The 144,179-nt window shown below is 41.3% G+C and overlaps 2 protein-coding genes across 16 annotated transcripts; one reads left to right on the top strand and one right to left on the bottom strand.

The window, feature by feature from the left end:
* Positions 1–37,852: 37,852 nt before the first annotated feature.
* LOC127461553 (coiled-coil domain-containing protein 81-like) lies at positions 37,853–60,893 on the bottom strand. 12 transcript variants are annotated; one of them, XM_051769462.1, is made up of 11 exons: positions 60,437–60,893; positions 59,196–59,257; positions 41,377–41,530; positions 40,737–40,993; positions 40,340–40,425; positions 39,903–39,997; positions 39,364–39,469; positions 39,019–39,127; positions 38,729–38,866; positions 38,215–38,372; positions 37,853–38,051 (listed from the first exon to the last, which is right to left on the bottom strand). In XM_051769462.1, exons 1-11 carry the CDS (start codon positions 60,507–60,509, stop codon positions 37,976–37,978), a joined length of 1,314 nt encoding a protein of 437 aa, XP_051625422.1. In that variant the 5' UTR covers positions 60,510–60,893; the 3' UTR covers positions 37,853–37,975. The 12 variants fall into 12 exon arrangements, with proteins under 12 accessions (XP_051625422.1, XP_051625414.1, XP_051625416.1 ...); XM_051769454.1 differs by lacking the exons at positions 39,019–39,127; positions 39,364–39,469; positions 39,903–39,997; ... (1 more) ...; positions 40,737–40,993; positions 41,377–41,530 and adding exons at positions 47,930–48,038; positions 48,292–48,397; positions 48,831–48,946; ... (1 more) ...; positions 49,665–49,921; positions 50,305–50,458 and having other exon boundaries at positions 60,437–60,892; XM_051769456.1 differs by lacking the exons at positions 39,364–39,469; positions 39,903–39,997; positions 40,340–40,425; positions 40,737–40,993; positions 41,377–41,530 and adding exons at positions 48,292–48,397; positions 48,831–48,946; positions 49,268–49,353; positions 49,665–49,921; positions 50,305–50,458 and having other exon boundaries at positions 60,437–60,892.
* Positions 60,894–77,581: 16,688 nt separating this feature from the next.
* PCDH10 (protocadherin 10) lies at positions 77,582–114,017 on the top strand. Of its 4 annotated transcripts, XM_051769447.1 has the most exons (7): positions 77,582–80,540; positions 82,064–82,122; positions 82,698–82,804; positions 91,697–92,002; positions 104,802–104,897; positions 106,824–106,898; positions 109,205–114,017. In XM_051769447.1, exons 1-6 carry the CDS (start codon positions 77,943–77,945, stop codon positions 106,856–106,858), a joined length of 3,201 nt encoding a protein of 1,066 aa, XP_051625407.1. In that variant the 5' UTR covers positions 77,582–77,942; the 3' UTR covers positions 106,859–106,898; positions 109,205–114,017. The 4 variants fall into 4 exon arrangements, with proteins under 4 accessions (XP_051625407.1, XP_051625409.1, XP_051625408.1 ...); XM_051769449.1 differs by lacking the exon at positions 104,802–104,897; XM_051769448.1 differs by lacking the exon at positions 106,824–106,898.
* The last annotated feature ends 30,162 nt before the right edge of the window (positions 114,018–144,179 follow it).

The following is a 144,179-nucleotide window of genomic DNA, read 5'->3' as shown; positions in this document are numbered from 1 at the left end:
ACTGGATATTTGAAGTCTAGATTGAAAAGAAAGGTAAAATGGGCTGTTCCACCTGAAAAGCCTCAGTTCAGTGTCAATTCAGATATGTTTTTTCTCTCTTTTAATACATTAGGTAAGAGAAGAAATTATTTCCCTGTTCTGCCAACTCAATCACTCCATTTTCACTTCATGCACAATTCTTATGGACTGGTATCTCTAGCTCCTCCAATTTTCTTCTTCCATTCAACTGCTGTCATTCCTTGAAGCATAATGTAATGGTAACTTACACACCGGTACCAGAGAATGTGTTATTTCTTTGCTCTTGTTCTGTTATATATATGTTGAGCCTATTCCGTAAAAGAATTGCAACTTTTCAAGTCTCCATTTGAGCTGTGACATTTTCTTCAGAAGTCCCCAAAAGCTTGTATGTGTAATTGTACCTTCCACTATTTTAACATTTTCCAAGAATCAAAAGAACATGCTTTCAGTTTTAATGGAAAACTTACATTTTTTTCCTTTATAAATATAAGAGTATGGTTTCTGGTCCCTATATTTCAGTAATTTACAGTCATGAAGTTCTATCTACAGGAGAAGTTGTCAGTGGTCAAGGCTGAAATTTACTCATTTACACCTCAAACAGCAGCTGATACGTAGAAAGATCTCTCTGTTCTCTTCAAAATGCTTTGAGCATTCTTAAAGGACTAGTGTAAAGCAGAAAAAAGATGAAATAGTTCCAGTAAAACAAATGAAAAAAAAAACCTTTAAGAAATTTCTCCAAATTAGTCTACTAGATACGGTCTAGTGGAAGGCATCTTGGCCCATGGAAGGAGGGTTGGAACTAGATGATCCCTTTCAACCCAAACCATTCTATGATTCTATGATTCTATGATATGTTCAAACTTATCATAACATGGTTTAACTGCAGATTTGCATCTTTTTCTATAAGATCACAAAGAAAGGCAAAAGAATGCAAGTACAGTTAAGAAAAGTAAAAAGTCAAAAAGCAAAAGCAAACGACTCTGTTTCCAGCACCATACAAGAAAGTCTGTGATTCAGAGTAGCAGTATTTCACAAAAAGTCATTTGCAGATTAATTTCTTTGCCAAACCTCTGTTTGGCACAGGACCTCAGGGAAGCATTTCAGCTTCAGCCTCGTTTTCTCAGAGATGGAATTTGTATATTCAATTTGAGGGCCAAGAATTTGGTATTCATCATCTCTCCAAAGAAACTAAGAATATAACTAAAACATCTAAAGCAAGTCTTACCTCTCTACTCCCCAATGCAGCATCACTTTGTATCAAAACAGGTAGCATTAATGAGACAGTAACAGATGATAATCTGTGCTGTGATGTTAGAATAATAAGAACCAATTAGACAGCCATACAATTAAGGCTGCTGATGACACAACTGATATCCCAGACCACTTGCAGAGCAGTTATCACAGTAATATGGCTTAAAAGAAATGATCAAATTACAGTATTCAGATTTGTTTCTGTTACAAAAGATAGATGAAGCTTGACACAGTCACAAATAACAGATCTTCTTAAGTATGATTAAATGTTTTAAAACTATTTGACGAAATGGCACATTTTGATGCAATTACCATTAAATTGTCTTCTTGGCATGTAAAGCTTACTAGTTGCTTTACTTGAGGAAAGAAACAGAGAGATATAGGGATCAACAGTGGAGCTGGATGGTAAACCTTGAACTTATTCCTCAGGAAGATATCTATTCATCAAAAAACCTCCTAAAATGAGAAAATAATAAACTGAATTCAGTGCTATTGTTAGGGTAACTGGGGCAGGGAGGAGAAAGGAAGCTTAAAAGTTAAAAGAACATTTGAGCATTTTCAAAATAAACCCCAAAATCCTGTATTTCAAACAAACAACAAAAAAAGACTTCTTAGCTAATATTAAGACTGTCAAAATTAAAGACTGTAAGGAAGAAAAAGTATTGTGCTCCTACATGGGAATATGTTTGATTGTGGGTCTCAGATTAGGGTGGCTTTTTCTTACTGTTCCTTCCTAAAGTCAGGAAAAGTACCATGCTAGGAAAGTAACCATTATCCTTCATGGTTCCATTGGAGTGAACAGTATTGTATTCATATAATAAACAGCGTAGACGAAATGAGAGCCAAGTCTTTTACTGGCTCAGCAGTTTAGCTGGGAGATGGATTTCCCAGCAGAACTTGTTTACATTGCCTATCCCCACATGATTAAACAGGCGGCTGCCAGTGGTAAATTTAAATATTCAAATGTGCATTTAAAGGAAAGAGAGAGGCAGCATGCACCAGAACATGGTGGGTGGTGAAGAAGTAAATGATGCTGTGATTCTGATATCTGGACATCCCAGAGAAGCTGGTTAGTCACCACACACGCCATTAAGCACAGACCACAACTCAAGTCTTACTCCTTCCTTGTAAGCTCTTCTTATCCAGCTCCCTGCCCTTCTCACACACCCCAGTTCAGTAAACAGTATTGAATGACATGCTTTAGATATCCCTTTCTATTGCCTTGGAAAAGCAGTGCTTTTGGACTCTGCTCAGTTTGAGCCAGCAAGGAACTTCCCCACACCTATATATGTGTGTATATACCATGTGCTATGTGTGTATAAGTACCATGTGCTTCAATGTACCATGAAGTACCATGGTACTTCAATACAAAAGTAAGAGTCAAGTTTTAAACCTACTATGTTTAGGCTTCTACATGAGACACATTAAAACAGAAACATCTTTTTAAGATATATTACTGAAGTGAATAATGCTCTCATTTTCAAATCTAACTCATACTCACTCCTTCCTGAATTTTGAATGCCTTTTGAATGACTCCTGACCTCAAGTTACAGTGTGTGTTCCTCTTGAATCACAAGTTTAAAGTCCCCAAACCTTGCCCTTTCTGTTCTGAGAAATATTTTATCATTGAGTTGCTTTAAAGTCAAATTTGTAACATTTATGAAACAGGAAGGACACTGAAAAAATATTGAAACAGAAAAATATTTTTTAATTAAATAATACAATTATTTTTTAAAATTTCAACTAACAGTTGTATGATTACTTTATATGTTGCTTAAAAGTAATTTTATTTGAGACAGAGAAGCATTCAAATCATCAAAACCTAGAATGCAAGATTAACTCACAGTCCTAAAGTAGTCAATATCACAGAGTTATGAACTTTTATGCACATCTTATATCTGTGACGAAACTAGGTCCAAATCACTGTCCTAAGCCAACAGGTTATCCAGAGAGAATAGATGACAGGCTTGGTTCTGTCAAAAACATGCCACACCTTCCTTATAGTGGTACACTTTTTTATGAGCAGGATTTTAAAGGCAGAATCCTAAATCTGCTCTAAAATAATTTTAGCAATATTAGTGCTAACTGGCAATCAAAGCCTATTCCACAATGCTGACCAAGCATTTTTTCATTCTAATGGACAGCTAGAGGATTTTTCTTTAATATACTCAAAACTTTAGACAACAGCAAAAGAAGTTTTCACCTCAAGAATATTAGTTAATAATTTGCCTTTATAGGGCATGAAAGATAAAAGTAACTGTTACCAGAGAACAACTTCTGTTAGTTATTGGTATAAAAAATGCTGGCTGGACATCTTTGAAAACTGAAACTATCAGCTTATCTGTAAAAAACTCACAACAGGGGCAGGAGCAATATAAAAATTCAGATCTCTTCACAATCATTATGACTAATTCTGATGAAGGATTATCTTGTGTTTACATTTGTAGAAGTCTGTGATGTGCAGATTTTCACCCTCAAAAAAGTAAAATGTAAATATTTCACTTACAGCTGCTCATGTTAAATATGTCTAACTGTAAATTTATTAAGGAATGGTAGCATAATATAGATACACCCACTTCCATGCATATAAGCAATGATACATAATGACTAACACCAGCTCCATTTGTTCTTTGAAGAACTCATTGAATCTTTACATATCAGTTTCTTCATTTGCAAATGCATGTTTTTCCAGTTATTGGCATTCAGTAAACTCTGTTACTCTTTCAAGTGCAGGAGTTCTTAAAGAATCTGAGTGCATATGATACAGTCATTTGGGAAAGGAGGGGTGGAAGAGAAGGAAAAGGAGGGTTATGATGGTGCTTCTCCCTAAGTACTTCTGCAGTTTAAATATTTTATTATGCTTTTTTTCTATGTTAATTTAACTTTTTAGCAATTTTATTTTAATTTAAATCAAATTAAATTCAATAAGATTTCACTAATGTTATCATTTTAATTTTAAATCACATTTATTTTTGATAAGGAGGGCAAGACAGTAAAGAGGGGCACTTAGAAACATCAATATGCAGCTTCCTCTCTCTGTAGACTCAAGATCGTAACCAGCTACATTTTCATGAAATGAGGCATATGTTCACAGTTACCCAGGAAGATTCTGGAAATAAACATTTGTTCAAGTGCCTTCTGTCAATGTGCAAGTCAAATCACTGCCAAGTCCTCCCTCCTTCCCTCCATGAACTAATGTCCTCTGCGTAGCTGCCCGGGGTAGAACAAAGGAGATGTCCATGCCACCATTTGAAGTGTTCAGTAGTAATTCCACATCACTGCACTGGAATCTACTGATGACTACAGAGGAAACCAGTGTCTGCTGGCTCTGATGCTGAAGCAGATCCAGCACTTTAGCCAAAAAAGCCAATATTGTCAAGATCTGAGATGAGTATATTAAGTAGATGCAGTAGCTTAACTTCTGGAGCTGCTCTTTCTCCACCTGCAAAAAAATGGCTCGGGAACAGCAGATTAGCTCTGAAAAGTCTCTTGCTGTATGAACTGTGAGTACACTGAGCTATTAAAAAATCCCCTTTTAAAGGCTGCAGTGACCCTTTGATTCTAAAGTTTCATTGCATACGATTGAAAACTTTTCCCACCTTACTCCACCAGCTGTCTTGCCCCATCCCTTCCTCTAATGAAGTTTCCTCGTTTTTATCTCTTCTCAGTTCAGTGGCAGTTGACATCTTAAAACATAGATGTAGAAACCTGCAGAACACCACACTAACCTTCCATCTTGATAGAGGAGACGTTTTAAAAGTTTGACTGCAGCCTGTAGACTCAACCAACAGTGATTTGTGCTGTCATCTTCACAGACGCATAATGAATTTCAAGTATCCAAACATCTGTACTGGACACATTTTGTTTTGTTGTCAAAAGGACATCAGGGACCTCCTCTGACTCCCATTATACAGATCCTCCATCTGAAGAATTCACAAGGATCTGCAGAAACCATATTAAATTACAGGGACCAAAACTATTTTTTCTTTTTAAATTACTGCAGCAATGTCAAAGGCAAACTGGAAGTTCTTTAAAACGTGAGGCTCCCTTTCTGACACACCAAGTAGCTTTCACAAAAATCTTGTCTCTGACCTCATTTCATGCATTTTACATTACTTTCACCACCTTAGTGTCAGGCACTAAGGTCATTGAAGTACTTCTGATTTCTTTCCTGTTCTACTTGATTTTGTAGCACCTCCTCAGCCATGCAGACTTTTGTGGCACATAACTGAAACACCCCTCTTAAGTTGGTGAGGAGACTCTTACGATAAAATCAGCAGAGGAGGGAACAGGGCTCATTATTTTTACGTTACTGCTATGCAAACACATTTCTGCGTCACGGGCTATTGGACTGAATTTCAGTGTTGATCCAAGCAACATCACTCCAAAGTTAACATAATAGCTTAGGAAAGTAGAAACTTATTCAGAGTTTGAGAGGTCTACAGGTCTCATAATGAAACTGGTGAGAAAGTCGTGCAGCATCACAACTTGCAAAGCAGCTGCTGTGTTTAAATTTCACTTTTGCATTGAAAAAGGAGCTAATGCCAGTTGTGAAGTTCAAAGGATTGGCACTGTAGACAGGAACAGTTGAAGAGTTTTCAAATATTTTGCATGCACAGGAGAAGAGAGAGGATTTCTTTGTAAAAAAATTAGTATACTATAACACATATGCTGGAGGAGGGAATATTTAGAGATTAGATCAAAGACATTGATTTACATCTTGTTTATGACAGCAATAAAAAAAATCTATACATGCTCCCATCAGTACATACTACCAAGTTTCCTATAACAATCAGGGTGATATTCATCTGATATTGAGCATTTCAGTGCCAATACTAGAACTCTACATTTCCAGTGATTCAGTTATATAAAAGACACAAGTATATCAAATATCTTCCAAGGGGAAAAAGAGTTCTACAACGTAACAGCCTGGGAAGGTTTTATAATAATGTCTTTTCTTGTTGTCTCTTCATTTGGTACAAGAATTTAATAGTTTCTCACCATCTTTCCCCAATAACAAAAATCTTTTTCCTATAATTACAGGTTTATTGTGTCCTTAAACCATGAAACAATCAAAGTTGAATTTGGCATTGCATAATGGTTTTTCGCCTTATAATTTCAAACTAAACCCAAGCAGACAGCAAATTTAACATTTATGAAATCTGGGATGTGTCAGAGAAACATGCCATTAAAAGAGACTGTTTGGTATCACTATCTTGGTATTGCTTAGAAATACTACATGTGAAGCACAAAGTTGAGCTCCATCCCTCTGCTGCAAATTCCCTCTGATTGAGATGGGGAAAAAAATGGAAGTATCAGCATGTACAAGAATGTGCCTCTGCCACTTTTATCTCTGAATCACAGTTGCCTTCCTTCAGTTCAACTATCCAAGTTATAGCAGAATAATTTTGTACGCTTTGTGCAATACTGAAAAGCTTTTCTGTCCCTCATTTGCATGTCTTTTGGCCACTTTTTTAAGCTTATAAAGTTAGAACATTATCATCATTTTAAGCTCCTCAGCAGTAAGAAGAAAAAAACTCCTAATATGGTCTCTGCTGGGAGAGCAAGGATATAGAAGGAATAGATGCAGCAGCAAAATGTACAATAATTGCTTTAGGGTTTTATCTTTCTGGCTTTACTATGGAAAGACCTCATACAAATACAGTGATTAGCTCATGTTATAGATCATTCATAAAAAAACCCAGAACTTCTCCAGCAACAGCTCACTTGAAGAAGGGCTGCTTTTGGGGACACTCACTCTTCATGCATCAAAGTCCTGCACAAGTACAAAAAAAACCAAAAAAAAGAAAGTACATGCAAACAATTCTTGTCCTTTCTCAGAAAAACTGAACCAACAGGTTGCACTGAGGTCTACATAAACCAGGGACAGGACACCCACAGCTGCAGCAACAACAGAAAGATGTGATGCAAGTGGGTAACAACTCTGGGAAAATCCATCTAGCAGAGGCTGAAATTTCATTCTTGCACAGCAAAGGAAGGCAAAAAACCTCCAGTCAATTGTCACTTCTAAGTGAATATAGAAGCAACTGTACTTACAAAATGCATATTCAGAACAGATGTTAAAGCCAAAGCTCATATATCAGCATGGGTAACGGGTCAATTTTGTCTTCAATTTTAAAGCATCTAGAGTTTGATTTAACGTAATAGTGATGAGAGATGCAGTACCAGTAGCTGTAGAGCAGAAAAGGCTGAAATATTTCTTGTAAAAATGTCAAACAAATAGAAACTGTTCAAATCACATTTGGTCTGCATTTTACTAGCACGATGAAACTACACGTTACTTCCAGCAATAATCACTATGAGACAAAAAATGTTCTTTTATGGCTGGTTGGTATATTTCTCTATCTCATTTTTACATACCTATGTAGTCACCGCCTGAAATTCAAATTTATATGTTCCTTAAATCAAGTTTTCACTGCTCAGATTTTTTCAAAGCAGGAATATATTGCTTTTTAATACAGGACAGGGCAATGTGTTCTGCCAAGTCTTTTCTAAGATTATCATCAGTGCATTTTCTGGAGAGACTGATCTACTAAGAGTGTTCTCTGCTGTTGGATCAGCATAGTCTTCTGAGCTAAAAAGTATGACATTCAAGGCAAGTGAACACATTACATCCACAACTCCTATATTCCACTGTGTGTGAAGCAAACAAAACCTGAAGAAATAGTTATGACAGCAATTGGTTATGCTGCAAAATTTAATTTCATCTCATTTAAATATGACTAAAGAAATTAAATACTCCCAAAGCTGGTTCATCACAAGTTTCTTCTCTATTTGGTGGCTCAGGAACTCTGAGGCATAAAAGCACCCTCTGTGAATCCATGAGAAACAACTTTCCACTGCCACCTCCTCACAACAAAACAGCAGAAGCCAGAAAGACACAATAACACCCCTGAGGAAATTTTTACTTGGAACCACTTCCTTTTCAAATAGTATTTGTTGTGGGCTGTTGGTCATTTTCTAGACCTATGTAACAGAGCACGAGGTGTTCGTTATATAAATCCTGCATACTTTGAAGTACACTCCCTTTATTGTGACTAGTACATTGTAATTAAATATTTTAAAGAATATGTTGCAAAAATTTAAAATGTATTTTAATACAGTGTATTTATAAGCCTTAGCAATTACAAAAGAATTGTAAACTATTCTGCATATGTTACAGTCAGGGAGAAGTTATTTTGCTCACTGAGAGAGGAATGAAAAAAAATACTTTTGCCTCTCTCCTTTTAAACTTTTTCTCTGCTAGAACAACTAATATCATAACAGAAGCATTTAATGGCACTATTAACTCAACCACCTAAACCCAGTATCTATATTAATTACTTTCATTATGCTTAATTGGACATAATCATCTAACCTAACAATTCCTTGTACACTAATTAATAAAACAGCATGTCTTCTGGATCAGAAATGCGTTAATTCATTTCTTTTGAAGGTAAGATATTTAGGAGACAGACAAAATTCATAACTTCCATTATTGCTATATTTGGACAGACTGTTAACTTTTGTAATCACAGTGACTGTTCAGGGCAACGGATCTCTTCGGTGAAATTGAGATTTCATGCAAATTTTGCATATCTAATGTATTAGGCGTTTTTTGCCTCCTTGGTGACATTTGATGAGAAAGATATGCATCAGCAAGGTCATACAAAAAACTCTAAATCTTCCATCTACATTATAAATAATCTTCTATAATGCTACATTGTGATCTAATGGTGTTCAAGTACATAATGTCATCTCCTTAAGGAGGTAAAGAGTTAAGCACTTATTTGATAGGTCAGAAGCCTGGACGGATCAGATGGACCATCCCAAAAAATGCATGAACTGCTTTCTCTTCCAGCAGCAAGTTCATGATTTGATCTGACCTCACAGGCAAGAGCCAGTCCTCATTTCTCCACCTTGCTCTTGAGAAACATGATTCAATAGATATTTTGCCCATGATTACTTTTCATGAAGGACAATCTGAACAAAAGCAAGGAACACTTTCATCTTGATATTGTAGAGTCAGGATTATTCTCTGCGAGAGGAGACCAAAATAAAGATGACCCTCAGCCTGGGCAGTCATCCTAAAAACTGAACAATGGACATCTCTAAGGCAGAATTATTCTCTAACCCTCTTATTAAAGGTATTATAATGTTTAATAATATTAAAGAAGGAATAGGCCAGAGGGGGGAAGCTCTCACCACTTTGTCATTTGGTAGCTATGTAGGTCTGCATCGTAAAGCATGCATTCCATTTCATATTGAATAAATAATTTCAATAATATTAATAAGTAATATTTTAAGAATGAAATGGAGGAACCAGACCTGTACTTAATAATCAGGACACTTCCCTGGGAAGGGAGAATAATGTGCGTTTGAACCAATTAATCTTTGATGTTGTTCTGCTGTTCATAACAAAATTAAATTCAAGAGCTAGAAAATACCACAGACTAGCTCAGCAAAATAGTTTAGAATGCAAAAAAACCAAACCAAACCAACAAACAATAGCAAACTCCCATCATGAAGAAATTAGCATCTTGATTTCACATTCTACATAAGTGTGCTAACCAGTGAGCTACATTTGATGAACTAAGCAAGGGAAGGGGTGGAAAAGGCAAAGGGGAGCATAAGCTTGCATTCCTAAATCTCTCAATCCATTAAAGAAACAAAACAAAGTGGGGAAAAAACCGATTAGGCACCAATATCCAGAAAATAACTCTGTTTTGTTAGTCACAAGGCGAAAGCACATCACCCAGAAGAACTAAGAAAGGGGTCTAAATTTTAGCTTTACAGGAGTTTAAAGATCCATTCCCACTCTTAGCGCTTCCCTCTGGTAAATTCAGCAATACCTTATCTACATGACATGCACTGACCCAGTACTGCAACCAGAGATGTCTATCTATACCATACCAATCCTCCATCGATACCATACTGGAAGTTTACATGCTTAAGACAGTTCCAGGTCTCCTGCTGGAAGCTGACTGCCTAACCTGGGAGCTATTCAACGTGTATCAGAGATAACCTTTCTACAACTACTGCCGTCTCTTGAAATCATTCAGCAAACCTTCTGAACCTGATTTGGTGTTAATTGGCTTGTTTGAGGGATCCTATTTCTGCACACAATGATCAAATGCACTTTTCTTTGTTTCAGTACATTCACTGTATGACACAACTTCTTTTATCAGAAAGTTAGACAAGCTACACGTTTGAAAGGATAAATAAGCCTACATGGTTTCACAAAAACATATTAGTAAAAAATAGTAAGGCCAGCCATGGCAGAGGCAGGAATTCAGTGGTTGTGTTTCCCAGCTCTGAATTAATTTAACCAAATTACACATTCTTTGAGGACATTTTTTTAACTTCCTTCCTTAATAAGAGTGACTGAGCAAAAGCTGTATTTTATTCACATCCAGATAATTAGAAGTTTTGGTATTAGCATCATTTAAAAAAACATTCATCTGTTCCAACTTCCTCTAAGTTCCAACAACACATTTTAAGTGAACACACTTCTGCACGTTAATATGCCACATCCTACTGGAAAAAAAAAAAAAACCCACAAAAAGTTCTTCTCATGAATCTCCCTCCATTCTTTTTCTCATTTTTTTCACTCAACCTGTACCAAATCTTTTTGGGCCCCTCTCTTCACAGCCTTTGCCTCTTTGAAAAAGTAAATGGTGGGGATCATCTTACCAAACTTCACCTTGGCTGTCCATGAGAATCTTTGAACTGTCTGTGTACTAAATACCTGCTCTTAAATACAATACAAATGGATAAAATGCAATCCAACTTTGATTCCCTCACATAAATTACAGAGAGCACATGTACACACTCGTGTGTGAACAGCCAAACTCACCTCTTGTGAATTTATCTACAAAAACTTGATTTCAGACCTGCCGCATACAACTTTCTTTCCCTTTCTCCTGCTCCTCAACACACAGTATTTGTGAATGTCTGACCAAGATACTATTTGAATCTTCCACTGTTTGAGCTGAAAATCTTGCAGGGAGAGCATATCAATTTTCAGGATACACCAGATCCAAGTTACAGCTTATTCTAAACTCTGATCCCTATTCTGGATCCTAATGCAATTTTCTTAGTCTGTAATTAGCAATATTATTTTAGTGCCTAATTAATAACTAGTGCCACAACCTAAATTATCATCATTTCAATAAAATAATCTTTCAAATCCAGTAAAACAAACAGTGTAAAACACATTTCCTAGCTGCAGACAGGTATGTCATAGCATGCAATTTTTAATTTCATAGGCATAAACAGATCAAGTTTCACTACATAGTCATTAAGTAAGTGATTATAGTTATTAATGAATTAAGCAACTTTTTTAAAAAAATAATAATTCATAAGTAGTATAAATGAATCACTGGTTCCGGAGCTCCCAGCCTTTCCCAGGAAGCATGCTGCAAGTCACACCCAGCCCCAGGTCTGTTCTGTCTTGCCTCTGCAGCTCAAGCCTTCAGGGGAAGACTCTTATCTTTTGACAGATAACTGCAGAAAACTGTCATAACTGCAAAACATTGCACGATCTGCAGTCTTACACACCATGAATATTACAATTTTTCTTTCTGCAAGCAATTTCAATGTAATTTTGGTTTTATTAAAAGCATTAAGTCTTGTTAACAAACCTCACCTGATGCACTAAGTCTCGGTAGTGCAACAGGATTTCTTTGTACAGATTTTTAAGAGGAACCCAAGGCTGAAGATACAGTCTTGTCCCAAAAAGCTCGAACATCTTTTTAATTCCAACAGTTCCATGTCAATGCGAATTACTTATTTTCAAGCAAAGCAACCCCTTCAAAAATAGTTAGAACAGAGAAAAAAATAGACTTTGAAGTTTTAATTTGTTTACAAATGTCTGTGGAAATCAGAGTTACCAGGTAGATTTCAGGACGGCGTGGGTTGTATTTGCTGTGGAGATGAACAAAACTAGCTTGTTGAAACTAGCTTAGCTGGTTGCAAATGTAAACATATGACATGGTTACTGTACAGACTCTGAAACTAAAGAAAAAGTTTCACTTAGCGCTGAGAAGCTGAGAGTGGTAAAACTACTTTCTTAGCACTGTTCCTCAGAAGTCGAGAGGAAAATTTTAAAATACAACACAAATCAGAGTTGATTCCTCCTGCCCTAGCCCCCCTCCTCCCTCAAACAACCAACCAAAACACTCTCAAGGCTGACTCGTCTTATTTAATAGCCCTCTCTGGAAGACAACTGCTATTAGAGTTCGGCATCATTAATTGTTCCAGAGCGCAGTGTCAGCGTGCGAGCCAGGACAAACGCAGAACTCCTGCATGTGTGTTACACGGTACAGAGTTTGCCTTTAGCAGTTCTCCACTTCTGACAAGCAGGAAAATAATTATCAAACTACTTGATGCAGCAGCCTGAGGCTATAGTAACTAGTTATAACCCAATTTAAATTTTGGTGGTTTTGCCAGTATGTAATTGGTATGTAATTTAATTATTAAACTGCCCGGGTTTTTTTTAAACTATCAGCCGGCAAGTGTTCTATCAGAATTCCCTTTATGTAACAAAATATCATCAAAGAAAGGAAAAATAATCATTGAGAGTTCCAGATTTTCTTCTCTTTAAAAAAAAATAGTCACAGAATCAGAGAACAGTTTGCGTTGGAAGGACCATACAGATCATCTGGTTCCAGCCCCCCTGCCACGGGCAGGGACACCTTCCGCTAGACCAGGTTGCTCCAAGGCCTGTCCAACCTGGCCTTGAGCATTTCCAGGGATGGGACATCCACAGTTTTTCTGGGCGACCTGTGCCAGTGCCTCACCACCCTCACAGTAAGGAACTTCTCCATTCCATGTGAAAAAAAAAAATTCTTAAATGGAGTTCAATTAAAGAAAAAAGCATTCAAAAATATACTCTGAATCCATGTAGCCAGAGGAGAAGCGTCAGGGCCTACCAAAATCTGCAGTCAGACTGCAGCAGTAACAGGAGTTCCTGCCCCATGGTGGCTTCCTGACCACCCCAGGTTTCCCCAGAGGAGGAGAAAGCAGAGATGATCTCCGAGGCCAGGCACAGAGCACCAGCTCTGCTCCAGCACAGGAGGTTGCTGCTCTGCTGCTCTCACCCTGGACTCCACAGTTGGACACTGGCCCCAAAAGCTGTAGAAAGGGAGGAATAACATGGGGGTCTTCTCCTACTGCTTGGCATTTCCCACTTGAGGGGACAGGCACAGCCTTCCCTCTCCCTGCTCACTGCCCTTCAAGGTTAAGCAGGTTAAGCAGGTGCTTTTTTTCTCTCTAATTCAACTCCTTTCATTTCTCCCTGTTAAAATCCCTTTATTTTGCTCATTTATTACACCCCCACCCCCATCTATCATCTCTCTCCAACTGTGAAATTCTACTTTTCCACATTTGGTTGTTCCTTAAACAGAAACTACACCGCAGCTTTACAGTTTTCTGCTGTCTCTCTCTGAACCTATTCCAGATGTATCATATCCTTTTTGAATCAGCAGGAACCAGCGCTACACACAGTATCCAACAAGATGCAGGTAAACTAGGGATTAATACACGATGTACTCTTCTTGTCTTTTCTTTTCCCAACAACCCCTAACACTCTGTTTTCTTTTTTGATTACTACTGGGCTGAGGTTTCCACAGAACTATTTATCATAAACTCTGAAACTCACTCCTTAGGGATAATGAGGCTTCAACCTCAGCATCAGAATAAACATGCAGAGCAAGGACAGCAGCAGGGCAGTGAAGAGAAACCTTTAAAGACATACTTTAAGAGCTATATCCCAGGGCTGGCTTCTCAGTTTAGGAAAGTTTACATTAAGAATTCAGAATTTATTTTTGCTCTCCATGAATGAAAGCAACTTAAACAGTTGTCAGTGAAAAAATAAAAAAGCAATGAAGCAAGTTAACAAAGATAAATAAGAATACAACATCAAGAGTGACTAGTGCAAGGCAGAACGGTTCAGAAACCACTGAAAGTTTAAGTTTCCTATGTTTCCCACATCCCAAGTGAGTTTTGCTCCTCATGCCTGCAAATGGCACCTGATTCTGAGGAGCTACTGCTGAACCAGAGCTGCTGCCAAACAGTCCCTACAACAGCTCTCTTAGGCAAGCAAAGCTGACACCCTGCCTCTAATCCACTCCCTGTATCCATGCACCAGGCTTGAATGCAAGCCAGCAGGACTCCCAAAGTGTGGATAGTGATAGCTAGTGAATTGCTTCACTTGAGCTTTAAAGGCCTCCTCTCAGCAGGATATATGATCTCAGCACACCACCATGCTAACTGCAATGACAGAGCTGCCTATTCACAGTTCCCCAGAGGGCAAGAAATGTGCTGAAGTCTGGTAGCACAAGACCGTAAAGAGAGACCATCAGGACATGTACACCTTTTTTAAATGAGGACTGCTTGTTAGTGGACTGAGCAACTCTGGATGCTAGTCCCTGCTTGCCTTTTGCCCTTAAGAAAATCAGCCAGCAACTTTCCTGGATTAAATTAACTACAAATACAGGGATGAGATACAGAATGACTAGTCTCTCTCCTTCAATGGTGCCTTAGCTACCAAAAAATTGCCTAACATGAGAGGAGCAGTACATATACGAGACCAAGCTACTTGTAAGATACTGTTAACACTCCAGAAAATCTTACATGGTGATAAAGCACTTGAAGAGTGCAGGGAAATTGCCAATCTAACTTTTACTGTTTGAAAAAGGTACTTACATTCAGAGAAGCATGCATCTTGCAGTCAGCGTTGAACAGTCAAATAAAATCCCCAAGAGAACAGCATACATTTGACACTTGTGATGCTTTTATCTGTGAAAAGCAGCTAATCTTCCTCCAGTCCTTTCCAGGGGCACCGAGTAACTGGAGTACTTTCAAAGAAGTTACATAGCTGAAAGTGTTGAGACTACACTCCTTGCTCTTTTGATGGCACATAATGCGAGACACTTCTCAGACCAGAGCGGAAGAGGAGTCCATTCTGGTGCAACAGCATGCATCTCTACAGTAGATACTGTTGACTCAGAAGGATGATGCATGAAGAGAGACTTCATAAATTCACTGAGCAACAAAGGCAACCAATACAGCTTTTGGGAGAATGCTGTGATAGAAGACTATTAGATTTTTTTCCTATAAACAAAAGACAAGCTGTGCTTACCATCAGATCAACTACTTTCCTCTAGGTCTGATGGATCAAAGTTGACAACAGTGAATAAATACACTGTTCAAGTGTTATCTGTGCAAGCACTGGCTTGCTTTGCCACTTTCTAAAGTTTGGAACCTATTGAAGTTTTTGATAAACGGTTGCTCATCAATAAAGATCAAGGTTTGCCTCAGCAAATGTCAACTTTTTCTAAATCACTGAAGCAGTTTATCAAAATGTAAAGAGTGCTAATTAATTCAGGACTTCCCAAATTACCAGCTTATCTTAATTCACTATATAAGATACTTGTCAGGTGTTTGGGAAGAAAAATTGACACAAACAAATTCTGAAGGGATGGAGGGGTGGGCGTGAGAGGAGTTCAAGAAGACTTGAAGACTATCTCACCAATGAATCCTCAGATGACTATTTCCAGAAAATGGCATGGGTGTATCCAGAACCTGACACAAAAACAATCATGTAAGACATGAGCATTATGTGATGCATTCATTTTTATTGGACTTTTAGAGAAGATGACATACAAGATTATATTCCCTTCAGGTAGTTGACACATTTTAGGATGAACAGTACAGGAAGCTATAAACCCTTATCTGAAAAGAAACCGGTATTATTAAACAGGAGAATCTAAAGCACCATGAAGGTCTTTATGCTGTATTTCATGACCATTTAGCCAGGTAGAAATCTACACTCAATTAATGAAACTACAAAGATTCTGTACTTGCTAGGGAAGCACAAAACATGAGGCAGTTTCATGTTTTCTGGAGCATGGGGTAATTCAGTTCACACACTTTGCTATTGCTTTGACACCGAACCAGTATACCAAAACTGGTTATTTCCACTGTGACAAACAATCAAGCATAGATACTAATTCAGTTCCACATCACACTTGATAAGGTTGACAGCTTCAGAAGGGGAAAAATCTGTAACTGCTTATTTGGTCAGATTGTCATGAAATGATGTGGGCATTTGCTGCACAGCAGGGGATGTCTTAACTGGACAGGAGCTCAGCAGACAGGAAAGCTGTGTTTTGAAACTGCAGACCTTGAGTTTCAATCCTGTTTTCTAGTGCAGGTCATTTTGAGACAGACCTCTCTTTGTAACTTGTTCCACACTGTTGGAACTGCTACTGCAAGTCTATTTGCTCACATACATTATTAATATCAGCCTCATGTGTCATCCCCCTTCTAACCTTCAGTCCAGCTATTTGAATTTCATTAGGCTATAACTAGAGTCAGTTGAAACTTGGGGCTGAAAACAGACAAATTGCAACAATTCTCTTACCTCATTATTAAAGATTTATATTACAGCATAAAAGATTAGGTTTACAAACTTTATGGTTTTAAATGGGGGGAAAAAACCAAAATGTTCTCTTGTGAGGACAAAATGCAGCACTGCACAAATACTATTTTCTTCTTAATTGTATTTTAAAAGACCTTGCAAAAACTGTTGCAAAGAAATGTAATTTTCCCAATGCAAAAGCATTCCTTTGGCTGTCTTTCCAACAGCAAGAATCCACAGTAATGTAAAGGTTTTCAAGAAAAACACGGGATGAAGAGTATATGGGATATCCAGCCTAGGTGACTACTCCTTGTTCTTTTCTTCTCTGAAGAAGCCTGAGATTAGAGACACTATACCATGTGCAGTAAGAGAATATGCAGCGTTTCCTCCAAAGGAAAAATGCTATTCCAATTTTTTTTTTTTTTTAAGTTCTAAAACAATGTTTCAGCCATTGCTCAGAAGGAAAAAAAAATCTCCATAAACTAGATTTACCTTAAAAGGTTAGCATTTGAGTATTTTTTTCATGTTAAATAAATTTTGTGCACAGATTGGGTGGTTTCATACCCATAGCCACACAAGTAACTAAAGGTTCACAAAAGAATTTTTCTCTTTCCCTACTTTCACCCCCTAAAAGGTCCTTTTTTCACAATAGAGAATTACATCATTAAAATTTTGGACAAACATTCCTGAATATTCATTAGTCTTAGTTATTTAGTCTTTCTAACTAATCATAAGTCCTCTTTATATATGGTCTTAATGATTACTACAGTGATTCTCCTGTAGTTTTCTTAGTGGTTGTTTGCTTTCCCTTTTATCATTCCCATTCATGCACTGTCTGGTGCACTAGCTGTCCTTGACATTCCCTTATTAGGTTTACAAATAATCATTAATTTGTTTTGTGTTCTGCCTCCTGTTTCAGTGATATATAGGCATGTCATTACCTTTCTAAAGTGTATTCATTATTTTTCTCTTCCCAAAAAGCTCACTACTTTTCACAGAGGGTTCAAGGCAATTTGCATTGTACACACGTAATGGTGTATACTGTTCATTGCAGCTTCACTAAAGTGTATGTTATCTATTCTTTAGCTATCATAATTAATGAACTTGTGATCTGAAGTCTCTTTCACTGTTTGATTGTTCTTTCTCTTGGTCTGTTTGAAAGGCATTGCACTCCAGTGAACAGAATACTAAACTCAGACTTGGGTTTGATTGCCACTCCTCCTTTTGTCCCAGGCCTTTATTATGGCACCATCTCCATCTTCCTCCCACCACCAAGGAAAAAAGGAATTCATAAAATGTGGGTTTGTGCAAGGTGGGATTTTTTGGTTGAGGGGATGGTAATCAGTTTAAAGTTCTCATCAGACTTGGGTCTCTTCTATGCCAAGAAGCTCGCTTGGGATGGCTTGCTTAGAGTCTCAGCAATCTGCTGTGGCTGACTTTATCAAGCAGGACATTTAATGGCAAGTCATCTGAAGCCCAAAAAGAAAAAAATAATCTTTTTGTTACACTTTTTTTTCCCTCCAGCAGTTTTGGTAACCCAGTTTTATGTTGTTCTTACTGCTCAAAAAATAACTCAGACATTCTGGTTAATAAACTTGTTGAAAATACACTTTTAATTAAAATGTTAAAACACATCAACTCAGTTCAAAGTTTCACTCACATTTCTGATACTTAGATGCTATATTTCCAAAATTAACAAAATTTTAATAGTAAAGAGACAGCTATGACATGATTGTCGTCTTAAGTTGCCAAGAAGCTCTTAAAGTAGTAACAGAAAAAGAATGAACTAAAGAGCCTGTAGCCATTCTCAGCACAGTTTGGAGATTTAAAAAACTCAGGAATGAAAGACACATTAGTTACTGGTATCAGTTGTATTTGTAATTATAAAAAGAACTACAAAGGCACAAATGTGATTTGTGGGATTGGTGGAGCCCATCCCCTTCTGAAAGACTGACAGAATGTTATCATGGAATTACTATTTAAGTTTAAGAGGATGCATGGAAAAAACATGAGAAAGTGCTGTAGAGGACAGCTTGTCCAAAACTGGGTTCCACCAAAGCCTGCAAATGTCAGGCTCATGAAATAATCTCATTGAAGTTTATGCAGTATTAAAGACCACATTCCAGAGTTATCCAGAGATACTAGAAAAGCCATCCTAAAGAACAAAGGACATTAACCAGAACTAATAATTTCGGCTGCACTCTCAGAAACGGCAGTCAGGCATGTTCTTTAATGCATGGTACAGCACGGGTGATGTTGGCTTATCAGCTTGATAGTGCAGTTGAACACATAATTATCCAGTTCATCTTTCATGACAGGTATGTTCACAACACTTGTTGTCACTACCCTGGAGACAAAAATAAGACCAGCACTAAGACTTTTTTTTTTACATTTCTATCATGAAGAGAAACTGAGAGACCAAGATAGAAGGCAGATTACCTTCTTAGTGATTTTAAAACAGCAGAAGTCAGATGACTTCAAGAATGGCATGTTAAAGAGAAAACAATTAGAGCAAGATTAATCTGATTTATACTGGAGAATCAGTATGAATCCAGATCTCTTATGTTCTGCCTTGAAGAAAACAGTAAGAAAAATCAGTCGTGTGGATTACATTTTTTAACTCATGCACACTAAGCTAATACTGAAAGAGTGATGTGCTTTGTTATAAAGAAATCATTAAACTTCATATTCATCGGAGGTTATCTGTCCTACACTCCTAGCTCTGTGCATTTACCTGATTCATGCTGAGCATCTTACTCCTCCTTATACTACTTTTCAAGGAGCCACCCTTTATTTTGCTCTGAACCTTGTGTCAACACATGCACATGTGCAAACCAAGTGTAAAACACAATCATGTCAGGAGTGATAGTATTTCCCACCCACTCTGTGAAAAGAATTATGCTGTGTTTAAGGCTGTTGGGCAATCTGGTCCAGTGACAGCCTTTCCCAACACAATCCAATTAAACTGAGCCCTGTGTTGTCCTCTGTGTGATGTTCTGAAACTGTAACGTCAAAATTAGGCACCTCATAGTTGAATGAGATTTATTTTTAATGCCTGTTTCAATTGTTAACACAGTGGAGCTGAATTAACTGTAACTTTCATTTCTTCCCAGAAACAAGTGTTGAAAAGGGTTAGTTATTGCAGCTTCTTGGAAGTAATATCTTACAGTGAGAGGTTTCTTTCCCCACTTGTATACTCTATTTGTACAAATGACAACAAGAACACACAGCAGCATATAGGATATTCTCAGCATTTTACTTAGGAATTATATCTCCAATATGTTTGTCAGCATTTTCCTAATAGATCTCTGTATTTAGAAGTTTATAACTCTACTGAAATTTCAATCTCAACTGGAACTTGGCAAACTGATTCTCCACTCAACAAATCTTTCTCCAGTGAGCCTCAAAAATAAAAAAGCCATTAGATGGGAACACATATATAGAGCTTGTTACAGAAATGATATTACAACTGAAAAGCAACTACACTTATTGTATCAGTTCATACACCAATGGGAACTCCATAAGCTATAGAATTGGAAAGCTTTTCTTAAGAAGAAATAAAAGCTATACAGAAAAAATACTTCATCCTTCCTGAAAAAGGAAACTATTAGTGTAAGTTTTAAGAGAAGAATGGAAGACTTTTTTGAAAAGTAAATTATCACATATTTGTTCCTTTCCTTCAGTTAGCCAGGTCATAGCTATCTTTAGTTATGCTAATACTGGAAATATCTGAAATAAGTTGCATGCAAGTAAGATGTAATCAAGAATTATGTAGGTATATTCAAAGAAAATTTGAAGTGAGATCTAAAAGTTAGAATCAATCCATAAAAGATGCATGAGCAAAAAAAAAAAAAAAACCCTCACACATTAAATAGGTTTTTCTATAGATTCCAAGAAAGTGATTTACAAATCCAAAATACAGTAGTGCCATGCATTAATGGAATTAAAACCTGTTGTTCAGTAGGAGTAACACAAAAAAGGAAATTGAAGTCAACACATAACAAGTTTCAGCTGCTTTAATGCAGTGAAACTTGAGTATCACACCACAGTCAGTGTCAAAAAACAAATGACTGAGCTTACTCACAGCGTTTCAATGGAATCAAAATCTATTAACTGCCTGCACATCGATATTCCTTTGCAAGGACCGCTTTAAGTCTCAAGGCTAAAGACACACTGTCAAATGAAGTACATCATCAAGTACCAAATAATTTAAAAGGTCATGAAGAAAGTTATGCTTGAGTAGTGTTGTAACAAATAAGCAAACCAAACAAGCAACAGCTCCCCCCCCTCCCCTTTCTGCCTCACTTGGCACCATCCCTCCCTTCCACACACTGGGGTTTGAAACCTCAGATAATAAAAGCTGTTATGTGTTTATTAAGGTCATGAACATACAACACCTGAATGATCTTAATATCCTTGCTACAACTCCTGAACCATATAAACCAGCCACACTTGTCATTTTAAGAGCATCAATAGTACATATTTTATAACACATGTATAACTTTGACAGTGGCAATATTTGCACCCTTCCTAAACGTTTTAGAGTGGGGAAAAAAACTGGAATTCAAAGCTCTTCCATATTCATGCATCACATCTTACTGAAGATGACCTCAAATATTATAAACATATCAGAATTCTCTAAGCATAACCTATAGCAGCTTTGAGAATATAATTCAGACAAGCTTTCATACATGACTAACATTAATCAACTTACAAATCTTGATGTAGAAGTTTAGTTTTAGAAAAACACAGTAATTTAATCAGTGTTGTACACTGCAGTTCTGTTTTGTTCATCACTACCCATAACACTGTATCATTAAGCATGTTTAATTCCACATAAAGCAGTCAGTGAATGCTAAAGCCCTCCTCAGACATCATTTAACCCAGCAAGCCTCAGGCACCACTGGAAAAAGCCTGCAATTTGAGAACAGGGATAAATCCAAAGATAGCATGACTTTGGAAATATTTTATGTCTCAATGACCCAACACAACAAGATTGTATTAATAACAAAATCCTGACATTGATAATACTAATTATTCATAGCAAGACAATCTCCATAAAAGGACAGTGATCTTCTGACGTATATATTACCATGTCAAATTAATTAATCCAATATAAATACAGGCTAATTTACTTCTCCATTACCTCCCTTTACGTTCCAGTGGAATTGCTATAGTGAAATGTGGATGTAAGACAGTGAATGACTCCAACCCAACCTGGGAAAGTCTCTCTCAATCACTTTCCTATTCTGAAGGGATCAAAGAGGCATCTTTCAGCCTCAGCAGAAGGTGTAAATGATGTTTACTGCTCTGTCCCTCCCAAGTAAATCTTATCTGTCCTCAATCAAAACCAGTGCAATAGGAAGGTCAAAAAATCTACACATCTCCCACATAATCTTACTCTGCAAGTTGTTATTTAAGATTTCCACAAACCCTGAAGGTTTACCTTTTGAAATGTGAAATTAGACCTATGCAGCATCCACTCTATGTAGCAAGAGAATTACGGAGTAAATCCTCATTTTCTTATTATGCCAAGAGTTACAGACCATCATTCTCATATAGCAACAAAATCCCATTAAAACCAAACCCTCCATCGTTTGGCAACTACACAGGAAAGTGTAATTCTTCTCTGAAGCAGCCTATCAATTGTCACTGAGCAGTGAGAGCGGAGAAAATGCTTTCCTATGGAGTCCTGAGTCATCAGCCTGAACTTCTGCCACATTCTTGCATTAGGCACTTGCCTGCTGAGCAGTTATTTGTGAACACAGTGAGACATAAACATGTTAGCCACGGGAAGAACAGAAGGAGGGGGGAAAACCAATAAACAAACACAAAAATGTGGGGAAATAGTATAAAACTTGTAAATATTAGAAACAAGAAGTAGAAATAATCCTCACCTCAGCACTCAAAAAACAAGAGAGGTTCTGTAACATGCTCCTTGTAGGGACTCCTCTGGGGGTTCAGAGGTACTTGCTCACATCTAGTACTTCAGAGTTTATACCTCTATTTCCACATGTTTCTTGACCTGGAAATTTCTGTTTGTTTGTTGCTTTCTTACAAGATCAAGTATCAGGTGATAAAACCCTGAATGAGCTGTTCAGATCACCAACTAAACCGAACCATTTCATATCAACTGAACTCAATTATTCTATTTTAATTAACCACAGAAAGATCTAACCCCTTAGAAATAAAGACTTCTCTTTCATCTTCCAAGCAAGTAACAGAGTATAAGCATTAATAAATTCTGAAATGCCAGTTAAAACTGAAACTTCCCATGTTTTATTATTTCAATATGTGTAGATGCCTGTGAGAATAACCAGCATTCCTGCAAGAACTGCCCCCCAGCCCGGCCATTTCATTAACAGTGAACTCACTGATGCAGTAGACAAAATGGACAACAAAGATAAAACAAACACTTCCAAAAGTCTATTGACCAAGTGATATCAGAGAAGCAGGTTTGTCAGGGGGAAAGATAAAAGATCACACAGAAGGAAAAGATTGGGGATAAAAAATAAGTGGATTCTTTTTAATTTTGGAAAAGTTTAACAAGGAAGGTACTGCAAAAGCCTTTATCAAACCCCTTTTTCTATTTTTTTCCCCTTATAGTAATTTTTTACATACCTTCAGTGCTACCTCAGGTGTGACTGCATGGTCTAGGCAGTCATTCCAGAGCTCAGCCTGACCAAGCTAGCAGAGGCTAGCATGTTGGCATTAGTTGACAGTCTATAGATTTTACAGTGAATTATATGTACAATTATGTAATGGTCTCTTTTGTAGTCTATTATGGCATTTACAATATAGTCCCACAGAGAATGTACCATCAAGAAAATAATCCACTTTTTCTTTTGTGAGTGAAATCTAATTATACGTTCAAACCTCCAAACAATTGAACTGCAATTAAAAAGAGAGAAAGGTGAATTAGAAATCAAAGATAATAAGAATTAAACAGTTGTGAATGTCCATGGTATGGCTCAGCAACAACTACTTTACTTCAATCATATACATTTAAAAAACTCTTCACAGGGTAACATTTTCTTTTCTCACCAACAAGGAATAGCCCAGTTGTCTACAGCAATATCTACTGTTTCTTAAAAGGGAGCTTACAAAATATTCTGGCAGCCTCAAACTTAATTGAAACTTGTACAGTCAGTGAAAGGTAGAGGGAGGAGATAGACACAATATTGAGGATGTCATTTTATTCAGTTTAATGCAATCAATGTGAGCCATCATTCAAAACTCACAAAGACATAAAATGGATTCAAAAGACAAATACTGAACAGTTCCCTTTGGGGGGATTAATACCTCACAAAAGTATATTCTTATCAGATAACAGAAACGTCTTCAAATTCATTCTCCTCTAAAAAAAAAAAAAATTGCTATTTGCCATTGATAAGAACAGAACTGAATTTCAGTTTTACTGCTAGGATAGATCCACCTCTACTTTGTGGCTATATTTATTTGAAATAGAGATGAACAAACGCACCCATGGAAAATGACTGGAAAACGCAGATTCAAACTCTAAACTCACTGTCAAAATTAGAAGACTTCCAAACGAACATGTCCTATATCATGGTATTTGCAGACATCTGCACTCTGTCATCATGGCCTGTGTGTCAACCTTAGCTTGCATAAACTCTGCAAATTAATTCTGAATTATCACTGGAACAATTCCACCACAATTTAGAGCTTAGCAAGTCTCTTAAACAGCTTTCAAATATGCATAACTAATCTATAATTTTATATTCCAAATCTGTGAGCTTGTCATGAGGACATGCAACTGCGCTGCAGAGAAATCACGATTCAGATGATCACAACTCCTCACCTCTTCCCACGTCTCTCCCATTATGTGAAGAATAAAAAATTATTTCACCTGCAAACCTTTCTTAAACTGTTTTTTTTTTGTTATTTTTAAAAACTCTGCCTTTCAAGGTATGTTATCTGAAAAACATTCAAGTGAGTTTCTAGTCTTCTCCGTATGGGAATATACTTGATATCAACTGTAGATTATAAAATAATCCAGAAATTATTAAATCTTTTAAATCCTGTACTTGAAAGCTTCTTCCTCTCTTTACCACTTTTCATACAGCAGTTTCATCTCATTACATGCCTAATAGGGAATGACTAATGTGACACCTTTAAGTAATTCCTGCTCATTTTTTTATTTTTAAGAGAAAAAATTCCTTCCTTATGGGACTTAATGACAGACTAGATTTATGAAGTGGGAATGAAGATCCTGTCCTTTTTGCCAAAACCAAACTCGAGGCCTTGTGTCAAGGAACCTGTTCATAGGATGCTTCCTGATGAGCAAGTAGGGACTGAAATTTTAGGTCCAGAGACCCTTCCAGAGATCATGCTCTTTGCTAATTAAGTCTTATAACCTTATAGCTTGAAAGGACTGAAATACAAGGAAAGTCATTTGAATTTTACTCCTGGAAAAATATTTGCTACTTCTATATTATAAGGCAACACATTAGTTACACATCTAATTTAGGGACATAATTCGTCATAACCCAGCCATGAAATGAGAATTAAGATCTGTTTCAAAGGACAACTTCTTTTGTTGGAAGATACTAGTAAGTTGCTTGCACCAAAGGCATTGCTAAGCACACCACTGACTTTGAGAGAATGAATGCAGAAGTGCAGGGACCCGCAGAAGTAAAATATAATGTGTTGAATCACACGCACAGTACCCAGGTCTTACTCAGTGTCATTCTAGGTCAGTCTTCCTCATCGGAAACTGCATCTCTATTCTTTCTAAACTTGGTAAAAAAAAACCCAAACAATATAACCTGCTAAAGGTTTGATTAATAACTTAGTGATTTTTTACCTGTAGAAAATTTTAGTTATAGACAGTGGCAAAAAACCAGAAAACTATAAAAACTATGACAGGACTAAGGGGAAAAAAAAAAAAACCACAAAACCCCAAAACCCAAAATATGTCCATTAACATTAAGCTATTAATTAGTGGAAAACAAGTAAAATCCACTACAAATATATTGCCAGCAAGAGTAGCTGGACCAGAACAATAAAACATAATGGGTATAGCAGTAGCTCAGCAATAGAAATACTCAGTGAGAAGTGTTGGTACTGAGTTGACTTCACCACATTAACCTGAGCACATCAGACAGGTCACATATTTGGATAATGGCAAAAACAAGCTATGAAACTCCATAAGCTAAAAATACATGTTTTCTACTTCTTAGAAGTTTTACATAGAATTTAACCAAGTATCTTCTTCCTTTAGTAAGGCTTCACAAAACATTTTCTTTATCTAGTTCATGAATAGTTACATCACTGCACACAAAAAACATTATAAACTGCTTACTGCATCATTCAAACTATTTTCATATCACAGTAAAATGTGTGAGTGAGCTAGATGCTCAAATAGTTAAGCCAAATAAGTTTAAATTGTAGAAGTTGAGCTTCAAAGTACTCAGGAAAAAAATGTGTTCAACAAGGTTTAAACACATCAGATTTAGGGTCTGTGCAGAAGAGTGCTTTTAAGTTGCAATTATTTCCAATTCAAAATCACCTTCATCTACATCTATTTTAGAAAAAGGAAAATGTGTTTTGATTAGTTGTTTTAATCCAGCTGTAATCCTAAGTAACACATTTTCTTAGTTCTTAAGAGGGCAGTTATTTAGAAGATGGCAAGGGATTTTGCTTCTGTAATACATCTTTTCAGTTTGTGTACATTCATGAACTGCTTTTCATGCCCATTTGAAACACTACTAAGTGCTTCAAAAGTATTACAGATTTCTGTATAAAACCAAGCTTTAATGCAAGATGATTTCTCCAAAGAGAATTTTGCAAAAGAAAGCCATTCCTTTACAAGGCAAAATGGTAAACTGTCTACTCCTTTCTGATGGTCTTAATAATAGAGTATGCATAGAGAGAAAGTACGTCTACAGTTTAATATAAAAAGAAATATATTTTTCTTAATGATAACTTTTAGTAGCTCCTCATTTCAGCCACATGCACATTCCACTTACTCATCTAATCCTGTAGCGATTATTTTCTAGGATGCATTTTACTGTCTCTGAACAAGCTGAACAATTTCAAAACCTGGGAGGCAATGAAATACATAACTTGCCATAAAGTTTGAAGTTTGTGAGCAAATTAATTCTACATCTGCAGTAATATTGTATAACACATTACAGAAGAAAGTCTCATTAGATTTTTACAATTTGAAGAGCTAATACGGAATCAGTAAGCATCCAGTTGGGAAGCAAAAAACATAGAGTAATTAATGTACTATAGTATGCATGCATTGATTTTTACATGGACTATATTTTAGTGGTAATAATGTCTGGCACCAGAGTACAAATCAATAGGAGCCACTACTGTGCTGTTGTTTAAAAAAAAAAAATTAAGGAGAACAATCTTTTCTTTAACTGGCATGATCAGAATTCCACATCTCAATTTTGCTATTGTAATACCTGCCATTATTTTAAATAAGATTCTCATCCCAAACTTATTTGAAATACATATAAATACCCAGTCTTTGTACTCATGCTGTTCTTCTCATAAGCAATATGCTGTCAGATTTAGAAAAAAGCAAAACATTAACATCAAATAGAAAAAGGACTGTCTGCTTCACGTGAATATTCATGGGGATCTGTGTTTGCTATCACAGTTCAAACACCATGTTATGCTTTGCTTCCCTTCATTGTTTCCTCTTAGAATTGTTAAGCAAGTTTCGGGCTAATACATGAACACAAGGTGAGCAAGAGACTGCATGAGCTTCCTGAAATGGCAATATTAGAGTATATTGAGAGTATACTACAAGTATATTAAGAGTGTATTAAGAATAAAAAAAGTCAATTCTGAAGATTCAGTATCTTGTTTAAGTCTCAGAAGGCCCCGGGGCAGAAGGGAACACAGTGAGTAGCATCAGGGCCCAAATTCCATCTTCAGTAGCTGTTTGGGAACTGCACAGGTGTAGACCCATAACCTTGCACAAGGGAGTTTCCAATTCCTTCACAATACAGAGGAATAGTTAAGGGTCATCTCCAAAAAAATCTCTACTAGAAGAAGAGGCAGGCAAGTGGCCCAGGATGAAGGCTCTGGGAGCCAAAAAGAAAGGCCTGTGTGCCTGGAAGTGTGCAGTCATTTCATGAGCTTGATTTTATAAAACTAGTAAATAATAATAATAATAATAATAATTTTAAAAAATCAAACCGTTTTTAGGCTGTAACTTCACAGAAGCCCATGAAAATGATGGAGGGAAAGAAAATATTACACTAGTGAGAGTTGCAAGATGTATAGAAATCCAAGGACAATTATGCTACATATGAAGGGTATCCTCCCCTATGTAAGAAATTATTTTACTTAAGACTTTAGGTCAGAACAACCTCCAGAACAGTATAGCCAATATTAAGGCATGCTAAAAATTATCCAGGCACACAAAAGAACACTCAATTAAGATTCATATTATTGATAACACAGCCCATTTTTAAAAGGAAGGCCTAATAAAAGGAAAATAATCTTAATTTAAGGAAAAAAAAATCAGTCTATGCAATGTCTCTTTCTCCCTAGCACCTACAGTTCTTTTACTTCCAAGACAATACCAGTCCTGCTTCCACTGTCTTTTTCTACTAGTAATATACAGTCAAGAAAAGCTGGCATGGGTAACTTAAAATTCATCGTCATTAGCACACAGAATGAAGCAGATGGAAGTAATGTACTTTCCACTTCTTACACTGTGGTTAGTATTTCAATATTTTTAGAATAAACAAAATAAATGGGATTATTAGGTGTGTTTCTAGTATGAGAAAAATAATTGAAAAATGTAATTAGCACAATAACCTTCCAGAGAAAGTATGCATGCAAACTCTCTAAAGGCTGCTGCTAATACACAGGAAAAAAAGTATTATTTATTCTAGAATGTCTTTGGATTAGCCGGCTGGTTCTCTTACATACCAAAATATCAGAGTCTAAAGGCTATTAGGGACCTACAGATACCACTTCTCTCAGCAGGTGCGACAAACACACAGTTCTGGGGTGGGAGGGGGTGGAAGAACAAGAACTCCTGTGATCTTACCTTACAATGCTTTTCTAAAATACACTGCCAATTTCAGAAATACCCAGTCAATATTTCCATGTTGGGTGGTGATTTAACTGTTTTACCATATAATAAAAGATTTAAGCCCAGAAAGTAGTAGTTTGTTAAATCAGGGACCTAATATTAGGAAATACTGCTAATTTGAAATTCTACCTTAGAGTGAGGATTGAAAGAATTCAGCAACTCCCAGCATTTGACTTGCTATTTTTAGCCGGGAAAGTGTGTGATATAGTGCAGTACCATTTGCTTTTTGAAATTGATTGTGCTGTCTTTTCGCTGGTAATAAATATACTATCCTAACACCATTTACATAAAAACCTGGAACCAACACAGTGTCAAGCTCAAATGCAGTACAGCAAATCTGTGTTTGAGTGACCTTTATGTATAATGTGCCCACAAAAGCCTACTAACAAAATAAAGCTTTTTCAGGGCTGTCAGGTTTCACCAACACAAGGTTAGAAAGGATAAATCAAGATTCAGCAGAAAGAGTAGTATATGGTGAGGAAAATAAAACAAAACAGAAGACAGGCTGGTTAAAGAGAATCTAGCATTACACTCACTCTGATCTGCTGGGTTTAGTATTCAAGTGGCTGAGACACTGATGATTTACATTTCAAAGAAAAAAATGAAGCTTGCTGATGATGTTCCACAGAGCGTGGGTGAGACTGCCTAATTCTTCATGACCTGTATCCATGGAAGCAGCGGAAGCACCTTTGGAGCTCACCCTTCCCAGCACTGTTCATGAAACTCCAGACTTGTCTCTCTCACCCCAAATACCCACATTTGCCACCATAAACCTCGACTCAAGCATAAAGGTAAACTGTTACAAGATTGCAAGGTTCTTGGTATACCCCTTAATGAGAATATCAATAAATAGGGAAACTATGTCTAGGAAATAAATATGAACAATGGCATGTTGTTCACTTGCAGAAGTAAAAATAAAGAAGTGCTTCAACTAGCACACATCTTGATTTCACTGATTTTTATTACATTATTATTAATGCAATGAAACCAATGGTCTCATTGCTCATCTTTGTCCACGTTCTTTTAAATTTGAAACACATCTATAGCAGCAGATGTCAACATATCCCCTAACACTGCATAGTACTAAATTTCTTAGAGGAGGATTTTGGTGCCTGACTCCTAAATTTCACTATCTTGGCCCCTTTTGGGGAAAAAAACCCACAACTATGCTTAAGAACAGAAAAATTGTCTAATGGGCTCAGATTGTTGTTGTGTAAAGAAAAAGAAGCAATATATACAGGAACAGCATTTGGCCATTCTCTTGTTGAACTTTAAATTGGGATCCAGATCACTGCACAGTTGAGAAAGAAATTTACTTTGGTTTAGTTTCCTGACAGAATTCTCCCTTGCTCACTGATCAAAAGCAGATTACAAGAAATTAGGTCTGACAGTTTTTTTAGGAGAATAAATGTGTGAGATGTTCAGGTATCACTGAATGGCTTGGGTTGGAAGGGATCTTAAAAATCATGTAGTTCCAAACCCCCTGCCATGGGAAGCCATAGCTCATACCCCTATATGGGGATGAAGGAGGGAACTTATTCATTTTCCCTCCTTTAAAGGCATCAAATTATAATTCACAATTCTTATCTAAAGAACTTTTCCTGCCCTCTTAAAAATAATGCATAAATAGATATAAACAGATAAGTAAATAAAAAGGAGAACCAACCTTTACTTCCTCCTTGGCAACTTAACACTTTCAAAAGAACATCCCTGACTTTTCCTGTACCTGACAACGTAAGACCAGACTTCTGCAACCTCACAGGCCTATTAAAGTAAATTGGGCACAACAGTTATACCTGTTTGCTCCACTGCAATTTTAAGTTCCAATTCTAAAACAGAGTGCAAGTGGGGTGTCTTATCTTCTCAAATTCAAAAAAGTCCCTCACAGTCAAAAATAGCCTTAGTAAACTCCGTATCAGCTTGATAGACAAAACAAGAGTATTTACATTCATCCTGCCTCTTTCTCCAAACTCACTGCAGCTAAAAAAACCCCACTTCTGCCTGTCTGAAGGATCAGACTTGTGTCTGTCTGAAGGATCCCTTAGACACAGTATTTGGTTATTATCGGTTAAAAAAAAAAAAATAAAATAAATATTTTTAAAAGTGAACATCTAAATGTTTTGTTTTGATTCCTTGTAAGGGTAACAGCAACAACGTTCACTTCTCACCCTTCACATCTCTTCTCTCTTCTTTCGCAAGAATATCCTATTTAGTTCCGCAGTCTGAAAATGACCTTTCATTTCAACAGCTCTGTGGGCTCCACTACTCACAGAAATAAACATTTTCTTCCTGGCACAATAGCAACTATTTTAATATTCTCTTCAGACTTTCTCTTCACTGCAATCCTAATAAACACATTCAGGTTTACGATAAAGAGAGATCCTACCAGACAAATGGCAGCAAGGTTACAAGCTGAAGCTGATGACCTTCTGAAAGCTTGTTTTCCAGAGCTGCCTGATGGGGTGAACATTCCAGTGCTGTTATTCATTGAAATAGGAACTCCAAATATTCCCCCTTTCTAAGCAAAGTCATTTTACCTTGACAACATATCATCACTGGCTCTCTTCTGTACATCTCCTAGGTCAGGAAAGAAAGGTGAGCAATTTATCACTCATGAATCCTTGATTTTAATGCAGATATTAACTGAAATTCAATTTCTATTGAATACATATTTTGAATATTATATACACATACATATGCAGTAGCATTAAGGCACAAAGGCTAAACATATCTGTCAGATCTGATCTGAACTGGGATAGAGATATAGTATTTTTTAACTACAGTATAAAACACTGGTGACTTGCACTTCATAAATTCCTGATTTTTCCAGAACCTTTCAGCCATTTAGCCATTAGAAAGCAAAGATCTTTAAAGGAGTTCCAGTTTTGTAATTCATTTGACTTCAGCTTGCAGGCGTTAAAAAAGGGTTAGGTCATACAGATTCATTTATTCCAAATATCCAACCTGTAATGATTTCTGCTTCTTTTTAGGAGGAGGATTTATAGGTTGGATTACACCCCACAGAACTATACACAAAGGTGTCCTTCCATGTGCTAATCTCCCTCTTTTGGCACAGATATATCACACCTAAGATACTCCCTGGGTGACAGAGAGGAGCCCACCATTGTTTTGCCCCACACTGAGAAGGCTGAAGCCATCATTTCAAATGAGTATGGGTTTCCTATTCGGGCACTACTGCAATCCAAACTTAAAAGCTACCTCATGAAACTTCATGTCTTTCTCTTTTCTGCCTGAAAAGCAGACAGGGTCAGTCCTTACCTTACATCCTAAAAGGGCACTTTCAATTTACCAGGAAAGAGTCAGAAATTCAGCTTGCTTCAGCAGAGAGAATTACAGGGTACAATCCCAAGCAAATTAGTAACACGCCAGCACTAGGAAAATAAGGTCACAGTGTCTTTGGCAAGTTTTTGAATAGGACACTCATAGTTGGTCTAGATTCTTGTGCTAATACCCTCTTTGAAGGCACACTTTTAATTAACTGCAGTAGGAAAAGTGGGTAAGAGAGGTGTGGAAAGCAAGCCTTATGTTCCTCTATACACTCTAAGCTAGAGAAGTTTGGTTTTATAGTATCCTTTTGATGCAGTTCCTTCCAGACCATTGAAGAAAGCTCAACCTTCATTTGAGTCAGAGCTGAGTCCCTTGCTGAGATGCCCTGCTCTAAGCAGGCCTGTCCTGCAGTTGGGCAGGGGACGGTGACACACACCAGGTTCCCTGAGCTGGGGGAGCCCCGGGGGAACACCCCCAGTGCTGACCCAGTGGCACACCCTGAGCAGCAGAGGCACTGGGGGACTCTGCACCAGCTGCCCCACCCATGGTCGATGTCTCCACCCAGGAGGAGCTGCTGAGGAGAGAGGGTGCAGTGCAGACCTCACTGAGATCCTTCTCTGGGGCAGGGACAGGCTGCAAACCTGCCTGCAAGGTTGGGCCCAGGTGGAGAACCTGCAGGTGGCTGAGCTGCATGAGGTGGTGAGAAGGCAGTGGAACACTGGGGAGGCTGAGAAAGAATTAGATAGCTGGTTCAAAGCACAGTCTGCAGTGGACCTACAGCCAGACAGCCACAAACTCCCACTCCCACCCAACACACAAAAGGGGACAGGAGGCAACAGTGCAGAACAGAAGCTTGCAACAGCAAGATGTTCAGGGGGCTAGAGCACCTCCCCAATTAAATTAGACTGAGAGAGTTGTGTTTTTCCAGCCTGGACAAGAGAAGGTTCTGGGGAGACCTTATAGCACCTTCCAGTATCTAAAGGGGCTAGGAGAGAGCTGGAGGGACTTTTTACAAGGGCATTTAGTGATAGGACAGAGGGGAATGGCTTTGAACTGGAAGAGGGCAGGTTTAGATCCACTATTAGGAAGAAATGCTTCATTGTGAGGGTGCTGAGGCACTGGCACATATTTCCCAGAGAAGCTGCAGATGCCCCATCGCTGGAAGTGTCCAAGGCCAGGTTGGATGGCGCTCTGAGCTCTGAGCTCTACTGTAAGGTGCCCCTGTCCACAGCAGGGGGGTTGGAATGAGATGATCTTTAAGGTCCCTTCCAACCAAACCATTCCATGATATGATTATAGAAGCAGTATCTCCATCTATGTGGATGTCCATGGTTTTCTACAGCTCTCCACTAAGTCCATCAGCTGTCACCAAGGAGCGCTGCCAAGTTCATTCTGCAACACAGGGAACTATAAAATAACAGAACAACAGAACACACCTACTTTGTCTTTCTCAGGATTATCCCACAGATTTTACAATATTGTTCCATGTTCAGGTCTGTATTTGTATATCTCCTAGTAGTCAAGCATATATTTTCTGTTATGTTCTGGGAAGTAACTGTACACATTCTAAATGGTGCTTTACATTACCATGCATTCATGTTATTAGTATTTTTCTCAAAGAGAGGATTTTTTCTTCCTCTTCAATGTTAAAATAATCTTTTGTTGTCACTGGACTCGACGATCCTTGTGGGTCCCTTCCAGCTTGGCATATTTTGTGATTCTGTAATTCTGTGATCTTTTAAAGTAACCAGCTGCTTCCTGCCAGGATCTACAACTCAACTGGTAGCACTATAAAGGTATTTCTTCAAAACATTAAATTTTATTGCAGTTTTATTTGTTGATGCTGTAATCTTAAAACTACCTTTGTTAGTCTGCATTGGCCCTACCAATGTGTCGTCCTTACTGCAGCAGTTCAAGACAATGCAGTACCTTTGCTTGCAGTTACATTTTGTATAAAAGAGTCTGCAACTGGGAAATGGGAATAAATTATATCCAGGCAATTCCAACAATGCAAAGAGAATTTAGAGATCATAAATGTCAGAAAGTTCAGTGTCGGTTTCTCAGAGGGTAAAACAGAACAGATAGTAAAAAAAGATCCTGCAGTAAGCAACAGGGCACGCATGCAGAGATGTTTCTCAAGCAAACAGGGTTAGGTGAGCTGCCTTAAGACCTGAGCTCTTCCCATACAGATATGTTCTCCAAATCACAGTCAATAAAAGATGCTTACATTTATAAATCCACTAATATCTTTAAAAGGTAGCTTCCTTCCTCTATCAAAGTCAAGAGGATTTAGTTGTCCCCAACAACACAGTTTAAGAGACCTACCTGTGTACGACCAAGAACAATCCTTTATAAAACAAACCTTTACCTTTAAAATTAAACTAGAGGTATTTAGTATAGTTCCAAGCAAGCAACTCCTGCCAAGTGGCTGTCAGATCAGAGTGCTGTGCAGTATACTTGACAGAAAAGCTAGTGTAGTTACAATAAACCAATCCAAGATTTAGTACTGGAAGAACTCAAACACTGCCAAAAGAATCACACAGTAAGTGCTCCCTGTAACAGAGATTTTGGGATTCTTATTTATGCATACCTAGATTCTCAGATTTACGAACAGCTACCCTTTTGTTTCAGGGGCTCCTCAAATTTAGATTTAAGAGATATATACTTAGGCCTGTCTTAATAAAAAGCAAATACGTATTTTAAAGGAGAGGAGAAATAACTAAAGGTATGGGAAAGAAATCCATCACCCCCAAATGCTTGGAAAAACAGGACTGTAGAAGTGTGACAGTCATACAACACAACGATTCTAATCTCCCTGATTAGAACATATTTACAGACCCAAGTAGTCTTTCCATTTATAACTCAAGGGCTATCTACACTACACTTAATGCCCTTTCCCACTTAGCCCCCATCCACCAAAGTTTTGAACTAAAATACAGGCACACCATACTGGTGTGAAACCAGTCAGGTTACCAGGATTAGTCATTCTGATGCATATTCTGTTTTGAAGTCCATCTTACTAGGCAAATGCATTTATATTAATGCAAATGTCTTAGCTGAGATATACTACAAACTGAAAGGAAAATAGAAACATTTCAATGATTAGAACAACAAAACATATAAAAATGAGGCATTAAATATAAGGGGACAGGAGCCAGAAGTCAAATTAGCTGAAGGGCTTAACTACACCCCTGGAATGAAGTGCTATTCATTGTTGGAAATACAAAGCAGACTCTGACAATTAACGAATAGAAGTCTTGGTCTTTTACAATAGATCTTTAAACCGTTCCTTCTCAGCAGATTCAAAATTGTTTCACTGGGGAGCACAGGGGCTACTGACCCCAAATAGCAGCTGTTTTGTTCAGCTCACCTCACACCATATCAGAATCCCTGGAAGTTTTGTACTGCATGCTAGCATCCCCCTCATCCCTCCCCAGCAAAAGGTAAACTTAATCATAGTATCCAAGTGAAAAACTCGGGAAACAGTTCACGTTGCTGTTTAACAAACTTCTAAAGCTACTAAAACAGGTTTCAGGGTCTACCTTCCCTCGCTGATCTTGCCCAGGCACACTTTAGTGAAGCACAACTTCCACACATTCTTATATTCCTAACTCCCAAAACAGAGGCCTATAAGGAAGGTAGTTTCATATTTAGGTTTCCTTATGCCCATCAAATATTTTGTGTGCTGTAAAAGGCACTAAAGACAGGTCATCTAAAGTTTATTAAAACATCTGTGCCTTCCAGCATGGAGTTCACAAATTCCGAATGCAACATTATTCAGCCAATTTAACAAGATTAGCCAGCCTGTTTTTTCCACTTTCTCTCATTTCTTCATCCATAACAAGCTAGCTTGTAGCTAAGGGAAGCCAAGCACTTTTAAAGCTTTATTCTTTCACAGCTAGTAAAGTGCAGCATTTACAATTGGGAGCTATCATGTCAGAAGCACAGTAGTTTCTCACGGGTCATTCAAAGTGTGCTACACAAACCAAACCCAAGAAAACAGAAAGGAGATCGGGAAGAAAGCAGACTAATTAACAGTTCTAAATTTTAGTTAAACTCTGTTCAACCTTCTGCTTCTCAGATCCAGCTAGACAACTAATAAGCTTCGTGGAATTCCGGCCCTTAATTAACACACACTTATTTCCCCAGAAGGATTAGAAGTTTCACCAAATGTTCAAGAAGTCAGTTTTTACAGCTCCAGTTAGATAACTGTCTACATTTAGGAGCAAGGGTTACCTCTCCATATTCTATTGGTAACAGACTATATTTTTTAATGCCATCGCTTGCATTTTCATTGCACCAGGCTTCCCTCTTTGTGACCACATAACATTTTCAGCCAGTAATTCAGTCACTTGACATGATAAGATAAAAGCCATTAATGTAAGTACCCCAATTATACATTAACTGTTTGAAAGCAGAAGAATCTGTTAACAACCACCTTTCTGAAAGGCTAACCCAACATTTTATAGACCAAGGTCTGAGGCTTTGTGCTCCCTAGAAAGGAAGTGATCATCAGAAGCAAAATGCTAATCAAAGCAAAACCAGTTTGACCAATGCAGATTGCACCACTAACTTCCACCAACATGAACGATGCATGGTAAACAGCACCCTTCCCAAGGCAGTCCAGCTTCTCTGCTGGCAATTAGTTCTTCCTTGACTTGTGGCTAAACGCACAGTTCATTTTAAAGCCCTGCCTCAGTCTTGTGACAGCAGAAGGTATGAGTTTTAAATGACAATGCTGAAGAATTAATAAGACAATCAATCATCAGACCTTTATCTTACTGTTAACCATCTACAGCTATCTTCAAAAAGCCAGCTATGACAGTCCTATGGTTCTGCAAATGTCTTCCTCAGGATAAGAGCGACATATCTCCTCTAAACACCCCAGCTTTCTTCTGCTCCTTCTGGTTGCACCTCCATGCTGCAAATTAATACATGTTGTTTCAACACTGCTTGGGCAATTCCACTACACTACACTAGAAAGGCTTAGAAGACTGACAAATCAGGCCAGCTTTACACTTCAAAACTGTACAAAGGCCACCCATTGGCAGTAGCAGGCAAATGGCCAGCCTTTATACCCTCTTCATCATTTTTGCTACATGCAAACCTGTCAAGACTTTCACACCACCATAGTAAAGCAGTGCCGAGTGGCACACAGGAACACAGAGCTGATGGAGGTTCCTCACTACAGAGATGAATGTGATCAGGCCTGACTGAGGTTTCCTCAGCTAGGAAGGGTGAGCCTCAGAAACTGCTGATGCTGCTAGTGCTTTTAACATTCCAGGTCAGGCCTTTCTTCATACTGTAGTTTTCCTTGCAAAAAAAGGGCATTGGCACTTTTAAAAGTTTCTCTCTTTCCAAAATGAATAAACTGTCTCCCAAGAAGGCCACTGAACAGTTCCTGAGGGTAAGCCAGCCTTGCTCAACTAAAGGAATGCCATTTCTCCATGTCAGTGTAGCTCTTCAAGGAGCATCAAGCCAGCTGTTGTCTTTGGCCAGAGCGAATCTGTACCAACAGTGCTGTGACCAGCCACAGACCTCTGGTTATCCCCACGAAGCAGTGTTTGGATGCAGGACAGCTGTGCTTTGAAGCCCCATGCCCTTTAGCCTGGAAGGGACACCACTCTTTTCAGTCCCACGGCCTGTCACCACTGGTTGACAGGACCAGGTACCTCCAGCCCATTTGCCCCTTGGCCAGGGGGCTGCAGGGGCCCCTCCTATCCCCTTGGCCTGCAGAGAAAGGCAGTGAAGGCAAGAGCATGGTCACTGCAGCTGGGATCAGGTACCAGCAGCCTCTATTTGGCATGTTCTCCTTTGCTAAGGCATTCCTTGCCCCTGCCACCCATTCCTGGCAGCTCTCTCGTTGAAAAGGGTGGATGCTGTGACAAGGGTCTCTCTGGAGCTGCTCACATCTTCTTGCCAAAGCTGGCAGTCCCTGGGCTGTCCCAACGGTGCTCCAACAGACCTGTCTGCACCCCCTTGCTAAAGGAGACAGAAGAAAAGGCCTCCTCAGCTCTGCAGCCAGGGAAAAGGGCTCCCCATGCCCCAAAGCCTGGCTCAGGTCAGTAGTTCCTGGCAGTGCTGCTGAGCCCAGGCACTGCTCCACGGGACCTGTCATGGGCCCTCGTGCCACAACCACACTTACTCTTCCAGTACTTTCCTCGGGAGCTGCAGCTCTTCCTGCTGCTCTAATGTGCTCTGCCTTGCCGTGCTTCGCCCCTTCTCCTTCAGCTTCTCAGCATAGGCCTTTCTCAGGAGGTAGGGAGGGCGATAGGGATCCTCAAACACGTAGGGGCAGGAGGTCTGCAAAGGCAGAGGAGACTTCTAAAGCACTGCCACCAATGGCTGGGGCTGCTCCCAGAGCTTCAGCTGAGGCGTGTGACTTGCACAGGCTTGGCTTGGTCTTCAAAGCAGTGGTGCTGACCCCTCGCAGAGAGCACAAAGCTGCCAGCCCATGCCATAGCCAGCTGCACGCTCCAGCCTGGGGCCTCAGGAACAGCTCCACCTGCAGGGAGGGCAGGCCATGGCACTGCTGCTGTGCCCGGACACCTTTCCTGCTCCTTCCCAGGTGTTGCAGCTCCAGGGCCAGAGTGTCACTGGCCCAAAGAGCGAGGGGGGGAAATGCCCCTTTCCTGGGGGATGTGAGGTGCATGCCATACCTCTCCTAGCTCTGTGATCTGTCTCGTTCGGTTGCCAAAGTATTTGCGCCACACTTCACCTTCCACCTCATGGCGCCTGGATGCCATCAGCAGCTGGAGCTCTCTTTCTTCCCTCTCATTGTAGAGGGAGTGCATTCCCTAAAGGCCATGCACACACCACACATGCAACATTAGTCACCTTGAGCATGGCTAGGGCAGGAGGGCTGGGACAATGGGCAGCTCCTGCTGCCTCTCTGCCTCGGCCCAGAGCCCAAAATGTGACACAGGGCTGGCAAAACCCAAGGATGTACCATTGCTGAGGGTCGTGGAGCACATTTGGGGAGCTTTGACCGTGACTCAGATTGAGGTGTGGGGTGCATTAGCATCTTATCGGTCTTCTCCTGGATTACAGGCAGGAATCTAAAGAGGAAGGCCAGCAGTCTGAGTCTGTGGGAGCCCAGTCTGAGCCTGTATCTGTGCGATGGGCTCACACCCTGCTCCATGGCACCATGCGGCAGTTCAGCAGGACAAGGTCTCCAAGGCCATTCAACATCAGCACGTGCACCCCAGCCAAAGGAAACATCTCTCCCTCTCTACCCCAAGTGTGCAGTGTACCCCACACAGCCTCAGCCACACCACTCCTCTACAGGGCTCACCCTCCTCGGCCAGCCTCCTTGTCTTTAGGCCGATCAGATTCCACTGACTGCTGACTGGCCTGGGAAACCCTCCGTCGAGCCAGGAACACTGGATCCAGCACGCTGACTGCAAGTGGGAGAAAGGGAAGAGCATTCCGTGTCTTTGAGATCACGTGGCCAGCAGGAGGGGCAGAGCTGCTCAGTTGTGCCACACAAGGCTCACCCTCAGTCCTTGCCACCCTTGGGAGCCAGAGTTCCAGGCAGGCCCCTGTCCCTTACCCACACTTGATCCAGAGCTGAATTCCCACCAAGCCACCCATCTCTGTGGGACATGATTTTCCTCCTCTCCTACTCACCACTCTGCCATCAGAAGGGACTCACCAATAGGAAGAACTGGGAGGTACTGGGAATCCCCAGGGCCCACTGGAGGGATTGGACTGTAGGGGCTGCCCACAGCTCAGAGCCTCTTCCAGAATGGGTCATCACACAGTGACCTCAGACCTGCCCTCATGAGGGCAAGAGCACCCTCAGTCCCTGCCAGCCCTCAGATGGCACATTACCTCTGCGAGAACCCCCGCCCCAGGGCGCCGACTCTCTGCTGGGCTTCAGGGAAATCAGAGGAGCCCATGGCTGGTGTGGGGTCTCCACTACAAGACTGGAAACAAGAAGGCACCAACTGGGTAAAGCTGGGGCACCAGGCTCCCTTGGGGGCTCACACTTGTAACTGCTGGCACCCGTCTTTGGGAGCCACTGACAAGTCCTTGGAGGACACGGTGCACAACAACCCTCCTTGCTGCCCATGCAGACTGTCCCACCTCTCTCAGGGCACATTGAAAGTTGACTGGCCCCTTTGTCTGCAATCTCCAAGCCAGGGAAGAGTGAGCGGTGGGCAGAGCAGGAAGCTCTCCAGAGAAGGGGCTCGTCCTGCCCAAGTTTGGTTGGAATGGAGCCTCAATGAACTAGAAGCTGCAGAAGCTGCAGAAGCCATCCAGCTCACCTTGGTAGTGTGATGACCTCATCTCGACTGACCCGATTAAAATCATTTTGGCCTGGAAAGGCCACGATCCTCATCATGTTGGAGTCCTGGAAGGGGACAGCCACATTTCAACAGACACCCAGAAACATGCTGGTTGCCCACCAAGGTGGCAAAGCGCCTTGCTGCTCAGAGACACAACTGCTGCTTCCCAGAAAGCCTCACACCACCTTCTCCCTTGATGTCATTAGACCCTCCCTCAAAGGGCCAAGGCACTGCCAAGACATGGACAAGCTCATCAGGAGTGTGCCTAGGCTGGGTGGTGAGGCAGGTCATGACAACTGAGAGAAGGCAGCAGGAGAGCTTTGACAGCGTTGCCACAGAGCCACGAAGAGGAATCCCATAGAAATGACAAGCTCACCCTGAGAAGAGCTTTCAGCATGTTTCCTGTCACATCTGGCTCCAACACGCAGTGATCAAAGAAGGTCATGCTGACCACTTTTCCTCGCACAGCAAGGATACCAATGCCCTTGAAGGAGAATTCCACCTCCTTCTCGTCTGCAAGAGCTCCAGCAAAGCAAAGCAGGGTCTCATGTACACACAGCTCCACAATTTCTCGGCGGAAGTGGGTATCTGCAGCAATCTCCCCAAAGTCCAGCTGAACAACAGGTGTCTCATCTAGGAAACAAGAACAAAGCAACAGGGTGTCTGCCACCAGAGTTCAGCCAATTCCAAGATTAGGGGTCATCAGTGCCCAGCCCTCAGGCAACACTCTGCCAGACAGTGCTCCCCTTTCAGCTTCAGTCACATCTCCAGAACAGAGCTGGTGGTCAGGAGAAGCCAAGCAAAGCTTGGCCTCCTGCTGCAATCAACCAGCTGGAGCACAGGGGGAGCTGGGGAGATGAGGCTGGCTCCCCAGAGAGGGGCAAGGTGCTGGGCTGCCCTATGTGGGCCCACACTCAGCACTCTCCAGGTTGGAAGTGTCATCTTTGGCTGTGTCAGAGCTGTTGGCAACAACCCAAATGCAAGGACTGTGTAGGGAAAGTATTCCATTTTCTTACCAGGAATTTTGGTTTCCTCACACTCAAGGTTGTAGAATGTCCTCAGTTGTTTGTTTACAATGAACACAGGTCTCTCAACAGTCAAAACCTTGCCCTCTTCCACACTGGCATGCACTGGGACAATTGCAAATGTCCCAACTCCAATCTCCACTGCCTGGAAACAAGCAATAGGAGGGAGCATTGGCAGGGCTGCCCAGAGGCGAGGTGGCTGCCACATGACTGGCATGGTCCTGGGAATGGCACTTTGGCCCCTGCTCTGGAGGCCCAGAGGGACAGGGTGAGGCATGTACAGGAGGCAGGACTCACCCTCTTCTGCAAGAGTTGTCTGTGGATGTAGTGACATGCTCCAGACCAGATTTTCCAGATTTCTGGAAAGCAAAGGAAAAGCTCTGCCATGCTCTGATTCAGTGACAGCCACCATCCCCTGTGCCCCTACCCACACAGGTGACAGTGGGGCGCCCTCAAGCACCCCTTGCCCTGAATAAGCACTCTCATCAGGGGCTGCCCAACTGCGTGTTTGACTCCACGTTTAAAGCAACCCACCCTGTGTCCATGATAGGCCTGGGGAGGAAACGCAGGCAGTAGTTCTGGGAAGGGGATTTCCACTCCTAGACACTGCCAGTTCCTAGAGGCCTGGGCTTCCAAAGCTACCCCAGAGCCTCAAGGCACCACAAGGCAGGGCTCTCCTTACTGCAGTCTGTGCTGTCCAAAAGAGCCCCCTCTATGGCCCCAGCCTCAGGGGGGCTTTCCACAGCTCATCTCCATGTAATCTTGGCCCTGACAGTGCTGCTGCAAGGGACACCTATGGCCTTACCACTGTTGCTGAGCTCTTTGAGAGTTGGGAGCTCCTCCGGCCCCACAGGCTTATAGCGCATGTACTTCATTATCTTTGCCCCCCTGCAGTGCAGCAGATGAGGAAGAGGTGCTTGTCCTGCTATAAAACCCCTCTGCTCCTCTCCTCCTCTGCACTTCTTCCCAAGTGGTGTCTACAATGTTCTTCTAAAGTCTCCTGGCAGCAGGGCAGCTCCTGCGCAGCAGTGCAGAAAAGCTGCTTGCTCTGCTACAGAATCCCTCTGCTCCTCTCCTCTCTCCTCAACACTTCTCCAAGTGGTATCTCCAACGCTCTCCCACAGCTTCCCTTTGCCTCCTGGCAGCAGGGCAGCTCCTGCACAGCAGGGTGCTGGTGAGAGCAGTCCTGGTAATCACCCAGACCTCTCCAAAGAGTGTGAAGGGGGACCTGTCCCTGGGATGTGAGTGTCCCACTGTGATGTCATGCCATGGGTCACAGGGCTGCACACAACCTGCCACCACACAATCTCACCTACATTTATCTCCAGCATGAGCAGGGCAGCTCCACCGGTCACCTCAGGCTGCTGCACTGACCCTCCCACCTGCACAGCTCAGCTCATCCTCCCCAGCTGGGCACACAGGAACTCCTGGAACCTGGGGAGGAATAGGCATTAGTGCTGAAGGGGCTTCATGCACTCAGAATAAAGCTGGAGAGGTCTCCCCCAGGTCACAAGGGAAAGCAACCCCACGTTTTGGCTCCCCTATCCCCTAGGGTCACTGGGATGGACCTCTTTTCCTACACTAGGATCCACAAAGAAGGACTACAACTGCACATGGGATGCTGCAAAGGCACCATGTGCCTTGCAACTGCATCATCCCTCATACACGTGCCCTCCTGGAAAACTTCCCTAGACATGACTATTGGCTCCCAAACTCTCCAGTAAGCTCCCAGTGCCCCATTATCCCATGGGGACCCTGAGCACAGCTCCAGGAGCAGGAGATATGCTAGAAGCAGCACCAGGATAAAGCCTTGAAGATATAAGGAATGAGAAGACTCTTACCCAAGCACTGACCAAAGGCCCCATGAGCCCAAGCCCCAACACCAGAGTAACAAGGTGGTCCTGAAGGGCTGAAGCTCCCCCAAAAGAGGGGTGCAGGTGCCAATGCACTGGGCAGCATCACAGAGCAGCCTGTGCCACCATTGCTCAGGGTAAGACACACACTATGGAAGGGAAGAGCACCAGCAGCATGTACAGAGGTGGGAATCTCACTCTCCCAGGTCCCCCAGGAGCTGGACTCCATATTTTCCAAAAGAGTCCCACCATAGAAGGAGACCCATGTTGGTCAAGCAGGATTTGCCTTTCCTAAATTCTTAGGCTGTGTTGTCTCTGCTGTGTTGTATTTCAAGCAGACATCTGGTAAGTTGAAATCCCACATGAAAACAAGGGCTAGTGATCATAAGATTTCTCCCTTTGCTTATAAGATATTTCATCTGCCTCTTCATACTGCTTGGGAAGTCTGTAACAGACTCCCACCACAATATCTGCCTTGTTGGCTTTCCCCTTGGGTCTTACCCTGATACACTCAACCCTATCACACCACCATTAAGCTCCAGAAAATCAAAACACTCTCTGACTTACAAGGCTACCCCACTGCCTCTCCTTCATCTCCTGTCCCTTTTGAAGAATTCATAGCCACCTGTTGCAGCACTCAAGTTGTGTGAGTCATCCCATGTCTCTGTGATGGCAAGTATGTCACAGCTTTCCTGATACACAATGGTTTCCAGTTCCTCCTGTCTGTTGCTCATGCTGCCTGCATTGGTGTAGATGCACTTCAGCTGGGCTATTGGTCCCATTGACTTTCTGGGGGGGAGAACCGCTAATTCCTGCATGACCATTCACAGGCACTTCTGTGGCTTCTCATACCTCAACAACTCTTGCATCCTTGCTGCCACATGGATCTCCATTCCCTACCTATACTGAGACGGCATACTGAAGGACTTTGGTAGCAACCCAGCCCTCACACAGTGGCATGCCACCCCCAGGCTTATCTCTAGTGATCCTGGATTTATCCTTTCCCCCCTTCAGCTGTAGCTTAAAGGTCTCTCAACTGCTAACTCCTAAGCAAAATTCCTTTTCCCCACTTTGAAACAGGTGTAGCCCATCTGTTGCCAGCAGGTTCAGTGTTGTATAAACTAACCAGTGATCAAAAAAAGCCAAATTCTGCTGATAACACTAGGCTTCAATCCAGGTGTTGATCTGTTGGATTTTCCTGTTTCTATCCCCATCATTCCCTGAAACTGATAATGAAAACACTACTTGTGCTCCACATCCCTCAACCAGTTGTCTCAAGACCCTGACATCTCTCGATTGTCCTCAAGACTTCTTGCTGGTATATCATCACTGCCCACGTGAAAAACCAGCACAGGATAATAATGAGAGGGTTATATGAGGCTGGAGAGTTTCCTGGCAGTATCACTACCCTGGGCCCCAGGGAGGCAGCGCACTTCTCTATGGGTTGTGGCCTATTGGGAGCCCTGTTCCTCTCAGAATGGAGTCATAAATGACAATTACCATTATTTTTTTTCTTATCAGAGATGGTCATGATGAGGGGAGTAAACTGACTCCACTGAGGCAACCCCTCCCCCCTGGATGAACCTTTGTCCACAGTGTCATGTGCCTGGCCCTCAAGTTCCAGAGCCTCCTACCTGTTGTTTAAGGGCACCTGGGGAGGTGATTTGTGAGAAATCCGTTCCCATTTCCCCCTGTCTTAGGTCCTCTCCTTCTGCCTGCAGGCGAGAGAGCAGGGATCCTTTGTTCCTTGTGATGCCCCTGGCTGGTGCATTTGCCTCGGGGTTTGCAGAGTGTGGCCGCACCAATCTTCTCCTCAGCCTCCTTCATGCTTCCTAACCTTCCCACTGCCTCTCAGCTTACAGCAGACCAGACCGTCCACCTGGTCGCACTGGTGTTGACTGCTGCCCTCCGATACCAGCGTCAGGCTCTGGCCTTTCCCGTCTCCCAGGCACCTGGACTGCTGCACGTTTTCCCGGGAGCTCTGCCTGAGGTCGCCATATCTTGTCTGGAGCGCACAGAGGACGCGGCTCTATGCCGAGCGGACAGCACGGGGGGAGCTCCTCCCGCGAGGGCACAGACAGCGCCCGGCTGGTCGCTGGAGCTGCCGGGGGCCGCCATTCCCGCCGCCTCCCGCCCTGGGGGCCGCGCTCCTGGGCCCAGGCGCGAGCGATCCCGGCCCGCGCCTGCTCAGGGCTGCCTCTGCTCCTGTTGCCAGCGTGTCCTGTCGGGAGGCCGAGCCCTTCTCCGTGCCCGCGGTGGGGCAGCGGCATTTTAGGAGCACCCCCCGCCTGTCTGGTTCCCTGTGTCCCCCTGCTTCGCTCCTGAGCGTCTTTGCTGCAGCAGTTCATCTCTACCCAATACCTCCTGCTCCCCTTGCCTCTCAAGAGAAATAGTGCCTCATGTGATTAAAAACAAACAAACAAACAAACAAAACAAAAAAACCCACCAAATAAAACCCAACACACATAACGGATTAATCACTTAAGTTTGCAATACAAATGCAGTGTGACTTCGATCTCCTAAGCCTGTCCCCAGAACCCTGTGTTACCACTGCCCCTGTCAAGTCACCTTCTAATTCCACCAATCTGCTGGCCATAGACCAGCCACTGTGGATATGCTTCCGGCCAGCTGAGAAGTCAGGAAATTACAGTTTGGGAGCCCTGGGCATCTGGAGAGGCAACCAAAGAGGTTTTCTGGCTGCTCAGTGCCTGGATAAATCCCTGAATAAACTCCACAGATTGAAGATCTATCTCCAAAACCGTCAGCCTGACTCCTACTCCCAAGAGATCTGCACACTTGCTGAGGCTGCACTCAATCCCACTAGCCATGGCAATAAGGAAGACGATATTTGGTAGTGGCAGTCCCAGGGGAGACCCTGGAGTGACATGGGTCTGGCATAGTTGCACATGCTGCTGCAAGTACTCTTTTACCCTTGCAGGTCATGCCTTTCTTCGTCATGCTGTAATTTACCTTGCAAAAAAAGGGCTTTGGCACTTTCAAAATTTTCTCTCTCTCTGAAATGAATACACTTTCTCCCAAGAAGGCCATTGAACAGTTTCTGAGGGTAAGCCAGCCTTGTTCAACTAAAGGAATGCCACCAATGAAGCACATTTCTCCATGTCAGTGTAGCTCTTCAAGGAGCATCAAGCCAACTGTTTTCTTTAGTGGTGTAGGTTAGATTCTGCTTTTGAATTTCCCCATACCAGCCACAGAGAGAGAGGAGGCAGGGAGGGTTACCCAGAGCAAATCTGTACCAACAGTGCTGTGACCAGCCACAGACCTCTGGTTATCCCCACGAAGCAGTGTTTGGATGCAGGACAGCTGTGCTTTGAAGCCCCATGCCCTTTAGCCTGGAAGGGACACCACTCTTTTCAGTCCCACGGCCTGTCACCACTGGTTGACAGGACCAGGTACCTCCAGCCCATTTGCCCCTTGGCCAGGGGGCTGCAGGGGCCCCTCCTGTCCCCTTGGCCTGCAGAGAAAGGCAGTGAAGGCAGGAGCATGGTCACTGCAGCTGGGATCAGGTACCAGCAGCCTCTATTTGGCATGTTCTCCTTTGCTAAGGCATTCCTTGCCTCTGCCACCCATTCCTGGCAGCTCTCTCGTTGAAAAGGGTGGATGCTGTGACAAGGGTCTCTCTGGAGCTGCTCACATCTTCTTGCCAAAGCTGGCAGTCCCTGGGCCGTCCCAACGGTGCTCCAACAGACCTGTCTGCACCCCCTTGCTAAAGGAGACAGAAGAAAAGGCCTCCTCAGCTCTGCAGCCAGGGAAAAGGGCTCCCCATGCCCCAAAGCCTGGCTCAGGTCAGTAGTTCCTGGCAGTGCTGCTGAGCCCAGGCACTGCTCCACGGGACCTGTCATGGGCCCTCGTGCCACAACCACACTTACTCTTCCAGTACTTTCCTCGGGAGCTGCAGCTCTTCCTGCTGCTCTAATGTGCTCTGCCTTGCCGTGCTTCGCCCCTTCTCCTTCAGCTTCTCAGCATAGGCCTTTCTCAGGAGGTAGGGAGGGCGATAGGGATCCTCAAACACGTAGGGGCAGGAGGTCTGCAAAGGCAGAGGAGACTTCTAAAGCACTGCCACCAATGGCTGGGGCTGCTCCCAGAGCTTCAGCTGAGGCGTGTGACTTGCACAGGCTTGGCTTGGTCTTCAAAGCAGTGGTGCTGACCCCTTGCAGAGAGCACAAAGCTGCCAGCCCATGCCATAGCCAGCTGCATGCTCCAGCCTGGGGCCTCAGGAACAGCTCCACCTGCAGGGAGGGCAGGCCATGGCACTGCTGCTGTGCCCGGACACCTTTCCTGCTCCTTCCCAGGTGTTGCAGCTCCACGGCCAGAGTGTCACTGGCCCAAAGAGCGAGGGGGGGAAATGCCCCTTTCCTGGGGGATGTGAGGTGCATGCCATACCTTTCCTAGCTCTGTGTCCTGTCCCGTTCGGTTGCCAAAGTATTTGCGCCACACTTCACCTTCCACCTCATGGCGCCTGGATGCCATCAGCAGCTGGAGCTCTCTTTCTTCCCTCTCATTGTAGAGGGAGTGCATTCCCTGAAGGCCATGCACACACCACACATGCAACATTAGTCACCTTGAGCATGGCTAGGGCAGGAGGGCTGGGACAATGGGCAGCTCCTGCTGCCTCTCTGCCTCGGCCCAGAGCCCAAAATGTGACACAGGGCTGGCAAAACCCAAGGATGTACCATTGCTGAGGGTCGTGGAGTACATTCAGGGAGCTTTGACCGTGACTCAGATTGAGGTGTGGGGTGCATTAGCATCTTATCGGTCTTCTCCTGGATTACAGGCAGGAATCTAAAGAGGAAGGCCAGCAGTCTGAGTCTGTGGGAGCCCAGTCTGAGCCTGTATCTGTGCGATGGGCTCACACCCTGCTCCATGGCACCATGCGGCAGTTCAGCAGGACCACGAGTCCAGCAGGACAAGGTCTCCAGGGCCATTCAACATCAGCACGTGCACCCCAGCCAAAGGAAACATCTCTCCCTCTCTACCCCAAGTGTGCAGTGTACCCCACACAGCCTCAGCCACACCACTCCTCTACAGGGCTCACCCTCCTCGGCCAGCCTCCTTGTCTTTAGGCCGATCAGATTCCACTGACTGCTGACTGGCCTGGGAAACCCTCCGTCGAGCCAGGAACACTGGATCCAGCACGCTGACTGCAAGTGGGAGAAAGGGAAGAGCATTCCGTGTCTTTGAGATCACGTGGCCAGCAGGAGGGGCAGAGCTGCTCAGTCGTGCCACACAAGGCTCACCCTCAGTCCTTGCCACCCCTGGGAGCCAGAGTTTCAGGCAGGCCCCTGTCCCTTACCCACACTTGATCCAGAGCTGAATTCCCACCAAGCCACCCATCTCTGTGGGACATGATTTTCCTCCTCTCCTACTCACCACTCTGCCATCAGAAGGGACTCACCAATAGGAAGAACTGGGAGGTACTGGGAATCCCCAGGGCCCACTGGAGGGATTGGACTGTAGGGGCTGCCCACAGCTCAGAGCCTCTTCCAGAATGGGTCATCACACAGTGACCTCAGACCTGCCCTCATGAGGGCAAGAGCACCCTCAGTCCCTGCCAGCCCTCAGATGGCACATTACCTCTGCGAGAACCCCCGCCCCAGGGCGCCGACTCTCTGCTGGGCTTCAGGGAAATCAGAGGAGCCCATGGCTGGTGTGGGGTCTCCACTACAAGACTGGAAACAAGAAGGCACCAACTGGGTAAAGCTGGGGCACCAGGCTCCCTTGGGGGCTCACACTTGTAACTGCTGGCACCCGTCTTTGGGAGCCACTGACAAGTCCTTGGAGGACACGGTGCACAACAACCCTCCTTGCTGCCCATGCAGACTGTCCCACCTCTCTCAGGGTACATTGAAAGTTGACTGGCCCCTTTGTCTGCAATCTCCAAGCCAGGGAAGAGTGAGCGGTGGGCAGAGCAAGAAGCTCACCCGGGAAGGGGCTCATCCTGCCCAATTTTGGTTGGAATGGAGCCTCAATGAACTAGAAGCTGCAGAAGCCGCAGAAGCCATCCTGCTCACCTTGGTAGTGTGATGACCTCATCTCGACTGACCCGATTAAAATCATTTTGGCCTGGAAAGGCCACGATCCTCATCATGTTGGAGTCCTGGAAGGGGACAGCCACATTTCAACAGACACCCAGAAACATGCTGGTTGCCCACCAAGGTGGCAAAGTGCCTTGCTGCTCAGAGACACAACTGCTGCTTCCCAGAAAGCCTCACACCACCTTCTCCCTTGATGTCATTAGACCCTCCCTCAAAGGGCCGAGGCACTGCCCAGACATGGACAAGCTCATCAGGAGTGTGCCTAGGCTGGGTGGTGAGGCAGGTCATGACAACTGAGAGAAGGCAGCAGGAGAGCTTTGACAGCGTTGCCACAGAGCCACGAAGAGGAATCCCATAGAAATGGCAAGCTCACCTCCAGAAGAGCTTTCAGCATGTTTCCTGTCGTATCCAGCTTCAGCAGGCAGCGATCAAAGAAGGTCATGCTGACTACTTTTCCTCGCACAGCAAGGATACCAATGCCCTTGAAGGAGAATTCCACCTCTTTGTTGTCTCGGAGGGCCCCAGCAAAGCAAAGCAGGGTCTCATGTACACACAGCTCCACAATTTCTCGGCGGAAGTGGGTATCTGCAGCAATCTCCCCAAAGTCCAGCTGAACAACAGGTGTCTCGTCTAGGAAACAAGAACAAAGCAACAGGGTGTCTGCCACCAGAGTTCAGCCAATTCCAAGATTAGGGGTCATCAGTGCCCAGCCCTCAGGCAACACTCTACCAGACAGTGCTCCCCTTTCAGCTTCAGTCACCTCTCCAGAACAGAGCTGGTGGTCAGGAGAAGCCAAGCAAAGCTTGGCCTCCTGCTGCAATCAACCAGCTGGAGCACAGGGGGAGCTGGGGAGATGAGGCTGGCTCCCCAGAGAGGGGCAAGGTGCTGGGCTGCCCTATGTGGGCCCACACTCAGCACTCTCCAGGTTGGAAGTGTCATCTTTGGCTGTGTCAGAGCTGTTGGCAACAACCCAAATGCAAGGGCTGTGTGGGGAAAGTATTCCATCTTCTTACCAGGAATTTTGGTTTCCTCACACTCAAGGTTGTAGAATGTCCTCAGTTGTTTGTTTACAATGAACACAGGTCTCTCAACAGTCAAAACCTTGCCCTCTTCCACACTGGCATGCACTGGGACAATTGCAAATGTCCCAACTCCAGTCTCCACTGCCTGGAAACACAAGTAATAGGAGGGAGCATTGGCAGGGCTGCCGAGAGACGGGGTGGCTGCCACATGACTGGCATGGTCCTGGGAATGGCACTTTGGCCCCTGCTCTGGAGGCCCAGAGGGACAGGGTGAGGTGCTGAGGAGCCAGAGTCCAGCTGGGAATGTATTAAAGCCTGGAGAGAAATTTATGGTGCATGAAGGGACTCCATCTTATGCACTTTTTCATTTATATCTAGTTTTAAACATTGTTTAAAATGTTTTCCTCATATGATTGTATTAACCCCATTTTCCTGTATAGCCTGGGCTTGCCCAGGCTTGCCCAGAGCTGTTTTCCCGCCATAAGTTGTTTACTCCTTCATTTTCCCACTCATCCTGCACTGATTGGCTGGAGAGTGCCAAGTGTGGAGTGAGTTCCCATTCGTCCCTAATGCCCAACTCCTCCCAAGTTCCTCCTCCCTTCCTGCGTTCTCCTATCCTGTTATGCCCTGGAATGTTAATCCCATGCTCCTCCCCTGTTACCAAACCCTCCTATACCAGACCCTATATAAGTCCCTGCTTTACCTCAATAAAGTAGAAATTGCACCCCGACCTTCTACCTAGTCGGACCCCTTTGTGCAGTGTTGCAGTCCCATTCCCTCACCCACTGGACCATGGCATATGGCACCCAGGTCGTGGGGCAAGGTAGAAGGTCCTTTTATTAAAGGAACTCCCTTGTGCTCACCGGGCTCAGGTGGCACCTGGAGAGGTGATCAACCTGCCAGTCCTCCTCGGCTGAACTGCAGACTGTGGACCATCAGGTCAACGCGAGTCTTCGCACAGGACAGGTGAGCTGTCGGGGACATCCCTACTCCCTCTCCCATCTCCCAGTCTCCACGAGAGAGGAACTTTAACATCAACGACAAATTACCAGAAGTCAGCATAACACCATAATAGGACTCTGGCTGTCGACCTCTCAGAAATTTGTATACAGAAAACTTAAAGATTTTATTATCGATCATGGTCACCCCTTGGATAAAAAGTCAGCAAAAGCATTAGGCAAATGGCTTGAACACAAGGGGGAGATAATCTCTGACAATACATCAATTGAAGACTGGGAGAAAATTGGATATCACATTTGGAAAGCAAACAAAAGGGGTGACCGAAATGCTAAAGAAGCAATAATTGCCTGGAGACTCGTTCTGATGGTGCTACAGCACCAAAAGATGAACTCGAATGAGAATCTCCAAGAAAACCCATCGAAACATAAAAAATCCAAGCCAAAATCATTAGTCTGCAAGACAAAATCCCCAGAAAAGGACAAGCCCCGAAAGTCCCAAAATGGCGAGAGGGATGAAGAAGGCGCAACATTTTGGCGGTTTCCACAAAATGGCGTTGGTGATGGGGGAGGACGTTCGTGCGCACGCGAAACCGAAGTGCACAAGCGGCGAAGGTGGGAAAGGACCATTCAGGAAAAATCTGCGTGGGAGAAGCTTAGGCGGGTCCCACCGGCTCCACCTCCAGTTCCACCCCCTAGGCTGCCTCTGCCTCCGCCCGCTTACATCACCGATCCACCCACTGACACGCCTCCGCGCATACCCTCTCCCGCCAGCTCCGCCTCTTTCCCGGAGTCATCGCCCTTCTGGGGCCAAAGGGAAAAGAGGGGCAGGGTCAGGCCTAGTTCCAGTGTCAACACCTGGGAACATGGCAGTGCCCATGAGGCCTATGCCACCCAGGCCTCCAGCACTCACCACACACAGGCCTTAGACACATACTTATTAGTCACTCACCACAACCAGACGTTTGGAAGGCCTTCAGGGCCAAAGTGGCACAGGCTAATGATGCCGAATTCCTGAAGGCTTTCCCCATTTATTTAGAAGAAGGCCGTGCCCCAGAATGGAGGCCAATATCCTACCCTATGTTAAAGCATATCAAAAAAGCAATTATCGAATATGGCCTTGGAGCCCCGTTCACAGTGGGACTCCTTGAGTCCTTCTTCCTAGCTTATCATTTGATACCTTATGATATTCGAGCAGTGGTCAATGGCCTATTATCCACTGTCCAGTCATCAGTTTTTGAAGCAGAGTAGAAGAAGCTTGTTACCAAATATGTAAACGAAAAGATGGAAAGGTGAGGGATCCCGATACAGAGTGCAATAGATATGTTATATGGCAAGGGCAATTATACCAGTAGGCAGGATCAGGCACGCATAGACATAAAATACCTAGACATAACTAGGGAGTTGGCAGTTGAAGCATTAAAGAAGGCAGTCGATGTGTATATTCAGACACCATCCTTTACTCTAACAAATCAGGGGCCTAAGAAACCATTTATAGATTTTATCACAAGATTAAAAGGAGCGATTGCACGCCAGGTTCAGCAGAAAGTCAAGATATTCTATTTAATAAATTGGTGTATGAAAAAGCAAATGAGGACTGCCAACAGGCACTTAAAATCTTAAAGGACCCCACATTACTTGATATGATAGAGGCGTGTAAGAATGTGGGGTCTGGATCTCATAAGGCCTGATTGCTCACTGCTGCTCTAACTTGACTGCAAACACGTTTTAATTGTGGCCAGAAGGGCCACATGAAAAAACACTGCCCTGAACTGGCCATGAAACCTGACCCCCCAAAGACATTATGCCAAAGGTGTAAGAAGGGTCGCCATTGGGCTCACTATTGTCGATCTATTGCTAACATCAATGGCAAGTTCCTCCCTCCAAGAAAATCCCCCGATTTAAGATGGAAAGTAAACTTTAATTTGCTGCCTGACCTTAGGAAATGTCACTGTGAACATCAGGGAAATGAGAGGCAGAGCGCTCAGGGGGGTGTGAAGATACAAGAATCCCCTCAGATGTACTCCATCCTACACAGCCAGCCTTCCCAGTAGTTAAGGAACGACCACCACTCTTAGACTGGATTATATTAACCATTGTGCCTCCCGCACTCCAGCTCAAATCCACTCAACAACTCATAGGGGTCTACCCCTCCTCTGACGTTCAACCAGATCAAGTATACCTAATTGTTTCACATTTCACAGCACTCGAGAGGGGAATTGTAATGACACCTACCCTGTTGACCAGACTCACAAATAATAACATCAGTATTTGTATTTCTGTTGTTTTACCACCTGTAGAGTTGTTTTACCACCTTCAGCCATCATCTATCATTATATAGATGACATCCTGATAGCAGCAAAACACGGGACCGAACTACAATCCACCTTGACTGCCTTAACTGACGCCATCCAAAAAGCAGGTCTGCAGCTTGCCCCAGAAAAAATTCAACACACCCAACCTTGGACCTACCTCGGATGGAGGATCACTCAACAGGAAATCATGCCACAACCACTGACTTTCAAAGTAACGGACACTATGACCCTGAATGATTTGCAATGGCTTTTAGGAGCCATTAACTGGCTGAGGCCTGTCTTGGGGATCACAACAGAGGAACTGCACCCCCTCTTCGAGCTACTTAAAGGTGACCCAACTCTCACATCTATTCGATCCCTAACCCCAGAAGCAAAACAAGCTCTGGAAGTATGCTCTCAAGCCGTCGAAAACAGGCAAAGCAGACGACGACACCCTGACCTGCACATTCGCCTCGCCATCATATCCAGCAAGTTCCAACCTTTTGCTGTCCTTTTCCAATGGGATCAGGCAGAATCCGACCCTTTGAGAATTCATTTTCCGGTCGCCAAAATGGTCTCCACAGATGCTTTGGTCAGCATTATGTCCGAGGATGAGGAGATCAGGTGTGGCGACCCAATACAGGCAAATTGGATGACTGCTGTCAAATCTTCCAGACTGTTCTTGACATGCTCTGTTTATTTTCCAGAACTCAGGAAACCACAAAAAGTCAGCATTATAGGACTGTTAGATATGGGGGCCGACGTTACGATCGTCACCTCCCGAGACTGGCCTCCCAGCTGGCCAGCACAGTCAACCGACATAAGGGTCAGCGGGGTGGGCGGATCACAACAGCCAGCCAGAAGTACCAAAACTGCCAGCATATACGGGCCAGAGGGCAGACCTGCATCTCTCAAACCATTCGTACTTAACATTCCAGTAACTTTATGGGGACAGGATGCCATGGAGCAGTGGCATCTCGGAATAGAGACAATTTTTTAGGGGGAGTCACTGAGCAAGTGCAGCTGCCCAGACTGATGTGGAAGACTGAAGTTCCAGTCTGGGTTGATCAGTGGCCCCTACCAGTCCAAAACCTGCAAATTTTAAACAAATTGGTAGATCAGGAATTGGCCAAAGGACACCTGGAGTCTTCCACCAGTCCCTGGAACACTCCAGTGTTTGTCCTCCAAAAATCCTCAGGATCCTGGAGATTTCTCCAGGACCTGCGCAAAGTGAATGAAGTCCTGGAAGCCATGGGAGCCCTTCAGCAAGGTATGCCATCTCCATCTATGCTACCTGCTGAATGACCCATGATGGTTGTTGATATAAAGGACTGCTTCTTTCATATTTTTCTCAATTCAGCCAATTTGGTGAATTTGTGTTTTCCGTCCCAGCAATCAATGCTTGCGAACCTCACTGCACGTTCCAGTGGAAAGTGCTTCCCCAGGGGATGAAGAATTCGCCAACGCTTTGTCAAATGTTTGTTGCAAAAATTTTATCCCCAATTAGGCAGAAATTCACAAAGTCAGTCATCTTCCATTATATGGACAATGTTTCGATCTGCGCGGAGACAGAATTGGCTGTCAAAAAGACTTTAGATTTGGTTGTTTTTACTCTAAATTCGCATGGTCTAGAAATTTCCCCAGAAAAGGTACAAAAGGAAGCACCATGGAGGTACCTCGGACTCCAAATTAACCAAAAAAGTGTCAGACCGCAAACAAAAATGTCCAAAATTTGAATGACCTCCAGAAGCTACTAGGAGCTATCAATTGGATACGCCCTGTACTGGGGATCACAACCAGTGATTTACATCCCGTATTTGAGCTTTTGAAAGGAGATGCAGATTCATCCTCCTCCCCAGGTCTGTTACAAAGGAGGCAGAAGATGCCCTCCATATGGTTGAAAAGAAAATATCGGAAAGAGAAGTGAGTCGGAGGATGGAGGGACTGCCATCCTCCTTGGTAATTATAAGGGAAGAAAAACAGCCGTTGGCCATCTTGGGCCAATTTTGAATCGATAATAAGGACTTCTACTTGGGGGAATGGTTGTTCCTCCCCCACCAGTTCCAAAAGACTATTGTTACCCTGGGTAAAATGATTGGCAAATTAGTCTTCAAAGGACATATGAGGTGTTTAGAGCTTAACAGAAGGGAACCACATTATGTTTACCTCCCATTAACCTCTGAACAAATCGGGCAACTGCTGAGACCCTCTGTTGATTTCCAAATTGCCATTGGTGGATACCTGGAAGAGGTGAAGTTTCACCTCCTGGCATGTCAGTTTGTTCAGAGATTGGCCCAAATTCCATTTAAATTAGAAATTATGCAATCCAAGATTCCAATTAGAGAAGCAAAGAAGATATTCACGGATGGCTCCGGTAGGACTGGAGATGCAGTCATCGTCTGGAAACAGGATGACAATTGGCGACAAGATATCCATAAAGTGCAAGGTTCACCTCAGATTGTGGAACTTTCAGCAGTTGTACGTGCTTTCGAGATCTTTCAAAACGAAGTGATAAATATTGTATCTGATTCAGCCTATGTGGTGGGCATAGTAAAGAGAATTTAAAAGATGTTTCTAATCGGCTTCTGTTTGATTTGCTAAACAAGCTATTGTTTTTGATTCAAAACAGGAAATTAGGATATTACATTATACATACCCAGTCCCACACTGCTCTACCAGGTCCTGTGGCAGAGGGAAACCAGATTGCAGATTAGCTGGCAGGTATGATGCCAGTACCAAATTTATTCCAGCAAGCCAGATTTTCTCATGAGTTTTTCCACCAAAATGGTCAATCACTACAAAAACAATTTAATCTGAAATTAAATCAGGCAAAGGAGATTTTAAAGACCTGCCCTGATTGCCAAGCAGTGGCCCCACTTAAACCCAAAGGAACTAACCCCAGAGGGTTGGAGCCACTAGAAATTTGGCAATTGGATGTGACACATGTGCCCAAATTTGGGAAAGTAAGATATGTACATGTGTCAATTGACACATTCTCCAAAATTATAGTAGCCACCACGCATTCTGGTGAGAGAAATCGAGATGTCAAGAAGCATTTTTTGTCTGCGTTTGCAAGAATGGGGGTCCCAAACCAGGTCAAAATGGATAACGGGCCCTCATATGTATCAAAAGAAACCAAAGCATTTTTTAATAGCTGGGGTATCCACCATACCACTGGAATGGGGCAGGGTATAGTGGAAAGGGCCCATCAAAACATAAAAAATCTACTAAGGAAACAAAAAAGGGGGAGTATGGGTCTGGCTCCCCAAGAAAAGACTAGAGAAAGTCATGTATGTTCTAAATTTCTAAAATAATTGCAGGGACCTGACATGCCCACAAGTAGAAGACCTATAAGGAGGCACTTCCGATCAGAAAACCAACAGAACATAAGGAAGGCCAAAATACTTTACAAAGACCTACTAACTGACAAGTGGACGGGTCCCTTTCCTCTCATCACTTTGGGGAAGGGACACACCTGTATCTCCACTGATACAGGACCGAGGTGGGTCCATGCAAAGTGCATGAAGGTCTTCAGAGAAACATCATGTGAACCATCTACGCCTTCACCACCTTCATCAGTTTCGGAGTGATCCTTTCAACATTGGAGACCGCGTCAGCCATTCCCATCTGGATGTACCAACAGCCCGAAAACGTTTGGGTGAAGTTGGCGCAAGAAACAAATAATGACACTATCTGTCTTTCGGTTAATAATATTAATAATTTATTTCAGACGTGTTTAGTTGGTTTACCCCTTAGTGACGATTTCAGAAATTATTTTTAATCACCTTCTTATGTTGAGGATGACCCCGCTGAATTTGAGGTCTTAGGTTCTGTTATTACTGATCAGTGTTTTAAGTTCGCATCTGGGTCTACATCTTGCATAAAGAAGAACAATGTTACTCCCTTTAAGAAAATATATCAGGATGCCTCCCTGTGGTGCAATGGCACTGCGCTTGAAATAATCACAACAGAGTCAGTAGGCTTCAAACCAAGTGCCCTGCCACAGGGAAGATTCCTAATCTGTGGCGAGAGAGTGTGGGCTGGTATCCCATCCTATCCCATTGGAGGACCCTGTGCCATCGGCCAGGTCACCCTATTCCACCTACACAAATTTGGGTTAATCAGTGAAAAACCCACCTCATTGATTCGCCCCAAGAGAGACTTCGGAATGCTTTGTATGCAAAACCCCATCCTTAATGATACATTGAGAGTGAAGTACCTGGCAGTGGGGCCGGAGGCAAGACCTCTTACCCCCCAGCCACCAAGTCTTTACACGACCCTAAAAGATTAACCACTACTAAAAGGTCCACGATAACACCTTCTCCTCCAAAAAGAGACTGGAGGCTAGGTAGCAGACAAGTTATCGAGTCATATGGAAAAGATACCCTCAGTTACCCTACCCTCCAGTCTCCCCTTAAGTGGGTGAAAGGAGATTCTCCAGTCTCATCCAAGGTTGCTGTTGTTCCACCTGATGCTTTGCATCCTCCAATGGGAGTTCTTCCAATCTCCAAAATTCCGGAGGATTGTGATCCTAATATTGAGTTGTGGCCAACCATGGGAAATTATTTCAGCTCTTTTATCATTGCAGGGATCAGAACCTTGCATGCCCTCAACACCCTGACGCACGTGGGATGCTGGCTCACGAAAGAGGCCAACGCAACCAGCATGACCCTAGAAGGCCTGGTTAAAGCCACTCAAAAATTGAAAGAAGTCCCTTCAAAACAGGGCCACCATAGACTTCCTGTTACTGGCACACGGCCATGGGTGCCAGGATTTTTAGGGGATGTGTTGCCTAAATTTTTCCGATCACTCTGAATCAATTTTCCAAAGCATTAAAATCTTGCGTGACCTTATCAATGAAATTAAATTTTCCCCTAAGATATCCCCAGATGATCTATTTGATAAATTGGGTTCCCCTAGTTTACCCAACTAGTCTAAACAAATACTTTTAATGTGTTTCAGAGTCTTGATGACCCTTTTTATGTTGTTACTAACATTTTGTTGTGTCATAGCTGCCTGCAAAAGCCTCATTCTGAGTAAAATATTTTTGTCCTTCTATCAAGAAAACAAAAAAGGGGGAGATGCTGAGGAGCCAGAGTCTGACTGGGAACATTTTAAAGCCTGGAGAGAAATTTATGGTGCGTGAAGGGACTCCATCTTATGCACTTGCTCATTTATACCCAGTTTTAAACATTGTTTAAAACGTTTTCCTCATATGATTGTATTAACCCCATTTTCCTGTATAGCCTGGGCTTACCCAGGCTTGCCCAGAGCTGTTTTCCCGCCATAAGTTGTTTACTCCTTCATTTTCCCACTCATCCTGCACTGATTGGCTGGGGAGTGCCAAGTGTGGAGTGAGTCCCCATTGGTCCCTAATGCCCAACTCCTCCCAAGTTCCTCCTCCCTTCCTGCGTTCTCCTATCCTGTTATGCCCTGGAATGTTAATCCCATGCTCCTCCCCTGTTACCAAACCCTCCTATACCAGACCCTATATAAGTCCCTGCTCTACCTCAATAAAGTAGCCATTGCACTCCGACCTTCTACCTAGTCGGACCCCTTTGTGCAGTGTTGCGGTCCCATTCCCTCACCCACAGACCGTGGCAGTGAGGCATGTGCAGGAGGCAGGACTCACCCTCTTCTGCAAGAGCTGTCTGTGGATGTAGCGAGATGCTCCAGACCAGATTTTCCAGATTTCTGGAAAGCAAAGGAAAAGCCCTGCCATTCTCTGATTCAGTGACAGCCACCATCCCCTGTGCCCCTACCCACACAGGTGACAGTGGAGTGCCCTTTAGCCCCCCTTGCCCAGTCTCATCTCTGGGGCTGCCCAGTTGCATTCCTGACTGCCCTAAGGCTCAAAGCAACCCACCCTGCGTCCATGATAGGCCTGGAGAGGAAAGGCAGGCAGTAGTTTTGGGAAGAGAATTTCCACTCCTAGACACTGCCATTTCCCAGAAGGTGATTATCATGTGTGTGTCTCAAACACCCATAGCCAGATGGCTGTGGAGCCAACTAAAACTTGTTGATAACACACAAGGATTGTTGGTAATAACCGGAGATTGTTGGTAGTAACACACCATGGGAAAGGACAAAATAAGGCTGGAGAAGGGGGCGATGAGGAAGTAGAGGAGCACTTTTCTGGGACAAACATCCTTGTTATTAATCCTGGAGAGAAGCACAACACAGTACAATGCAAGTGCAGGAATGAGATAGAGAAGTGACCATGGACTGTAGGGGGGATGAAGAACACCAAAGACCCCTGAACCCTTTCAACCCATTTCCACAAAGGTGTGAAAGAACAGACTGCAGATGATAACTAATTTGCATAGAAAGTGAGAAACCTCTTTGGGGTATAGAAATGTGTCTATAAAAAAGTACCCCCACCAAGCCCAGGTGGTGCCCCCAGGACATCCCATTGGCTGGGCTGATATTGGAACCAGAAGTAGTGATTGATTCCTTCCTTCTTTCTTTTTCTTTCTCTCGCTCTCTTCCTCTTTAATTCATCTCTTCCTTTCTTTCCCTTTTCATCTTACCCATTTATCCAAAACCCACTGCCATGTTCCTATATAGTAGGTCAGAAACTCACAATTTCCATGCCAAGCATGTAATTTACTAATAAAACATCATAAGTTCTTGTGGACTTTTTTTGTTCCTTTCTACCATGAGCATCACCCTTCCCCTTAAGGGTGGGATGTCACAGCTACCAAAGCCACCCCAGAGCCTCAAGGCACCACAAGGCAGGGCTCTCCTTACTGCAGCCTGTGCTGACTAAAAGAGCCCCCTCTATGGCCCCAGCCTCAGGGGGGCTTTCCACAGCTCATCTCCATGTAATCTTGGCCCTGACAGTGCTGCTGCAAGGGACACCTATGGCCTTACCACTGTTGCTGAGCTCCTTGAGAGTTGGGAGCTCCTCTGGCCCTACAGAACTAGAGAGCAGGTAGTTCTGCATCTCTGCCCCCCTGCAGTGCAGCAGCTGAGGAAGAGGTGCTTGTCCTGCTACAAAACCCCTCTGCTCCTCTCCTTTCTTTGACGCTTCTCCCCAGGCAGCGTCTCCAATGCTCTCCTAAATCATCTCCTTGTCTCCTGGCAGCAGGGCAGATCCTGCAATATAGAGCAGAAAAGATGCCTGCCCTGCTCAAAATCCCTCTGCTCCTCTCCTCCCTCTCAACACTTCTCCAAGTGGTATCTCCAACGCTCTCCCACAGCTTTCCTTTGCCTCCTAGCAGCAGGGCAGCTCCTGCACAGCAGAGTGCTGGTGAGGGCAGTTCCAGTGGTGTCCAGGCCTCTCCAAAGAGTGTATTCCAAGGACACTGTCCCTGGGATGTGAGTGTCCCACTGTGATGTCATGCCATGGGTCACAGGGCTGCACACAACCTGCCACCACACAATCTCACCTACATTTATCTCCAGCATGAGCAGGGCAGCTCCACCGGTCACCTCAGGCTGCTGCACTGACCCTCCCACCTGCACAGCTCAGCTCATCCTCCCCAGCTGGGCACACAGGAACTCCTGGAACCTGGGGAGGAATAGGCATTAGTGCTGAAGGGGCTTCATGCACTCAGAATAAAGCTGGAGAGGTCCCCCCAGGTCATGAGGGAAAGCAACCCCACATTTTGGCTCCCAGGGCAACCCTCAGCCCCTCCTATCCCCTAGGGCCACTGGGATGGACCTCTTTCCCTACACCAGGATCCACAAAGAAGGACTACAACTGCACATGTGCCTTGCAACTGCATCCTCCGATGCACAGTCACCTTCCTGGAAGTCTCCCTTGACATGATTGTCAGCTTCCAAAATCTTCTACCCAGCTTGCAGAGATTCTTTGCACCTGGCTACAGACACCCAAATAAACCAGCCCAGATGGGGACTGATAACCATGTGCAGGTGGTATAAGAAGTCACCTTCCCTGAGACAAGAACTGTGTTTGGCCATGAGCTTGTCATTGTGTCCATTAGGTATCACTACACTGTTCAGGTACACAAGGCACAGCTGAAATGAAAAACCCGTGTGCAGGCACGTGTAACTCAGCCACTGAGTGTGGTGTACCAGGTGTGAAGGAACATGGACGTGGTGCCTGCTGTTGTCAGGTAGAATATAAGTAGCTACCATGAGGTGACAGCGGCTCCAGATTCTATTTTTATTTTTTTAATATACGCAAACTAAGCTCAACTTCTAGTTCTTTATTTTTAAACATTGACCAGTTCTTTTACTTAGTTATATATGACTTTAAAATACTGTTCATGAAAACTTATTAAGTTTCCATAATACCTTATGGGTGCCTTCCCATTAACATTTCATAGACTTTCCATGAAGGTGTGATTTATGGCCTTTATGTACAACCACTCATCGGAGAGATTTTGAATAAGACAATCTCTGTGAGTAAATGTTGCTCCTGTACATTAGTGGTTTCCAAGTCAGGCAATTAACTTACAAATGTTTGCAGGCTCTTTCTTCATTTTTTTCATAACATAGTCAGGAACAGTATTAATATCCAGTACCAAGTCTAATAAAATTTCCATTACCTTCTGGGGTTAATAATGAACACAGCAGGGACAAAATCAGTATCACTGTATTAACTATCATTAAATAAGGTATCTAAGCATGAGCATCATAGCAAGTGAGTGTATATAAAAAATTTGTATTTGTCTACTTATCTTATTCAAACTCTAACTTTGACATTAAGCCTTGGATTTGAAAATTAGTAACGTGCAAACACATTGTGCACGGTCAATTAAACTGAACTCCACTATTTCACATCATCTCAGGAACTGTGAAAACTAGAACTAAACTTCATTTCTGCCAGTTTTAAAAAAGTATTTTAGATTTTTTTTCATGAATGAAAAAAACTGTCTGAATCGATTGATTTTAAGTATGGAACTCTCTGAACGATTTGATCCTACGTATAACCATTTCAACTTAAAAACCAAATCATGCTGCATATTACAATAGTAAAATTAAATTTTACTACATTCCTTCATTAGCAGCATACATCCATGTAATTAAAATACTTGGAGTTATCAAATCTGAGGCATGTATTATGTCTGGTCTAGCACATGGAAATCTGCGGTAGAGGGCTCAAGGCATATTCCCCACTGGCTAACCTTGGGCATTTGAGTGTTTCTGTGGACAAGTAGGCTCCATACAACTTGTCAAGCCAGCAAAGAGAGAAAAACACAAACCATGTAGGTCTGAAGTCACCTCCGTACATAATAAAATGATGGTACAATCACATTTGGAAAGCAGGTTGTAAAAAGAGAAAATGGCTTATGAGGACATCAGTAAAACAGAAGGGGGAGAGAACAGACAAAGGATCCCAGCTCCCCACATGCTCAGGGCAGTGAACTCACCCGAGCACTTCCATAATCCCATCCAAATTATGCTGGGTGGAAGGGAGAAGGGTAGTGCTAATGTCTCCTGCAGTCTTCTCTCACTACAGACTCAGGACACAGACAAAAGCATGAGTCCACAAGTTGCACAGGGTAAACAAAACCCAAACTTAGATGATGCCTGTGCATGGCTCTTCCCTGCGCTCTTTTCTGTTAAAAGCTTGATGATGGAAGGAGAGGCACCTTGTGAGCACTGATTAACCTCAAAATGCACAAGTCTGCACCGTTCTGGTCCGAGAAAGTTTATTTATGGCTCACCATTATTTGAGAAGACCTGCTACCTGCTCACAGTGCTGCAACAGACTGCACCCACTCCAGTTCTAAAAGGAATCTTGCTGTTCTTAATGTGAACCACACACCGACACCGTAACTAATATTAGTTGGCATTTATTAGCAGTTTGAGATACAAGACAGTCTATGGGCTTAGGAAGTGTGGCCTCTTAAGGCAGGCCTCTTCAGTAAAAACAGAGGTAACACAGCAGAGAAATACGAGACATTGCCTGCAGTTTCATAAACCGCTTTTTTTTTTTTCCAGACTGGAAGTACAAATGAAATGCACAGAGCAAAAAAATTAAACTTTCAAGGACTAAATCTAGACCATGCTGTATGCTAAACATATTTTAGCATACACATTTACAATGAAATAATTTCATAAGTATCACAATTTATCTTCTCACACAAATGAGAACAAAATTAGTTTTAAATATCTCAGAAGCATATCTTTTCCTCCTTCAGAGTCAAATGGGGCTGAGGACTTTTTGAACAAAGAGACTTACAGTGAATACCTGCAAGCATCTGTAGCCACATACATTTCTCATTTCCATCTCTATTTTTCTCCTTCTTCCCCAAAGCAATTAAAATCTTCCTTTTGCTGGAAGGCCTGCAGGGAATAACCAGAGGGGAGTTCTGAGAGACAATGAGGTCCTGAGGTGAACCATCTTCCTCTGGGTCCTCAGTTAGCACCATCTCCATGGAACCACTGACAGTGCAGTGCTCCTGGTAAACCTTTCTAGGTGTCACTCCAGCAAGCTCTGGTGGCATGTGGAAATGCTGTTTCCATTGCTCAAGAGACTGAATCTAGGTTTGTGCCTCTGCCCAAGGGCTGACTCACTCCACTCACATCCACTCTGACTGACCTAGCCCCATTTTGTCTGTAAGACTCAAGCTGTGCTTTAGGTAAGTGCAGCTAAATTTGGGAGACAATAACTTTATTTCTGCACATCCACTCAATTAATCTGCTTCTGGACTGTCATTGATAATAATTCTCCAAGAATTACTGATTAAGTCATACACTTAAAATTATTTTCTAAAGCCTCCTATTGTCATCTGAGAACCTTGATGGTGACTCTTGCCATTATAGCTTATTACCCTTCAGCATCATCACATCCAAGATATGGATTTTGGTTTTTCTTGTTCATTCTCAGCACTATAAATGCAATGAAGGAATTACTACTTCATATTCTACTTCTTATTTGCTAGAACTTTCCTTACATAATTTTCCCTCTGAGGCTTTTGCAAACTTCTATTTCTTTATTCTTTTATGGTATTTTCTGCAATTCTTCCTCATCTCCATTATTTCTACTGAAACTATTCACTGTCTTTCCCTTTCGATTTTGTAAAAACCTTGAATTCTCTCCCCACTCCAAACTATTTAAGGGCTTTCACTTCTGGTTTATATCAGATAGGCTCAAGTTCTAGTTTTCTGTTTCGTTAAATCCTAATTAAACTTCTGGCCCACATACAAATGATGCCTATTACCTCTGTGGCAGCTCTTTCTTTTGACTAATATAGAAATACTCATTTCCCTATATATTTTGTACCAGAGAAAGTTGTCTTTAAAGATGAGAAACTGCTCTTCAAACACTTAGTCAGTGTTAATCATGCAGAGATGTAATCTGCTTTCACACAGCCCTCCCTGCATCAATCCAGGATGAGGTGTTTTGTGCTACCTACCAACCAGAAGACTATTTAAGACCATTTAACCACAATAGGACATAAATATTCAGATTACAAAATAAATAAGTGAATTGACAAATAATAATAATAAAAAAGCAACAAAACAAACAAACCAAGGGGGAAAATGAATCCTGAATATAAGCCAGGTAGTCTAACTGTATTCTAGCTACATAGCCACTATTAGCCAACCCCTGCAGTTTCCAGATGTTTATTACAGGATATGCCTGGACAAATCTTCTTTCATAAAAGCTCTTTGACACAAAGACATTAAACTTTAAGTACCTTAACACAACAACAGACCTTTTAAAGGGGATTTACTTAAACTTTTTATATACAAAAACAGCTGGAGAGGGAATAGAATGACAATGAAGTAAAACCACTTAGTAAATCTCCACCTTCTTCTCCTTTCATCACAAAGGAGAACTCCATAAGAACTGTGTATACAATAGTCCTATTAAGCTCATGATTGTCTAAAAGATTAAGGCTCTGACCAAAAGAGCAGTGATTTCTGAAATCACTGGAAATCTCACTATTTGCTTGAACAACTTTGGATCTGGTCCATACTGACTCCATAACTGTTCATAAGCTGGAGGAAAACAACTCTGGCTATAACCTCCATAAAAACACGGTAAAAAGGAACAAATGCTTGCTTTCTATTTACTTTACTTTCCATATTTTTTAAAAAGGAAATTTTCAGCATTTTGCTCCACAATATAATCAAGTTAATTTGGTCTGAGGAAGTGAAAGGAAGACACAAGGCACAGAAGTTGTTTCTGATTCTGAGATTTATCATTATTCACAGTGAAAATGACTACTACTTTATCCCTCAGTTTGATGCTGAAACAGAAATTATTTGCCAAAAATGGGGGGGATAGTGGGACATACTTTTTCTTTTCAGAAAATGCTATCTATTGCTAGTTCCAGGGTCCTGGTTCTGTATTTCATCCATGTCCCAATTACCTACAGGCTTTTCATCACAATTTCATATGTTCATTAAATGCAAGATCAGACTTCTGTAACTGACAGTTTTACTTCCACTTGGAGGTTTGCGTGCATGTGCATATATATATATTGTAGACCAAGACCAAAAAATGTATATAGCATCAAATGATAAAAACAAGGAACATGATTCTAAAACATTTTAACTAAAACTTATGCTGGTTGGATATTGATCATTCCTAATTTCAGGCAAGGCTTCTACTGTTTTTCAGTGAGTGCCAGTGAAAATACATCTCTGTTGTTCCTGTAGAGAAAAAAAAGAAAAACAAAAATCAAAAAACATGATCAAAGAATGGCTGCTCACTGGCTGACAAGCATACATAGATTTGTAGGACAAATGAAGCTGTGGCTACAAGCAGGCGCCCATCATACCCGAAATAAAAAGAAACTGTGTCAAAAACTCCAATTATTTAAGTAGGCCTAGAACAGATGCCGAGGTCACGGTGCTTTTATAGCCAAAAAAGTTAAACTACTTTGTAGATTTTTTTTCTACCTCTCTCACAAACTGAAAGTTATTACTTCCTAATGCCACACTTGGCAACCAGATGGTACCAAGAAAACCTCTATTCTAATTTCACAGGTATTTTAATAAATTTATGCTAGGCTTTTTAGATCACTAAGATATGATTAGCATCTTCTATACACGAGTAGATAGACCATATACATGCTATCTCATCACGCAGCAGTACCAAGCTGGATAAACTGGATCGGGTTCAAGCTAATCAGACAATCCCAGTCCTAGTGGATTAGACAAATCAAGCAATATATAACATCGAGCAACTTCCTCCACCTCAAGACAGATGTTACCTACGATCCAGCATACAGGGGACAAGCAGTACACTTGCCACTACAAAATTAACTTCTCTCTATATTCTGAAGACATTTGAATAAGCCAAATGTATTTATACCAGGCTGTATTTTGGCATGGCCAAATGCAGCATTTTTTATGCAGCATTGGAAGCTCTAACACTGCATTTTTCATACTGCCAAACCACACCAAGTTCCTACAAAAAGTTCCCAAACTTCTGCTGTTAGGATGCCCAAAGCACACATTTCTACTTCTGTTTCATTTCAGTAGGCAGGCTTACAGAGAAACCTTCTCGGATTAGACTCGTGCAGTACTGAAATCCAGTTCCTGTATAGAACCTTCTTTCTCATGGACTTAATTCACTTTTGTCATACGGGGGAAATATTATGCACATTATACACATACAAAGACTGAGGCATGGAAAAGTAAAGTGGTTTTTCCAAATCACCACTACAGGCAAAGCAAGAGCACAATCCTGTCTTCTAACTTGGTACTACATCAAATGGCAATTTCTGCCATTCCCTAAAAGTACATAAGCTCTGGAAACTGTTTTATTACAGCAATCACCTCTAGAAATTTTCAGAATCACATTATTATTCAGAAAGCTCATTTCGGCAGGAAAAAAAACCCCACAGTTATATACTTTTCTTGTCCCCTAGACCCATTTTTTTTTGATTTCTCAGATTAGGGTACCAATCAGATATTATCCTCCTTCTTCCCATGGAGACCACAACACAAGGTCGTTATTTATTACCTGCTGAAAATTAAAAAAAAGGTATTAAAAATTACAGTTTCCTATATTATAGTTCTGTAGATAAAGGACTTCTGATGACGCTATAATTTTCTGAATTCTGGTCAAGGATTTTCAGTTAATATTCTTCAATACTGCCCTGTAAGCCTATAGTTACATTGCAAAATCAATGTATACAACTATTATTTGGCTTTTCTATCTCTGCTTGCAGTAAGAACTGCATTTCTGAAGCTATTTATCAGCACTTTCATCATGCCATAAAGGCTATTTCTTCCTTCCTAATTGTGTTTTGTTCATTTCTGTACTGAGCAAAATATGGCAAGTGGTCAAAAGGATATATCCTTTCTTTCCAGCAAATTGAATGCTAGTTTCCTGGTCATCTCCAGATTCTTAGAAACTACAGAGTAGTGAAAACTGGGAGACACAAGTGGTCCCCACATCCCTACTGCCCAGCATTACAGCAGCAAGGGAGAGCTGCAGACAACTTCCTGACACGTTCTTCCAGAAGAAGCTTTTCCAATTAAAGCCACTAGTACGGCATAACCAGTAATAACAGTAAGTTGTTCCAAAATATTCCCACTCTGCTCTTGACACTGCCTTTTACAGGAAGCTATGGTCCCCTTTGACCAAGTGTGGCCCAGTTACAGGGAAATCTATGAGGATTACTGAAAACCAGCAAACTTGCAAATGCTTTTCAGAGCTAAGAAAATCCAAGCCTTCCTACCACGTTTCTGACATCTTCCCACTCTAGTGTAAGTCACATTTACATGGCTCATTCTTCCATTTAACACTTCCCACAACTTGAGTCCTTCCTGTCTTCACTTCCTTTTCCCGCCTTTTCCTGCAAAATCTCTTTACTTTTGTGCTTAGTTCACATAGAGTTATCACAGCACCCCTGTGATATTTTTCTCTGCTAAACTGATTAGTTCTTTAAGTCAGCTCTCTGCCTGCTGGAGACAGACACTCCCCTCATGATCTCACAGCAGTCCACACTACTACCCAACAGCACTGCTGCTTTTATTTGTAAAGAGCATAGGTCCTCTTTTTGCGTGGTCATTACATGGCTTGCTTGCAGTCCAGCTGCTGCCTCCCACAGCTGCAGGATTTGCCGGACCATCCCTCCCAAGCAGCAGCAGCTGCTGCAGCTCGCAGCTCTCCGGGAGCGTGGAATGCTGCTGCTGGGGGAAAGATGCTCTCGCTCCCTGCGGCAGCAGTGCCCTGCACTGGTCCTTGGCAGCCGGGAGGAGCAGCCGCCGAGGCCATCCAGCTCCGTACTGAGCTCCACCGCGGCAGGGTGACCCTGCCGGTCACGGGGGGAACATTTCGCTGTCTCGACTGGCGGAGTTGATCAGCCTCTCCCGAGAGCTTAGAAGCACACAGAATTAAAGGACTCTCGCTAGAGGCAGGATCGGGTTTGTACTGGCCGCTGCTCCTGCTGAACTTGGTTGCAGCTGCATTCCTCTCTCCCCCCATTCGCACATCTTGCAGTACTGTCATTTCTTTCCAAGCTCAACATCAAGGTTCATGTAATTATATATAAGCATATACATATGATTGTATATGCATGCATTACTTCAAAAAGATTTGCATAGTAAAGCCTGCAAAATGAGAAAACACCAGTATTAAAGGAAGCAGGTGTGATTCAGCAGCTTGTTGTGGGCATGTTAGGAGACCGTCACATGTGGCTGCAGACTTCTTCAGTGCATATTGTGCCAACCCTGCACTTCCTATAAAATCATCATCACCTCCGGAGCTTTTCTCATCATACCCAAGTGCTGTATCCATTCATGACAAAATACCTTCGGCAACACTGTTTTAGCCCTTCTTAAAACGAAAGAATGTGGGCATATCTTACGTACATTAACACACAGTAGCATAGTGTATTCGGCATCCTTAACTACAGGGTCTTTCCTTTCCTTCCTTGTGCATTGTGCACTGTAACAGAAGCCAAAGTGCTGCAGGTATTAACCAGCTCCGATTCAGCATCAGTGGCACTGCTCATGGTGTGCACTGATTAAGCAACAAAAGCTTTCTCGGAAAAGATCTTGTCCCAGAATAAAAATCTGGTACCCTTTGAGTCCCTCGTTCCAATGCACAAATCGCAGGACTGACAGGCAGCAGATGTGGGATCTTTTCGTAACAGATCACCACGACGTACAGGCTCACTGGAAGCAACAACGTCGCGAACTTTGAAAGCAAATATTTCTTAATTCTGATTATGCAGCTTGCATATTTTGCCAGTCGTTTTCCCAAAGTTTTGCTGAACGAGGCGTATTGTCCCTGTCCCCCGCAGCTGCGAGATCCTGCTGATCAGAGCAACCTTGGAGCTGCGTGAGGCGGCAGCGGCGGGGCCGACACAGCCCCCGAAGATCCCACTGCTGCACCGGCTTCTGGTGAGGGAGACAGTCTTATGGTTTGATTTCTTAATTGAAAAACTGTAATTGTAGCAGCACCAGGCCCCAACGTGCATAATGAATAGAGTGTGGACCATTGAAATCTATAGCACAGACTGCTCCTACTTCACCTAATTAAGTAACAGCTCGCAGTTAGGAGCTTTTCCATATGCATATGTAAAGCCTGCTGATAAAAGGAGAAAGGGAACTCTTAACAGCTTTGTTGTTGTTAGGCTGCGGGAACTTAGGAAGCTGCTGAAAACTCTGGTAGGGTATTTAGCTTTGTGCTTACAGCCTGATTGCTTTTGCTTTTAAGTCTAAATACTTTTTAATTTTTTTCTCTTACCATTTGTTTTGCTGCATTTATACTTTATAGCCATTTCTCTACTCTTTAGTACTTGTGACCTCCTTTTTCTGCTATTCTATGTTGTTCTATACATATGCTTTTCTTTTCCTACTTTCTCTTGCTTCCTTACCACCAGTGGGAGTAGCAAATGTGGATAAGTGTGCACATGCTTTAAATCTATATCCAGCTCTACAGAGGACTTGCAGAACCCTGGAAATAATTATTCTGAGAAAAATTGTGTTCAAGCTCCACAGCAATTGTGTGGAACATATGAACTTGCACAGTTTCTGTCATGCAGTCCAGCCACTAAGCAGTTGTGAGAGTTGTGAGTACAGATTTTTCAAGGACCAACTTATAAGTTTCTGAGAGTGTGGAAGGGTTTCAAGGAACAGCTTTTGTGGAAGAAGTTTCAAGGACTTACCTCTTTGGTGTATCTTCCTCAGAATGGCAACAAGCACTCCTGAGACCTCCATCTGCTAAAGTCACTCTTCCAAAATGTGGAGATGGAAGAATTTCTGAATTGAATATTGCAATATTTTTAGTATAGACAAAAAAAAGAATCTGTTTTCTTTTATCATTGCCTCATAAGTGACTAAACTGCTTTCCAACTGGAACTTCCTCAATACTAAATTTGAGGTGGGTAAAGACTATGGAAAAGTTTTCCCTAGCCAGATGCAATTTTAGGAGAAAAAACCTGAATACAGGGTCTTACCACGGGAAGACTCAAAAAGAAAAATACAGTCTTAACTATTGGTAGTGAAAGTAGCTCCACCTAGAACAGGTATAAAATCACAGCTGTGTGTACTCTTCCTAAGTGACTATATAATTAAAACATCATTTTTACCATCATTCTCCTTTTCCTTCCTAATTGTTATCTGTTGTGTAGTTGGCATGATGACTCAGATGATAGAATTATGCTGGAAATTATATATACATGGAACACTGAGGCCCAAGAATGCAAATTCTTCTGAGTAAACAATCTAGTTTGGGGGGTGGGGGTGGGTGGGTGTATTTATTCTGCCAAGCACTAGACATACAGTAATATAAGTCGAAGAATAGAAGTTTTATGTTTGAACTACTGCTTTCAAGCTGAATCTCAAAACAAACTGAGCTTTAGTTCAAGGCTTGAACTTGCTGTTGAAAAGAAAATCAACAGTGCAATTTTCTTTATCATGAGCATCTACATCTACCTATGGCTTTGAGTGTATAATAACAGTCTCAAGCAACTGGAGTTTTCCACTGTAGTTTTGTCCTCATTTGCTCTTGTAATCATTCAAGCTTAGCAGCATTTGTTGCATTCAGATACAGGTCAACTGCATTTTGATGAAGTTCAAAGAAACGGGTGCAGGTGACTGAGCCATATCATAAAAAAAAAAACCAAAAAAACCAAAAAAAACCAGATAGAGAATATAGTGGCTTGATGATGCTTGTCCAGATCAATGTGATCGTATTTTGCTTTTCATCTGATTCAATACCAGGTTTCTATCGATGAAGTAAACTACCTTTCTGAAAATTCTACCTGGATGATAAGTAATTTGTCTTATTGAAAAGTCTTTTGTTAAGAAATATTTTCTCTGATGTAAGTTAGATACAGATGCCACCTCTTGTCTGCAAGTAAACAGATAAAAGGAATATGTATTTTTGACTGATCACATTGTATAAAGTAATTTTCATTGCTTCATAATGTATCTACGGCATGACAATAACCATAAAGTTAAAGATTGTCAGATTTGTCACTAATTAATACATGAATAATAATGGGACATGAGACAAGCTTACAGGAATCAGGCCCAATGTTGGTTATTGTAAAGCCATGCATACAGAAACAAGTGTTTTGAAGTGACCAGGACCTTGGCTGCTCTGATCTGGACATAGTAAAAGGCCTGACTACTAGAAAATGTTCAGAGCTTAACCATGGAAAAATAGTTTTCTTGTACTTATTTCAATGCAGACTTGAATCAGCTAAAACCACAAGTCAATGAAACAGGCTGGGATTTTTATTTCTTTTTTTTTTTTGTGATAAACATTATGATAGACTCTGAAGCTAGACAAGGTGGAATAATAGCAGTAGACTGTACCAATCTACTGTTTCACACTGAACAGCCTCTTGCTGCTTGAGTAGTCACCTCGAAATCTCTACAGAATGCCTGGGGGCAAGGAAAAGGAGGCAGAAGACTGTCCTTAAGAAATTCCTATAGCATGCATCCACTGTAATTCTGTTCTGGACTGTAGTGCATCCACTGCAACTCTTACTCAGAAAGACTCCAGGCACCTTCTGGAGAGGCTCCATCATATCTGATCACTAAAGGAGTACCGAGCATGTAATAAAGTCATACTTTATTGTGCCTTATTAAAACAGCTGTCTAAGGTCATAAATACAATGAGTTGTTTTTATCACCAGGAGAACTCCCGTAAGCGTGAGGATGATGATTAACATCGTATCTCCAGTTCTGCTTATATCTGCAACCCCGTGGCAGATGCTTGGCTCCAGTGCTGTTTAAAAGCCATCAGAAAATGTCTTAATCACTGGTGACCTCTGCAAGAACTTTGGTGGCTTCTACATCGATCTGACCCACAGAGTGCTCCTCAGGCAAACATGAAGGCAGGCTTTTTTTATTGATTAGCCAAATTGTCTAGGCTTCCTGTTTTGTCTCCTCATTGGCAATTAAGAGAGAAATCCATGGAGGGAGTGGTGGCAGTGAACCTTTCCCTCTGATACAAATAACCTTAATCGGGCCTCTGAGTTGATTTGTGAAATTGTTCCGTATCGACTTCTCTTTGAAGTAGGATTTCATCCTATGGCCCCATGGGTAGGACATATACATCTTTCTGTTAGCCATGCAGGCTTTTTCTAACTGTGTTATCTTTTACTTCTTATTTACAATCCTACTCCCATCATTGATTCCAGTAATCTTTCCCGCACCGTGAACTGTTATTTTCTTGAGGGAGAACCAGGCTGGGTTTTTTTACCGTTTTTTAAACCTAGATAATTAATATTAAACCAAGTAATGACAATCTAGGAGGCTGGGGCGGGGGGTCCATTTCTCAGTGTGTTTTTAACATCCAGACAGTTAAAAGAGCCACAATGTTCCTCAGCCTAAAACCAAGACTGATACCTAAAATGGAACTAGATTATTTTGGTGACTTAATTAAACAATGGGGATTAGCTTTCTACACCCTAAAATATGATTTTCCAGGTTAGGATAGTGATTGTTTATTCCAGAACACAGCATTTGTGTGTTTCCTTACTTGTGTGGCTTCTTTTGTGTCTGAACAATGGAAATACTACACTTGGCTAATGAGAAATTAAGCATTTCTTCACCTCATGCCCAGTAATCACTTATTTAACCCCCCCAAAATAATGCATTAATCATTTACCTCCATCTTTCCTATATCTGTTTCATACTGTTTCATGTAAGGCCAGGACTTGTTCGTCCTTCTTAATGTCAAAGTGATATTTTAGACTTGGAACCGTTGAAATAATTGGGAATGTTCATAGCTTATGTCACTATGACTTCATTGCTACTCTGTGATGAAGGGCAAAAGAACTTGGGTGGGGGAGAGGGGATGCCCTGGTCTTGGGGCACTAACACGGGCTGCATCTAGGGCTGAGCCCCCTCCAGATCTGGCAGCTCTTCCCCCTCTTATGCACATGCACTCGTTTTTTTTGTGTCAATGATTCACTCTGCCAGCATGTATGAATTAAATGCAAAGTTTTTCATCTTTAAAATAATCTGTGAGATTTGGTAAATTGAGGTGCCAGGAAAGTTCTGGGTGAGCAGGAGTGTGATTTAGCATCTGTCTTCCTTGCTAGAAAATGCCCCGTTGTACTTGGGGTGCCAAGGAGGATTTTGGCAGGGGGAAAAGGTTTGACTTACCCAGGTGCCATCCCCATCAGCACGAGGGATTTACAGACCTGGCATCATCTATTTCCATCTCCAAATCACAGCACAGAGTGAAATGCAGCGATGCGAAAGATTAGTCTTCATTCGGCGAAGAAATTGCCAAATTAAATGATGACAGATGGAAAAACTAAAGGCCACAGTGTCAGGGGTCCGTCCACAGCCCTGGGCTTTAGGAAGAGGTAAATACACAGAGCTCAGCTGGTGCTGCAGGAGGTGCGTGTCCGGTGGAAAGCCAGAGCTCGGACCGTGTATGAAATCGATACCTGCTATCGAAGGGAGCAGCACACAGCGTTAGGGCTAACCCAGTGTTATTAGAAAATGATATATTGCACATTAGGATGGATAATTCATGTCGCCTTCATCGCCTCAGACCGTCGTGAAAATCCATAAATCATTTTCTCGTTCATGTATCGCCTAAGTGCGATTTGTCACTCGGCATTAGCGGGAGGACGGCCGCGGATCCCCGCCGCTTCCCAGGCGCGGCTCGGAGACCCAAAATGGAGACCTGGCTGCGCTTGGAATCGCGGGGGCAGATCGCATTCCCTGGCTGCGGGCCCCCGGGGCTGCCAGCTCCGCGGGGAGGGAAGGGAGGAGGGAGAGGGGGGAGGTGGCTCCCCCCGGGATTACAGACGTGTATCAGTATAAATCTGTGTGTCCTCGCGTGGTTGTGCCCCCCGGATCACGCCGGCGCTGCAGGAGCCGCGTGTGGGTGTCGCGCCTGGAGCGCGCGTGGGGAGGCCAGGGATGTGCTCCCCTTTCCTCCGGAGCTCCCTCCGACCCCGGAGGCGGGCACGGCTGCGGGCACGGGCACGGGCGGGCTCTGTCCCCCGCGTTTCGCCTGCGTTCCTCGAAGGCAGGCGAGGTGCCGCTTCCGGAGCTCCGGCGGCGGGGAGGGGAGGGCGGGCTGGAGTCGGGCTGCCCCGAGTGGCGGTCAGTGCCTGATGGGTCCCCCCCCGGGAAGCAGGGGGATGATCCCCGCTGTCCGTGCCCGGGGCTGGCGGCAGCGCACGGGCAGGTGAGCGGCGGCGGCGCTTCTGCATGGAAGGGGAGCGCAGCGAGATCCCCGTCCGCATCCAGCGGGCAGCGGGAGCAGACGGGGAGTTCTGACGAAACCCATTTCCCTGGAAAACACCCACCGCAGTCGCCCCCACGGCTGTGCCCCGCGCTGCCACAGCGCCGAAGGGTGTGCTGGGGCCCGGGGACCACAGGATGTAATTTGGGGGGTCAGAAGGGGGGGGCGCATCTCCCTGCCCGCCGCGCCGGCTGCCGCTTCCCCGCTCCCTCCTCCAGCGGCCTGGCAGCACCGCCTGCCGCCGCGCCGAGCCGCAGCGCCGCCGCAGCGCCGGTGGCGGCAGCGATACGGGGGGCTCGGGCAGGCGGTGCCAGGGCCCGGTGCCGGGCGGCGGCCGCGGGAGCCCCACGGCGGGGCCGGGCCCCGCTGTCCCCCCGCGGGGCGGGGGCGGCGCCGCCCGGGCGCAGTGCGGCACTGCGGCCGCTGGGGGGCGCCAACCGCCCGCGAGTGCGGCCGCGGCCACGGCCCGGGTGGGGGTGGGACCCCACGGAGGGATCCGGGCTCGGGAATCATGGAATGCGCTGGGGTGGGAGGAACCGTGAACACCATCTGCTTCCCACCCCCCTGCCACGGGCAGGGACACCTCCCACTGGAACAGGTTGCTCAGAGCCCCGTCCAGCCTGGCCTTGGACACTTCCAGGGATGGGGCATCCACAGCTTCTCTGGGAAACCTGTGCCGGCGCCTCGCCGCCTTAGTGTGGATTCCTGCGTTTCTGCGGGAAAAGCGCGCCTGAGCGTGTAGTTCATTGAGATGTGTGGAGGAAGCCACTGCTGACTGATGGGTTAACGATGGGGTCAGAGCAGGAGCTGCTCGTCCCTGCTTCGTGTTGCTCTTCAAAAACAATAACATTTTTTGGTGAAAAAAGACCCTCACAAGAATTACAACACTCAATTCTTTTCACTCCTCCTTTATTCATTCCGTAGCCTGACGCGGATCTCTCAGCCAGCACCGACAGCCCGTACTGGAGCGTTTCCCTTGGATTCCTCCGGTTCTCCCTGCCAGCCCCCACCCCAGGAATGCCCCTCCACACGCCACCCGGACTACCCAGTGACACACAGTATTCCCAGTTTCCCTCTTCCCACGTACCCGACGGTCTCCTCTTACATTAGAGCAAATTCCAAAATGGAAATCGGAAAATATCGACTCAGGCTTGTGATACTATAAATTGGCCGGAGCTGGAAACACCGTGCGCACGAACGACGGAAAGTTGCGCTCTCTCCATTACCAAACGAACCAGTTAGCCAAAGGGAGGGGAAAGGAACAACAGTAATCCCAAGTTTCCCCCCTTGTTTATGCCTTTTCTAAAAACGCTACTGGAAAGGAAAGTTGGAGGCGGCGAGTGGAAATTCCCTCTCCGAGGAGCAGGGTTGTTTACGTTTACCCGTGTGTGTGTGCGCGCCGGTGGCGAGCGGCGATCTCCCGGTCCAGCGGCTGCGAAGGGGCGGGGGGCAGAGGAGGGAAACAGCCAGCCACCGACGGAGGGCAGCGGGCAGGGACTGAGGGAGCGAAGGATGGGGGAGCGAAGGATGGGGGAGCGAAGGAAGAGGGAGCGCGGCATCCCCGGGACGCGCCGCCCGAGCTGTGCCCGCGCGCCCGCCCGGCCGTGACGCAACCTGCCTGACGCGCGCCGCAGCCAATGGGACACCGCCCCCGGGGGCGGTGCTGGCAGCCGATTGGTTGGCAGGGGCCTCGCGCTGCGCAAAAGCAGCGGAGCCGAGCGGTGCCGGCTCAGAAACCGCCGGCACAGATCAGAGGAGCCGGGAGCGGGAGCAGCAGCGGAGCCGGGACGCGAGGCGAGCGGCAGCAGCAGAGACAGACACAGATACAGAGACAGGCACTAGACGCGAAAGCAGCAAGACACGAAAAAAAAAAAAACAACCCACTCTGATCGACACATCCATAAAAGCAGAGTGATGATGATGAACATACTAATACCAATAAAAGAAGAAAATGAAAGACCTTTAATAGAAGAGAGAAAAATCTGAAATCCTCACATTAAAAAAAAAAAAAAAGGAAAAAGAGAAAATCCTAGAATCAGGGAATGAAACTTTTGGGTAGCAAAGCTGTTCTCTGCCTTTTTTTTTATATGAAATCTTTTTGCAGGTAATTTTTTTTTTTCAATTTCGCGGTTTCCTGCCTTTTTCTTCCATCTAAAGAGGGCATGTCCACCGGCTGTTCCAGCAGCATCTACCCCTCCAGCTCCCACCAGGAAGACAAACCGAGGACAATCTTGAAATATAAAAATTTCCTCCTTGGGATTTGCTGCTGCTGCTGCCTCCACCGCCACTGCTGCTGCCGCGGTGCAGTGCCAAGACTCTCGGAATAAATAAAAGCGGGCTACTGTGTATCTCTAGCTACAGCCAGCTAATATCTATTATTAGTTGGTCATTTATTTCGAAGATCACAGATGAAGTGGGGACGCCTGTCTTCTTCATTTGGTCAGCGTGTGAAATAATAATACCCATAACAAAAAGGAGGGAGATGGGGGAGAGAAAAATCCTAACATGAATCAGAAGAAATAGTATCTAGCACACTCCCTCCCCCCAGATCAACCTCCCCCCTCCCTTTTCTTCCCCCCTCCCCTGATCCCGCTCTCTCCACACGCTTGCAGGCGCGGACACACACACAGAGACGCGCACACAGACACACACAGACGCGCACACACACACTGTAGTGTGAATTTTCGGAGGAGGAGGAGGTGGTGGTGGCTTTTGGAAGAGGAGGAAGAGGTGGTGTCGGGGAGGGGGGATCTCTTTCCCCGTTTGGAGATGATTGTGCTATTCCTCTTTGCCTTGCTCTGGATGGTGGAGGGGGCCCTTTGCCAACTCCATTACACGGTGCAGGAAGAGCAGGAGCATGGCACGTTCGTGGGGAATATCGCCGAGGACCTGGGCTTGGACATTACAAAACTTTCGGCTCGGCGCTTCCAGACGGCGCCCAACTCCCGCAGCCCTTACCTGGAGCTCAACCTGGAAACCGGGGTGCTCTACGTGAACGAGAAGATCGACCGGGAGCAGATCTGTAAGCAGAGCCCCTCCTGCCTGCTGCACCTGGAGGTCTTCCTGGAGAACCCCCTCGAGCTGTTCCGGGTGGAGATCGAGGTGCTGGACATCAACGACAACCCGCCCTCCTTCCCGGAGCCCGACCTCACCGTGGAGATCTCGGAGAGCGCCACACCGGGCACCCGCTTCCCGCTGGAGAGCGCCTTCGACCCCGACGTGGGCACCAACTCCCTGCGCACCTACGAGATCACTCCCAACAGCTACTTCTCCCTCGACGTGCAGACGCAAGGGGACGGCAACCGCTTCGCCGAGCTGGTGCTGGACCAGCCGCTGGACCGGGAGCAGCAGGCGGTGCACCGCTACGTGCTGACGGCGGTGGACGGCGGGCAGCCCCAGCAGCGCACCGGCACCGCCCTGCTCACCGTCAGGGTGCTGGACTCCAACGACAACGTCCCCGCCTTCGAGCAGCCCGTCTACACTGTGTCGCTGCCGGAGAACTCCCCGCCGGGCACCCTGGTGCTGCAACTCAACGCCACGGACCCCGACGAGGGCCAGAACGGCGAAGTCATCTACTCCTTCAGCAGCCACATCTCGGCCCGCGCCCGGGAGCTCTTCGGCATCGCGCCGCGCACCGGGCGGCTGGAGGTGAGCGGTGAGCTGGACTACGAGGAGAGCAGCGTGTACCAGGTGTACGTGCAAGCCAAGGACCTGGGGCCCAACGCCGTTCCGGCCCACTGCAAGGTGCTGGTGCGGGTGCTGGACGCCAACGATAACGCGCCCGAGATCAGCTTCTCCACCGTCAAGGAGGCGGTGAGCGAGGCGGCGGCGCCGGGCACCGTGGTGGCCCTTTTCAGCGTCTCGGACCGCGACTCGGAGGAGAACGGGCAGGTGCAGTGCGAGCTGCTGCAGGGCGATGCGCCCTTCCGCCTCAAGAGCTCCTTCAAGAACTACTACACCATCGTCACCGAGGGGCCGCTGGACCGCGAGCAGCCGGGCGGCGACGCCTACACCCTCACGGTGGTGGCCCGGGACCGCGGCGAGCCGCCGCTCAGCACCAGCAAGTCCATCCAGGTGCGGGTGAGCGACGTGAACGACAACGCGCCGCGCTTCAGCCAGCCCGTGTACCAGGTGTACGTGAGCGAGAACAACGTGCCCGGTGCCTACATCTACGCCGTCAGCGCCACCGACCGCGACCAGGGCGCCAACGCCAGGCTCGCCTACTCCATCCTGGAGAGCCAGATCCAGGGCATGTCCGTCTTCACCTACGTCTCCATCAACTCCGAGAACGGCTTCCTCTACGCCCTCCGCTCCTTCGACTACGAGCAGCTCAAGGAGTTCAGCTTCCAAGTGGAGGCCCGGGACGCCGGCGAGGAGCCGCAGCCGCTGGCCGGCAACGCCACCGTCCACATCATCGTGGTGGACCAGAACGACAACGCCCCCGCCATCGTCAGCCCCCTGCCCGGCCGCAATGGCACCCCGGCGCGGGAGGCGCTGCCCCGCGGCGCCGAGCCGGGATACCTGGTGAGCCGAGTGGCGGCGGTGGACGCGGACGACGGGGAGAACGCCCGCCTCACCTACAGCATCGCGCGGGGCAACGAGGCCGGGCTGTTCCGCATGGACTGGCGCTCCGGGGAGCTGCGGACGGCCCGCAGGGTTCCGGCCAAGCGCGACCCGCAGCGCCCCTACGAGCTGGTCATCGAGGTGCGCGACCACGGGCAGCCGCCGCTCTCCTCCACCGCCGCCGTCCAGATCGTGCTGGTGGACGGGGCGGGCGAGCGGCCCGGCGGCGGCGGCCCGGGCGCGGGGACGGGCGCGGGGGGCGGTGGCGGCGGCGGCTCTGGAGAGCATCGCCCCAGCCGCTCCGGGGGGGATACCTCGCTTGACCTCACCCTTATCCTCATCATCGCCCTGGGCTCCGTCTCCTTTATCTTCCTGCTGGCCATGATCGTCCTGGCCGTGCGCTGCCAGAAGGAGAAGAAGCTCAATATCTACACTTGCCTGGCCAGCGACTGCTGCTTGGGCTGCTGCTGCTGCTGCCCTTGCTGCAGCCGGCAGGCACGGGCCCGCAAGAAGAAGCTCAGCAAGTCGGACATCATGCTGGTTCAGAGCTCCAACGTGCCCAGTAACCCAGCGCAGGTGCCGGTGGAGGAGTCGGGCAGCTTCGGCTCCCACCACCACAACCAGAACTACTGCTACCAGGTCTGCCTCACCCCTGAGTCCGCCAAGACCGACTTGATGTTCCTCAAGCCCTGCAGCCCCTCTCGCAGCACCGACGCCGAGCACAACCCCTGCGGGGCCATCGTCACAGGCTACGCCGACCAGCAGCCCGACATCATCTCCAACGGCAGCATCCTGTCTAGCGAGGTAAGGACGGCACCCCCCGCCAGCCCACACACCTCCCGCCTCCCGCTAGGCTTCATCCTCTAGCCATCTCCAGACGTCCTTCCCCAAGCCCCGGGCCGCTTTCCTGAAGCCCCCGCTCCTCCTCCCCTGGCGGGAAAGACGTTTTGCATTCCCCATCCTTTTCCTTTCCGCTTTAATCCATCCGTCTGTCTTCACTCCCCTCTTTGCCCTCTCCTATTCGGGAGGGTTTAGCCCTTCGGTCTCAGAGGGGAGTGCGTGGTAGACCCCCCCCCCGCCCCGCCGGCTCCCTCCCACCTTGGCTCAGCAGTTGTTGCAGCCAAGCGTGTCCCCCCTGCTGCCTTCCCCCCCGGCCCGCCCCCATCCCGCTGCCTCTGAAGGAATCTGGCCCCGGCCGGGGCGCGGAGATCCCCCTGAGCCAGCGCTAGCTGCGAGCAGATCGCCTGTGGGTTGAGGGGGGTGGGGATTACGGCTCTTCGCAGAGTCTCTGCAGCTGACAGGACTGGAGTGAGGTGAGGTGTAATCACAGCATGTTCTGAAGAAACGCGTTAAACCCATGTCTTTTTTCCTTCCTGAAATCTTCGCATGTGCAAGTAAGGCTTTGGGGGAAACCCCCTCTGGGACTGTGACAATCTCTACAGTTAACAGGAGCTTTAATTAATTTGTGAATTAGGGTTTATTAACTGACTTTTCTTTACTCTATCTACACAGCTCTTTATGACAACAAAGCTGAACTTGCAAAGGAAAGCAGCAAGAGTTTCAATAAAATTATATGCTGAGACCTAATGTCCCTTCCTGTCAAACACGTTGCTTATATTGTGTTACCTGGTGTGTAGAGAATTTCTATCAAAGTATATATTCCCCCATGTTACTCTCCCATAAATCATTTTCTACTGGGTTAGCTTATACTTTTTCTCAGTACCTCTCTGCTTATGCACTAGTAAAAACATTACATTCTCTCTTAACTGAAACTTGAATGCTGTCCAGTCTGGAAAAGATGGTTTGAATGTATGTTCTAAAGAGTTATGTTTTGCAGTAAAATTTCTAATATTGGATTGTAAGATTGACCTTGCCTAGAAATGTCCATAAAATCCTGTCTTTTGCTGTCTTTTTAATGACTTGAGGGTATCTCAATGCATTTTTTTCCTTAGGGTACAATAACAGTACCATCTCTCCCTATTTTTATACACTGAAATTAAAAACAGGCTGAGAACTAGATTACAATAAGTTTTTTTTCTCAAAGTAGTTATGTTAATTTTTTGTGGGAGTCCTTGTGATGCTCAACAGTGTACACTGTGAGAAAACGTCAGAATGTCATCCCAAAAAACCCCAGAAAAATCCCTCATGCCTTCCCATCTGTATGACTAAGAGCTGGGTTTTTTCCCCTTGCATCCTAGAAACAGATTGTGTAGGCCTACTTGCAGCTAAGCATAACCATTTATAGTGAATATGCTGAGCAACTCCCTTGGTTGGTTACAGAACTATCAAGAGTTAAAAATCTTTCCCAATGTTTTCTTTTTTCCTAGACGAAACATCAGCGTGCTGAGCTCAGTTATCTAGTTGACAGACCCCGACGAGTAAACAGGTAGGAGCTCCTTAGCCTTGGTTTCCTCACACATGCTTTAGCAAGTCTGAATGGGGTGCAGAAATGTGTTTACTGCAGATGTAAAAGAGTAGTAAAGCAGTGGGAAGTCCAATGTCTGTAGACGTATTAAATAAGACACAGTTGGCTAAATGAGTTTGAATTACAGCTTTTCTGAACTGGATTCAAAACCGACTGAAAAGAGAACAAAATCTCAGTTTGTATTAGTCTAAAACGTGCTTCAAATACTCATGAACATGCTTCTGTAGGGTCTTCCAGAAGATATTGTCTCGCTGAGTTAAAATTCAGCTATCCAGCTTAAGTAAATGCTACCAAATTACTTACACCGACTACATGAAACCCAAGTGCAGTAATAAGTCTTGCTGTCTCGTCCAACCAGACTCCTAAGATCTGAAAATTCCTGGTTTGGTTTATGGTGGGCAGAGCACCTCTGCAGAAGCCATGCAGCAGGCAGGGTGGGGGGATGCAGCACCGTGTTTGGCCATGTGATGGCGGAAGAATGTTTTATGAGTTCCTCTTTTATGTTTATTCTAATGTAAAGATGTTTCTGTGTCTAGTTCTGCATTCCAGGAAGCAGACATAGTAAGCTCTAAGGACAGTGGTCATGGAGACAGTGAGCAAGGAGACAGTGATCATGATGCCACTAATCGAGGTCAATCCTCTGGTAAGTCTGATAAGAGAATGGAAATAGTAGATCTTTAAGTAGAGAGACTAGAAGGAACAGTTACTTATAGGAATATAATACCAGAGAGACATAAATAAGGTGAGCATATTGTGTGGGAGGCTGGGTTTAAGTCAACTTGCTGCTGCAGTTACCTGGACAAGGAGGCAGTTTTGGACCTCTTTTGTTCACGGGGCAGAGTTTATTCTATTCATTTGATTGTAGGGGAGGGTTGGTATGTTATACTGCATCATTTGCTGTAGCAAAACTTCCTGCACATTAAAACACAGTTGTTGGTACATTTCATAGTACATTTTTTTTGATGGTAGATTTGCAGAATTTCAAAGCATTAAGCAATTTTGTTTAGTAGGCACTTCAGCTGGCATGGCAGTGGGAAGTGAAGGGGGAGTTCCCAAGGGAAAGAAAGAACCCAGTGATTGAATGACAGCCAGACAGTGAGGTTTTTTTGCTGGGGATCAGCGGAGACACATTGGGTGCTCTGAATATGTAATACCTTAGCATTTTTGGAGGATTGTTTTTTAATTCAAATTGAGGCACCATATAGTGCAAGTGATCTCCATGTTAATAAGGTTAAGGTATTACTAAATACATTTCTTCCCTCCTGACAGGAAAGAAAGGCTTTAAAAGACTTATGATGTGAATCATCTAGAAAATATATACGTTGCAGTGTTATTCCCATGTGCAGGGCTTGCTGTCTTTGCTCTCATACTGTCAGTTTGCTTCTGAAAGGAACATTTGTTCAGAGCCTGTGCATTAGAATTCACACTCACCCTCACACTGCATTTTAGCCACAAATACTGTGCTTTCTTCCCTACCACAACCTCCACAGGTCTGGTACATCTTAGTTCAATACAGTGATTTCTTTCCCCTTGTCTCCTCTGTGCTCTGTCATGTATAAGGATTTGCTGCAAATGTGTCATACAAAATACTGCTAGTTGTCTTTTTTTTGTTTTTCCTGACCCCCCCCATCTTACAAGATACCAGGGCAGGGGACCCAGTATTGTCACAGCAGTGCTGCCTCACCGGGCTCTGTTAACATCCCCTGTTTCCTTGCTGCTGTAGTCACTGTGCCCTTAACGATGGGAAACCCAGGCACCAGGGGAAGAGGAGGCTGCCACAGGGCCCCTTTCTATTGCTGCAAGTCATTAATATGCAGACCTAATGAGACTTGAGAAGAGCCAAGAGTCTCCGGAGCTCCCTGCTTCTTGCAGGGCTTCATGCTAAGTGAACAGAGTGTCTATTTTATGTCTGGGAACCTGACAACAAACCAGGTCTTGCCAGAAGTTTACATCTGAACACAGAGCCTCTTTCATTTTTGGCCTATATATGGCGTATGATTTATTGTTGTTTTAAAAAGCCATGTATTTAGCCTCCCCCCACTCTTTCTTTTGCACTGTTTCTGATGCAGCAATCAGTGCTATCGAGTTATAAAAAGCTCCCTCTCCTCCTGCCCTCCCTGCATTCCTGTTTTTTTTTCTCTTTTACGCATTTTACTGCAGCAGTCATCTCCATGAACATTTCAATCAGCTTAGTCCCTCAACATAATGAACCATAATAACCAAACAGGAGAGAGAAGAATAAACATCTGCGGAAGGGGCTGGATTTGACTGATGGTGGGAATATAATCATAGAGTTGCACATCAACTGAAAGCTATTTTCTTTTAGATGCATTCAGTGCTGTTATTGTTGTGCTTCTGGTCTTTATTCTTTCTCTCCATTTTAAAAGTAGTCTATCTCAGAGATGAACACTTGTCAAACTTGGCATTGGTCCTTAGCAGGGTAAATTCTTCTTCATTTCTATTTTATCAAATAGGGGAAAAATCTATTCTATACTTTTAAATAATGTTAAATAATTTAAGAATCCGATGTGATTTATGAACTTCTGTGTCTCCAATGGCAATGACAAGGGAAATAACGAAAGCTGCAGATTAGGTTTGGTCTACTCACAATCAACAGTTTGAACTGAAACCTCAGAATACACAGAACTTCCAATTTCGTATGTTGGTGCTGTGATTTGAGAATAATTTGCATGCACCATTTTTTTAATGCTACTTCCAAATAAATATTTGAATATAAATCTCTTTAGAAACTGCTTTAATCTTCTACATACATATTTTTTACTTCTCCTGTAAGTTTTGGGCTGATTTGTGCTGTCTTCATGCAAAGAATGCGCCCCTTGACCTCAGAGATGACAATATTTTGATATAAAAAGTTTACTCTTGCTATTAGCTTTTGGTAATGAACTTTATGGGGAAAAAAAGGGCATAAATCTTGTGTGACCTTAAATGGTAGAGGAAATACCAGAGCAAATGCCTTCTCAGTTTTTCGTTTGTTCTGATGCTCTGTAATCAATTCTGTCTAAATTACTGAAGGAAAACACACTGATTGAAAACATAGCAGGAGTTTGGGCTGTTTTTTTCCAAGATATTACCAGATATTGTGCAGCATTATATTTATTGTCAAAAACATCTAAAAATATTTAGTACGCAATTCACATTGCGTGCTAAATATAAATTCATATCCTACAAGTTTCAGTCAACAGCACATTCTGCTGGGAAAACATCTTTTTACGGTTCTGTACATGACTTCTATCAGCCATGAACAGTCCTGTGGCACAAAAGTAGCTATTCTGCAGTTGTCCATTGCTGTCCGAACTGGCTGTCAAAAGTTGTGGTCAGTTATTAATTGGGAAGGAAAACATGCAGGATGAAAACCTATCACCCTGTCATAGCTTTATCTTGCACAATTATGTAGTGAAAATTATGAACTAAGCTGTTCTACGTATCATAAAATATTTTATTGTATTTTGAAATAAGATTCTAGTTCACCTTTTCACAAAATATGTTTTCTTAATACTGATTTAATCATGTGTTTAAGCATGCTGGAAAGTATGAAAGGGATTCATATTGTTCTCATTAAAGTATTCCATGAATACCTCATAATTATCTTCTTACCTACCTTAACATTGTCAAAGTACTAAAGTACTGCCATCTGCTTTTGGCAGGCAATGGCAAGTAGTGGGAGGCTCAAGAGCCTAATTTTTGTGGATTGAGTAGTTATATCAAAGACTGGGATAAGAATCTGAGCTTTTTGGAAAGTAACTTTCCAAAGGTGAAGAAGTGCAGGAAGTTTGTGGCAAACAAAGCGGGGGAGTGTCTCAAACTCCAAGTGCATGTTCTAATGATTTGTGCTCTTCTTTGAAAACTGCTGAGACAAAACCTGCTACTTGTTATAGAACAAACACAACTAACACAACACTACTACCTATTATTAACACACCGTATTTCAGCCGTGTTCTGTAGGAGTAATTTCTAAGCATGAGGTTAGTTTATTTCCCATGGTTGATTGAATTCTTGGCCTCCCTCGTGAAATTGCCGGCTTGGGTGCCAATTAATACTCTGCATGTGTGTACGCTTAAATTGTATGATTAGACACCTGTCCTGCAAGATCTGGACTCATGCCATCATATTATTTCATATGGTTGCTCACTAGCTACTCAACTTTCTCAAGCAGAGCTCTTCGCAGTATTATGCTTTTTTTCACTGAATTGGCACAATGTCTCAGATGCACTTCAGGAAGGAATATCCAAGATGTGAAGCCAAGTAGATGTACTGAACATGTATGTACTATAAAATGCATCAGCTTTTTTTGATCATCTCCTCTGTGCAGTGCTGTACAGTTTGCATTGGTGACCAGCTGAGACCTAAAATCAGGAAGTTGGTAGGGATCTGATACAAAGGCACAAGGTGAAACATTGCCTCACACCTTTTCAGTACAGATTAGGTAAATGCCAAGAGGGTTTGTATACATTATTGCAGAAGAGCTATGATATTTCAGGGTCTATAAAGAGAAGAATCTGAGAAGTGAGAGGAAGAACTTTCGTGATAAAGGCAAAGAGAAAACCAATATTCCTTCTAAGTCTATGCAGAGTGACAACTAAATCCTGTTTTGAAGATCATTTGGGCAAAGAGTCTATCTCGGATAAAGTGAAAGTGAACATGAAAATGGCTTAGAAAAGTGCTTTGACTCAAGCTGAGGGCTGTTTCTATTTCTTTTTTTTCTCTTCTTCCTTGGTCTGCATGCTTAATAATGTTCACATCTCAGTGGTCCAGATAGGGCTTTGAAGCTGAGATTTGGAAGAGCTGAATATTGAAGATATTTGAGTCTTTATTCATGTTCTCATGCAGATTAAGTCAGTTTTATTCAAAGCAGTGCACCAATTATTTAGTAAGAAGGACTGATAATAACTGTTTCATGAAGTCCAGTTCTTCAGTAGATAAAGTCTTCCTCTAAGGAGGTTAATATCATTATCCGTATTTACCAACACAAAACATGAATCATAGGGAAATGAGTAACTGTCTCAGTGATAATCTAACCAGTTGTCCTGGTAATGGAGCTCTGAAAAGGAGGCCTGGTTCCCTGCATCACACCTATCTTGCATATAACTAGCACAGAAGAAATGGGAAATGCTATTTAATTCCAAGTAAAAGGCAAAGTTCTGAAAAAATTACACACGTTGGGGAAAAAAAATCCCTTTCAATAATGGTATTGCAAAAATACTTTGTTAACATTCAGTTTGTATTTTTCTGTTTTATTACATCATTTACTCAGTAATACATAAGAACATGTTCACTTGTTGCTCTAAAGGCTTGGTGTATGGTTCTTCTCCTTTAATTAAACTAAGAAGGAAACATTATTTATAATTGTGTTTAGGCCTAATTTTTGCTTTGACCGAAATGGTCTTTCAAACCATTTAAAACTCATGCACATAGAAATTTTGATTTTCTCCTTTTGAGATATGAAAAGGAAGCAATTTGGGAATTTGCTTCCACAATGTGGTGCTACCAAGTGTGTGATTCAAAGCACCTGAGTTCAGGTAATTCAGATGCAGACATCAAACAATACATAACTCCTTCCCTAGTTTTTGGCAGCTTTTGAGTGAGGGCCGTGGGTTTGTTTTACTTCAGAATCTGCAAAGTTAAGGTTGTGTGAAAGCTCATATTGGCCATTGGCCCATGTGGTAATAAGACTTGAACAAATAGGAATGAACTAGTGTCCTTTGCCATCAGTTTCTATATGTAGGCTGTATTTGGAATAGTGCAATGCTTATCATTTTCAGAACTTCAGTGCTCCATTCTATCTGTTTGTATCCACAAAGGGCATTTGAAATTCATATTTCAGAGTCACCTTTAAAATCTCAGTTTATCTGCAAGGTCCAACTTAGGATCACTGAGTGAAAAATTTTTCTTTATTGTGGATTTTCAATTATGATGAATAGTTTAGTTCAGAAGGATCACATATATTTAACTACCTTTATGAGGGAGTTGAGATGGAAGTGTTATACTGCTGAACATTTCTTTTTGTTATAAATCAAGAACATGATTCTTGGTGTATGAAGGAGTTCTGTGCTGAGTGTCTTGCTTCATTTACCATGATATGTCCTTCCTTCTTGGAAAATAGCAAACTGCCTTTACCTGCCCCCAGCCCTGTGTTAAATGTTTTTCAATTAGAACCAGAGAATTCTATACTATGACCCACAGGAAAAGGGTAGAGGAGGAATAGGCAGCATTCATACCACAGGCAGTGTAAATAGACATGGGTGCCCAGGGATTTTGAAACTAGGCTTCTAATTTGAATTTCTTTTCTGTCAAAATACTAAACCCAAGGGCTTGGTTCTCTACCCGTTCAACTAAACTCTTAGGGAATGTTGTGACTGATTGAAACTGGAGCAATTCCTAACCCTTACCTCTCTGTACATTTTGTTCCCATCCTAAACAAGCATTTACATTCTACCTGTGTGTTCCAGGAGTGTATATTAAAATTCAGATGTATATGATCTTTTTTTCTTTTTACAAGTTCTCATCTTCAAGGGGGAAAAAGTTTGCTGTACAGGCTTACATTTTATATCTCCTACATTCATTACTTTGTTTATTTAAAATCCTGATTTATGGTGGCTATAACATCTCTTTTGTAATAAGCTGTTATATAATACTGTTCAGTACACTGCAATAGACAAGCAGTATTCAAAAGGGAACAAAAAAAATAATATTTGGGTAGAGACATTTTGCAGTATAGCAGTTGATGTGAGAAGAAAATAGTAAAATGGAGGGTAATTTTCCAGGGGAAATAAAGATCCATGAAGGGAAGAAAAGAGTCTATATTTGAATATATATATTTAAAACAATATTATTGTAATCTCTCCCTCCCCATTGAATAAAGTATATAATTTAATATTTATCCTTAAGTTTTTCTTTCTCCTGCTGTCTTTCAGAAAAGGTTGAATGAATATGGTCACTGATACACTGTTAGCAAAATGTAACTATAATCATTTCCTATTAAATGTAGGGCTATTTGTTGTTTACATGTAACTTTGCTAGGAAGTCTGTAAATTGAAATAACCGTTTTGTGTTTATTGTCCCTTAAATCTTTGGAATGGCAAAAAGTTAGATTCATAAAATGTGTCTTTTCTTGCATAAGAAATATTTTTCTTCAGACATTTCAATATATAAGATACACACACACGGTTTTATAGGCATTGTTAGATACTAATTTCTTTCTGGGAAGCTGCATCTAAATATTTCTTTTCAGTCTTTGATAGCTAATACCACTACAGAATTTATATTTAGACTATTTTTCTCCTCGCCTGATGATCTTCATCTGATTCCTTAATCATATCTGCAGTTCACATTTGCATTCTTCAACAGTTCACTGATCAGTAATTTGTTTTCAGACTTCTGCATGCCAATTATCAATGCAAGGTTCTAATCTAAACTGGACTTGGCATTGTATATTGCTTAATTTCAAATTAAAAAGTCATTATAAAATGAGATTAATCTGAGATAAAAACCTTTCTTTTCATTTCCTCATGTTTTTTTTTTTGTCTAAATGATTGCCTCTAGTACTCAAGCACTTGTTGGTTGCTCATAATGATTCTTCCTTGCTGAAGAGATTGTTTTTTGTAGTGTGAGGTATTACATAAATATTACTAATATAAGTCAAATTATAACTCAAAACAGTGGTAGAATTCTTAATACTAATCCTTACATTGGAGATCAAGCTAATCCAGTTCTTTACAATGTTGGCTGGTGAATGAACTACATTACATGAATCTTATTACAACTGTTCAAAGTTTTTTCCTATTTCTGTTACAGGTAGTGTCATTTTTTGTAATTCTAATGCAATGCTTGTAAATGCAATGTTTATAACAGATTTAGTTCAGTTTTGACATGCACCTAAGACAGTTCTCCTTATAAATACAAGAAAAGGATGTTTCTTTACTGTTCTGCTTTTCTGTAAGATGTTGAACATTGTGTTGATGTAACCCAAACAGCAACTAAGCACCCCAGAGCTTCTTGCTCAGTCCCCTCACCCCAGTGGGGTGGGAAGGAGAATCAGAAAAAAATAAACCTTGCAGGCTGAGATAAGAATAGCATAATAATTTAAATAAAGTGAATGTAATAATAACAGTAACAAAAAAGAGAGAGAAAGAGAGGAATGAAACGGAAGACAAAGAAGTGATGTGATGCACACTACAGTCACTCACCGCCCGCTGACCGATGCTCAGCCCTGAGCAGCGACCGGCGCCTCTCTGACAGCTCCCCAGTTTATGTACTGGGCATGATGCTCTGTGATGGAACAGCTCTTTGGCCAGCTTGGGGCAGTTGTCCTGGCATCCTCCCTCACAGCTTCCTGTGCCTTTCCTCACCGGCAGAGCATGGGCAATGTTGCTGCTGAGCAACAATTGAAACATCAATGTGTTATCAGCATTATTCTCATATTAAATCCAAAACACAACACTGCAACAACTACTGGGAAGAAAATGAACTCTATCCCAGACACAAGCAGGACAAAACAACTTGAGATTTATTTATTTTACTCTATGCCTATGATTTCATACACCAGTCCTCTCAAAACAAGTATAATCTAACAACTTAATAACTCTTAGCGAGGAATTGTTCCTTTGGAAGGCCAGTCTGAAAGGAGACAGCAGCAGCATAGCTTGTCATTTGAAATCTTAGTATCATTAAAGGATTTGTAAGCAAACGGTTCCATGTTGGCACAGACAAGTGTTTGTTTATAGAGGAGATGTACTAACAATCTTTTCTATAGTTTCCTCAGCCACCTCACATAGGACTGCAGATACCTTTGTACTGCTAATTGCAGTATTTTATTATAGGATCCCGTCCTATTTCTTGGATGACTTGGTGATAGTAAGGACTGCTGCAGTAGCAATGAAAACTATCTCTGAAAGAGTGCTGTAACAATTGATTAAAGAAGCTATGCTGATCACTTGAAAGCTGGATTCTTGCTTTGTAACATCTGGTTTTAATATCAGTGGGCTCTATCTGTATGCCAGTATAGAACAGATAGTTCCTTTATAGGACTCATTAATGGTTCATTTTCATAAATGAAATCTGAGATTCCTCAATCTGGACACTTAATTTCTTTGGTCAGAGATAGATTTGCAGAGATATTGTTAGAGAAACAATTCCTTCATGTTCTTAAACAAGTATTTTCAACTGGTGAACCACAGACATCCACCTACAAGCAGAATCGAACCTTATATGAATGGGTTCTAAACAGCGAGATCTGCAAGGGATTTTGTGAGATAGAACCACCAATGCTGTTCTTGTTGTGGTATTTCTTTGTGTGTGTGACATTCTGGCATTTAGTTACACTTGTTAAAGGATGCCTTTGACTTCTGAAGACCAGACAATCAGATTTTTTTGTAGTTGACGTTGAGGAGATGAAACTAGTGGATGAAGTTCTTACACCTTTTCCCTTTCCACTTCTCTTTCCTTGGCGTAATCTGTCAGCAGCTGTTTGTGATGCTGAAGCTTATATCTGTAGTTTCTTTTTCTTTCATGCTTGCAGGCATGGATCTCTTCTCCAATTGCACGGAGGAATGTAAAGCACTGGGCCACTCAGATCGGTGCTGGATGCCTTCCTTTGTCCCATCTGATGGACGCCAAGCTGCAGATTACCGCAGCAATCTGCACGTACCTGGCATGGACTCCGTTCCAGACACTGAAGTGTTTGAAACACCAGAAGCCCAGCCGGGGGCAGAAAGGTCCTTCTCCACCTTTGGCAAAGAGAAGGCCCTTCACAACAGTCTGGAGAGGAAGGAGTTGGATGGACTACTGTCTAATACACGAGCGCCTTACAAACCACCATATTTGAGTAAGTACCGTTCAAAAAGCTGTATGAAAGTGTTCCCTTTGCGGGAATAAAGACTAGCTCTTTCTGCTATTCATGGTAGGAATAATACAGGCACAATTTTAGGAGCAACGGGGAAAAATGGCTTCTCTTGGGTTCAGGCACCACTGAAGAAGGCATTGTTCAATGCCTTTTTAAAAAAGATAAAACCTTGATTGTTTTTAGTATGACACGACTTTCAACAGCAAAAGTATGAGCTGATATTAGTAGGGGAGTTGCTCAATTTTGTTTTCTAATGCTGGATTATTTTCAAAGTTTTCTTGGATACATGGTTTAAAAATTGGCATTGCCAGGCTAACGTTTTCATAAGACTAGAATTAAATTGAGATAACTTTCCTGGGAGTGTTTTATACAATTGAGGAGTATCTGGTGAATAAACAGTACGTGTATTATTTTGAAGTAGCTATTTACATAGTTTAAGGGCTTAGAAAGAAGAAGATAAAAACTTTTGCCCTAAGTCTGATCATCTTTGTGCCTACATAGTATTGACTCTTGTCAGTGCTCCTCTGTGCCTTCTGTCTCCTTCCAAAATCTTGCCTCTTTCTTTAGTCGCCTTTCAACTATGGTTAGGTGATATGAAAGAGTGTGATAGATCTCAAAAAGACCTTCATAATTCCTTTTGGAGTCTGAGCCAGTTGTAGAGCCCTTGAGTAACACTTTGATCTAATATGTCTTTTCATTCTGTTTAGCTGCCTTCTCTATTTTATTAGAGACCGTAATCTCCTTTACTTCAAGAGTTTATGATGTTTATCTCATCCAAATAAGCCAAAGACATTAACATTGCATTACCAACCCTTTTTAAAGCAACAAAGGTCTTCTAGGACAGCAGATTTGGAATAAAAAAAAGAATCTCTCTGAATGCTAATAATTTATTTATTTTTGTAAAGCATTCAGCTGTTCAGAGAGGTGCTGTGCTGGCAGTCCTGACGTGTGAAGATCTTTGCTACAGATCATTCTCAGCATAGACAGCTCAGTTCTCCCTTCTTAATTAGCTGTCCTGGTATTTCAGTTCTTCAGGAGAGGTCTTTTTACGTCTTCAGTCTTTAGATTTGCTTTACTGAAAACTTCTAAATTCAACTACCAGTTCTGATATGTGAAAGCCGTTCCTGCAAAACCTGTCCTGAGATGATCAGCTTATTTTGTGTAGGTAAAATATCAGGTGTCAGTCATCTGGTCATATTCTAAAGTCCAATGTGAGATTTCGGTATGACCTAACAACTCATGAGTCTGGCTTTCTCAAACGGGTCTTCCATCATTTACTTCTACAAAACATTCTTTGGCACTAAGCCGTAATTTAGCAGTACTGATTCCATCACTGTTACCTCAGGTAAAAGTTTAACTTTAATTTAACAAGTTGGTACATCCTTAAATGGTCCTATAACAACCAAGTTCTAGTGCAGTATGGACATTGACATGATTATTGTTATCTGATGATGCCACAATAGTAGTTCTGTTCTGGTTTGTTGTAGGCTTTGGAGTTTTATTTCAAATAACAATGACATATTTCTTTTGTTGATAGTTTGGGGATTTTAAATTTTGTTACACTAACATGAGTAGTTTTGTTGAACAATGTCTTTACATATAGACATCAGTTTACATTTTACACTTTTCTGGTACAAGGGCATAAAAAAATGGAAGTAAAATGTCAGGAGTAACCATATATAAACAACTGTTATTACATAATCCACACTTGAGAATCCAGATTTAGTTTTACTTTTTTCCACCGATCCTCAAAGTTGAAACTTTTACAAAACAAGAGTAATGCTTCTCTGGGTTATTTTCCCTTATTTAGTATTTTCTTTAATTTAGATTATATTTGTATAGCAAAGAACAGGAGCAACAAAAAGTGACTGCAGTACTTGTAGCAATGAGTAAATAATTTATAATTAATAATTTATTCAATGAATAAAGCAAGAGAAATGCATAAGAGGAAGTTGATCCAGGAAGGAACTTTAGTTGAGCCACTGGGTAATTGCAATTAAAAATTGCAATTAAAAATAAAAGTAATTTCAGCTTCTTAACACAGAAGACCGTATCAAAGTCATTCTGTCAGTAGAATGATTTTTTAAAAGATATGATTAAAATGTATGAAACAGAACCCTCATATTCAGCAAAAATACTGTATAAAAAGTTATAACAGGTATGAAAACGGCCACATGAAAAATGAGTAGCAAAGAAGAAAAATATATTGCAGAATGCAAAAAACCTATTTGAACTAAAAAGGTCTCAAAAAAGAAAGATTCTAAAACAAAATCATCAGAGAAAGACAGACAGGTGTATTTAGGAAGGCACCCATCCCAGGTAACCGTTTCAAATAAATGTGCCAGACTGAGTCATGAAGAGGATGTTGTTGAAAAATTGGCTAAAACAAATAGGAAGAAGTCAGTGGATTATGTGTTTCTTTAATTTTGAGTTTCTAACAAAAGCTAGTAACCGAAGAATGTCAGAAGTTGTGTTTATCTTGTAAATTAGAGACCAGTGAGAAGCCTCAGCATAGTACATAAATTTGTAACTTAGGGGTTTTAGGAACAAAGTAGCTGGCATCTGTCCAGGAAAGTCATACAAGAAAGATTCTCAATCTATTAGAATTTTGATAAGAGTGAGAATTAATCAAAAAAGTGTATTTGAACTGTCAAAAAAAAAGCCTTTGCACAGCTTCTGTGTAGTAGAAGCTCCTAAAGTAATCATGTTGTCACAGGGCAAAGCATTACCAGACTCTCTGTGCCTAAGAGGAAAAAATCATAAGGATAAATGGAACATTTCAGCAGAAGCCGAGTTCCCCAAGTGTTTATGCAGAGATCTATGGAGTTTAAAAAAATTAATTATCTAGAAAGAGCAATGAGAAAAAGGGGGTGGTGTTTCCAGATGACATGAAGTGGTTTAGGTCCATTGAGTCTCTAATATACCCATGTTGTGCAGTGAGGTGTGGTCCAGAAAACCCCGTCTGCTTCCAAGCTAGCTTGCTGTGGAATGGGAAGCTGCAGAGCCATATCAGCACAGTGAAATAGCTGAGCCAACTCACTCACTGGAGCTGTGCTGTTAGTGAATAGCTGCAAATATTAACTGGTAGATCTACGTGGAGCTTTCATGGTGCCATAGCAGTGTGTCTGCTTGGTGATTCCTGCGCTGTGTTCAAATGAGTATATTCAATACAGAAACTTAGATAAATAAATGTGATTTATATAATCATGAGAAATTTGAACTCATCTTAAGGAAAAAGACCATAGAATAATTCCCTGAGAAGTGTCCCCCAATGTACAAAACCAGCAGGAAGGAAATAAGATGCCAGGTTGTAAAAAGGAGTTGAATTGAAAATACACTAAAAAAAGTATTACAAAACCCTTACACAGAACATGTCACTATGTTACTCTAGACAGTCTGTTCATTCCATAGAAACACATGGTATAACGGCAACAATACTGAAGATATTTTGTGCAAAGTCATGTTAAAAGCTTAGTACTAACAGATTTAGACAAGCTGTGATAGGGACATGAGGTAAAGGAAGCTGCATGAAAACAGAGAAGGTGAGCTGGGCGCTTTCGTGTGCTGTTCTCAATAACGAGAGAGCAACAAGGCAGCAAAACAGCTGAAGGACAACTAGGTCGTGATCTGATCAGATCATACACATTTGATACAGTGATACCCTTTTGACACAAATAATACAGCAACCTGTCAAACTTCGTGGCATGATTGAAACTAAAGGCTTAATGGTGAGCATTTGGGTATTTGGTTCTTTGTTGCCGGAGGTTTTGGTCATTGCTTGGTTAAGTGAAAACAGCAGCAGCTATATTAGAAATTATAATGTAGAAAAATATATAAACCCTCATACCTGAAAGGGTTTCTTTGTGTTCCATTATCAAAGTTTCACCAGGCTGGTCTAAGCCATTGGATTCACTCATGAATATACAAATTCTGCATATTATACTGAGCAGAGTACACTGAAAGTAGATCTCCTTGTACTCAAATAGTATATTTTAAAGAATATATATTTTTATATATGTTTAATTATAATGAGCACAAGTTATAAAATTGTGATGGGATCAGTAAACTTTAGGGTTTTTGAAAACAGTTTTCTCATAGAGTGACTCCAGGATTCTTCTAACTTGCATATTCTTCTTACTGTGTAACTAACACTTACTACTTCTTATTCATCCACGTGAATGCAGACAGTTAAGAAATTTTCATAATGACTTGAATGTTCATAAAACATGAAAGGGATTCGGAATTTGATTGGAGAAATAAAATATGTGGAATAACACTGGTGAGGAAAATAAAATGTAGCTTTTAAACAATTCCTATATATTTGTGTAATATATTTAAAATAGATTCTAACAATTTCTATCTAATTTTTCATTCAGTGGTAGTTATATTATCCATTATTTTTATAATTAATATTACTATAGTCATCAAAACCCCTAATCCAAGATTCAAACTCTGTTGTACCACATTCTGTAGGATATCTAACAGGGACTATCTTCACAATGAATACCTGATCAGTCTGATTCTGCTCTATTTCTAATACTTTGAATCACGTCCTGAGACAGTAACAGTGGAAACAGCAACATTACATCCACCTCAGGAGTATTTTGATCTATAATTGCTAAGAAATAGCTTTTCTTTTTTTTAATGTAATTGTGGTTTATTCTAGATGGAGAGTTCTTTTGTAAAACTTTAGAGCTTTCCTAAAGTTACCTACTGACACTAGTGATAGAATAATTTTTCTTCCTCTTAAAAAGTTAGGGTTTTTTTAAATATACTAAAACTAGCCAAAAATTGCCATAATATGTTAACTTCCCATGTAGAAATGCTTAATTTGCTCTAAAATAAAATTACTTTGGCAATACTTAATGTACTTTGAAAGCAGGTTAAAATAAACTACATAATGACACAATTTACTGCAAGGAATAACAGTGTTTATACAAAGAGACATTCTGGAATAATAATTGTGTTATAAAGTAACCCCCTAATTAGCTCTGCAACACTTTCTACATACACCCAAGAGTCTTCACTCTCACTGATGGAACTGTATTATTATCATGGTAATTATTGCCAAGACCATCAACATACTTTATATATGAACCAGGATTTTGTCATGTTAGGTAAGACATAGAGAATAAAAAAGCTGCTCTCTTCCCCAAAGAGCTGATGCCTGAGCAAAGTGAATTGGAAGGGGGCAAAAAAATCCCTTTGTTTGGACATTTGGATTTGTGTGGCCTGGTTACTAAGCATCAGCACTCCCTTGGATAGGTGCAGAGTGAAATGATTTGGATGAGACTAGTTAGTATCACCCAAAGAAATCAAAGGTGAGCTTGGTCTCATTCCATGCCTCTGCTTCTTATCCTGGATTGCCACTGACTCTGCAGTGGAGGTACCATGAAGGTCTGAACGCAGCTGGGTCTGAGCACAAGTCCCCGTGTTTCTGTGAAAGGACACATGTAACCTGATGCTTTTGTTCTACAAAATACTTATCACCTGCTCAACTTGACCTAACCAAGTCAAGATGGTTTACAAATAAAATGAAAAAGCTTTTGGAAGTCTTTGCATGGTTGAATGTTTAGGAATCGGACAATCATTTTATTTCAGATAATCTGCCACAGGGGTAGCACAGAGCACATTTTAACTTAGATCATTATACATCTCCCTGAATTAGATTAGAATAAATGACCTAGAGAAGAAAAATGTTCATGTCTTTATACCAGGACGAGAAGTGTCTCAAAATCCTTTGATTATTTATCAAAGGAATAAAAAAATGCATGTAAATATTTATTGTGTATTTTGATCTGGATAGGATCATAAAGGCCTATTTCTGCCTGCCAGGATATGTAACAGAACATTTTCTGCTGATATTTGACATGAATATATGAAAAAATATTTTAAGCAAGAAGTCTTTACTGTCTTGAAACAACTTAAAAACAAGAAAGAGAAGGAAATAACAATTTTATGCATTCAGTATGATGGAAGAAGAATTTTCTTTGTTTTTTTTGTTTAGTTATATGTCATTTCTGTAAATTGTTTGGGTGGTCTTTTGTGTTGTGTTCTATCACAGCTGTAATGGACATTATAGTATTCCATTTGCATAAACATCAATAACAGTTATTTTGAATGGGACACTTGATTAATTTTTAAAAATGAGGCCTGTCTACATTTTTGCTTTTAAAATTAGTCTACTTGATTTCTAATACAAATCAGGTATAGATTTGTGAATTGTCTGATCCCTTCATTAATCATTTTTTAATTCAATTTGTGGTTTTCACACAGACTTGAAGTAAAAAGGCACAGAAACAAAGGCAAAGAAATTAGCACCAATAAATTGCATGTACATATTACAGTTCTCAGGCTAAGAAGAAAAAAACATTGCAATGCTGGATTAAAGAAAAAAAGAAGTTGTAGTGAAACAAAATTTTTATTGACATGAATGAACAAATGGTATGTGCACAGTCAAAGAGTTGTTCTTTTGTGAATAGTTTTGTAGTCAGAAAGAATGTTAAAATCGTGTGGATATCCTGCCACAGAGAGTGAAACTCCTCACTTATATTCAGGAATTTATCTCTGGTACAGGATACAGCTCTCATTTCTGCACAGATGAGAATGACTTTGCACGTACAAAATTACTCAGCAGAAGTGGAGGCTGAGTTGAAAAACCACTTTCTAATAATGCTAAGAAACCTAATTGAAAACTTTTCCTTTTCTAAGAAGTCTGATAGAGCATTCCCATTTTTGCTTTATTTGAAACGCTGAGATTTATTCACTCATACCTCAGTTTTGCTACTTCAGATACATCGTCTGTGTTAGGTAAATATTAGGTAAATAAAGCTTACCAAAAAACCAAACCCAAATCTGAAATAAAACACTTGCACTAATTAAAATACAATAGGGGGAGAGCAAGACTGTGATGTATTTTTCCTCATGATTGTAGGTACTCTATGATTTTTAATAAACCACTTCTGATGATTCAGTGCTCAGTGTTTATTGCATAACCTCTGAAAGGTATTTTTATCTCACATTCACGACTGGTTTGCATTGTTCATACAAATGTATTCCTCTTGCAGCTCTTGCTCAAGGGGAGAACACACACAGAGCATTACTGCAGCAATAGAAAGCAAATGGATAGTTCAGAAAGCCAAATTAAAAAAGAATATATAAATATGCAAAGATAACTTGACTGTAGCCCAATAAAATCTATAAATTGCATTATTTTATTCAATTTTTATGGAAATAATATAAGAAAAAGAAATGAGCATTCTTCTTTTAATTTTAAAGCACAGGTGTCAGGTCTTATATTTAAATACTATTTGCTTCAGTTTCTATATAACTGTGGCCTTGGACAGAATTAACAGTACCCAATACTGTGCAAAATACTGACTAAAAATTGTGCCCACTTTCAGATTTACATAACATCTTTTATCTTTGATGTCTTTAGAGCTCTTTGCGACTACAGTGCAGGAAAATAATTGAAAAAGTTTAAAAAAAAGAGTAACTTTTATTTGAAAGAAAATTATATTTTTAGTTTGTCTTAAAAATATACAATTTGAATTATTTCTTTTCTTCTAATAGCTGTAAAAGTCTGTTTTTGCCAGTTCTGACTGGAACACATAGAAGTCTTATATATCTTAACTATCTCAGACTAGTGCTATATTTATTCATTTATGTCAATTTTGAGAGTGCTTATGTCTGCTGTGAACATACCATCTGTGGAGATGTTTTTTTTTTAAATGATGAACTACCATTTTCTGGATTCCTACCAGTGGAATATGAAGAAGCAAAAAGATTGCTTGAAACTTTAAAGTAATTTTTAAGATTACTGTGTAACACTGATTTAAAATTCAAAAATGCCTCTTGTCCTATAAATCTAAATCCTGTGACAAAAGTAATTTAGCCACTTAGGGACACAAGATTCTTTGGAAAGCAAAGAGATGTTTGCAGCTAAAATTTTCAAAGGCACTAAAGTTATTTATTTTTGGTAGGTAAATTCTATTAATTATAAATAAATGCTGCTCTTCAATATACAAACCTCCTTATTGTGACAGTCAGGAGCTAGAGAACTGAATATGTGCTTAATCTTGGGTCTGTGCACAGCAAAGTCTTCTCCTCTCTGCTTGCCTCTATCCAAGGAACTTCTTGGCTTGCAGAGCAGAGGAAATTATACTTGTTTTGGCTCTTTTGCTGTACACAATAATTAATTTTCCACAGTCATTTCCACTGCTATAAGTTTTGAGGACTTCCTTTTCTTTTTCTTATTTTTTTTCCCCTTGACCAAAGTAGAAAAAATAGGAAAAACCATTTAAAGAATGCAACAAATAGCCAGTAAGAGAGGGAGCTGCATCTGTTTGTGGTGTTAGGACAAGCACACTGTGGGGATCAGTGTTGCTGTTTATCTGGCAAGCCTGTAAACAGCTCTATTTGTGCACCAGCCACTGAGAATCTACAGTTCCGTGCTAGCAGTGGAATGATTGCTGCTGGGCAGTAACTGTGAATGTATTTGTTTTAGAAACATAGTGTGGTGAGGGCAGAAGAGTGAAAAATTATGTATTGGTACCGTCTTGTAGAGGAAGTAGGAGATACAATTAGAATATTATTTTTAACTTCAATACCTAGTGAAATATTGGAAGAACTAAATATGATATGGATCCACTGAAAATCCAAACTCTTCTGAGGTGATTTGATTTCTTTCTTCAATTTCTTTATTGGTTGAAGAAAGGGGAGACAAATTTTCAGAACTTGCTTGCCAAATTCTGCCTGAAAGTTACATGCAGGTATGAATTTCAAGAGTAAATCTGCATTTCTTGCATACACATGAATCTATTTCATATATGTAAATGATGCTACTTTACATGACACTTTCACAGGTTATCAGAAGTAATGTAGCTTAGAAAGGAAAAATAGAGGATGCAGAGTGGATTCACCCAAGGAGTTACAGGGGTGACAGACTCCTGTTTTTGCAAGTGAGCCGAGTCTTCTGACTTTATCTTTTCACCTCCAGCATCACGGCTGCATTCAGCCCTGGAAAAGGATTCATTATGAAACTGCTGGAACACAACCTTTCTTTATTCATAAGGAATTTTATAGATGCTGATATTGTGGATTCATCTTTAGTGAGAGTAAAATTCTGTCACTTTGTGACTTTTTTAGTTGCCTATTTGGGCTTTAATTTGACATCCATCTATTCTCGATTGAAATTTAGATGACAATTGAATGGAGCTGCACACAGCTGTGGGCATTGATAGGAACTGAGATCTAAAAGGGTTCTACCTTACAAATGAGATGCAGTACTAACTTTTTTCCTGCTCTACAGGAGATAAAGGACAGTGTGCTTTGTACTTCCAATATTCTTTATGACTGCTCTACTGAATTAAATAGGATCCTTCCCACCACTGGAATGTTATGGTCTGTACTCTTACACTCTCTGGCCTGCCTTTAGCCTCTGTCAACTCACTTTTTTCCCTAACAAGTCTGGGACATGATGCCAGGGACCATTCCTGAAAGCAGATTGGATATGATCACACTCTATGGCCCCAATATATTGCTTGATATGGTTGAGAAATTTTAATAATGTGAATATAAATCATTCCATTCTGGTAGTCTTAAGTGACAAAGAAGGGTGATGGGCAAACTACGTTTATGGATAGAAACCAAACCAATATGTGTTTTTGAAAAAGGGAAGTTTTGAAAGGCTTGTGAGAAGGTTATATGATACACTTAAGTGTGTTATCTTGGTAAACTGGGAAGGACTCTGAAATCGGAGTGTATGCTGCTCATGAAAAGCAGTGTGCTTTAGAAACAGAAAATAAAATATTCATAAAAAGAGTCAGAACATACCTGTCAGGTCCTAATGACACTTGATCCCTGCTAGGAGAGAGGAGTGTTGGAATAGACATCATGGCAAACATAAATTGTGTAGGAATACACATTGTGGTGCTGATGTAATGCTGTACTGCATGTTATCTCATGTAAGAACAAGTAAATTTAATTATTTCAGGCCAAATCCAGCATGAATAATTTAGATACCTCCAAAGGCCACCAAATGGTGATCTACATGTCTACTTCTCCCTTGAATCTATAGGGAACTTAGGCACTTAAGAGCAATTTAAGAGAAGTGTTCATATCCCTCCTCTTCTCCCCAGGGCACTGAAAATTTTAAGTCACATTGTAGCCAGCCTGTAGTGTATTCTGCATTGGTTAATCCTCAAACTGACATGTTAGTTTTTGGGCTTGTCAGCTTAAAGAGATATATACTGTAGATTTCGGGAGAGTGCAATAAAAAATGGTGAATTTTTAAAAAAACTACCCCAAAAACACATAAAGGAAGAAGAAAAGAAGATCGAGGAGAAGAAATTATTGTTGCATGCAAGCATTTAAGCAAATTTTATTAAAAAAAAAGGAATCAAATATTGGTATTACTGAGGATCGTACCGAAATTATCAGCTTGTAATAGGTAAATTGGGAAGAATGTGAATTTGCTATTAGAACATGTATACAATTAGAATAAGTTGTTGATGGAGAATTTAGAAATACTCTTAGGGAATATGTTCTGTGCTGTAAGTTTGACATACATCAGGAGTAATTTAGGAGTTATTTAATTGGTCTTAACACAGTACATAATTATAAGAACTGTTACAAAATTAAATATTCCATGATTCTCTGACTATAATGTTGATGTCATGTACTATCTTGAGTATTTTCAGGTAGATAATATGGTTATAATAGTACAGAAAGACAAAGATGCTTTATTCCCACTGTATCTTGTGGGAAAACTGTCTTTGTATTTTTATGGTACATTATAGAATATAGCTTAGCAGTTTCTGTGCTGAATTGTAGTAACTAAAAAGCATTGTTTCGGTAGTAAATAATGGCAACCAGAGATAAATCAAATCTGACATCTGCTGTGCCACCGGGCTGTTGCTGACGGTGGAAAAGAAAATTGTCAGCATTTAGAACAGAAAATCAAATGCACACAACAGTATCTTGTGTGCCATAGAACATTGATGACAAAATGCAGGACTTGATTCAAAAGACGATCGTTCTTAGTCATGTGCTTAATGTAAAGCACATGTTGATTAAGGTCAGTGCTTAAACTTAAGCCTATGCTCAAGGCTAGTCCTAAATAGAGAGAAATTTTATCTAGTGCTTGCACAAACTGAGACTTGGATAGTTATTCTAAAGAACTGAAAAGTTGTTTGTTTTGGTTTTTTTTTTCAGAGAATCAGCTAAGTCCATGTAGCATATAAATCTCAGAGCACTCAAGTTTCTCAGAGTACCAGAGAAACATTATTTCAGTGACTGTCATGATATGTCAGCATTTGCATCAGGCATCCCACTTGCCATATGAAAATAGTTACCAAAACATGTTCCAAACATCAAAATATCCTTTAATAATGTATTTTCCAATCTTGAAATTAAGCTAATAAGGCAGTAGGTGTAAATCAGCAATTTGGTCAATAAATTTTTTTTTGAAAAAGAGTGATAATCTGTTTAAGTTGTTGATCTAGAACAAGGTGTTCAAATTTGAAAAGTGGCAGTTTTGTATTTAAGTGCAAAGTGCAATTTTGCCCACTTTTCCTGGAGTATGTAACGTTGTTTGTCATGTTCTTTAGGTTATGGCCAGTGGAGCATCCAACACTGTCAACTTTTGGCATGGTTGGAAATCCTTGTTTCTTGAACTGGTTTAAGTGAATATAAACATGGAAATGTGCTTAGTGCAAGACAAAAGAAAAGGACAATATATGTGGTTATGTAGGTTTTTTTATACAAAAAAGGGGGGGTTGCATAATCATATCTGTTCTAGAAGTAGAGATGTACTCTCAAAGGAAGGAAAGATTTTAATGGTCTGTGGGGGTTATTTATTCAGCTAAAGCAAGCCTGTTTCCAGAAAAGTTTCAGTGCAACAATTAAAAACTTTTCCATTTTGTCCTACTCTAATTTATTCACAGCCTGAAGACCTGATGCTCACAATTGGGTTTTTTGTTTCACATGAAATCTGGATAATTGTACCCATCAGTCCAAATGCTCTTGGTTTATTTTAGAAACAATATTTATATCTTGGGTTTTGTAGATCCCAGAAGGAACATTTCAGCCATACTGAGTGGCATATCATTATTAGGGACAAATTCTGCCCTGGGGCAACTGGCAGTTTCACGTGTGGGAGATTCTCCTGCCTTCCCTGTCTTGTCACATGCCTGAATTGGACAGACAGAGTGTGGTCTCATTCTTACCTTACACCTTCAGGACTCTTCAGACATGCATAAAGCACACAAACAGTGGTCACCAGAGCCAATGGAGTCACTGGCATTAGGGAAGAGTTGATCTTATTTAACTATTTATACATATTTTCAAGTAAAAAAGCAAGTATGTTCCATCTTCCTTTTTAAAAAACCCATATTAATTGTATAAAATGTAACATGGGCATCTGGGATGTGAGCTATTTTATCCAAATGTGTTCTACAGAATATAAAGATTTGAAACACAAAATCTGTTCACTAAAGCCTTGAAAGAAAAGAAAAAAAAGTTCCCTTTAAACTAAATCATGAGGAAAAGATATATGAGAAAAATGCTATTTTCATATTTATGTACTGAAGTTTATTTGGCTGGATAAGACAATCTCTATTTATAATGCTATTAATAGAATTTTCATAAAATATTATTTGCAATGCTTTAACAAACTTCTTTGAGTAACGGCTCATTTTAAAAAGAAAAAAAAAAGGCTTAATGGATTGCAAAAGATACTGAATTGACGCCTGCAATGACTGGAATACTTTTTTATCCACAGAACATGGGTGGCAGCAGAGTAATCCCCATCCTACATCCCCCAGCCCCAGCCCCAGCCGTGTGTCTCACCCTTTACCTGGATGCACCGCTACGAAGGGTGAGGGAGCTATGGCAGTTTGCTCTGCATTCCCGTTCACTTGTTGACCTCTTTCCAAAAAATATAGCTGCTGATACCTGAACTTGAACTCCAAGTTAACTGGAGCAGCCAGGTTATTTCATAGAGAATACCTTCTACCCGTGCTTAGGTCCTGGTCTCTGGTCAGTTGGGCTGAGTTAGAGCTGGAATGCTGAATTTGTAGTCTGTTGGTTGTCACTAGAATTGTCCATTAGCTCTGTTGAAGCTAATGGAACTTAGTGAAGAGCCATATTTCATCTACTACAGTTAACATATAGATTGTAAAGCGAACCATCAAAACGAAAAGATAGTTAAAATTAATAATGCACATTTAAAACCAACGTTGCCATAATGCTTAGGAGGCAATTAACTCCTTTTTAAATTATTGCTCACTACAAATGAAGCCAGACTAGCTGAGCTGTTTCTGAGTGAAACACAGGAGGTTACAGCTTCCTGTGTTCCTTGTGTCAGTTGCTGTGTTGTGTGGGGAACACCTGTGTGGGTGGTGTGGTGGAGCACACAGTTTTTACAGGGGACACACAAGGAAAGGCAATGAGTTGAGTGCTTGTGTAGAAGCCCATTTGTGAAAACCTATATGAAGAAAAATATTGCTTGGATATTGTGTGAACTTAAAAGAATTTGGATCTGAAACAGCAAGATGACAGTTTACATATTGGCTTTTCCACCATTCTCCTGTTGCATTGCTTTTTTTTTTATTTAAAAGAGAGGGGTTTAGGTCATCTTTCTCCCAAGTGAAGGGGGATCAGGAGTATTTCTGTAACAGCAGCAACCTGCCTGACATTTGATATTCTTTGGAGATTTTATTATCTAGGGGTTCATCTGGATCTTCAGGCTGTTGGCACTTGGGGAGACTCCCAGTTATTAAGATACAATGCTGTGGGAGTTTATAGAACTCTAAAAAATAGTCCAGAAGGAAAGTGACAATAGTTATAAAAGATATAGGATGTGTTTTCTTTCTCTGCTTGTGTTGCCAGCTGTGGAGGGAAGCAGTGGACCCTTTCTCTGTCCTTGATAGATTAGCTACCACTGCTAATCAGGAAAAAAATTTGATTTGCAGAGTTTGAAGGTGTTCCAAGTACAGGCAATCCCTCCTAGGCTTTGCCAAAAGAGGAAATGTACCTGCCTGCACTCACGGCTATAAAGTAGTAATCCGACATCAAGTTTGGATGCAATAGGATGATTCACAACAGGGTGAAGGGAAGATTTACTAAAGAGACTAGGACTTTACAGTATTTTCTGTTCATTTCTGATCCTTGAGCTAGGAATAATCACTGCATATTTTATTTTCTCTCCTGCTTCTTATGTTAATATTTTTCATTTCTTCTTCTGTTTGTCTACCACCGATGTCTTTACATGTCTTCTCCTATCAGTCTACACAGAACTAGCTCACTGTGGATGGGAGGCTTACTAGTGTGTACTGAGTAACAAATGAATCTTAATATTTTTTGCTGGGTTTTATTGTATTTTATTCCATATAAATTTTATGCATTAAGTGCTCTTAGTGTAACACGCAAAATTCTTGTGCAGGTGTTTGGGGAAGGATCAATAGTCAGCACAGCACAAATCCCATAGCCTAAGAACTTTAACTGTAATACTTGTGATTCTTTAATCATCTTGTTCACATCAAACACTGTTAGAATATATGTATAAATAGTATAATTACATTAGCAGAATTATGAAACTGATTATTATTAAAGCCCTCTTTCTGACTAGTACATGTACTCACACAGACCTGAAGTTCCCTGTGTACTAGTTTGAGAGTTCAGAACAGGAGATAAAATAGGGATGAAAGAGAGAGCTGTGATCTCAGAGGAGATATTAGGCACCAGAAATTATGGTGTTCTTTTTCCAGCTCTTACACTGACTCTGATACTTCCATTTCTATAGCACTTGCCATCTCTGGATCTCAAAGTGGATTATAAAGAATAGTGATTTAAACCTTCCTGCACCTCTAGGAGATAGGTAAGCAATATTATTCCCATTTTACAGATGGAGAAGCTGTGATACAGAGAGGCTTAGTGTTTCTTATTAAAAGTTTATTTATGACTACATATGCATGCGCACACACAGAGCTAGAAACAGATGTCAGAATTTTCATTGCCCTCTGTTTTAAGCTAAGTCCATCCTCCTTTCCATTTAACCTCTCTGATTTATATTCCCCATCTGTAAAAAGACGGAAACTGGTATAGACATGGAGAGATTTGCTTGCACATAAATTTCTGTGCAAAACCAGAAAAAAAACAACCAAACAACCATGGAGTACAAAAGTTGCTTTTGAAATCCGGTGCATTTTATGTGTTGGCAGAGGATATTTTAGGATTTGGGAAAAGGATTTTTTTAGGTGGGGAGAGTTGCAGGTGTTCTGCAACCTAAGGTACAACATTTAGTTATTGCTATAAAAGGGCCTGATTGTTTTGTAATATAAGCATATTAACTGAAAATTAAAAATTGTAAAATGCATCAATTTACATGGCAAAAGGCCAGACACAGCCAATAACTCAATCTCTCTATTATCTGCAAGGTGGTGCCACATCAACCCCACCAAGGCACTGTGTCAGATGGGAGTGGGACAGTAGTGCAACATGAAAGCAGCGATTGCCCCAGCTGTATCTCTGTATATCTTTCTCCCATCGAAGTCCTATGTCTGTAGTGCAGCACGAGTTCCTCAGTGGCAGACACCAATCTAGACGACTATGCTTAAATATTTACAAGAGAGCTGAAATTACTACTGAACTTCAGGAAAAAAGTTTAAAAGATCCAATATAAGTTTTGCTGGTTTTATTACTGTTAGTGGAATGGTTGTTTCTTGTAATATTTAAAAAGATATTTTAAAAGGTATCTAGAAACTTGATTAATCTGATTGCATACTGCATCAAAATATCACAAAGGTTCTGATCTCATTAATCTTTACTACAATGTTTAAAAAATAGCTAGTGGAAGCTTTTAAAAATTCTTTTTAAGTCTGCAATTAATTTGCCACAGAATTGAAACATCCAAACCATTGTATATTAGATGTTTTAATTTTAATGCTAATAACACATCTGGCAATTGTCTGTATGTTGAAAAGACAGTTTATACAGAAATGATTTCAACATTTTCCTGTGTGCGTCCTATGGTATAGGCAGGCTAGATTAGATGAACATACAACACCCGTGGTAACATTCACCTGTAAGTAGCTTTGACTTCCCTGTGATGCAGTAGATAGATTTCATACCTTTACTAGTGAATAAATATATAGGGAATAACTGCAGCTAATGTATATTTCTATGTTAAATGGAATGGAGACTGGATGTGTTTATGTGTCAACACGCAGACATCAATTGCATATATGGATGGCTTGATTCAAAGTTTCATTTGGAAGATAAGATTCCTTTTTGTTTTAGTTGTAACACTTCATGCACAGAAATATATGTAATTTGAGGTAGGGATTTAATTGATTTGGAGCTAAGGTAAAACCTGATTTTATCATTACAAGCTTTACTAAATAATGATTATGATGATGCTAATAATAATACTTCAGCAAGTGAATTAATTCCTTGTTTTTGTGTGTGACTGAGATCAGAATTTAACCCAGGGTCTTCCTGAGTGCTAGTACAAATCATTTCTTACCTTTGCTCCCAATTACAATTAGAATAGCCAGTGTCTTGAGGTAATATATCTACCACAGCTGGTGGATTAGGATATGGCTTTGCTAATGCATTGACCTTCTTCATCCGTGTAACATGAGTTAATTTCCAGCCTGACAGTAAATGCTGAAATTTGAATTGTAGCACTAATGCACCATATTTTCGTCTGTCAAACCAGACTAAAAGGTCATTTGGTGATGAGGATAATGGTTCACTTTGAAAGAGAAGGAAAACCAGCTTCTGAATCTTTGGGGGAAGTCTAGCTCTTGCTTCAAATAACAAGCTGAACTGGGGAAAAATTAGGCTGTGAAATTCCAGTAATATTGAACCAGTAACTGACTATTTGCCTTGTCTTTCTATCAATTCCGTACAGGCACATTGGAATACTTGCCATGACATGTTAGACAGAATAATAAAACAGCCTATGAAATTGGGTATTCTGACTATCAAGCCTCAAAAAGACTTTTCTCTGAAAAGTGAATCTACATTAAACTGTTTGCTATAATGGGAATTTGAAGCGGCAGTTTGTGACAAGTTTTGATTGTTTCCATACCCTCTAAGACATAATAAACCTAAGAACTGCTGGAGACTGATTTTTTTATTTTTTTTTCTCTCAGAAGTGTCTTTCTTTCTTTCCTGCAGCACGGAAAAGGATATGCTAGTCACTTCTACAGGACTTACCTGAAGCAGCATGATTTGCACAAAAGTCGACCAACAAAAAGCATCAACTTTCAACTTCATTATCTTGGCCATCCAGTTCTGTGTAACTGAAGGATTTGTGTGCTGTTGGAGACATCATGGCCAACAATAGGACCTAATTGCTCTCAGCAGGCCTGAGAAATGAGTTGAAATGTGTAGAACTGTAGAAACTTAAGAGGCAACTGATCTTGCCTCTCTGATCAGTGTGTGCCTGTTTACAGCACTATATATCTTTCTCTCTCCAAAATGTCACTGAGCCCTTTAGATGTTTATATTCACCACAAGAAGCCAATCGTACAGATAAAAGAGATGTGCATTATAAATGCAATATCACTGTTTTAAACTTGACTGTTTTATATTATTTTTGTGTGATTGAGTGTTCCCCAAACTATTCCAACTTTACAAGAGAGATTGTGATCATGTTCTTTTCACGTGTGGGTCATAAAAATGTTGTTAATCTGAAGACCCACAAAATTATCAAAGACATTCTGTAGTTTATACACCGTGTTGCAAAGTGTTTACTGTACTATTTCAAAGCTTCTAAATAAATATAAAATATATATATATTATATTATATATAATTTTCCGAAAAACGTGGTACAACTTAGTTGATTTTTAAATGGATTCATACAGTCTACACCATACACTAAAGTGAGAAGATAATTCAGGGTTCCTAAGCTATCCTTGCTAAAAACAAAAATGAAATAAACCTTTAATAGTACTTCCCCAATATTCGTATTTTGGTCAATCCTGTTTTTCTTGTTAAAAAAAAAGAAAAAGCTGTAAGCAACAACATTTTGTCTAAAAATTGTAATGAATTTTCAATGCCAAAGATGCAGCTGTCAATATTACCCGAATGAGCGCTATGTACTATCAGAGGTATAAATCACTCTCCATTATTTTGATTATGTTTCTATGGTTTTTAATTTAGAATCACAAAATCTTTTTCAAGGCTCTATAAATTCACCTGTATATGTTGTTAAAAAGAACACTGGGTGTCTGTACATTTTGCAATGTAAGATATAATGTAAGTGAAGTTAAGTATTTTAAGAATATCATCCCAAGCTCATAAATACTCATACATACATACATACATACACACACACAAACACCCACACATCTCTCTTTGACATAGTTTTGTGAAACTATACAAGTATATTGCCTAAAAATATTTCTCTTGTGGCTAGGAATAGTTGTTGATAGAATTGAAATTACAAAGGCAAAGTATTTGCCAAACTATTGACTCTTTTATCACAAAGGAGATTTCCAATTAGGAACATGGCACATTCTCAGCTGACCCCTCTCCCATTGGAGTGAAAATGGTGTTAGCCACTATCTTTGTTGGGAAAAGGATTAAGCCCTTGCATATAATCTTTATGTTCTGTAATAATTCTGTGGTCTGAAACAGTATCTTAGAGCGTTTCTTTTTTATGAAATATTGAAAAAAGGTAAAATTTCAAAGGTAAAGTTTAAAATTACTTTCATGTCCATGGAGTTTAAGTACCATTTACTAAATGTAAAAATCTAGTAAAATGTTTTTTCTTTTTTTTTTTTTTGTATTGTGGTTTTTTCCCCCCACTGTATCTTCGTATGTCAAATATTGAAAACAAATGAGAGCACACTATGTTATCAACCAATGTTTAGCCAAATTGGAACCAATTCCTAGTGATGATTCAATATTAAGTAAGACAAGAGAAAATGTCCTATTGTTTGCAGTGGAATTTGGATCATGCCATTATATAGGAATTCTGCTGTTCCCACCAATGCTGCCACAGGATGAATGTGTAGGCAGCCACTGCCACGTTGTGATGGAGTTTGGGTTTCTTCCTTTTGTTTGTTGGTTTTGGTTTTTCTTGTGATTTATAATGATAGTTTCTGTTAGGTAGGAGAATATAAATCACCTGTATGGAAACTGCCCTGCTATGGATCCAAACAAATTCCTTATCGAATTACAAGAGTTCTTTGTGCAGCCAGTGGACCAAACCCTGAAGGTTAATTTAATACTCCAAACAAAAAAAAATATGCTTGTTGAACACTTTTAATGTATACATCTAGCACATTTGTATAACTACAAATTGTTTTATGGGATCCTTTTAAAAATGTATATGTTATACAAAACACAAACAAACAAGCAGCAACAATAGCTGTCGATTGAGCAAACACAACAGTGAATTGTTCCTCAAGCCCTAGGTAGTAGAACTTGTAGTCACCTACAGGCATTGTTAATTTTATGAAGAAAAACAATGAAATTTGTGACAAGTATTTCATTTAAAGGAGTTTTTATATTCTTGTCTCTGCTTTTAAAGCAAGAAAGTCCTTGCCCTTCTTAAAACTGTTTTTTGTTTCTAAGTAACTTTTTAATATGGATATTTACTGTAAATTATTGTCTTTGGGAGAAAAAGGAAATGGTTTTTGTTTCTGTTTCATGAACAATCAAAGTATTTTTATTTAATGAAACTACCTTCACATTTTGTATGCCATTTTTTCTGGAAAATCAACTGTATCATACCCTGTCATTAATTTCCAAGAGTGAACTCTTAGCATCAACAGTGTGATGTACACACACATTTATTTATCTTTTTTATTTTTATTTCATGTTAAATACCATAGACACTGGTCCATGTATACACAGAAATCCTTCTGAGTTCTCTGAGAGAGTCCCAGGGGGAATCATACTAGGATGTAGAACTGTCAAGGAAAAGGAAGATTTTAGGTGCTACAGCCTGAGCTCTCGAGAAAAAGATGTAGCTTTTGCTGATTTCCCTAGCTCACTGTGAATTTTGGTACAGCAACATTTGATGATACAGGCCTTAGGGCACATTAAAACCAAATTGGGCAGTACAGAGGCTCAATTTCTCCCATTTCTTTGTTTTAGTGGGGAAGAGACCTGTTGCATCCAGCCACCTCCCACTGAAATTGTCTTGCTCAGCATCTCCCATGTATTCCATCACGCTACTAGTGCCTATCTGCAGAGATAGGTATGTAAATGCCTTTAAACATCAGCTTTTGTATTTTCCTCTTCCTTTAAGCGTATGTGATGCAAATGTTGAAGGATTCTGATTTGTATATTGGACACAACAGTGAACTGAAGTAGTCAGGAAACGTTTAGATTGGATATTAAGAGGAAATATATGCCCATAAAACTGGGATAAGGAAGGTTTTCAAAAACAGTTCAAAAATACCTATCAGGGATGATATAAGGGTATTTAAACTTGCCTCAGAGAAAAAGCACAGACTAGGCTCTCAGTCTTGTTCTGTAATGTTCCTAGTAGGGCATGCTAAGCTTTGGAGGATGTGATCTGTGCACAGCTGTAGGGGGTAAGAATGTTCTGTCCTTCAATTAGCTATTTGAAGCAATATTTAATGTTTAAATGTACAATTTATGAGCATAATAGAATAAGCTGTCTGTGTGAAGAACTGTCTTTCTTTACTGAAGTAAATTAGAGTTCAAGCACAGAAGACAGGGTCTTATAAAGGATAACAAAATAGAATCAGGTCTGTAAATCTTTTTTTCAATTCCTGATTTAGATATGTAGCAATGGATTTCTAAGCAGCTTGCCTATTCAAATTCTTCAAAACCAGACTTTTGTTTCTTCCAGATGGATTCTTCCAAAACTTAGAAATATTAAAACATTTTACTACCTGAAATAAAATTCCAATCATTTAATACAAGTTTTTACTATTCTGCTTATTGAGGGAAAGAAAAGAAGTATTTCCATGAACAGATTCTCAAATTATTTGAACAAGGTGTAGTAATGTTTTGTTGGTATTGTTGCAAAATTAAGTGAAATGAAAATACAGAGATAAATACAATTTGTAAAGATTCCCACATTATAGCCACTATATAGTTGTGAGGGAAGATATGTGTGTGTGTATATATATATAATTCAAATTCTGGTAAGTTGCCACAGGATTTTTTCTTACATAAATATGCTCCTTTCAGTAAATGCAAATAGAAGGGCAGAAACACATGTATGGTACTACAAAACTAGACTTGTTCCTCAGTAATAATGGATTTTTGCATTAAAGAATTACATTTGGCCCTTTCTTCATGCATTAGACCCATAACCAAGCACACAACTCAGTTTTTGACTTCCAAAATGTTACCTGCTCATAGAAGGGTTTTTTTTGTTATTTTTTAAAGTAATATCATTCCTCAGGGTAAAGGGTGGATAGATAGTCTTCCTAGGCTGATAAATTGCCATTGCAATTTTGCAAGGCTGTTAAATATTTGTATGTCTTACATGGAGAAAGTTGATCTTATCCTGCCATTGTTCCATGTTCAAGTCTTGAGTTTTATGGCATTTGGACTTGTGAATTAAAATCTCTACGTAGGTATAGGGGCCAAAATAAGCATCTTTTATATACATTTAGTTATTGCAATTTGATTGCAAAACATTAGCATCAGATGTCTATAAAGAATAGAAAGTTGTTTATTCTATTTGCAGTAATGTAAAAGGCAGCCAGTAGGATTTTACTATAATACTGTGCCATGAGAAATTCTTAAACTGTGAGTTAAATCCTTTGCACTGATCCCTACAATCAGAGATCAAATTCTTCTTAAAGAGCTCCTTTATTTCATTTTGTCTTTAAGAAATGTATACATATATATTAACAAATACACACAGCCATTGTTGAGCATCTGTGCTTTTGTAGATAACCTCATATGTAAGAAATGAGCAAGAACTAACTTGGACAGCTTTCTTGAATTGTTTTTGAATTTGAATTTGTTAATAAAGTTCATGATATTAACAGACATCAAGAAAAATGAAATCTCTGTGGGTGTAATTCTCCAGAAGGCAGATGCTTCACTTAAGAAGCATCCTGTCAAAAAACTGTATAAATGTGAGTGCTGAAAATTTTGCTGAGTCAAGATGAAACACACTGTACTAAAGCTCTCTAGTTCTCTGTGTCAGCACTGATTAAAGTGTCCTCTGGATGTTAACCACTTTAGGCAAGCAGAAGAAACCAAAAATGGCAAACAGGATTCAGATAACATTTACCATTCCTACTGAAGAGCGACTAAGACAATAAGTTAATATATACTATGATATTGATGTATATTATACAATATGGAAAAACCATTGAAGCCAAACAATTAAGAAAACCATATGCTTTCAAACACATGCACTTTAAAGTTTATTTGATGCTCAACTTAGAAGCATATTTTGAATAACCATCTCTGAGTTGTACTAACAGCGAAGAGCAATGTATTGTATAACAAAGCCTTATGGCAACATGATAAAGGGAATGTAACCAAACCAACCTTAAGTTTTAGAAGTCTTGGATCCAAACGTTCAGGTTGCAAAACTGAGCTGGATTTTATATGCATCAGAGCCTAATTCTATTAAAGGCAATGGCCCAAGCTGCAGTGATCTGAAGGAGAGCCAAAGGAAGCTTTCGTTTCTTTATGCATTTTTAAGCAAGTGCAGCCTACGATAAAATTATTTGACATCAGAAAAAGGGAAACTTTACTAGCTCTGCTTTTAAAAAGCTGCTCAATCAAGTTTGGAAGTTTGGACATGTCTGTGTGTCAGTTTAAAACAGACATTTCTGAAAATTTTATCTCAAAGCAAAATAACACAGGTTAAATGATGTCACTGTTCATGTTTTCTAATTAAGCAAAAACAGAAATGCAGTCCTGAAAAGATAGATTCATGTCTTTACTATGCAGAAGTTCAGAAAAGTAAAAATTCATTGGAGCAGAGTCTTCTTACAGTGCCATAGCTGCTGGTTGAAAATGTGAGCAAAACAAGCAAAGAAAATACCAACCTCAAAAATGAATGTTTGGAAAGTTTTTCTCTGGAAGGTAACAAACAGGTCCTAAGCACATTAGCTCCTTTCAGACCTAGATTGAAAGATGTTTCCTGTCATCTTTTCTTGTCTAGACTTTTACTTGGAGTTTAAAAGCAGTCCTCTGAAGGGTTTGCATGTTCACTTCAGTGGAGGGAGAGTATTGTCATTTGTTGAGAATAACATGGAAAAAAGACCAACATGAAACCTGATGTCAGAATTACCTAGTAATTTCATCTCCATTACCCTAGTAATTCCATCACTACAGCTTTTCTGGACAGGTATCAGAATAATTTAGGACTGAACTTTATGGATTGCTGATGGAAAAGCAGTGGTGTGGCACTGTTCCTGTGCAAAGAAGAAAAAGAGAGGAAGAAAGAAGAAAGAGAGAGTACCCTGCTTTTCTTAGTCTCATAGATGACATTAATTGGTGCTTAAACAGTGCTTTGTTCAGGAACATAGATATCACAAAAGAGAAAGATTTCACTGTGAGAGCAATATATTTGTTGTTGCTTATGCTGTCTGCAAAAAAAAAAAAGATGAATGCAAACAAACATTCTCGTGCTCAACCCCCTGAAGATGCAGCTAAATGATGCCCTTGGAGCTCACAGCCATTCAGTTTTTGAGAGAGGGTTGGTTTGATTTATATTCTGGCTGTCAACAAAGAACGAGAAGAGAGACAGAGTGCTGGAAGTAAAAGATAGGTAATTAATATAATCTAGGGAGGAAATGCAATATACCTTGTAATAGTATCATTAAACCTCACTGAGCTGCTGGAAACGATTTGTTAAAAATTAAACAAACAAGCAAACAAAAACCCAAAACAAAAAATAAATCTGCTCCTTGGCACTCCAAGTACTCGTTTATATTACATCAATCACAGCTAAATTGAAAAATAATGGCAGTTGAGGTATCATATTCTTTTTTAGACCTATTCACAGAGGGTGGGAAGGGGGGGAAGCCCTGGCATTCAGCATCTCCCTGGGCACAGGGATGGATGGTGTGAGGCTGAGCTGTGCTGTTGGCCTCAGGGTGGGGGTCTGGATCAGGATCAGTGAAGGGAACCAGGGTCAGGCCTGGCCATGGCCATCTCACAGCTCCATGCCAGGGAACCTCCAACCATGACCTGGCCATGGCCATCTCGCAGCTCCATGCCAGGGAACCTCCAACCATGGCCCCAGTAGGACAGGGCCACCCTTGGCTGCACTGGTCCTGAGCCAGCCCTGACCCTGAGAATCAAACATCCTGGAACATTCCTTGTCCTTCACAATTTACAAAGTTCCTTCCCAGATATATTATTGTATTCTGCTCCAAATACTGCTTTTTAATGGTGATACTTCATTGTGCTTTTCACCATTTATGTCAGCTATTTTTGAGGGGTTCCTGGCATTATGAATAGTTTAGTAACAGACTCACCAATTGTACCTTTATAATTAAAGGTGGAGTTCGATTAGCCCTTATCATATAGAAACCAATATGAAGGCTCCTGGGTTTAGTTTTGCTACTTTAATTCCAGTTGTCACTTCCCGTGTTACAGGAATTATTTTAATTTTATTATTAATGAAGTAAAATTGTGTGCTGTTTAGTAAATCTAATCCAAAAAGTACCGCTTATTCGGGAAAAAAATCCAGGCAAAATCAGGTAGTTTACCTTTTTTCTTTTTTTTATAAATAATTTCCAGACCTCCCACTGCTCAGGAATAAGGACATGAAATGCAGTAACAGAAAATAGTTGAAGTCTGCATGATGTTTTACTGGACTGAGGAGATTGCTTTCCTGTTTCCATTCTATCTGGTATAAACTGGAACCACCATTTGCATGCAAACTCTTTAGGTGTTTAATTCACAGAGTGAAATCTACCACTTTACTGAACACATTGCTAATATTCCTAGATCTATAGTTTCACGGGGAAAAAAAAAATCTTATGTTCTAATGCAAAATACAACCTTGAGCACTGGAAAATCTATGGAAATTGAAAAAACATTTATTTTAAAGATAGATTTCTATTGACTGCTGTTCTGTGCACTTTTATATCCTTTATTAGTAGGCAAAATACACTTCAGTGTTATGACAGATGCCTGTATCACTATCCTTATTTTCCTGAAGCATAACCGAGAAATTTCATAATGCAGTTTATTGCAGAGGTGGGAACAGAACACAGTTCCTAAATCAAAATAATAAGAGAAAAAGCACCACAATAGTGATTATAAAATAAAATAATGTAAAATCACATGGGTGCTACACTGCTGAGCTCTCCCCACATGCAGGTTAATGAGCTAACTAGTAGTCTAGAGAGCAATATGCAATTTGGTGCCCTTGGTCTCTCTGTCAAAAGAATACATAATTATTCTTTGCAAAATGGGACATCTTCAAAGAGAAAAATGAAGAGCTCTTCATCTTCCCACTCAGAGCCTAAATCCTTTTGGATTTGATGATTAGAGAGGGTTGGGAAAAGGAAATTGAGTTTAGATCCCATCATATTAAAGAAGCATTTGTCCTCAGTGGCCAACATTATTAGCAAATACAATGATCAGTATGGCACAAAAAAAAAGGGCCTCTATCAGCATTGCATTGTTTGGCAGTTTTCTGTTTAATACATGTTTTCTGCAAACACCTAAAAATACCATCTTGTTTTGTTAAGATGTTTGATAAGATGTCAAAGACTAGATACCTACGGTTTCCTGAGCAGATGATATGACTTTTAGAATATTTTTTCAGGATGTGAGAAATCTGTATTCAGTTCTTTCCATCTCAGATGATTTCTGCATCCACATCCACCTTAGAAGAGTTTCTTGCAGTTGCAAGTTGGAGGATTATCTCCTTTTCTGCTCTTCCAGTCTACAAAAGCATTTAAACATCTCTTAGTGCAGGAGCTGGGCCCACATGACACCTTACATGTCTTATCGCTGATTAAATACAGACTCATTTTCTAGCTCTCCAATGAATGTTTAGTATTGCATAAAAAATTTTCCTCAGGAGGTATTTGTACAAGACAGAGAGAGTGGCACTAGGCATGGAACAGAATCATTAGAGAGTTTTCCCTCTTGCCAAAGGGAGAGATCAGGAGAGCAAAAACCCCTGACATGTTGGTCACATAGATGACTGTCTTATCAGAAAATATTTGGATATAATGGTGGTAAGGGCAGTCTGAAAATCATACACTAACAGAATGCAGCTGGGAAGGACTTACCTGATATTTACCCAAAAGATGTTGAAAAGTTCAGAGATTCTGGACAATTGGATAAGTTTCTGGAAGGTAAGTCTTCCCTGAGTCATCCTGTTGATGACAAAATTACCATACCGGTTGAGTCAGGAAACAATACTTCCTCACCATTCCCTGGAGCAAGTACTTGCACACTAGAATTATACACTGCAAAGACAAAGAGAAGACACAAAGTAAGAATGTGGCATATGGAACTGCTGGTAGAAAAAGAGGATTTGTCTACCCTACAGATTCCCATGGCCTCAAACATCCTGGGACTGCATCTCTCTTGGTTCCCCTCACCAGACCTGATGCTGATCTCTACCCATGGGCCAAAGTTCCAGCCCTCTTTTGTCCTGACCCTGTCCCCAGGAAGGTGCTCAATGCCCGGTGCTGGGGCTGTCTCCATCTACTCTCTGCTGGGGACAGTGGGATGGACCCTGTCCCGATGCCCATGGGAAGCCCCCATCCCCTGACACCAGTTAGGGAGGTCATTGTTCCCAATTCTCCTGCCTTGCTGCAGAATCAGCACTTTGAATGCCATTACCAATACGTTTGCCTAACAGACTGTACTAGTGCAGGCACAACATGCCTTCATTGTAAAAGAGAGATTCCAAAGGGGATGGAAAAAGATATTTCATTTTGAGATGTAGTTTTGTTTTGATAATTTCATTTCCTTGATGTTATGTTATTGTGAAATATTAGAGTATTTAGATTGCAAAATAATAGCTGTTTCAAATAAATCAAACAAGAACATTTCCTGTGTGTATGTTGTCACTAATGGTACTCAAGGTCCTTGTTTTATCTCCTTGGTCTTGGCTTGCTCTTAAAAAGAAAAACCTTGCACCTATAACAGTTCTGACTCTCCGTCTTTCTCCTATTTCATCTTCCTCCAAGACACTTAAATTGGCCTGACAGTACCTTTAACAAGTAAGATAATGAGAGATGTATGAAAAGAAATTAATTTGAAGAATTTTAAGCATTCGTGGGTGTGCAGGTAAAATCCTACTTCAATTCCAGTTTAGTCTAAATAAACCAAGGAGCATAAAGGTATGTAGTTAGCTACTACAGGTGAACATCTTGTCCTGCCAGGGCCATTGTAAAGAGGGTAAACTGACCCATTAATCAAAATACCAAACATCTATCTAGAACTACAATTTTATAGTTGAGTGAATATACATAAATAGTCAATGAACGCAAACTGAATTAAAAACTGATGTATGGGTTTGTCCCTCTCAAAGTCATAGCACAGAGCTCACAATTTAGAGAAGAAATGAGCTGATTGTACCAGAAGTTTGTCAATTTGTCAGCAGCGATGGAGACTACACTGCTTCCAGTCTATACTGCTAGACGTGAAGATCTTTCTCTGCTCCCAGATGTCTGATTTGTTTTCCCTTAGGGCTTTCAAAGAATAAAGAACAGAGACTGTTCTATCTTGCTGCTTGTGAGAATACCTCTGTGGGCTGATCTTGTATTTTAACACCCTGTTGTATTCCCCCTGCATTTATTCAACATACAGAGGCTAAATTGGGAGAAAATGGCTTTCTTAAAACATCAAAACCTCGGTAGGCTTTGAACCCTTAAATAATATGGAAGATCACAAGAAGCCCATTCGAGTTAGAAGAATCTGCTTATCACCATGAATTATATCAGTACCATCTTTCTCTTTATTGCCCTCAGAGTGGGCAGAATCAAAGACAAAACGGCATAAAAAAATTACACCCTGTAGCCTGCTGATTTCTGCCTGCCATTTGTATGTTAAATCACCAGCAGCTGCCATGATCAGAAAGAGTGGTAGTCTGTGTTGGAGGGGATAAACATACATAGACAAAAATGAGAGCCTGGTTCCTTAAGGGAAGAAGGCAAAACAAAATAGAAATGGGACAGTATAGACAGTACAGGTGGTGAATGAATAACTAACAATATTGTACAAGGAATATGGGGCAAGTGCTTTATACGGATCCTGTACATATCTCGGTGCTTCTGTCTGCATTTACGTTGTGTATTGCTTCTCAAAAATTGAATAGAAAGTGCTTTTAAATGTCAGGCAGGTTTGGGTTTGTGTGCTTGTGTCATACAATAGCTACTACAATGAACAATGAGCAGAAGTTTGGAGTTTCAGAAGGTTGCAGCTAACTCTCCTATTTGGGGGATAACACCATCTGCTTCTTAGCACAGCGAGCTCACTTCCCTGAGACTTCAGCATGGAGCCACTGTTTGGTCACCTTTCTTTGGATGAACTGGGGAGAGACCACTCCTGTGGAACTGTCCCTTGGTCCATACTCAGGCTGAAGAATGGCTTCTTCACAACTAGGAAACCGAAAAGAAATTAGCTGTTGAATGTAATTTTTATCTAAAAATACTTCCTGGCTGTCATTGTTTAGGAATGGTATTCTCCACTTTAGTGTTGCCACTGAAACCACTCCAAACCATGTGCCCCTATCTCACTCCCCTCTCCCCCTCCCCTTCCCCCTGTGGCAGGCTGGAGAGGAGAATTGGAGGCACAAAAGGTAAAGATCACAGGTTGAGATAAGAACAACTTACTGGAAACACCAATGAGGTAAGAGAATGAACAGCAACAGCAACAATACTAATGACTAAACTGTAGAAGAGAGGTGAACAATTCACCTGCAAATGCTCACCACTATACAACCTGAGCCTGACAGTACCCGACTGTGCCATGCTACCCTGACCTGGAAGGAGCCCTTCCCCTGTGAAAATGACACTTAAGTGGTACAGAATAACCTCCAGGTCCTGGCCATGCCCCCTTCTGGATACTGCAAAATTAGCCCTGTCCTGGCCAGAACCAGGATGATATCTCCAGAGAATGATTTTAAAAATTTATGAGCAACCAGGGGTCAAAGGGTGTCAGGGGTACTCAGTGTTTTTCCAAAGCAAGTTACTACATTATATAAGAGCCCAATTCTTTTCTCCCACAATTATAGATGCAGCTTTTCCATCATCTTTCCTTCAACATTAAGCTTTCTTTGTTCAACAAACACAAGACGCATTTACAGATGTCTGCTGGGAAGGTACAGTGAATTTTTCTTCCTCCCTTAGCTGCATATTTATGCAATCCATGCTGAGCACTGTTTTGCAGGTAGGAACTTATGCATGAAACAGTGTTGAATTCCTCTTGTTTGTAGATTGGGTACCTTTCAACTGATGGAGTCTCATCTGATACATCTGTTAGCACTTCACTGGGAAGTGTCTTTCCTTGATGGCCTGTCACTCTGCAAGAAGGATCCTTCCCTTTTGTTCCTAATCTTTGCACAGCATTGCTTTCTCTTTGTTAGATGGATCACTTCTCCAGAATTCACAATCTTTAATAAACACATCATCGACAAAATGCTTTCATCTATTCTTTAGAGTTTTTAACATCTCTAGAAATTATTTTACTCCTTCTACATGTTTTGCATAAAGCTGTCAGCAAATCTGTTTACTTCGCTCTCAGAGAACTAAAGTTTTTGCTTTCTAAAAAAAACCCCACCTTTGTTCTTCTCCCAGCTCAGTAACTATTCATCAGATGGCTTGCACTCTTTGGTGGTGGTTTTTTAACCATTCACTGTGACAACTGAATTGATCATGCACAAACCCAGGGCTCAGATATCTCACTGGTATCAGTGCAGAGGAAAAATCTAAGATCCAGATTTTTATTATATGCAAAATACTTGCAGCAGAGTCTTGAATTTTTACATTTCAGTGTGAGTTACAAAGTATTACCATCCAATGTCCCCATAAAAATACACTTGGCATTCTGTAGTATATGTAAAAAAGTTACATGTATCATAAAAATTCTGCTTCATATTGTATGTGATTTGCTGATTAATGGAATTAATTCAATGAATCAGTACAAAAACAAAATATTCTTTCTTTCTCATGCTTGGGTGCAGACATCAGATTTTATTTATCAGTATTAGTAAAAAATTAGCACACAGGGCACCCACTTGTAACAGTTTAATTATTAAAGTCAATAGCAGGATTTAGACAACCAGAGGACCACAGGGGAAACTACCCAACAATGACAAGTGGGAGCCTAATCTGTGCGGTACTGAAGTTCGGTGTTACTTCATAAAAGGTGGGTAGAAAAGATGGCTTGGTGGCAGACGGTAAGCAGGGATGAAAAAAATTTAAGATTAGAGCTTTTCTCCACAGAAGTATTAAGTCTGGAATTTCAGTACTTGTGTAAGAACAGAGATCGGTCCAGGGACTCACAGACTTCAGAACTAATGAAGATAAAATGTTCAAGTTCAGGTGTGTCCGACCTTTTGGAACTTCACAGGTTTGAATTGTGGTTGCATGTCATAGCCTAGACTGATCCCATCCAAGTTTAGACATCGACATTAGGTGACCTCATTAAGATATGGCAGTAAGTTGATAAATAATACAGGAAAAGAGAGAATTGTATCAGGGAAAGTTGAAATTGAGGCAGCACTGAAATGACTTCTGGTGCTCCTTACCTGGCCAAGAGGCAGCTCAAGATAATGTAGACTCCAAATGTTGATACTTCATTTAGGGGTCAAAACTTCAATACAATAAACTCAATCTTGGGAGCCCCATCTTCTGAAGTTCCAAGGTAGAGAGTTCTCTGAAGAGTTCAGTTTTTCTCATTGGTGAGAGAAAGCTGTACTTTTTAAATCTTGGCTAAACTGAGTAGTGTGTTCACACACATAGATCAGATCATAGAATCATAGAATATCCTGAGTTGGAAGGGACCTAAAAGGACCATCAAAGTCCAAATCCTGGCCTTCCACAGGACAACCTCAGGAATCACACCATGTGCCTGAAAGCATTACCTAAAACACTTCTTGAACTCTGTCAGGCTTTGGGCTGTGACCACTTCCCTGGGGCACCTGCTCCAGTGCCAAAACACTCTAGGGTGAAGAACCTTTTACTCATCATGGCTGGGCTTCGTGAACGAAGATTTGGGAAGGCTCTATCCACATTTGTTACAGGCACGCTGGTGGCTTATGAGGCCAATACGTGACAGACATATCCGGTTGCAAAAGGCACAGCAGAAAGACTCCTTAGATGGTGTATTCTGCAAGACATGGTTCTTTCTGCATTGCCTTTTCTCCTCGAGAGTGATCCTGTGTGTGTTCTCAAAGGAGACAGCTGCGTTATAGATGGCGTGTCTCCAGACCTCCCGACTGGAGGCCAGAGTAGACCAGTTATGGTGATCAATATGGTCAAGGCTAAGATGTTTCAGGGAGTCCTTGTATCTTCTCTTTGGGGCTCCTCTCTTGCGGCAGCTGGTGGCAAGTTCACCATAGAGCAAGATCTTAGGGAGGCGGTGGTCCTTCATCCTGGAGACGTGCCCTGCCCAGTGCAGCTGTGTTCTCAGCAACATGGTCTCAATGCTTGTGACTGCTGCTTGTTCTGGAACAGATGTATTGGTCACATAATCTGACCAGTGGATGTTTAAGATTGAATGGAGGCAGCGTTGATAGAAGTGTTCCTTTTCCTTTTTAGAACCTTTTCCTAATACACAACTTAAACCTCCCTGACATGGCTTCATACCATTCCCTTGGGTCCACTTGGACCTTGTGGCTGAACGTTACCTTAAACAAACTCTTTTTGAACTAAACAAGAAACCCCCATTAAGAACTAGACCCTGCAGAAGCAGGGAGCAGACCTGATGCCAGTCTCCTTCCTGAACCGTGAGCCACCACTGGCAGCCACAAAACTCACAAGTTTACTCAGGAACTTTGTTCAGAAACTTTGTCCAGGCACACCCGGACACACAGACACACATACCCTCCCTCCCTCTCACCCCCCAGTGCCACCAGACTTTCAAAATCTTCCAGGAAGACTGTGTATGCCCAGAACTCTTCCAGAGGAGGTATTGGGCTGTTTACTTGAAGCAACAGGGTTATAAAAACCCCAATTTTTGATACATACATTGGCCCCCATCCCCAATGGACCAGGACTGTGTATCACAACCATGGACGACAATCATCCACACACTGCTGGAACCATGGGTGGTAATATTTCTCTATTTCTTCTTCTCTCTCTCTTTCTCTGTTTTTCCCTTTACAATTTTCCTCTCTTAGGGTGATCATACATGGCAGGATGTCTATACACCCCCTTTCCAATCTGTTACATTTTTTCTTGGTTTCAAAGCAGTTGTTCTAATAAAATGTGTTGTTATATCAGTTATTTAACATAATTTCACTTTAATCCACCACAAGGGATCCTTTAACAATCAACCTGGTTGCCCTGCCTTAGAGGTGGGTCACAACAGTTCTGCCACTGGTCACCAGAGAGAAGGGATCAGTTCCTGTCCCTCCACTTCCTCTTGTGAGAAAGCTGTCAACAGCTCTGAGGTCACTTCTTCTCCAGTCTCCTCAGTCTCCTCTTTTCCAGGCTGAATAAGCCACGTGACCTCCTCTGTTCCCCGTATGGCTTCCCTTCTAGACCCTTCACCATCTCCGTAGCCCTTTGGACGCTTTTTAATTGCTTCTAGTGGTTTAGCAATGGTATTCCCTAATTCAGTGTTCCCACTGAAACACTCCAAACCATGCGCTGCTCAGTCAGTCCCAAATCCCACTTCCCTTCCTCATGCAGCAGGACAGAAAGGAGAGTTGGAGGTACAAAAGGTAGAGATAATGGGTTGAGATAAGAACAATTTTCCTGAAAAAGGCAAATGAAATAAGCAGAACAAACAGTAACAGCAGCAATATTAATAACAGAGTGCACAAGAGAGGCGAATGATTCACAGGCAATTGCTCGCCACATGGAACCCAGTGCTACCCTGACCTCTCGCTTCACCACCTGCATGACTGTGAGGGACCCCTTCCATCCCTCCTCACTCCCTGCACATGATGTGAGGTGGTATAGAATAACCTCAGGGTTCTGGCCATGCCCTCGTGGCTACTGCAAAAATTAACCTTCTCCTGACTGGAACCAGGACATAACTCTATATCTCTGTGTGGCATATCCATCTCTGTGTAAGCGCTGCTTATAATGAAAACATCCCTGAATTATCAACACAAATCCAAAAACACAGCCCCACACAAGCTACTGTGAAGAAAATTAGCTCTACCCCAACCAAAACCAGCAGAAAATTTAATTTTTTTAAACGTCTCAATTGCTTCTGACCACTATTTTAAAATAGAAAATAGCAGCCAAAGTTTTAAAACAACAGAACCTCGAGCAGTTACTGCAGTTTATTATTAGCTTGGAAGAAAACAGAGCAGCGACTATTTCCCTAATTGTCCTTAAAGTCATTATTACATATGCAAGTACAATTTGGTACTCTCCAGAGTCTTTCCCTCATTACACTGTGTGATTCAGTAAATTACACGATTGTGATTAGTGCGGCAATGGGTGTCCAAGTGGTATCAGGCAACTACAGGGCTCCTTTTGCGGAGGTCAATTTAATTACATTGTGCATGACAGAAACCAGGCCAACTGAGTATTGCCTTTGCCACCAGCAATTGACACCTGAGTGTTAATGAGCTGGTAATTAAGAGCTGGCACAGACAGGCACATTTTAGTGTTTGGGACTGGGATTACCATATGCTTCAATGTCTCTATGCTAAAAGCCTGAAGTTATCCATTTTCTAAAAGATATAGGATTTTAAAATATAGGGAAATTCTGGCATTTGCAAATAACAAGCAAGAAAACACTTTTGATCAGGACTGAATGCTGCCTGTCATAAACTTCTGAGAAGTCTCCTCTTTCAACTTGTAATCATTTTACCAGCTTTTTATTTTTTGTAATACATGTTCACCTATACATGCTCATACTGCAATTGCCTATAGTCAAAAGAATGTTTTAAAGTAACATTGTTATTAATTTTAATACTGTCATTTGACCTAGAAAAATTTATCAGAGCTGAACCTGTATTGAAAAATCTTTCTTACAGTTCAGAAATTAATGCAATATTTTTCCCAAAGAAAAGAAAAAACGAAGTTGGTAAACGTTAACAGTCATACCTTTTATTACTAAGGGACTATAAATACAGAAATGTTAGTTGTACATTTCCTGGGTTTTTTTTAACTGATTTCCCTAAGTTGTTACAGTACCCTTGCCATTATTAAAATGAAATCTTGTGTTCCAGTGCCTTCACAACATAGCTTCACAAAAAAGTCATGTATCTCTGCATTTCTAGATATCCAGGGTGTAAGTTCTTGAATCTTTGGTGTCACTATTAGTATTAGTTTTAACTTTTTCAGAGGTTTTTCTCAACCAAACAATGATTACCAGGTTCTTCCTAGAAAAAGAGAAAGGCATGGGTTTGTCTGCAGCATGCCACCGAGGGAGGGTGGAATGGGAATGGCTGGCTGCTTTTGCAGAAGGTAGTGGGAGAGGCAAAAGGCAACTCTGCTGGAATGGCTTTCCCAGTGCCTTTATGCTCCTTTGAAAACAGTATCTACAGACTGTCCAAATTTATGAAGAAAGATGCTGATGAAGGAGGCTGACCTTAAGGAGAGCTGAAAAGTGACCGGCACAAAGGAGAGTGTGATGAGAAGTTGGGAGGGAGGAGGTGGGGAAGGAGACTGGAAAACTAGAGAGAAGGAAAAGCTTTGTGGTAGGGAAATGACCTCTGAAACATAATCCCAGAAACATAAACTCCAGAAGCATAATTTCCAGAAAACAGAATCCCAGGAAAATTAGAGTTTTGGAGAAGGAGAAGCCATGTAGTAGGTAAACCACCTCTGGAAAATAATCCCAGAAAATCAGTACTACATGGTTATGTTGCAAATATTCCAATTTTAATTTATTGTAATGTTCCTCAAGTTCTGTGACTCTTTGTAACTCAACTTTAAATTTAAAATAATATATATTTTTAACTGTCAGAGAGATTTTAAACCAAGTCCATAAACCGAGTAAGGTAAATCAAAAACACTCTGATGATTTTTAGCATTTTTATAAGTTTCCTGAGGTTAACTCTTCATGTTCAGCATAAGGAATGTTTATTGGGCTCTACAAGGGACCCTGGCTGTGTACCCCAGCCTGTAGCAAGCTTTAGAGCCATGGGTCCCTTGTAGCAGCTACAATATTTTCATGTACACAGACTGACTCAGAGCAGTGGCTTAGACAATTTTCTGGTGGCTTTGCGAATCCACAGAGTGTTCACATCGGGTGAAAAACATATTAACTTTACTGAATCTTAGTTGTGGGATTTACTCCTAATTTTCTTCTGTGAAGGAGTTTGCTATTTTTTTTTTAATACAGCTGAACCCTCTGCAGGACATACAGCCGTTTATATGCAGATTGCTATAATTATGCTTTGAAATAGCTTTGAATTCCCAGTGGCTTAAATGAGAACATGAAAGGGCAAATGTTAGGCTGAGCTGGAGGATATGAAAGTAGCATGTATGTCCGTCTAAAATGAGATATAAGGATGAACAGCAACACCAGCTCTTGACAAGTTATTGGAGGATCTTTTCAGCCATAGAGACTGTCTTGGGTGACACAGGAACTGTGCCTGGAGGTAGCTTATCAACTTACATTTTCCAACACTAAACCATGTCCCCAAATGCCACATCTACATGTTTTTTGAACACCTCCAGGGATGGTGATTCCACAACTTCCCTGGGCAGCCTGTTCCAATGCCTGATCACCATTTCAGTGAAGAAATTTTTCCTAGTACCCAAACTAAACCTCTCCTAGAGCAACTTAAGGCCATTTCCTCTTCTCCTATATTCCCTATTCCTGCTATTTTAGCAGCATAAATGCATTACGTTGTGAAAGTAGTTCCCTGCCCCATTATTGAATAGCCATGAAAATTCTTCCCATGAATGGAAATACCCCAGGTCCCTTCATAAGTAAATTGTTTCCTCATGTGCATGTTTTAATGCAGCCTGCTAGATTATGAGTATATATATTGCATTTTTGTTTAAAATGTATTCTCTATGGAATTGTTTAGGTGGGATTTTTTCCCCTATTCATGATAGGCTGAGAGAGTTGGATTTGTTAAGCCTGGAGCAGAGAAGGCTCTGGGGAGACCTTATAGCACCTTCCAGTACCTAAAGTGGCTAGAAGGGTTCTGGAGAGGGACTTTTTATAAGGGCATGTAGTGACAGGAAAAGGGGGAGTGGCTTTGAACTGAAAGAGGGTAGGCTTAGATTAGGAAGATTTCCCTGTAACAATTTAGGGAAATCAGATTAGGAAGAAAATCTTCGCAGTGAATTTGGTGTGCACTGGCACAGGTTGCCTAGAGAGGCTGTGGATGTCCCATGCCTGGAAGTGTTCAAGACCAGCTTGGATGGGTCTTAGAGCAACTTGATCTAGTGAATTTTTCTGTTTGGGGCTTTTTAAAACCTTCACTCTAGGTGACTCTATTTCTATTACCACTGGAAAGTCTTCAGGCCCACTCCTCTCTTTAATGGGGAGGTGTGGGATGAGCCACCCTGGAGGGGCAGGTGAGGGGAGATGGAAAGATGGGGGAGAAGGAAAGGCCTGATGGGGAGTTGAAGCCACAGTCAGGTGGGTCTGGCAGAGCGGAACAGAGTTGGTGGTGGGCAGGGCGAGATGGTGTTGGGGTCGGGGCAAGGCACATGGTGAGTCCCTAGAACAGAGCCTTGTCGGATGCTGCAGGGCTGGGCAGCATAGCCGAGTTGCTGTGGCTGAAAGCTTGAGCTCTGTTGTGATGTGTCAGTGTTCAAAGGCAATAAAAACAGTTTACAGAGTGGCAAGAGGAAATCTGGGCTCATGGGTGGCATCTGGGCTAGAGCTTCCCCTGCCGAGGAGGCTGGCTCAGCAGCGGGGGCGCGGCCGGCGCTATGTGCCCGTGCACCACAAAGGTGCCCTGCCCTTACCTGAGGCTTCAAAAACCCAACCAAACCCCCAGAAGACACCAAAACTCCACCAAGATGCCATAATCAGGGGACTGTCGTAGGCTTAGAGCACTGTAGGGAGATATTCTGGAGTGTTACTGCAGGTGGGTTTTCCTCCAAAGCAGTATCAAACATTGAACCTCAGCACTGGGGTGTTTTTTTGGTTGATAGACAGAAGCCAACTTCTGTGCTCTGCTTATTGGTATGGCTCTAAAAATAGAGGCGTAATGAATAATGAAACAGAGTTGAGCAGAAAATAACTACTGTGGAGGTAATATTTTCAGAATCTTGAAATTCTCTTTGTATATTGATGAAAGCTTTTTTATTTTTTTAAAGGGTGAAACAGTAGGAGGTTTGCTTTGGCTAATACAGGTTGAAATCTAAGAACTTAACTTGCTCTGCCATGTTAGACTGGTGGTGATTGTATACAAGTTTTAGAAGTATCCACTCCTTCTTTTTCATTCAACCTCCATGAAAAACCTCTGCCTTGATCTAGCCAGTTTGAAGACTTTAATATATAGACAAGTTGAAAACCTTCATTTTCCTCCAGTACTTGAAAATTAACTTGAACCTCTCATTTCAGAGGCTACAAAGGAACAAAGAGAAGACTGAACACACACTAGGATTTGGTTGTGCTATAGCTAGATATGTTTAACTGCTACTGTTATTGGATTGTTTGTTGTTTGGTATAGCTTGGAGATGGAACAGAAAATTGTGGTAGTTCTAGATGTTTGACATGGGTTTAAATACTTTACAGACATTAATAATGTTACTCTTGGATGGATAAACTGTTTAGAGCAGTCCACAAACTTTTTTCCTTTTGTGTCTGTAACAGTGAAAGAAAAAAGCAAACCCAACATATAAGTATGTATTTATAAATTATGCATGTGCACTACTGAGCTAATACATTATGGACATTATAAAACATACACAAATATAGAAATGAAAAAAGATAAGGTAAAAAAGGAACAATCCTATTTCCTTCACCTCTTTCTCTGTATTCCAATTCTTCACTAGATTATCAGCCTCATGAGGTCAAATATCTTAATTCAAATTCACTGGCAGTGAGAACTGAATTATTTGGCTTGGAAATACTTAATGAACTTAGTTATACCCTTTACTGATTCTCTTTGCTATGATTGTTATCTTGCAACTGCTTCTAGAGTTCAAGTTTTGTGAAGGCAAGGAAAGTTTTAATGAAGTTCTTAGATTGTAGTCATAGCTGAAAACTTGGATATTTTTAGTTTTTTGAAGGGGTCTTGAGATCAAGACCTATTAATTTCTGGGGCACTGGACACGAGTTTGAGTGTTGAAGTTTGGGAATATGTTCCACTTTCATTTTTAGGTGCTAGTTTTTTTCTCTGCTGCTAGCTGTACTTCTGCAATGAAAAAAAGTGACAAGAACACCAGTGTGAACAATACGTTTTCTTCCCTGTAACCAACAAATTTCTGGCAATAGAAAAAGAGAGAGAACTTAGTGAGAAATATGATTTTTCTGGTAAGATCTCATATCTTAGAATTATTGGTTTGTCTTTTGCTTTTAGTCAAGGAAATTATATTAAATAAAAAAAGTTGTCCTTGGCCTACCACTTCAGAAAATTGCATGAAAATCCTCATGGAAATGAGAAGGCAGTAGATCGTATGTTTTCATTCTGAAAGTGAATCCTTGCTCCCAGCCGATGCATAGCTTCGCTCACCCGGTCAAATGAAAGTTCACAGAATCACAGAATCCATTAGGGTGCAAAAGGCCTCTGAGATAGAGTCCAACCTTTGACTGAGCACCACCATGTTGACTATCCCATGGCACTAAGTGCCACATCCAGTCTTTTCTGAAACACTTCCAGAGATGGTGACAGCACCACCTCCCTGGGCAGCCCATTCCAGTGCTTGACAACCCTCTCTGTGAAGAAATTTCTCCTAATATGCAAGTGTAGCAACTCTAACCATTGTTGTGCAGACAATAATGTAGCAAAGAATAGATTTACCATGAAACACAATACCTGCTGCAGACAAATTACTAAGAAACTAACTTTAGGAGAAGTTTAGCTGATATGCTTTAAGATGAGTAATTAAGAAGGAATATTTCCGTGTTCAGTAGCTCATTGGTCCTATAACCTCATGAAGAACAGCTGTTGTGTTCAGTGTGTACTTTAACGGGTTAAAATCCAAAGGGGCAATAGCCCCTGTCCACTCTAATGCAGTGCAGGGATTCCTTGAGCCTAGCTCAGGTGTCTCCAGCATGAGATTCCGCCCTCAGAAATGAGTTTTCCTCCTCGTCGCCCGGGATAGATGCAAACCTGTGCTGTAGTTGCTGTTTTATTTCTGGGACCTGAGCTGGTGTCTTTGCAGGGCAGTACCCTGGGCTGACCTGTTTGAGATTTTCAACTGAGATGTACAAATGGGTGTCTGCACACAGTATGGCTCCTGACAGGTTCTGCTTAGTTAAATAATCATTGCAGAGTCTTTATGGAGTATGTAGAGCATGTTAAAAACTGGATTCCAGAATGGAATGAACATCAGACATCTGCAGTTAACTGACAGTGAAAAAGAGAATGCCAGTGTCAATTTTTTATTTATTCATTACATCGGAAATCTGGAAAACAAGGTTCTCATTTAGGCAATTATGCAAACTGGCATTGAGTTCAGATGTGTAAATTGTAAGAGGTAAAATTTCAGAAAAGAGGTTAAGTCTTGGTGTTTGGAGTAGGGCAGTCAGGGTGTATAACAAATGTTGTGCTGATGAGGCAAGCTGAATGTAACATTAAGTGTATGTAATATTAAGTTGTGGCTGCACAGGGAAGGGAAACTGTGTATGGTGTCCTGGAAGCTGCTGCACTCTAGGACATATTTTACTTTCCCTGGCAAGAGAGAGAGGGAGAAATGTCTCCTATCCTAATGTGCTCAGACTGGGGAAGGCTCTGGTAAACAGAGTGAAGTGGTCAGCTAGTGAGAGAGGCAGCAAGAGGAAACCCTGCTTTCAGGAGGGAGCTGCTGGCCATGCCCAACTTAAGGAGCAGGGACAGATTTTAAAGACCTAAGAGAGGTTTGTCTGATGTCTGCTCAACTTGAGAAAGGGTTGAAAGCTGTTGGGCTAGTAATCAGGACTGTGAGGGACCCCTTCCCTTATTTCAGGGATGTGAGTAGAGGGAGAGAAATGTTCCCAGCACCTCAGCACTTTGTTAATCTGATAACCCACTGGATTTAATTTTTTTCCTGCTTTTGTGCTCTCTTGTAAATGTTATCTTGGTGCATTCTGATACAATACTGTTTGAGTCTCTGAACCTGTTCTCTTTGAAGAAGCATGAAAGGCTTAGGCAGCCCCCTCTCCAAGTTTTGTTGAGCTCAAGTCTGAGTATGGTTCTCGATTTTGTTTCAACCTAGTCTCTTTCCTTTAAAGTGGAGAAGAAATTTGAATGGAGGGATGTGAGATAATTTCTTTCAATAGCAAAGATGCATACTTTGAAATTTAAGTTAGAGATACTTGGACATTTAATTCTTGTTATGTAGGGGGGTTATGTGTTCTGGTCCATAAAAGTCTTGTTTTTCTTTATTTAAGAAAAAGGCTACTTTTAAATTGCCTACAGGTTTCTTTTCCATTCATAGAGGGTAAGGTTTCTGAACTTGTCTGATCAAAATAACCTCACTTAATTTGAAAGAAATTGCATTTCATACTGCTGTTTTTAAAGCACCTGGTTATCGTGGTTGCATACAATAAAACTGCTGCTTAAAAGTCTTTTTCTGTGAAAATGCCTTTAATCATGCTGGGGAGAAAATTATTTTCCCTAGTGCTCTCTTCTTGCTTAATATGTATCTCCCCCACCACTTTTGTGAGGCAAATGTGCGTAAACAAACATGCCATTGGACGGTTCAAGAAGCTATTTAATGATTGCAGCCCTTACCCACCCTTTTGATGGTTAAGATTATATTTACATTTTGGGGATGCTACACTGATGGCTGTGTTGGCTGATGTACTGCATCTCACTCTTCAGTGATTTATTTCTTTGAAAATCAGTGCTTGAGAGCTGTCTGTGTATAAATGAAGGCAAATGCCAAGACTGAAGCTCTTCATTACTTACCCTCTTACAAGAAAATACTAGCAGGTGGGTTGGTAAGTACCCCTCACGGAGTGGTCTCCAATGGGCTCAGTCCCAAGGCCTGCAGGCAATTAATTTCGTAATGCACCTGAGACTTAAGATGCTGACCTGTAGCACATGGGGTGCTGTTCATCCCTTGAACCTCTTCCTGTTTCTTACAGATGCAGTAGAATAAATGAGCAAATGTTGGATTTTGGTGACTGAAGTAACACCATGGTAATTTTACATTAGACTGATTTCTTTTTTTTTAGGCAGAAGAAATAGATATGTAAGCTCTCAAGCTTATATTCTGATCCTTTCTTACTCTTTTTTAGCAACAATAAACATATCTAAATCTGAGGTCTTGACTCCCTCTGCTTAAATTCCTCTCATCTCTCTCCTATCTTCATTTGTTTTTGAGAAACCATCCTTCCTTCCACTTTGAGTCATAAGATTAGATTATTTTTGACATGAAAGCTGTTTCTCTAGTGAGAGGCAAGAGGCAGGTTCATGCCTCCACTGATCCACAAACCAACATTCCTTTGAAACACAGCTGTGTAGGTTAACAAGGTACCCTCTGCAGACTTACCCAGAAGCATTCAAGGTTGTGAAATGCTTATGACTTACTTAGCTTCATCCTTTTGTAGGTTGGGATCCACTAGTTTTGTTCATTTTGGTATCTCAGGATACCACGGTAAACCGTGGTACTCAGTGATTCAGATCCTGGCTACAAGCATTTGAAAGAGTGTACATGTGTTTGTGCGTGAGTTACGTGACTTAGGATATTTCACTCATAACTGTTCCCTGAAGAAATTGGACTAAAATGCTACTTAATGAATTAGGTTACATGCTATGAATTGTACAGCATTCAGAACAGTACAGGACAGACTTCCAGGTGCTGTTAGGAGCATTCCTCATCACACTGAACCTTGATTCTCTTGGAACCACATGTTTTTCATCCAGGAATTATGGGCTTAGAGGAGTCTGTTTCATCAGTCCCTAAAATAGGCAGCCCTGCCTGCTACTCTGTGACTGCTGGGGGTTAAATCATCCCCTGCTCTCTTTTTGAATCTCTCACATGTCTGTCTGGGATGGTATTGCCTTCAAGATCTGTCACTCCTTTGAAAGCCTGTCTTCCCTCAGCATTTCACACTCGTGTATGGCTGGGTGGTGATTGCTCTTTGGTGCTTCTTGGGGTGAGCTGGGTTTCAATTGATGACCAAATTGACTTTTCATGCGCAAATTTGGGCATGGCAGTGAAGAATTACTTCTGAGATTTGCAATAAATATGATTAGCAATTATTGTACAGCTAGGAGACAGATGGAAGAAAATTGTTAGTCTAGATGGGGAAGTACATTCCGTTTCTTCCTCCGTTGCTACTGGTGAGGTGAACAAGTAGCATCTGCCTGTGGATCACTTACATTGTTTCATTCCATGAGCAAGGAGGACCTGAGAAGCCCATCAGTACCAGCAAGACTTTGGGTGACTTGATGCATAGTTTCTGTAAAAGTTAATGGTGGTAGTTTGAAAAGTTTGTTTTTAAAACGCTTTTCTATGATATATAATCTTTTAAAACTCTCAGTTTACAAAGATAAAATTTATAAAACATTAAAAGTGAAGTTCTTCACAGTGACTATTCCAGACTGACTTTAGGGAGAATTGCAGAAAACATGAAAGCTAACCAGATAAATATTAAAGTCTTTTTCATGGGTTTCATTACATACCGGATGAAAAATGAGAAGATAACACTTTTTTTTTTTTATATTTGGTCAGCTGGATTTTGGTTAACATGGAAGGGACTAAACTTTAAGAATAGTGTTTTCCTTGAAAGGAGGAAAAAAGTGGTAAGCTTCCTTCCCTGCAATATTGAATCTAAACTGTAACTAGCAGTGCTAGCAAAATAGCAAAACAGAAAGAGAAGAGAGTGACAGGAGTATCCTGTGTCATTCAGTAAGATAATGTGGATTTCAGAGTGTATTTGCACAGATAGCAGTACAGCTTTTTAAGAAAAAAGTTGTCTTATATTCATTCACAGTTTATTCTTAACTCTCTAGACATCTGAAGAACCTGATCCTGCATACTATTACTTTGTATATTAAATTTGAAGTTCAGTGTTTCATTTCTGGTACAAGTTTGAATTATATAATTGTTTTGAAATAAGCTTTAGCTGAATATGATTTGAGCTGAATCACTTGTGAGGAACAAAAGAGATGATTACTATACCTCAAAAGTATGAAAGACTCACAGTGGGGCAAAGAAGGCAGTAGTGTGCTCGGAACAAATATGTATCTATTTGGCATTGCAGAAGTATTATAGAAGGAGAACAGTTGGGAATTTTTTTATGTAACCATAAAACACCTCCTATCCCAGAAAACATGCTGGACTGAAAGAAGTTGCAAGTTATTTAATATGACAGAACAGAAATCTAGCTGCTGTTGAAAACAGAAGGTGAAAACACAGAATGGACGGGTGATATTTAATGAACAGTAGCAGTGTATTATTTAACATCAGAAAAGGATCCATATAGCCAGATTAAAGACAGATGACCTTTTTAGAGTTTAGTTAACCTTTTGGTCACTTTTGAGAGTTATCACTTATGAAGATAAAGGTCAAGCTGGAGCTTGGTCTTCATATATTATTTTTTCCTGCAATGAAAGGTATGCCTTTCTTTTATGCTTTCTTAAGGAGCTGTAGGAGTCACTCAGTTTAACAAGAGTAGTGTGTGGAATGCTTTTATATTTTTCTAATCCTTGTCAAAATGATTTTGAAGGGGAAATCCTTTTGTACTAAGTGGATAGTCCTTGATCTTTAATCTTTTCAGTATCTTCCTTTTAGTGTAAAAAAAGGATTGTGAAAGAGATTAATACTTTATATAAATTGATGCATTACTTCTGAAATAAACATAATTGCTCCAAGTTGCACCAAGTAGTCTTTGTTTTTGGGTGGGAAGAAAGGCAAAATTTTTTGCCCAAGAACTCCATAATAAAACCCAGCAACTGTAGTACAGTTCTCTGTGAGTTAATAGGCATACAGACTCCTGATTAACCAATTGTTTGTGAACATGGCACACTGGTTTATAGCTACTCCAAAGAAGTCCGTGGTCAGTCCTTTAGTAGGAAACCTGTGTAATAGTTGCTGAATCCAACAGGTTATTGGTTTTGTGTTGGTTTTTCTTTGGTTTTGTATTTCTTTTACTTGTATCCTGTAGTTCAGCGTTTATGCAGAGGCTTACTTCAGAGTGCTGTTTGACTAGTTTCAAATTTTAGGTTGCTGTTACAGATGGGCAGAATACTTTCTGAATTTTGTAAGGTTAATTTCATCTACCCTTTTTTAGCTGACATAGTCAGGATCAAAATGAAATGAAGTTTTGCATCACACAGGAAACAGATGCCTATATGACTAAGTATCCAAACATTTGTCTTTGTGGTTTCTGTGGAAGTTTAATAGTTCTCTGAATTGCATAGCCAGGGAAGAGGGACTACAGGTGAGAGATACTAAAGCTACCACTTGTGCTTTTCTTTCTGCCTCTCATGAGAACAGCAGATAGGGACTGTCACTGGTTTTGAATATATAGATTACAATGTATAGAAAATAAAGAACTGTTCTGCAAGTGCAAATATCTCACAATGACCAGTTTTCTTTTCTTTTTTTTTTTTTTTCTGGAACTTCAACTGAACATTTGCAGTAATCAAATAAGTCTTATGCTAACATTAATTTTAGCGAAAGTTTTACAGAATTGAGTAGGAAAATAACTCTTCCACCAACCCACTTGGAACACTGTGCAGGTTGTGGTGTTCTGTGTGTTACACAAGAAGTGGCCAAGTGAAAGTGCTTTCAGGTTGGCTTGTAGAATCATAGAATCATTAAAGTTGGAAAAGACCTCAAAGATAATTGAGTTCAACTTTTGACCAACCACCACCATGTCAACTAAACCATGGCACCATGGCAAGTACAGCATCCAGTTGTTTCTTGAACACCTCCGGGGTGATGACTCCACTCCCTGGGCAGCCCATTCCAATGCTTTACTGCCCTTTCCATGAGGAAATTCCTCCTACTGTCCAACCTGAACTTCCCCTGACATAGCTTGAGACCATTTTCTCTTGTCCTGTTGCTTGTTACCTGTGAGAAAAGGCCAACCCCCACCTGGCTGCAACCTCCTTTCAGGGAGTTGTAGAGAGCAATAAGGTCTCTCCTGAGCCTCCTTTTCTCAGGCTAAACAACTCATTAAGCTCAGTCACTCCTCATATGACGCTCTCCAGACTCTTCACCATTGCCCTTTTCTGGATGTGCTCCAGCACCTCAATGTCTTTCTTTCAGTGGGAGACTCAGAACTAGACACAGCACTCAAGGTGTGGCCTCACCAATGCTGAGTGCAGAAGGACAACCACTCCCCTGGTCCTGCTGGTCACACTATTCCTGATACAGGCCAGGATGCCATTCGCCTTCTTGTCCACCTGGGCACACTGCTGGGTCATGTTCAGCCAGGTGTCAACGAGGACCTCCAGGTCCTTTTCTGCTGGACTGCTTTCCAGCCATCCTTTCCTCAACCTGTAATGATGCATGTGCTTGTTGTGACCAAAATATTTTTAACTTGAAATCTTAAACCTCCTCCACTAAAAACCCAAACAAAACCAGAAACTCAAGCACATACAGTATATATAACATGAGTAAAAGAAATAGTGTTACAGGTTATGTGTGTGTTGACTCCTTATAGAATTGGAGACACAATGTGTATTGCATGGATATGGATTCGGAGGTTAAGAATACAGGAAGGCCTGAAGGCTACTTGTTCTTGCCTTCACTCAATCATTAACAAGGCTGACTAAGAGAAAGACCTGATTGTCTTTGCACTGCTAGACCAGGTCTAACCAAGGATCTTTCTACCCTGCCCCCCAGAGCTTGCAGCATTCACTGAGGAGGCACAAAGAATGCATTGCATGGAATTCACACTGCTACACTTGACCAGCACCTCACCATCTGGCAGCTGTGTCTAGGCAGTCACACTGTAGTGGTTACACTAATTCTCTGCAAATTGTTCAAGTATCAGATTTGCTGTTTTTTGGGCAGTGACTTCCAAAATTTTGATGAAAATTTGCATTAATTACTTTTAACTTCATTTAAACTTCCTTCGTGATGACTCTACTGGGGGCTCTGGTTCTTTGCCCTTGCCCTGATGTAGAAGAGAGTAAATCTCCTCTTCAGCATCTTTATGCAATGTGTAATTTTGTAGGCTACTGCTTTGTCTCCCCTAGTTTTCCAATGGCAAACTAATCTACTTAATCCCTTTCTAAAGAAGATTTTCCCATACCTTTGATTATCTTCACAACATTCTGCATATTTTCTACTTTTTTGATCTTTCTGAAATGGAATTAATAGAATTGTATGCAATATGAGTTCATAAATGCATGTGTGGTCTTTTGGAGAGATCTTGATGCTTTTTGGTTTACTATTCCTTTCCTAATAATTTCAAGCCTTCCATTTGTCTGCTTTTTAATAGTTAATTGTAGTGTTTTTCCTCAGTGGTAACTCTCTCCTTAAGTGTTTGTGTGAGGCAGAAACCAACTTTTTTCTCCATGTGATTCCTTGCATTCATCTTTGTCTTCACCCATCTGCTTAAGGTACTTTTCAAGCTGTCACAGTAATCCTCAGCTCTGTAACTATAAACTCTGTATCCCACTGTCCTTTCTCTTCATATATCTTCTTCCTCTCTGCCCTGTCTTGATCACTTGAGTGCACTGAACACTTAAGAACCATATATATATTTCAAGGAGTGTCTTAGCAACTGCTTTGAAAGGACAATTTATTTTTTTGATTAATAAGTGATCAAAAGATAGGAAATGAATGGTGGGATCTTCTCTCATCTAATTACAACTCAGTTTCTTTAGGATATTTTAATGAGGATTTGTGAAAAAAGCTTCTAGGAAACATGAGTATACTTTATTGACAAGATTATCCCTGTGTTCCATGACCCCTTTGAAGGGCTTCAACTTGAACTGAGAAGTGATTTCTTATCCTAAACAAATCACTCCTCTTTTCCTGTTTTGTGTTCTTGTCTGCTAATTTCCTTTTTTCTAATGGGTTTTACTTGTTGCTTTGCACACAAGGGATGGATTACAATTTACTGTTCTCTTGAAACCGGTTTTAGAGATCGTTACATGGCAAAGAGACACAGCTCCTCTTCTGTATGTGCTCATGCAGGTGACAAGTTACAGGATGCAGTTATTCAGCATCTTTGTATTCAGTTCCCTTAGGGCCATTTGGAGGAACAGTTGAGTGGCTGTCTGTCATTTGTCTTTTATGTACATTTTCTGAATTTGTTCTAAGATGTTTTCTGCTGATAACTGGGTCAGGTATTCAGATTCAGCTGTGAAATAACAGCGTTGCCAATGTAGTGAAAACGTGAGTGAATGGCTCTGAGGACTGTGCTGCAATAGCCTGGTTGCTGTGGTTAATATAATCTCTCCCCCTGTGCTTCTGTAAAATACAGACAATTTAGTAAAGCTTTGGCTGGATTTAAATGGGGACTGCCATGTGCAGCAAATGAATGAAGTTTCCTACCCAAAGCAGGGCTTTCTCCTCCTGGCTGTTTGGCTGGACTCCCTCTGGCTGCACTGACCTAGTGAAGTGGTGTGAACCAATGTGGATGGATGTACAGTGTGAGCTGGGATGAGCTGAGGACTTCATGTGTATGCTTGAAGCATATCAATGCACCTTTTTTTTTCGTTTTGTATTAATTTTAATCTGATTCCATGGGCTAAGTATGTCCTTGACAGGACTATAAGGGGTGCTGTAATTTAGCTTCAGCCAGAAGTAACCCGACATCCACCCCACTGTGCAAAATGAAGCACAATAAATGTGTATGTTTGAAGGCTTCTTATGGTGTATTTTAAATCTGCTGATCCCTAAATGTTGAAGCACCTGGTGTTCTGAAGGGTACTGGTGTAAAGTCTGCGTCAGTTCTTGGCAAGGCAGGACAGATTGTGAAGGAGTTCCGAGGAATTGTTCAATAACTGTTTCTTTGTGGATCTATTTTTCTGGTATGTGAAGACCCATAAAAACTGGTTCACTGGAAGAAGACTTGTCCAAGACTGCTATCGACATAGAGTGATCATGGACTTTGCAACCATCTAAGCTGAAACTAAAAACAGTTTTCCCTGAGTAAAAGGTGCCATACTGGCCACTTATATGTTTTATTTATAAATTGTGTTGAATGATGTGTCCTTTTGATTCTACATGCTTGATGCTGTTGTTTTGGCATATAGTCTGAGTAGGCCTTTATTAAGAAGTTTCGGTAATGGAGGTCTTGGAATCTCATTTTACTCCTAGAAAATAAGAAAAAAGGAACAATTCAACTGATTGCATCAGCTCTTTGTTACTTGGCTTTCTTTCTTTGTTTAGAAAAGCAATAAGGTTATGAGTTTCTCATCTAATAATGAAAAAGTCTGGAATGATTTACATCAACTGTTCTTCAAAATTAGAAAAGTGTAGATGCATGTAAATTGAGAACTGTTATGCCAGACTTCACATTGATGGAAATGAATTTTGATAAGCCTTTAATTGCACAAAGCAGGATTTATAATGGGAATATGAATAGCCATTTGAATCTATAGCATGTTGTTGAGGTGCCACTCACACATATTGTGTTATCTTTTGAGTTTCTTGTTTAAATATGACTTCTCTTGCAGTTTTATCCCAGTTCTTACCTTTAGAGGTTTTCATGCTTTCTTAATTTTCTTTTCTGTATTATCTGTATTTATTTGATGACATAGTAAAAATAAACATTGCTAAATATGCTTGTCCATAAAACTTAATTGACCTCTTTGTAACTAGCAAGTCTAGCATACAAAGGTATGTAGTAAGTTGATGGTGACTTTCTGGAATGGCAAACAAAATGAATGGGGTGCATTCTAAAGTGCTGAAGTAGAAGATTGCATAAAATAAGAGAAAAACAAAAAAAAAACCCCAAAGGAATGCATGCTGATCTTTGTATATTAAAACCCTGCATAAGTCAATATGTGAAAAGACTTTTTTGAATAAAATACTCTCTACTTCATGGCTTGCAGAGATCTTTACAGTACTTTAAATAGCAGAAATTAAAGCACAAAAATCTTTTTTGTTTAGGATTTTAAAAAAAGCCTTCTAATATCTGAAGGCCACTTGGCATAACCAGGACATCATTGGAACAAGTGGTTGAATTTTTGTGTGTTACTGTTGTTTTCTGAAAGCACTTTGACCTTAGAACAGTACATGCTATTGCTTATGCCGGTGCAGTGTACTCATAGATCTTTAACTGGGTATATGTGGATATGAACACTTACTAATTAGCTTATAGGTTAAGTCAGGTAAGGAAGTTTTCTAGGAAAAAAGCAATTTTGACTATAAAGAGTTGACATAGTATTTGTTAATAGTATGCAGTGTTTTCCACACTCCCATAGTACCTCAAAATGGGATTTAAGCACTTCATCAAAAAGCAACTTTATCTAATTGTGTTTTTGTGTCACTAGCTTAAGTCACATGCAAAGATTCAAAAAGATCTTGGTTTAGTGGAAATCTGACAGTGCTGGCCTCAACAGGTTTTTTTTTCTACTAACATTGGTCTGAATTAGGAGTGTCTTTAAATAAAACATCTGCATCTTAATGAATGTTGAGCAGATTTATGCCCTTTATCTATCCTTTGACCTTAATCCTTATAACTCATCTGCATGTCCAATTCAGATATTCACATTAAGTCACTTATTCTATCTTTTCCATTTCTTTGGAGTTTGAGTGAGATAGGGTAAATAATGTATGATACAATTTTTCCTGTGTAGACAGTTCCTCCCCTCTCCACCCAAATTCTCAAATCATCATTATCAGTTTAACACTTTATTAATAAAAGACACTCTAGTCTTTCCAAAAGAAAAGATATTATGGAGAATAATGGAAAAGTAGGGTAATTGAAACTGTTCCTATTACATCTGGCGGAAATTACATTAATTATGTTGGACTTTGCAGGAGCAAGTAATAGTTGTTTTCATGAAACTTAGTTTGAGTAAGATTATTTTTGAATCAAGGCCATCAAATCTATTATTAAGCTTAACTCTTGAATTGTCATTATTTGCAAAATAGCAGGTGGGGTTTATGTTAAAGTGCCTTCTAACCAAGAAATGTCAATGTTTATTAAAATGCTTGGAAAATAAGATTCCTAAATGTTTTAATTGATTACTACAAGGATAAGCTTGTATCAAGCATTTTTCTACATAGTGAGAGATACATGAAATACTGCAGAAGAGATCATCAGCTGCCTTGTGGCAGCAGTTGCCTCATTAAGGTGTTATCTGGCTCCTGATTCAAGTCTCCCCATGAAGTGAAGCACTTCACTCAATGCTATTACATCTTATGCTGTTTGCTTATTGTCAGATTGTGTCTATGAAAGACGTAAGCGATTTGCATTAGCAAAACTTAATATAAAATTTTCCCTTGCACAGTGGCTTGGTAAGAGACTTTGCACTTCAAATTCTGACTGCTGTTGCTACCTGAAGATACTATAGGCCTAAAGCCTGCCAAGTCCTGATGTGCCCAGCTGTGATGACTGGCAAGAGCTCCATGGAAGAGCAAGCACATAAATAACTTTGTCAGCCTCTGTTGCCGGATCCAAATGTCTGTGGGGACCTCTCTGCAGGAATGAGCTCCTGACACTTGAAGCTTGCTTTGCACTTCAAGTGGGGGTGTCAAATGGGAAAGGCAGACGACGTATTTAACAGTATGACACCACAGCTCAGTTGGCGGGCACCACTTTTTGAGCAAGCAGAAGTGATTTAGAAATTATAAGAGTGATTTGGTACTTAATTCTAAGAATATTGATCAAAGGTAGTTCTAAAGTTGTAGACAGGCATTCAGACTTTTCAAACCTTTTAAATTTTTACAAAAAAAAAATCCACAAACAAACAAACAAACCCCAAAAACCTAAAGCCCAAGCACAAGCACAAATCCAAAGTTGAACCCACATGGGGGACTTATTCCTATATCTTGAGTTGTGTCAATGACTGCATAGTTTTCATCCTTGAACAAGAACAATAAGTAATTTCGACTATGGTTACTAGCTGGTGAGCCTTGGAGAATCCTACTGGAATGGTTAATTTCTTGTTTGATTCCTTTTTTCGATCTACTCTCCAGGGCATAATGGAGAAATATATATTCCTCATTAAAAAGTATGGAGGATTATCTTAAATAGATTTAGCAACTAAAAGAATTAGCAAAAGACTATCTTACTACTCTCCTTGGGACAACAGAAAGTCACGCTGGAACGACTGCCAGCAACCCCTGTCTCCCAAGGTGGGCAAGGCCTTACCAGGCCTCACTCTCCAATATGACAGACTCAACAGCAGGGATACCCACACCTCCAAGGACACTGGCTTTATGTGAGGATACTGGAGTCTGAACTGATGTGTTTCAGTTGTTCTCTTCTCTGGTAGGGAGGCAGCAGAGGAGTGTGTGGAAATTCAGGTTTGGCAACTAAGCTACTGGAGTAAGATTTACCAGTTTGTCTCTGAGAACCCTGTTATGTTATGGGGTGGCTGCTGAACACTTGGCTTGTTTACTCACTTGAATGAAGTAACTACTTGAGCAATAATCAGCAAACTTTTGAGTGGCTATGAGAACTTGTGTGAGGGAGTATTTTAATGAATGAGGTCCAGACTTGGGCACAAAGCACTTACGTGGCAAGAACTCAAAGACCTGGGGGTTTTAAGTGATGATGCACTGCTGCATGTAGAAGTGCTTATTTGATGTAATAACTTCTGTTCAGTAGGATGGCCATAAATGTCACGAAGGTGTTAAAAATCATTGACTATATCAAAGCTATCTTAGGATTTATTCAAACTTTCTGAGTTAATTTTCCTCATCAAACTCTTTTACAGAATCCCAAAGAAAACTCACACTAAGCAAGTGAAAAGCCCGGTTAGTGTACAGGTTTTCCCACCCTCATAGCGTTAGATCCAAAACTTTCAGTGGTCAGAACTGGGCAAGTGTGTGAGAGAAAGCTTTTATCACACCTGTGTTCTCAGTGTATTCCCTGTGACAA

The sequence above is a fragment of the Manacus candei genome, unplaced genomic scaffold (genome assembly GCF_025592945.1).
Source record: "Manacus candei isolate 608988 ecotype Guabito, Panama unplaced genomic scaffold, ASM2559294v1 h1tg000108l, whole genome shotgun sequence".
In the NCBI taxonomy this organism is placed as follows: Eukaryota; Metazoa; Chordata; class Aves; order Passeriformes; family Pipridae; genus Manacus; species Manacus candei.
Note: the sequence above shows the minus strand (reverse complement) of the source record. Positions and strands in the feature narration are given on the sequence as shown.

What these genes read in the sequence shown, in the direction of transcription:
- LOC127461553 (XM_051769454.1), bottom strand. Translation starts at nt 60,509, where the DNA reads ATGCAGAACTACCTGCTCTCTAGTTCTGTAGGGCCAGAGGAGCTCCCA. An exon ending in CAAGGAGCTCAGCAACAGTG is followed by an intron (nt 59,258 to 60,436) that starts GTAAGGCCATAG and finishes TTTGCTTTCCAG; the next exon opens with AAATCTGGAAAATCTGGTCT. An exon ending in AAGGAGGCTGGCCGAGGAGG is followed by an intron (nt 48,039 to 48,291) that starts GTGAGCCCTGTA and finishes CTTCCTCTTTAG; the next exon opens with ATTCCTGCCTGTAATCCAGG.
- PCDH10 (XM_051769447.1), top strand. Translation starts at nt 77,943, where the DNA reads ATGATTGTGCTATTCCTCTTTGCCTTGCTCTGGATGGTGGAGGGGGCC. An exon ending in AGACCCCGACGAGTAAACAG is followed by an intron (nt 82,123 to 82,697) that starts GTAGGAGCTCCT and finishes TTCTGTGTCTAG; the next exon opens with TTCTGCATTCCAGGAAGCAG. An exon ending in TTACAAACCACCATATTTGA is followed by an intron (nt 92,003 to 104,801) that starts GTAAGTACCGTT and finishes TTTTATCCACAG; the next exon opens with AACATGGGTGGCAGCAGAGT.